Source organism: Schistosoma haematobium, chromosome 1 (genome assembly GCF_000699445.3).
Source record: "Schistosoma haematobium chromosome 1, whole genome shotgun sequence".
Taxonomy (NCBI): domain Eukaryota; kingdom Metazoa; phylum Platyhelminthes; class Trematoda; order Strigeidida; family Schistosomatidae; genus Schistosoma; species Schistosoma haematobium.
Window position 1 is genome coordinate 91,048,273 of NC_067196.1, and position 133,572 is coordinate 91,181,844.

At 37.6% G+C, this 133,572-nt stretch overlaps 4 protein-coding genes across 5 annotated transcripts; 1 reads left to right on the forward strand and 3 right to left on the reverse strand.

The window, feature by feature from the left end:
* Positions 1–13,963: 13,963 nt before the first annotated feature.
* Positions 13,964–16,341, reverse strand: MS3_00002451 (uncharacterized protein). Its single transcript, XM_051210052.1, has one exon. It carries the CDS (start codon positions 15,286–15,288, stop codon positions 14,398–14,400), a length of 891 nt encoding a protein of 296 aa, XP_051075540.1. The 5' UTR covers positions 15,289–16,341; the 3' UTR covers positions 13,964–14,397.
* A 6,214-nt stretch (positions 16,342–22,555) lies between these two features.
* Positions 22,556–24,728, reverse strand: MS3_00002452 (uncharacterized protein). The gene has a single exon (XM_051210053.1). It carries the CDS (start codon positions 23,681–23,683, stop codon positions 22,793–22,795), a length of 891 nt encoding a protein of 296 aa, XP_051075541.1. The 5' UTR covers positions 23,684–24,728; the 3' UTR covers positions 22,556–22,792.
* A 16,910-nt stretch (positions 24,729–41,638) lies between these two features.
* MS3_00002453 (uncharacterized protein) lies at positions 41,639–98,253 on the forward strand. Of its 2 annotated transcripts, XM_051210054.1 has the most exons (23): positions 41,639–42,050; positions 44,828–44,929; positions 46,945–47,258; positions 49,984–50,106; positions 52,890–52,967; positions 53,916–54,260; positions 56,246–56,372; positions 60,461–60,653; positions 63,369–63,561; positions 65,486–65,625; positions 68,121–68,205; positions 70,056–70,322; positions 71,229–71,490; positions 73,046–73,199; positions 76,093–76,399; positions 77,931–78,089; positions 80,050–80,406; positions 82,276–82,449; positions 86,617–86,922; positions 88,233–88,349; positions 93,505–93,809; positions 96,520–96,963; positions 97,995–98,253. In XM_051210054.1, exons 2-23 carry the CDS (start codon positions 44,851–44,853, stop codon positions 98,152–98,154), a joined length of 4,689 nt encoding a protein of 1,562 aa, XP_051075542.1. In that variant the 5' UTR covers positions 41,639–42,050; positions 44,828–44,850; the 3' UTR covers positions 98,155–98,253. The 2 variants fall into 2 exon arrangements, with proteins under 2 accessions (XP_051075542.1, XP_051075543.1); XM_051210055.1 differs by lacking the exons at positions 41,639–42,050; positions 44,828–44,929; positions 46,945–47,258; ... (4 more) ...; positions 60,461–60,653; positions 63,369–63,561 and adding an exon at positions 95,448–95,753 and having other exon boundaries at positions 65,290–65,625.
* A 2,197-nt stretch (positions 98,254–100,450) lies between these two features.
* On the reverse strand, positions 100,451–106,960 carry MS3_00002454 (uncharacterized protein). The gene is made up of 5 exons (XM_051210056.1): positions 106,786–106,960; positions 106,589–106,750; positions 102,046–102,305; positions 101,253–101,348; positions 100,451–100,684 (listed from the first exon to the last, which is right to left on the reverse strand). Exons 1-5 carry the CDS (start codon positions 106,868–106,870, stop codon positions 100,466–100,468), a joined length of 822 nt encoding a protein of 273 aa, XP_051075544.1. The 5' UTR covers positions 106,871–106,960; the 3' UTR covers positions 100,451–100,465.
* Positions 106,961–133,572: the final 26,612 nt, after the last annotated feature.

Genomic DNA, 133,572 nt, shown 5'->3' on the forward strand with positions numbered 1-133,572 from the left:
CTAGGAAGAGTGTACTAATGCACATCGGTCACGGTAATAGTTACCGTTACACTATTGAGGGTAAACCTCTTCCATGCGTTCAAGAGCATAAGGACTTAGGAGTAATATTAAGTCATGATTTAAAAACAACTGCGCATTGCAAAGCAGCCGCTGTCAAAAGTTTTTGTGCGTTATGGTCACTTCGCCGAGCGTTCAAATCTTTTGACTAGGAAGCGTTTCGAATTTCATATCCCATATATGTTAGACCACATTTAGAGTATTGTATCCAAGCAGCTAGCCCGTGTCTGGTAAAGGATACTAACTCCCTTGAGCGTGTCCAGCGTGTGGGAACGAAATTAGTGAAGGGTCTTTCTAGACTCCTTTACAATGAGCGCTTAAAACGCCTAAATCTTTTCTCCTTGTCGTATCGTAGGACACGAGGTGACCTTATACTAGCTCGAACCGAGCTAGCCTCTAGGCTAGCTACCACTCCACCGAAAAGTATAGATGAGCATTGGTTGCAATTGCATGACGCCATGAAAATGGCGGGAACAGTCAGTTGTGGGTTTGCGAAACGTTCCGCTTTTAAGCACTGGGTTTCTCCAGGTTCCTTACAACTCATTGAAGCCCGTCGGTCTACTCCGGGTGACCGTGAGTTTGACCATAAACGAAGGATGTTACGTAAGGAAATTGGGCAAAGCTTGCGTAAGGACCGAGAAGCCTGGTGGTCGATGCGTGCTAATGAGCTGGAAGCAGCAGCTGCATCTGGTAACTACCGGAAGCTCTTCCAGCTCATCCGAGCCACTGGCAGCAAGAAGTCTGGTGTGAGTGAAACAATGTGCGAGGATGATGGGATGCCAATCACTAACATCCATCGACGTCTTGGACGATGGGCAGAATTTTTCGAAGGGCAGTTCAACTAGCCTGCTGCTCCGGCAACATCGGTCAGACTGTCCTGCCCTCCATGGCCGGTGACGACTGATCCACCAAATGAGGAGGAAGTCCGCAAGGAACTCCAACTCTTGAAGCATTACAAATCACCTGGCCCAGATGACTTACCTCCGGCTCTTTTTAAAGATGGTGGTGACTTTTTGACTAATAAATTGACGACGTTGCTTACAAAGGTTTGGGAACTAGAGTGTGTACCAACGTCATGCAATGAGTTGATAGTTGTCCCTATCTTTAAAAAGGGTTCATGTCGTTCCTGTAACAACTATCGGGGGATAAGTCTACTTCCGATTGCGTCCAAGCTATTGGCTTCCGTCATACTTCGTAGGTTGTTCAAAACCCGAGAAAGATTGACTCACGAGGAGCAGTCTGGGTTTCGTTCTGGTCGAGGATGTATTGATCATATCTTCACCCTCCGCCAAATGTTAGAACACCGCCATACTTATCAAAGGCCAGCAGTCGTAGTGTTTCTTGACATCAGGGCTGCCTTCGATTAGTTGGATAGGACTGTTCTCTGGGATTGTCTATTGAAGAAGGGTGTGCCTGAGAAGTTTATTAACATCCTGAAAGCCCTATATAAAAACACCTCAGGCAGAGTGAGGGCATACAACCAGCTCTCTCCATTGTTCCATTCGAGCAGTGGGGTTAGGCAGGGTTGCCCAATCTCACCATTCCTCTTCAACTTTCCCATCGATGACATTCTGGAAACAGTTCTGATGAATGTAAGTAATGGTGGTGTGGACCTGTTGCCTGGAGAAAGACTTCTCGACCTTGAGTATGCGGACGATATTGTCTTACTGTGCGATAATGCCAAGGCATGCAATCCGCACTTAATCAGTTGGCAATCAGTGTCCGTAGGTATGGTATGTGCTTTGCACCTTCGAAGTGCAAAGTACTTCTACAAGACTGGCAGGATTCCAATCCTGTACTCACCCTGGAAGGTGAGCAGATAGACGTAGTTGAGAAGTTCGTGTATCTGGGTAGCTGCATAAGTGCTTGTGGGAGTGTGAGTGATGAGATCAATGCACGAATAGTGAAAGCCAGAGCGGCTTATGCCAATCTGGGCCACCTTTGGCGCCTTCGTGATGTTAGTCTGGCTGTAAAAGGCCGGATCTACAACGCGTCGGTGAGAGCAGTTCTGCTCTATGCTTGTGAAACCTGGCCTCTCCGAGTTGAGGACGTTAGACGACTCTCTGTGTTCGATCATCGCTGTCTCCGAAGGATTGCTGACATTCAGTGGCAACATCATGTTAGTAATGCAGAGGTTCGGCATCGAGTGTTCGGTCACAGAGATGATAATTCAATTGGTGTCACCATCTTGAAACACCGACTTCGGTGACTTGGACATGTTCTCCGAATGTCGTCCCAGAGAATTCCACGTCGTGCATTATTTGCCGACTCTGGGACTGGTTGGAAGAAGAGGAGAGGTGGTCAGTGCATGACATGATGTCGTGGCATGAAAGAAAGCTGCAAAGGACTGGCTTCTGTGGGACCTTCGCGACTCCCTGGTTGGGGTCTGAGAGATGGTGCTACACAGTGGCTAGAGACGTTATCAGATATGTCTCAGAATAGAAGCCAGTGGCGATCCTGCTGTAACCTTCTTTTACTTTCTTCATGAAAAGTGGTTATGTCTCCTTTACCTGAAAGATTTCTTCTGATTGTACCTTTTCGTTCCGTCGTTACTACCACACTACCTTACTCCAATCTCTTCGTCATTGTTCTCTTTATCTTTTGCGCTCCTTAGTTTTTTTTCCTTCTACTTCTCTTCGAACTCTCATTGTTTTGTGTGGCGAATATATATTGGAGCTCTCTTGTACCAATATTCACGTGTTCAAATAAATAAATAATAAATAATCTTTATAAATCCAGATTAATAATCCATAAAATTGGCCAGATTTAAGGCAAAATACATCATCATTTGGAAATGGTAATATGTGAGTCAGGAATTGTTTGTTATATAAAAATAAAATCGTTAATGTTGGGGCTGACTAATATGAAGTGTTAACTTGAATCAGTTTATAAGCGAAATGAAATTGTGAGATAAATTATCAGAATAAATATGGTCAACATGGGGTAAGAGAGAGAGAGCGAGAGAATATTGTGATTACAAATCGGAAATTGCGTAATATGTAAAATAATCAGGTCAAATATAGTAGGTTCAGGGGTGGATATTAAATAAATTCCTCAAAAAGGGTTTATCAAGTGTAAAGACAATAATAGTAATAATAATAATAATAGTAATAATAATAAGTTTGGGACATAAAATGAACATTAATCAGATTATGTCACCACATTATAAGATTGATTATTAGCTAGTTGGCCAGGGTAAAAGGAGAGGCTGAACATACTTCTTTTGGATACAAAGCTCTGGCTTTTTGATCCGAATAGCAATTGCTTCAGCCGTCTGTAGGATTCGCAGTCTGACGGAATTAGGTAGACTGCTGTTGACACGATAGATTGTTGCAAAAGATTGCTCCATGTTGGCTGTATGTCCTGTTTGGACTAAATGGTCTAAGATGGAGCTGTTAACAGTTTTGACAACACCTTTGCTTAACCACACGGGTAGGTGCTCACGAGCCCGAATGTACAAATTCCTAGAACATCTGCCGATATAACTTGCTCCACAGGAGCAGTTGAATTGATAGATACAGAAGGAGGTGGCTAGTCTAGGTAATTTATCTTTCAACCTCGGAGTGATTATTGGTCGTGTGGAGAATACTAGTTGTAGTTTGGCTGCGTTGAAAGTCCTTTGAATTGATCTACCTAACTTAAGTCTTAACATTTTACTCGGCGCGTCCCCTCTGAATTGTAAGCGTATATATAGAGGCTTTCTATTTACTGTTGGACATTCTCTACGCTGTCTTTTATTGGCTAAGTTTTTATTTATAAATTTCTCTGGATATCCATTTTCTTTCAGGGTTGTAAACAATCTCTTTGTTTCATCTTCAATCGTATCCACAGTGCATATAGTCTTGATTCTATGATGTAGTGTCTTGATAAGGTTCCTTTTTTGTTGTAGAGGAACGAAACTGAAAAAGTTAGTATATTGACCCGTCCAGGTCATTTTCCTGTTTATGTTTCTTTTTAGCGATCCATCTTTTCTCCTTGTAAGCAGAACATCTAGGAAGGCTATTTTACCCCCATTTTCTTTTTCACATGTGAATTTTATGGACGGGTGAGCTGTATTGAATTGCTCGATAAGTTTTCATTGTACTGTCGATATATGGATGATACATTTATCCTTTGTAACGAGCGTACGGACTAGATAAGAACACTCGAGCAATTAAATGAAAAGGATAATAAAATATCAATGTGTATGAGACATATATGCATAGTAAAGATAAAACGGCTCTGAGAAGTTAATTTAAGTGTACCACAAGTTATTGTCTTAGTTACAAACTTCGTAATCTTAAGAATAATATTTATTTAGAGGGAAAGAATGGGGTGAAAAGAAGTGAACACTTAGTGAAAAGTTTTGATCCATGATAAGAATAATAATTGTGTAATGAATATCAACCTCAGAAGGAAACCAGCAATTGAAAAAATAGAACAAAAATCCGTTAAAGCACTCGGATGAATACATTTAGATTTATGTAATAGTATACAGAGTGAAACCGGATATTAGTATAAATATTTGTGCAATAATAATTAAGATTGATGCTATGAAAGTCAAAATTGATTTTAAAGGACAATCTGGAGTTAAATATGTTTAGATGGATAAGAAGATACAAAAAGAATATCTAATGTGTCAGGGAACTAATAATGATATTAATAACGGTAATAATGATAAACATGAACATAAGCAGACTTCATATACTAAGATAAATAGAAATAAAATAAAATAGATGTGGAAAGATTCAAAGGTTTTATTTTGCTTTTCAAGCAATTAAATGGATGACGGACCTTGTTTGTATAAATCATTATTGAATACATTGATATTCAATAGGTGACATAATCCACTTTCGGAAAGAAAATCGTCAAGGAGACTTTTGAACCGGGTTGTAGTTTCACTGCAACGGAGGTTCACTGGCAGTCTGTTCCACATGGTTGAGTAGCGAATAAGGAAAAAATTCTGACGTAAGTTTGTGTGGGTTCTTGGAATCGCTAGAATATTCTCCTTATTGCGTAGATTGTGGGATGATATCATAAGGTATGAAGGGGTGGATACCGAAGAGTAGGAAATACCGTTAATAAGCCAGTAGATAAAGACAAGATTTAATTTGATACGTCTGATCCAAAGAGGCTCTAAGTTGAGTTGTTGACATCCTTGGTGATAGTCTCTGTGATCGGAATACCCCAGAACAGCTTTAGTGAACCTTCTTTGAACACCTTCAATTCTAATCAGATCAGTATGTCTACAATTACTGTAAACTAAAATACCATATTCAAGAATGGGTAAGATACATTTTCTGTATAGTAACAATCTCGATTCGATATTATTGAAGTTTATCATTATCAATCCGATCAGCTTTCTAGCTTTGGATACTTGAGATATAATGTGTTCAGAAAAGTTCAGACTGTTGCTATATCTTAAACCCAGGTCACGAACAGTGTTAAGAGGTTTGAGTGTATGTGTCTGTACAGTCAGATTTAAGTTAAGACAGCGACCAATGTGAATAAATCCACTTTTGTGAACATTAAGTGGCATATTCCACGAAATAGTCCATTCGTACAACTTGTTTATTTCCTCTTGGATTACCGCTGAAATATAGCTTTCTTTCATGGGAGAAGAGAACGAATAAACTACTTTCAGGTCATCAGCAAAAAGAAAAGGCTTGCCATACTGAAAGAGGGAACACACATCATTGATAAAAAGGAGAAAGAGTAATGGACCAACCACACTTCCTTGTATAACCCCACTGGTTACATTCACAGGTTTAGAGTAGCAAGATCCAAAGCGAACGATTTTGCTATGTTCTTCTAAAAAAGATTTGAGCCAAGATAAAAGGGGATTCTGTATGCCAAATGAAGAGAGTTTTAAAAGAAGAAGTTTTTAGGAGACACTGTCGAAAGCCTTACTAAAATCGAAGTAAAGAATTATCACTGACTGACCAACATCTCTTCTCTTGGTAATTTGATCAAAAAACTCCAGGTGCGATGTTAAACATGAGCGTTTAGTCATAAACCCGTGTTGGGAGGGGCTGATCAGACTAGCCGAAAGTAAAAATGATGATAGCTGTTTGTGGATGATTTTTTTTTCATGGTTCTTGAGAGCACGGATGTCAAATTAATTGGCCTACAGTTAATAATATCACTAAGTGGTCCTGTTTTGAATCTAGGGGTGATAAGGGATGTTTTCCATACAGATGGATAGGTCCCATATTCCATAGATAGATTGAAAAGTTTCAAACAAAATAGTGGAAATTCTCTACTTCCATATTTCACAAATGGTGAAGGTATCCCATCAGGTCCACCATCATAAGACTTTTTCAAGGCAGCTATGGCCTGCTTGATGTTGGAGGGTGTAAAATCAATTTTCGACAGATGTCTGGATGTCAGCATTGGAAATGTAATGATGGAGTTTCCAGTTCCAGTTTTGTAGCACTGCGAGAAGTGCTTGCTGAATTGTTCACATATAGTATTCGGGTCGTTAACAATGCTTCCGTTAACTATGAAGAATTTAGTCGTGCCAAGGGAATTCGACTTTACACGGGATTTAAAAAGCCGAAGTATTGATAATTCTGGGCTTTTACTACGTAGAGCTTTATTTTCTATATTCATAAAATACTTACGTTTAGATGAAGCATTTCTGTTGATTAATTTAAGTATACTCTGAAGTGCATACACATCATTCTGCTCGTAGTAGCGGCATTTTAATTTCCTCAGCTTTCTTTTAAAAGTATTTTGGCCCCTATTAGCATTATAAGCCACACGGCCAATAACTGGAGCAGTGCAGTCAAGACAATATATCAGGTTGTGGTATAGATTGGAAAGCGCACTGTCAACATTATTTGTGGTAAAATAAGTTTCCCATGGTAAACATTGAATGAGAGTTCCAGTCCGTTTCCATGTTTGTTGATCAAAATGTCTGCTTTGGTACATCAATGAAGCTTTTGAGTTCAATTTATGGCGTTTAAAGAGTGAATAATACCCAATACAACTCTATGGTCACTCATAAAAAACTCATGACTGGTATGTACTGAGATAGAGTCTATGTTGATTGTGAACATTAAATCAAGTGTATTATTCCCCCTGGTTGGTTTTCGGACCTGTTGAACCCATCCACAAATTTCTAATGTTTCAACTAGCTTGTTATATCGACCTGGTACCGGAGTCAAGCCCCATGTAATTTTTGGCAGGTTAAAATCGCCTCCGATGATTTTAAAAGTATGCGGTTGGTGCGAAGCAATGGAAAATATGTTTGTTAGTAATTTGTCAAACTTAGTATCCGCATGAGGTGGTCTATATATGCATCCCACAAGTAAATAATTTTGGGATCCACAGTTTACAGTAACCCAAGTGGAGTCGTCTATAGCATCAAGGGATTTATCCTCAAATTTGCACGCTTGAATGTCTGAACGGACATAGATAATTGTACTGCCTCCTATTCCATAACATCTATCGGTTTTAAAGAAAACGTAGTTATCTACATTCAAGGAATGATCGGATATAGATGAATTACACCACGTTTCCGTAATAAGTACAATGGTTGGATTAACAAGGAATAAAAGAGTTTTAAGATGAATAATTTTATTAGACAGAGAGCGGGCATTGAACGAAAGAATAAGAAACTCAGAGTCATCATAGTGAAGCAGGTTAGAGTATAAATCGCAATTGGTAGTTCCATGAATACTCATAGGATTAGCTAAGGTAAGAGTCGTGTTGCGAGGGGAAATAGATTCAACCACTTTGTCATCATGTGAAATATGTTTACCGTTGCCGGCAGGAAAGCCGGCGGAATTACAAATAAATTCTTTTCATTGCTATTGGATATAACATCTGATAAGGGGATACTGTACATATTGGGAGCCGGACCAAGAAGGCTATCAGGTCTATGGTTGTGACCAAGTGGCCAATTACAATTCAGATAACTATTTATACCTGACGTATGGGTAACGTGTTTAAGACGTTTATTTCCAAGGTTTGTGGTTGATTTCGGCTTCTTCATAAGTTGGAGAGGATTGTTTGCTGTTAAACATACTTGCGATGGTTTGCGAGGTTCGAATATATCAACGTTAAGTGCGTGGTCAGTTATATGAATGTTATGATTAGTTTTTCTGTTATCCTTTGCACAGTTACTGTAACTGGGTGTTGCGCTAACAGGGGTTTGGACTGTGTCATCTCATTCGTCATCAGCACAACTAGTTCGGGTTGAATCTAAGTCAACATTCTTAAGAGGATGGACACCACCTACATCGGGATTACTTTCTTCTGGGTTTTGAACTTTATGAGATTCAGAAGAGTTTTTTGGTGGCGGCAAAGTTGTTAAGCTAGACGTCCTCTTAGAATCGGACTTAACGTTACAACCATTAGGATTATGATGCATTTGAGAGTTTGAAGCTGATGGTCTGTAGTTATCTCTTGCTGCTTTTCGCTGGCATGGTGTTTTATCCGGAAGAGTCTTAATATCCTTGAAAATCTGTTTTTGTCTCAATGAATTGGAGGAATTTAAAAATTCACTGGCGTCTACAGATGAGTTGAATTTGAACAAGATCGGTGAGTGCATACCAGGATGACTTCTTTTTAATCTTGTGCATACACATGGTACGTGTGTCATATTGCTGGCTCTAAGCAGACTAGATTTGATATTTTTAAGGGCATGTGTATCCGGTATATTAAACACAATTGCATTGCTAGATCGTCTTATTCTTTCAAATACCTCTGATGCAACACGATCTAGGAAAATATTTATGTCATTCATTTGATCTGGAGTCTCTGTGAGGTTGGGGTTGATGAGATATTTAAGCGGATTGAGAATGTTCATGTCTACTTGCAACTTCTTTATAGCATCCATATAGTTGCAGTTGCGATTATCATCACTGTTTACCATCAGAGTTTTCAACATGTCTGGAATGGAGACAACTGGTAAAAGCCTGTCTGCTTCCGGATGAACGGAGTGGCACGTCTCGTTGAAACTGTTGGAAATCGTATCGGTAGAGGTGTTAAATTGTGTCGTTTTCCTACGTTTGGCTGGACGCCTAGGAGCAGGGGTCTTCATTTTCTTTTGTGACATGATAAAGTGACGTATAGCAAGTGGTTTGAACAGAATGTTGGAAATAGGGGTGAAAAAATCAATTCCGAGGGCTCAAGTTAGTCTAAAAATCAAAATCTATGTTTTAACCAAGAGTGAATGTATCGTGAGGATTAGTGGTGTTAAAAACAAAAGATGACAATGGCAGGAAGATAGTAGTGGAGATGAAGTATTTATGTCAGTATCTGTGTGGAGGCAAAATAGAATATAAAGGAGCAAGTTGTATAAATTTTAACATATATGACACGAAAGATAGCCTTATATAGTAAAGTAATTTAGAAATGTCGATAATTAGTATCAAACAATCAAAAAAAGTACGGTATGTGATACATATATAAACTGAAAGTCCGTATTAGTAAAAATTAGGAGGTGCAGAGATAAGTAGTTTAGAAGATTATTACCGTCTAAAGTTATTATGTTGCTTCTTGAACAAATATATGAAACAGCTTTTTGGAAAAAAACACTGTCAAAAAAACAAACTATGACAGACTCACCGAATTGGACAGGTAATTTCGGAAATGAAATAATTTATAGTATCCAAATACGATTTAAATGATAGTTAATAAAATAGTGAATACAGTCCTTAAACATACACGGTTATATATATTTCTTGATATTAGGTAGAGGTTTGAATAGATCCTGTGGATACATAATGTACGTGGGTTAAAGCATTCAAATACGATATAATCATATATTCCTTAAGAAATAGAATACAGATATGAAATGCAAATCTTCGTCAAATATGATTATATACGGTTTCAAAGTATAGTTTGATCGTATAGTCAAAATGAATATATGTAATCATATGATTATGAATTATTGTATGAATATGATCATAAATACTGTAAGTTGAACTCAGAACTTATCATATGGCATGAAATTCACAGTTTATATGTTAATAGTTAAGAATAGAGTTATTTTCCATAATTCCAAGAAAAAATAATTCATCCAGCTATGCGAGAATCCTAGAAAGGTGAAACTAAAAACCTCGGCCTGAAAGTAACGTCCAGTCCGTAGCGCGCGGTATCAGTCTATCAGTATCTATCAATTCAACTGCTCCTGTGGAGCAAGTTATATCGGCAGATGTTCTAGGAATTTGTACATTCGGGCTCGTGAGCACCTACCCGTGTGGTTAAGCAAAGGTGTTGTCAAAACTGTTAACAGCTCCATCTTAGACCATTTAGTCCAAACAGGACATACAGCCAACATGGAGCAATCTTTTGCAACAATCTATCGTGTCAACAGCAGTCTACCTAATTCCGTCAGACTGCGAATCCTACAGACGGCTGAAGCAATTGCTATTCGGATCAAAAAGCCAGAGCTTTGTATCCAAAAGAAGTATGTTCAGCCTCTCCTTTTACCCTGGCCAACTAGCTAATAATCAATCTTATAATGTGGTGACATAATCTGATTAATGTTCATTTTATGTCCCAAACTTATTATTATTACTATTATTATTATTATTACTATTATTGTCTTTACACTTGATAAACCCTTTTGAGGAATTTATTTAATATCCACCCCTGAACCTACTATATTTGACCTGATTATTTTACATATTACGCAATTTCCGATTTGTAATCACAATATTCTCTCGCTCTCTCTCTCTTACCCCATGTTGACCATATTTATTCTGATAATTTATCTCACAATTTCATTTCGCTTATAAACTGATTCAAGTTAACACTTCATATTAGTCAGCCCCAACATTAACGATTTTATTTTTATATAACAAACAATTCCTGACTCACATATTACCATTTCCAAATGATGATGTATTTTGCCTTAAATCTGGCCAATTTTATGGATTATTAATCTGGATTTATAATTGTAGAACCTGATGAGAAATTATTGAAAAGAATATTCTTCGTTCATACAATTGTGTTTTTAAATAATCTTTAATTATGATTTGGGTGTTAATATGTCTTATCTTTTTGCTCTCCCCAGCACTAATAATCTCCGAGGTCATAGCAAGAAGGTTCATAAACCACGATCTAATAAACTTAAAGTGGGATCCCGTTTTTCTCATCGAGTAGTCAATCATTGGAACGCCTTACCCGAACAAGTGGTATCAGCCCCATCAGTGAATACTTTCAAGGAAAAGCTGGACCTTCACTGGAAAGCAATGTGTCAGGATTAACACAGGTTCATCAACCTACTATCCTTATTACTGAAGACAGATTCTCTATGTCGCAGCCCCTCTATCTCTACGTGCAGTATGCCAACGGTAAGACTGGTTCACATACAAGACACTATACCTACGTGCATTGAAAAATCAGCACAGTCTACTAGACAGTATGTGCTACCAAGGCCTAAATCTAAAATTTCAAAAACTAAAGAGTCCAATGGTCCACCTCATACACACCAAAATACTGATAGATATAGTAATGACATCCGACAGCTACAAAACTCTCTATCCGAAATTAACGGCAAACTTGAGCAATTAGCACCCCTCATTCATATATGGGGCCTTGACACACAGAAATCTTGAGCAACTCACTAAAGCTGAGTGTATTTTGGAGTTTGTGGCTGAAGAAGTGACGAAGAGAGTGATGTCCTCCTTCAATGCAGTTGTGTATAACCTCCCCGACCGCACACACCCATCTAAGTTAAGGGATATTTGCCTTAGAGCATGCGGTATGCCGAACGTTAACTGCAAAGTCATCCGCCTTAGAAAAAAGTCAGACAGATAGACTTGCCCCCTTTTGTTTATGTTTGGCTGTTGTAACAATGCTAAGCAGTTTATTAATTTGAGCAAAAATATTAGCTCACTAATTCCATACAATAATATAAGTCACTCCAGACCTTACGCCCTGTCAACGTCGTGTAAGAAGACGCGAAGCGATAGAATTGAATGGGAGTGTTACAGTTAATAATCAGCCAGAGACAGTTTGCAACACAACAAATAGTTTAAAACACACGAACAATAAGCATGACACCACTCCACATACAGCTGATCACTCTGTTGATCTAGATAAGCCTACAGATCAGAAACCTTTGGATAAGATACGGACCCCAACTGACACCAAGAACCATAACGACATGACTAATCCCAGCTGTTCGTTCAGTAATGTACTAAAATGTGAGTCGTGTAACAACACACATCCAACTAAACCTATACACTTGAAAATTTGTCCTCCTAAAGATATTCCACAAGTAGACTTGAATGAACGTAAGTTCATCTCACAAAGACAACGAAAGAATCCTACTCTGAAAATAAAGGGTGGGAAGACAAAACTCATGATACCGAATAGGGAAACACGTAAGATTGAACCCAACTGCTCTATAGGTATCCCAAGAACAGTGAACAGGTTCTCCCCGCTGCTATCGTATAACTTGCCTTCAACACCTCCAAGTTGCAAAAACGGTGGTGGGCTTCAACGTAGCAAGCCTTCTTACACGCAGACTAACGAAAACTACCAGAGAACTGGCCACCCAAATCACCCCCTGAAGCCTAAAACCATAAATAAGAATGGTAATGATAGGTTTCTCACTCCACACCCTACCTACATTCCCCAGGGCCGCAACTGTAATTACTCTCAGAAAGAAAACTTTTCACACCCTTTAGTACCGACTCATTACATAACAACGGCTCCCATGTATAACAACAGTCGCAACTCCTCCCAGTTACGCGTAGCAGACCCCTCTCACGCTAACGTAAATAGCCATAACAGGGGCTACGAGTCTGGCCATCAAGACTATTTTGTAAATAACTATACACTTCACAGTAGGCCTGTACAAGATTTTTTGGAATAAGACTCCTAGTGACACCTCTGTTGAAGTATATAGCCCAGGTTATTTCAAACCACATGCAAACCATAAATTTGTTTCCTCCGTACAGTTTCCATCAGAGAGTACTCCCACCCTTTCCTCCTGGGTAAACTTCCCAATCAACTTCACTAGCTCATTTGATACATCTCCCACTAAGTCTAGCTATCAAAATACCGAGCTAATGAAGAACATCCAATCCCTCACTTCAAACTCATCTCACACCCGCGAGGGTTACGACGACTTTATCCGAGATACCCTCACTCATTTTAAATTAGTAGGCCACTTGCTTAATATATGTCTTATCAACGCTCGATCGATCTGCAACAACAAGACGGATTTAGCCCTGATTGTATCCATATATCAACCATCACTTATTATAGTATCTGAAGCATGGACTGACAGTAATATTTCCGACCAAAGTATATCACTTGATAACTAATTCCTATATAGAAGCGACAGATTGAATGGACGAGGCGGAGGATGCCTTATTTACGCTCACCCTAGTCTAAACACACTACTATGTGATATGCCTGAACTAAACAAAATGAAGGATTCGGTGTGGATTGTGAATTCCCTAATCTTACTGCTCGACTGTGTTTATCGTCAACCTAACGCATCAATAGATGAAATAGCAGTATTATCGGAGGTATTCACACTAGCATCATCCCTCTCATTCACAGGCAAGCTCATTTGTGGTGACTTCAATATGCCCGAAATTTCTTGGCTGCCAGTCAAAGCGCCGAGACGTTATGAATCATTTATTGAATGTCTAGAGCTTGGACAATGGACTCAGTATGTCAATAGCCCTACCAGACATCAAAACATCTTGGACTTAGTCTTTACCGGTGGCCTCATCCCCAATACTTTGAATATTGGAAAAACGTTCCCAGGTAGTGATCATAACATTGTCATATGCAGCCTTAATGTCAAAAACCACAACCGGTAGAAGTAAAACCGTAACACTTCGTAGAAACTATCGCAAGGTTGATTGGAATAACTTCCACAATTACCTAAGAAGCACTGATTGCAGAACTTTCTTTACCTCAAGAAATACCGACACATAGATTCAACAACTTTGTCATCATGTGAAATATGTTTACCGTTGCCGGCAGGAAAGCCGGCGGAATTACAAATAAATTCTTTTCATTGCTATTGGATATAACATCTGATAAGGGGATACTGTACATATTGGGAGCCGGACCAAGAAGGCTATCAGGTCTATGGTTGTGACCAAGTGGCCAATTACAATTCAGATAACTATTTATACCTGACGTATGGGTAACGTGTTTAAGACGTTTATTTCCAAGGTTTGTGGTTGATTTCGGCTTCTTCATAAGTTGGAGAGGATTGTTTGCTGTTAAACATACTTGCGATGGTTTGCGAGGTTCGAATATATCAACGTTAAGTGCGTGGTCAGTTATATGAATGTTATGATTAGTTTTTCTGTTATCCTTTGCACAGTTACTGTAACTGGGTGTTGCGCTAACAGGGGTTTGGACTGTGTCATCTCATTCGTCATCAGCACAACTAGTTCGGGTTGAATCTAAGTCAACATTCTTAAGAGGATGGACACCACCTACATCGGGATTACTTTCTTCTGGGTTTTGAACTTTATGAGATTCAGAAGAGTTTTTTGGTGGCGGCAAAGTTGTTAAGCTAGACGTCCTCTTAGAATCGGACTTAACGTTACAACCATTAGGATTATGATGCATTTGAGAGTTTGAAGCTGATGGTCTGTAGTTATCTCTTGCTGCTTTTCGCTGGCATGGTGTTTTATCCGGAAGAGTCTTAATATCCTTGAAAATCTGTTTTTGTCTCAATGAATTGGAGGAATTTAAAAATTCACTGGCGTCTACAGATGAGTTGAATTTGAACAAGATCGGTGAGTGCATACCAGGATGACTTCTTTTTAATCTTGTGCATACACATGGTACGTGTGTCATATTGCTGGCTCTAAGCAGACTAGATTTGATATTTTTAAGGGCATGTGTATCCGGTATATTAAACACAATTGCATTGCTAGATCGTCTTATTCTTTCAAATACCTCTGATGCAACACGATCTAGGAAAATATTTATGTCATTCATTTGATCTGGAGTCTCTGTGAGGTTGGGGTTGATGAGATATTTAAGCGGATTGAGAATGTTCATGTCTACTTGCAACTTCTTTATAGCATCCATATAGTTGCAGTTGCGATTATCATCACTGTTTACCATCAGAGTTTTCAACATGTCTGGAATGGAGACAACTGGTAAAAGCCTGTCTGCTTCCGGATGAACGGAGTGGCACGTCTCGTTGAAACTGTTGGAAATCGTATCGGTAGAGGTGTTAAATTGTGTCGTTTTCCTACGTTTGGCTGGACGCCTAGGAGCAGGGGTCTTCATTTTCTTTTGTGACATGATAAAGTGACGTATAGCAAGTGGTTTGAACAGAATGTTGGAAATAGGGGTGAAAAAATCAATTCCGAGGGCTCAAGTTAGTCTAAAAATCAAAATCTATGTTTTAACCAAGAGTGAATGTATCGTGAGGATTAGTGGTGTTAAAAACAAAAGATGACAATGGCAGGAAGATAGTAGTGGAGATGAAGTATTTATGTCAGTATCTGTGTGGAGGCAAAATAGAATATAAAGGAGCAAGTTGTATAAATTTTAACATATATGACACGAAAGATAGCCTTATATAGTAAAGTAATTTAGAAATGTCGATAATTAGTATCAAACAATCAAAAAAGTACGGTATGTGATACATATATAAACTGAAAGTCCGTATTAGTAAAAATTGGGAGGTGCAGAGATAAGTAGTTTAGAAGATTATTACCGTCTAAAGTTATTATGTTGCTTCTTGAACAAATATATGAAACAGCTTTTTGGAAAAAAACACTGTCAAAAAAACAAACTATGACAGACTCACCGAATTGGACAGGTAATTTCGGAAATGAAATAATTTATAGTATCCAAATACGATTTAAATGATAGTTAATAAAATAGTGAATATAGTCCTTAAACATACACGGTTATATATATTTCTTGATATTAGGTAGAGGTTTGAATAGATCCTGTGGATACATAATGTACGTGGGTTAAAGCATTCAAATACGATATAATCATATATTCCTTAAGAAATAGAATACAGATATGAAATGCAAATCTTCGTCAAATATGATTATATACGGTTTCAAAGTATAGTTTGATCGTATAGTCAAAATGAATATATGTAATCATATGATTATGAATTATTGTATGAATATGATCATAAATACTGTAAGTTGAACTCAGAACTTATCATATGGCATGAAATTCACAGTTTATATGTTAATAGTTAAGAATAGAGTTATTTTCCATAATTCCAAGAAAAAATAATTCATCCAGCTATGCGAGAATCCTAGAAAGGTGAAACTAAAAACCTCGGCCTGAAAGTAACGTCCAGTCCGTAGCGCGCGGTATCAGTCTATCAGTATCTATCAATTCAACTGCTCCTGTGGAGCAAGTTATATCGGCAGATGTTCTAGGAATTTGTACATTCGGGCTCGTGAGCACCTACCCGTGTGGTTAAGCAAAGGTGTTGTCAAAACTGTTAACAGCTCCATCTTAGACCATTTAGTCCAAACAGGACATACAGCCAACATGGAGCAATCTTTTGCAACAATCTATCGTGTCAACAGCAGTCTACCTAATTCCGTCAGACTGCGAATCCTACAGACGGCTGAAGCAATTGCTATTCGGATCAAAAAGCCAGAGCTTTGTATCCAAAAGAAGTATGTTCAGCCTCTCCTTTTACCCTGGCCAACTAGCTAATAATCAATCTTATAATGTGGTGACATAATCTGATTAATGTTCATTTTATGTCCCAAACTTATTATTATTACTATTATTATTATTATTACTATTATTGCACGCTTGAATGTCTGAACGGACATAGATAATTGTACCGCCTCCTATTCCATAACATCTATCGGTTTTAAAGAAAACGTAGTTATCTACATTCAAGGAATGATCGGATATAGATGAATTACACCACGTTTCCGTAATAAGTACAATGGTTGGATTAACAAGGAATAAAAGAGTTTTAAGATGAATAATTTTATTAGACAGAGAGCGGGCATTGAACGAAAGAATAAGAAACTCAGAGTCATCATAGTGAAGCAGGTTAGAGTATAAATCGCAATTGGTAGTTCCATGAATACTCATAGGATTAGCTAAGGTAAGAGTCGTGTTGCGAGGGGAAATAGATTCAACCACTTTGTCATCATGTGAAATATGTTTACCGTTGCCGGCAGGAAAGCCGGCGGAATTACAAATAAATTCTTTTCATTGCTATTGGATATAACATCTGATAAGGGGATACTGTACATATTGGGAGCCGGACCAAGAAGGCTATCAGGTCTATGGTTGTGACCAAGTGGCCAATTACAATTCAGATAACTATTTATACCTGACGTATGGGTAACGTGTTTAAGACGTTTATTTCCAAGGTTTGTGGTTGATTTCGGCTTCTTCATAAGTTGGAGAGGATTGTTTGCTGTTAAACATACTTGCGATGGTTTGCGAGGTTCGAATATATCAACGTTAAGTGCGTGGTCAGTTATATGAATGTTATGATTAGTTTTTCTGTTATCCTTTGCACAGTTACTGTAACTGGGTGTTGCGCTAACAGGGGTTTGGACTGATGATGTCACAGGTATTCAGTGTTTGACAACGCTTCTACCAGTAACACCTTCTAATATATTTCGTTCCCACCCAGAGAAATCAAAAGACAGAGTCGAGGAGACCGGAAGAGTATATTTGGCGATGACCAATATATCGGAATTCTCTGATCTAATCTGGCTAGCGATTGCGGTTGATGTTGAGCACGGCGTTACCACACGTGATCTGGTGCGGATGCCTGACCGAGCGCCTTCAGCTAGATGAGTCCACTAAAACATATGGTCAGCATCCAATGTCGACAACTTACAGGGCTATTTATTTTGGGGATTTATTTACCGCTACAGATCACTCCCCCCCTAGTGGGGCAGTGACGACCCTAAGACGTGGCCAGCCAGAAGTTTAAACCCAACGAGTTTGTCGTTGGTAAACACTCTTCTGATAGCTTACTAAATTTAGCAGCGTCTGGTCGTCTTTCCTTACTATATGGGACGGAGGTACAACATAGTAAAAAAAGAAAATGTACAATGAAAATTTCGGATCCTCATAAACGTCATCGTTCTTTTCCAGCCGTCCTGGAAAAGAAAAAAGAAAATGTAAGTGCATGTCGAAATACACTCGTATGTGCGTAAAAACACAATGTCGGCGGAAAAAAATGGAAAATAAACTCATGAACACGTAATAGCATTAAAAAAATTGTTTTTTTTGTTTTGTTTTTTTTAAATAGAAATAAAAATATATAAGCATATTAAAATTGTTTTTTTTTTTAAAATAATATAAAATGTCGAGAAGTGCCTTACGTGCAATAGTCATTTAAATGTTCTGGAAATCTCACCCTTCTTCCAGAACGCGTCGTTTTAAGTTTATTTTCGGATACTGTCGAAGTATCATCGTGTGTGTTGGTTGTCGGATGAGGTATTGTAAGTGTCGGAGTCGTGTCGTTCGATTGTACCGAAGGAAAATCGACGTGGATAGGATTTCCTTCTAAATACGCTGCTTTTAAGCGATCGATGCTGATGCTATCGTTTGTTCCGTTCTTATCGACTATATAGTACTTAGATTCACGTTGAAGAACTTTGAAGGGTCCTTCGTATGCTGATTCGAATGGTCGTCGATGCGAGTCTCGACGAATGAAAACGTGTGTACTATATCGTAAGCCAGGTTGAACGAAAACATCAGTTGATTGAGGTCGAGTGAAAGCAGGTTTAACTGAACGCATTGCGTTTGTAAGCCTGTTCGTGTAGGAGGTTAGATCCATGTTCATTGAAGAGGATGAAGGATCCACGAATTCTCCTGGAAGTCGAAGTGTCGTTCCATAAACGAGTTGAGCCGCAGTATATCCAATGTCAGCTTTCACTGCATTGCGGATACCTAGTAAGACGAGTGGAAGAGCGTCGGTCCATTGTGAAACGTTTGCAGCTGATAGCGAAGCTTTCAGTTGTCGGTGAAAACGTTCTACCAACCCGTTTGCTTGTGGATGGTAGGCGGTCGTTCGGAAGCGAGTGATTCCTAAAAGTGTGGTCAGACGACGGAAAAGATCAGACTCAAACTGACGTCCGCGGTCTGTAGTGATGGTTGAAGGGCAACCGAAGTTTGCTACCCATCGTTCGACGAAGGTGCGGGCCACTGTTTCAGCAGTGATGTCCTTAATAGGTACTGCTTCTGGCCATCGAGTGAAACGGTCAACGCAGGTTAAGAGATAAGAGTATCCATTTGAATGTGGTAAAGGTCCTACCAAATCCAGATGAACATGGTCGAAACGGGCATCGGGAGTTTTAAACGAGCCTAAGGGACATTTATTGTGTCTGATAACCTTAGATTTTTGGCAGCTTACACAGGAGCGTGCCCACTCCCTCACGTCTTTATTCATTCCAGGCCAGCAAAACCTTTCTGCTATAAGCTTGATGGTTGCACGAACACCTGGATGCGAAAGTTTGTGCAATGTGTTGAAGACATTGCGTCGATAATGTTTCGGCACGATTGGGCGATCCCTACCTGTAGATGTGTCACAAAGTAAGGTTTCTTTACCTGTTCCCATCTGTTTGATGCGTAGTTTAAGGGTTGTAGACGATAACTCGTGCTGAAGATCACTGTCTTCTTTTTGAAGCTCGGCGAGTTTAAGAAGGTCGATTCCTTGGAAACTGTTCAAGGAAGTTATACGAGATAAAGCGTCTGCAACTACATTGTTTGCTCCAGAGATGTGTTGAATATCTGAAGTAAACTGCGAAATGTAGTCCAGTTGTCGAGACTCACGGGGAGAGTACTTGTCAGAAGGAGAGCTTAACGAGAAAGTGAGCGGTTTATGGTCCGTGAAAAGAGTGAATTCACGACCTTCGATGTAGTGTTGGAAATGCCGTACAGCACAATACATAGCTAGGAGTTCCCTACCGAATGTGCTGTACCTCGATTCGGTGTCTAGCAACCTTCTAGAGAAAAATGCCAAGGGTTGCCAGGAGTTGTTAACCCATTGTTGTAAGACTCCTCCGATTGCTGAGTCGGATGCGTCTACTGCGATGCTAATGGGTGCTCGGGTGTCCTGATGTGCGAGCATTGTTGCTTTAGCAATCAGTTCCTTAACTGTGGAGAATGCTTTTCGTGCGGTGTCGTCCAAATTAATGGATTTCGCATTTCCACGAAGTTGGTCGGTCAGAGGTTTCATAAGTAATGCGCATTTGGGTATGAAACGTCTATAGAAACTTACCAGGCCGTTGAACGTGCGTAATTGCTTGACGGTGGTCGGTTCTGGGTAATCCAGAATGGCCGCCACTTTGGTCCTAAGAGGTCGAATGCCTTGAGCATCGATAGTGTGTCCCAGAAAGTCTAACGAGTCGGTTCCGAATTGGCATTTCTGAACGTTTACAGTAATGCCATGTTTTTGAAGTCGTTCGAAAACAAGATCCAGATGCTTGAGATGTGTTTCTCTGTCCGGACTTGCGATTAGACAGTCATCAACATACGCGTGTACGAAGTTGAGACCTCGAAAAACGTCGTCTATGAATCTTTGGAATGTTTGAGCAGCATTCCTTAGACCGAAAGGCATTCGCAAAAATTCATAGAGTCCGAAAGGAGTTATGATAGCTGTTTTCGGTATGTCGTCAGTAGCCATAGGGATTTGGTTATACGCTTTAACCAAGTCGATTTTCGAAAAGACAGTTGTACCTTTCAAGGTAGCTGTCAAATCGTGAATGTGAGGCAACGGGTAACGATCGGGAATGGTTTTCGCGTTCAATCGCCGATAGTCACCAGTTGGACGCCAATCGTTGCTGTCCTTTTTAGGGACCATGTGCAACGGAGATGCATATGGGCTACTTGACGGTCGTATGATTCCTAAGTCCATCATGTGATCGAATTCGTTTTTCGCTAACCTTAGCTTTTCAGGTGCTAGTCGTCGTGCTTTAGAGAATACAGGTGGTCCTGTAGTCGTGATGTGATGTGTAACATTGCTGGTTACACACGGTAATCTCGGTTGCGTTTGTTGTATCCCAGGGTACTTATCGAGTAGTGGTTGATAGAGTGGGTCTATCATATGTTTAACTGTGACTGGGGATACTCTACAACCAGTAAAAGAAGTTACGCAAACGGACAAATTAGTGTTCCCGTCTACTAGCCTCCGTTTGCGCGTATCGATGATCAGATTGTGGTGTTGTAGAAGGTCCATACCAATGATTGGCATAGAAACATCTGCAACAACGAAAATCCAGTGAATGGGTTTGCGTAAACCCACGTTAAGGTAAACGTACCTTTTGCCATACGTAGCGATCGATTTTCCGTTTGCCGCCTGTAAGTTTAGGGTCGATTCGTGAAGTCGGTCGTTAGGATTTGCTGGGAGAACGCTAACTTCTGCGCCAGTGTCGACGAGGTAGCGAACTCTCGTTGTCACATCTGTGACGAATAACAGACGGCTTTGTTCGCCGGCTACGGTTGCCGTTAACGCGTGCCGGCTTCGAAGTTTCCCGAATCAGTCGGTTTCGTGTTGGGAAAATTGCAGGGTTTTCTGCAATTTCTGGAAAACTTTCCATACTGGTTATGATACCAGCACCAGTCGGGGTTATCTGTCTCTCGTGGTCTAGAGACAGATCGCTTACGAGAAATGCTTCTACGTGGTGTGCGCGATCTCTTACGGTCGGTACGAAGACTAAGATAACGCGTGAGTGTGTGACATAAGTCGGTTATATCATTCTGAGTCGTGTGAGGCTTTTCTTTGACTGAAAATACCTCGGTAGTAGAAGGTTTCGTAATTTCTAGAATGCGGTCGGCAGATACAGCTAGTTCGTCTAAGGCGTTGTTCTGGAACGAGACCAGAACTGCTTGCACCTGTTGGGGAAGTTTTGACAAGAAGTGTTGTTTGAATAGACCTTCGTCGAACGTTCTTAGGCCTATAACCTCTCTCATCCGTTGCAACATGTCCGTCGCAGAACCGTGTTGCAGGTCGATGTTATTGAAGAGTTGATCTAACCTTTGTCGATCGGTTAGATCTCCTCGTTTAAGAATCGAGCGTTTTAAGATTTCGTAAGGATCGGAAACATCACTAGTAAACATACTAGGTGTTACGTACCTGTTGAATTCGCGCGGTAGTGCCTTGACTACTGCGAGGAATTGTGCACGTGTGTCGATCACGCCGTGCTCGGAGAAGTCGGCTTCTGCGTAGCGAAACCAGGCTTCGATGTTGTCGGGCCAGAAAGGCATCAGTTGAAACGAAGGTGGGGACAAAGTCTTAAGCTTGAGTACTTTAGGTGTCTGTTCAGTCATGATGAAGTATGAAGTACGATAATGAACGAGGGGAAAATATATATATATCCAAGAAAAAACACGAAAAAAAATCACAATGTTTAAAAAAAGTAAAAAATAAGGCAATGATATATAAAAATCCCAAAAAGGAACAGACTCACAGTTGCAATTAGGTGTACCAGATCACGTCGGGTTCACCAATGATGATGTCACAGGTATTCAGTGTTTGACAACGCTTCTACCAGTAACACCTTCTAATATATTTCGTTCCCACCCAGAGAAATCAAAAGACAGAGTCGAGGAGACCGGAAGAGTATATTTGGCGATGACCAATATATCGGAATTCTCTGATCTAATCTGGCTAGCGATTGCGGTTGATGTTGAGCACGGCGTTACCACACGTGATCTGGTGCGGATGCCTGACCGAGCGCCTTCAGCTAGATGAGTCCACTAAAACATATGGTCAGCATCCAATGTCGAAAACTTAATGCTATTTATTTTGGGGATTTATTTACCGCTACAGGACTGTGTCATCTCATTCGTCATCAGCACAACTAGTTCGGGTTGAATCTAAGTCAACATTCTTAAGAGGATGGACACCACCTACATCGGGATTACTTTCTTCTGGGTTTTGAACTTTATGAGATTCAGAAGAGTTTTTTGGTGGCGGCAAAGTTGTTAAGCTAGACGTCCTCTTAGAATCGGACTTAACGTTACAACCATTAGGATTATGATGCATTTGAGAGTTTGAAGCTGATGGTCTGTAGTTATCTCTTGCTGCTTTTCGCTGGCATGGTGTTTTATCCGGAAGAGTCTTAATATCCTTGAAAATCTGTTTTTGTCTCAATGAATTGGAGGAATTTAAAAATTCACTGGCGTCTACAGATGAGTTGAATTTGAACAAGATCGGTGAGTGCATACCAGGATGACTTCTTTTTAATCTTGTGCATACACATGGTACGTGTGTCATATTGCTGGCTCTAAGCAGACTAGATTTGATATTTTTAAGGGCATGTGTATCCGGTATATTAAACACAATTGCATTGCTAGATCGTCTTATTCTTTCAAATACCTCTGATGCAACACGATCTAGGAAAATATTTATGTCATTCATTTGATCTGGAGTCTCTGTGAGGTTGGGGTTGATGAGATATTTAAGCGGATTGAGAATGTTCATGTCTACTTGCAACTTCTTTATAGCATCCATATAGTTGCAGTTGCGATTATCATCACTGTTTACCATCAGAGTTTTCAACATGTCTGGAATGGAGACAACTGGTAAAAGCCTGTCTGCTTCCGGATGAACGGAGTGGCACGTCTCGTTGAAACTGTTGGAAATCGTATCGGTAGAGGTGTTAAATTGTGTCGTTTTCCTACGTTTGGCTGGACGCCTAGGAGCAGGGGTCTTCATTTTCTTTTGTGACATGATAAAGTGACGTATAGCAAGTGGTTTGAACAGAATGTTGGAAATAGGGGTGAAAAATCAATTCCGAGGGCTCAAGTTAGTCTAAAAATCAAAATCTATGTTTTAACCAAGAGTGAATGTATCGTGAGGATTAGTGGTGTTAAAAACAAAAGATGACAATGGCAGGAAGATAGTAGTGGAGATGAAGTATTTATGTCAGTATCTGTGTGGAGGCAAAATAGAATATAAAGGAGCAAGTTGTATAAATTTTAACATATATGACACGAAAGATAGCCTTATATAGTAAAGTAATTTAGAAATGTCGATAATTAGTATCAAACAATCAAAAAAAGTACGGTATGTGATACATATATAAACTGAAAGTCCGTATTAGTAAAAATTAGGAGGTGCAGAGATAAGTAGTTTAGAAGATTATTACCGTCTAAAGTTATTATGTTGCTTCTTGAACAAATATATGAAACAGCTTTTTGGAAAAAAACACTGTCAAAAAAACAAACTATGACAGACTCACCGAATTGGACAGGTAATTTCGGAAATGAAATAATTTATAGTATCCAAATACGATTTAAATGATAGTTAATAAAATAGTGAATACAGTCCTTAAACATACACGGTTATATATATTTCTTGATATTAGGTAGAGGTTTGAATAGATCCTGTGGATACATAATGTACGTGGGTTAAAGCATTCAAATACGATATAATCATATATTCCTTAAGAAATAGAATACAGATATGAAATGCAAATCTTCGTCAAATATGATTATATAAGGTTTCAAAGTATAGTTTGATCGTATAGTCAAAATGAATATATGTAATCATATGATTATGAATTATTGTATGAATATGATCATAAATACTGTAAGTTGAACTCAGAACTTATCATATGGCATGAAATTCACAGTTTATATGTTAATAGTTAAGAATAGAGTTATTTTCCATAATTCCAAGAAAAAATAATTCATCCAGCTATGCGAGAATCCTAGAAAGGTGAAACTAAAAACCTCGGCCTGAAAGTAACGTCCAGTCCGTAGCGCGCGGTATCAGTCTATCAGTATCTATCAATTCAACTGCTCCTGTGGAGCAAGTTATATCGGCAGATGTTCTAGGAATTTGTACATTCGGGCTCGTGAGCACCTACCCGTGTGGTTAAGCAAAGGTGTTGTCAAAACTGTTAACAGCTCCATCTTAGACCATTTAGTCCAAACAGGACATACAGCCAACATGGAGCAATCTTTTGCAACAATCTATCGTGTCAACAGCAGTCTACCTAATTCCGTCAGACTGCGAATCCTACAGACGGCTGAAGCAATTGCTATTCGGATCAAAAAGCCAGAGCTTTGTATCCAAAAGAAGTATGTTCAGCCTCTCCTTTTACCCTGGCCAACTAGCTAATAATCAATCTTATAATGTGGTGACATAATCTGATTAATGTTCATTTTATGTCCCAAACTTATTATTATTACTATTATTATTATTATTACTATTATTGTCTTTACACTTGATAAACCCTTTTGAGGAATTTATTTAATATCCACCCCTGAACCTACTATATTTGACCTGATTATTTTACATATTACGCAATTTCCGATTTGTAATCACAATATTCTCTCGCTCTCTCTCTCTTACCCCATGTTGACCATATTTATTCTGATAATTTATCTCACAATTTCATTTCGCTTATAAACTGATTCAAGTTAACACTTCATATTAGTCAGCCCCAACATTAACGATTTTATTTTTATATAACAAACAATTCCTGACTCACATATTACCATTTCCAAATGATGATGTATTTTGCCTTAAATCTGGCCAATTTTATGGATTATTAATCTGGATTTATAATTGTAGAACCTGATGAGAAATTATTGAAAAGAATATTCTTCGTTCATACAATTGTGTTTTTAAATAATCTTTAATTATGATTTGGGTGTTAATATGTCTTATCTTTTTGCTCTCCCCAGCACTAATAATCTCCGAGGTCATAGCAAGAAGGTTCATAAACCACGATCTAATAAACTTAAAGTGGGATCCCGTTTTTCTCATCGAGTAGTCAATCATTGGAACGCCTTACCCGAACAAGTGGTATCAGCCCCATCAGTGAATACTTTCAAGGAAAAGCTGGACCTTCACTGGAAAGCAATGTGTCAGGATTAACACAGGTTCATCAACCTACTATCCTTATTACTGAAGACAGATTCTCTATGTCGCAGCCCCTCTATCTCTACGTGCAGTATGCCAACGGTAAGACTGGTTCACATACAAGACACTATACCTACGTGCATTGAAAAATCAGCACAGTCTACTAGACAGTATGTGCTACCAAGGCCTAAATCTAAAATTTCAAAAACTAAAGAGTCCAATGGTCCACCTCATACACACCAAAATACTGATAGATATAGTAATGACATCCGACAGCTACAAAACTCTCTATCCGAAATTAACGGCAAACTTGAGCAATTAGCACCCCTCATTCATATATGGGGCCTTGACACACAGAAATCTTGAGCAACTCACTAAAGCTGAGTGTATTTTGGAGTTTGTGGCTGAAGAAGTGACGAAGAGAGTGATGTCCTCCTTCAATGCAGTTGTGTATAACCTCCCCGACCGCACACACCCATCTAAGTTAAGGGATATTTGCCTTAGAGCATGCGGTATGCCGAACGTTAACTGCAAAGTCATCCGCCTTAGAAAAAAGTCAGACAGATAGACTTGCCCCCTTTTGTTTATGTTTGGCTGTTGTAACAATGCTAAGCAGTTTATTAATTTGAGCAAAAATATTAGCTCACTAATTCCATACAATAATATAAGTCACTCCAGACCTTACGCCCTGTCAACGTCGTGTAAGAAGACGCGAAGCGATAGAATTGAATGGGAGTGTTACAGTTAATAATCAGCCAGAGACAGTTTGCAACACAACAAATAGTTTAAAACACACGAACAATAAGCATGACACCACTCCACATACAGCTGATCACTCTGTTGATCTAGATAAGCCTACAGATCAGAAACCTTTGGATAAGATACGGACCCCAACTGACACCAAGAACCATAACGACATGACTAATCCCAGCTGTTCGTTCAGTAATGTACTAAAATGTGAGTCGTGTAACAACACACATCCAACTAAACCTATACACTTGAAAATTTGTCCTCCTAAAGATATTCCACAAGTAGACTTGAATGAACGTAAGTTCATCTCACAAAGACAACGAAAGAATCCTACTCTGAAAATAAAGGGTGGGAAGACAAAACTCATGATACCGAATAGGGAAACACGTAAGATTGAACCCAACTGCTCTATAGGTATCCCAAGAACAGTGAACAGGTTCTCCCCGCTGCTATCGTATAACTTGCCTTCAACACCTCCAAGTTGCAAAAACGGTGGTGGGCTTCAACGTAGCAAGCCTTCTTACACGCAGACTAACGAAAACTACCAGAGAACTGGCCACCCAAATCACCCCCTGAAGCCTAAAACCATAAATAAGAATGGTAATGATAGGTTTCTCACTCCACACCCTACCTACATTCCCCAGGGCCGCAACTGTAATTACTCTCAGAAAGAAAACTTTTCACACCCTTTAGTACCGACTCATTACATAACAACGGCTCCCATGTATAACAACAGTCGCAACTCCTCCCAGTTACGCGTAGCAGACCCCTCTCACGCTAACGTAAATAGCCATAACAGGGGCTAATAGTCTAACCATCAAGACTATTTTGTAAATAACTATACACTTCACAGTAGGCCTGTACAAGATTTTTTGGAATAAGACTCCTAGTGACACCTCTGTTGAAGTATATAGCCCAGGTTATTTCAAACCACATGCAAACCATAAATTTGTTTCCTCCGTACAGTTTCCATCAGAGAGTACTCCCACCCTTTCCTCCTGGGTAAACTTCCCAATCAACTTCACTAGCTCATTTGATACATCTCCCACTAAGTCTAGCTATCAAAATACCGAGCTAATGAAGAACATCCAATCCCTCACTTCAAACTCATCTCACACCCGCGAGGGTTACGACGACTTTATCCGAGATACCCTCACTCATTTTAAATTAGTAGGCCACTTGCTTAATATATGTCTTATCAACGCTCGATCGATCTGCAACAACAAGACGGATTTAGCCCTGATTGTATCCATATATCAACCATCACTTATTATAGTATCTGAAGCATGGACTGACAGTAATATTTCCGACCAAAGTATATCACTTGATAACTAATTCCTATATAGAAGCGACAGATTGAATGGACGAGGCGGAGGATGCCTTATTTACGCTCACCCTAGTCTAAACACACTACTATGTGATATGCCTGAACTAAACAAAATGAAGGATTCGGTGTGGATTGTGAATTCCCTAATCTTACTGCTCGACTGTGTTTATCGTCAACCTAACGCATCAATAGATGAAATAGCAGTATTATCGGAGGTATTCACACTAGCATCATCCCTCTCATTCACAGGCAAGCTCATTTGTGGTGACTTCAATATGCCCGAAATTTCTTGGCTGCCAGTCAAAGCGCCGAGACGTTATGAATCATTTATTGAATGTCTAGAGCTTGGACAATGGACTCAGTATGTCAATAGCCCTACCAGACATCAAAACATCTTGGACTTAGTCTTTACCGGTGGCCTCATCCCCAATACTTTGAATATTGGAAAAACGTTCCCAGGTAGTGATCATAACATTGTCATATGCAGCCTTAATGTCAAAAACCACAACCGGTAGAAGTAAAACCGTAACACTTCGTAGAAACTATCGCAAGGTTGATTGGAATAACTTCCACAATTACCTAAGAAGCACTGATTGCAGAACTTTCTTTACCTCAAGAAATACCGACACATTAACCAATATATTTTATCACAACATCAAAAGTATCATCAACAACATCGCACCTTTAGAATACTGTAAACCTACGTTCTCCAAAGATCTCTATATACCGGTCAGTACAAGAAGACGTCTTCAAAGACATTGTACTCGATTCCATAACTTAAATGACTTTTCCTCTTTAATAACGATGACAGAAATACTTGTCCGAACAGAGGCAATAAGTAAACAAAAAGCAGTAGCACAGGAAGAACGTGCAGTTGAACTTAATAATAACTCCTCTGCACTCACCATACTACTACAAAATAAACTTAAACGCTCTAAATCGAGAGGGAGTATATTCATTAAAGGCAAACAAGTATACGAAGATCCCAAACTTGTCATAGAATTATTTAGTGAACATTTTTGTTTCTCACTAACTAACGAAAAACCATTTAATGATTCAGAACCAATCCCAGTAACTCCCTGTGAAATTACTAATGTAGAATTCAGTGTACAAAATATCTCCAAAGCAATCAGTACATTGAAACACTCCTACACTAATGGACCAGATGGTATTCCATCTAGCATGCTAAAACGTGGGTGATGATATGTGTGTTTTGCTTCTCAAACTATTCGCGATATCACTCTCTTCAGCGTGTTACCCTACTGCCTGGAAAACTACACATATTATTCCCAAAATTAAAACAGGATCTGAAGCAAACGTTGAAAATTACCAGCCTATAAACATAACTATAGTGGTGTCCAGAGTGATGGAAAAAGTAGTTAAGGCGGCAGTAGTCCAACATCTACTAACTAATAATCTCATCTCGACCTCCCAGCATGGATTTCTTAGGTCCAGATCATGCGATACATGTCTAGTAGAATACCTGAATGATATAACTCTGAAACGAGACAGCGGACTCCTTGTATCAGTCCTATTCCTAGACATTAAGAAAGCCTTTGATAAGGTCTTACACAAAAGACTACTCGTCAAACTAAAGTCCTTCGGAATACACAACCCACTGTACTCATGATTTGCTTCGTTCTTAACAGAACGTAAACAGATGGTAAAGTACAATGAATGTCTCTCGTCCCCTAGACCAATCACCAGTGGAGTCATCCAGGGAAGCGTATTAGGTCCACTTTTGTTTCTTATGTATATAAACGATATATGTAACACCATAGAATTTGGAAAACCATGCTTATATGCTGATGATCTCAAAATAGTATACAGCTATAAGCCTGAGACACTAAGCGAAAGTGTATCCCAGACCCAAAAGGACCTCAATAACTTAACTATATGGAGTGAAAAATGGCAATTACCATTTAACCTCAACAAGTGCGGGATCATGCACTTTGGAAAGCATCCCTATAAACCGCGACTTCACTTAAATGAATGTAGAGTCCAAACACTCGAATCAGTACACGATTTAGGAATTAATTACACAGGAAGCCTAAACTTTGAAGAACATGCCTCCTCTATTATTTCTAAATCTAGACGGCTAATTGGTTATATAATGAAAAACTTTTTCACAACAGAGGGTAAACTTACTCTCTACAAAATATGTGTACGACCCTCCCTTGAATACTGCTCTTTTGTCTTCTCTAATATGAATATCGCAGACAAGATAAGAGTAGAAGATGTTCAAAGACGTTTCACACGTCAACTACTAGGATGTAACTCGAATCTCGATTACACAGAAAGATGTAAGCATCTATTTTTAGAACCTTTATGGCACCGTAGGCTAAAAAACAATTTAATATTTCTCTACAAAGCGATATATGGGCTCTCCTTTCTAACCTCCTGCCCGACTATCACCCACGACCCAGCCTATAGACTTAGAAACAACGCATATACACTACTTACCGTAAAACACCAAAAACAAATGCGTTGTAAGTTTTTTACAGTACGGTATAGTTTATTGTAGAACAGGCTGCCAATGCCTATCCGGAACTGTGATACGTTTACCAGATTCAAAAAGCTGATAACCCTATTTCTAGACTCCAAAGAGCTTCAACATTTCCTTGAACTCCCGCCCACCAATGAGGAACTTTATTACGGACCGCCTAGTATCTAGAAAGAACAAGATTATAACAAGTTCGACTGTTAATAATATGAATATAACCAAATCACAGAATACATGGCTTATCCTTTCCTATTATTCATTGTTTATTAATCATGGCCTTATGATCCTAACCCTCACTTTCAGTTCCCAAATGTCTACAGGTTAAATGTACATTATTCTTCCTAAAACTCATGCCTTTTTTTTCTACTGCAAGTAGACAGATAGCTCAATCTTATGGATGCTGATCTACTAAGGCCGACCATACAAAGCTAAAATTTGGCCACAAAGTCTTGTGAGTTTCTCAATGTTTTATTTGTCTTACCCTGAAATCTTTTTTCTTTCTTTCTACAATTTTATACCCTCTCATATCTTTTGATTTGCTATTAGTCCTTACTTCTTTAAACCATTAGTTATTTTCATAGCAGTGTGATATACTATATGGACATCTAACCCATGAAACAGACTTTTCAACTATCTGATTTGCTTGTAACATGGACCTAGTAGAGACAGTGTATTCCAACTATGGGCTTTGATTAAAGCAGTATTCATACTTACCATAAACGTAAGAAAGCCTAACATCACAAAAGGAGGGAGGGTGGCGTTACTGACCAGCAAACATGATGGTGGGGAGATAACTTCAATCCACCCATATCTGTAGGGCAGAACAATTTGTTTAATTACGGCTCCTTATGGTTTAGTGGGATGTCACGAACTTATGGTACTGATGCTGATTTATCACGCAAAATACCTCTTTAAATCGTGTTACGAACGTTGAAATCCTATTACAAGCAAAGTAGACAATTCGCTAATATACGAAGCCTACTCAAGACCCTATAATACCTGAAAAAAATAATACAAAAAAAAGAAAGGGACTGTAATAGCTTCGATAGAAAATGGAAGATAGCCAATTGTATATCACAATACTGTTTCTAGCACTATATTTTATTTTATAATCACACATAATCCCACACTCTCAGCTCCTTTCCGAATTGCCTCCTTTTGTCAGGCGTATGTCCACTCACACTTTGTTAACACTTATTTTCTTTAACCTATTAAAATGCCCTTTCTTAACAAATACCTTAATAAAAGAAAATTAGACTGAGTGATCATACCTTAAACATTCCTTCATGAATATTGGCTACTCTGTCTCTCGTCCTTTCTTTTACTTGCTCCCTCTTTCAGCCCCCTTGTGATTTTGAACGAAAGATTTTATCCTGCTCCATCCTCAAAGCCTTAGACACTCCAAAGGGACATAAGGTTGCGATTCCTAGAAGCTCTTATCTTCAATCGACCTATCCTTGACCATCAGTTGCACATTCTCAGCGCAACTTTCATGAAGCGCGCCAACTGTGATACTGATTAAAACCATCTACATTCATATCTTATAAATTATCAACCCAGCTAAGTAATTTACTACAGTATATATTGTATCATTTGTATCAATTTTATCTTGCCTGTAAACTGGCATGCCTCATGTAACGAACTGTTATTTGAGAATACATTATTATTATTATATCAACTGTCTACTTGCAGTAGAAAAAAAAGGCATGAGTTTTAGGAAGAATAATGTACATTTAACCTGTAGACATTTGGGAACTGAAAGTGAGGGTTAGGATCATAAGGCCATGATTAATAAACAATGAATAATAGGAAAGGATAAGCCATGTATTCTGTGATTTGGTTATATTCATATTATTAACAGTCGAACTTGTTATAATCTTGTTCTTTCTAGATACTAGGCGGTCCGTAATAAAGTTCCTCATTGGTGGGCGGGAGTTCAAGGAAATGTTGAAGCTCTTTGGAGTCTAGAAATAGGGTTATCAGCTTTTTGAATCTGGTAAACGTATCACAGTTCCGGATAGGCATTGGCAGCCTGTTCTACAATAAACTATACCGTACTGTAAAAAACTTACAACGCATTTGTTTTTGGTGTTTTACGGTAAGTAGTGTATATGCGTTGTTTCTAAGTCTATAGGCTGGGTCGTGGGTGATAGTCGGGCAGGAGGTTAGAAAGGAGAGCCCATATATCGCTTTGTAGAGAAATATTAAATTGTTTTTTAGCCTACGGTGCCATAAAGGTTCTAAAAATAGATGCTTACATCTTTCTGTGTAATCGAGATTCGAGTTACATCCTAGTAGTTGACGTGTGAAACGTCTTTGAACATCTTCTACTCTTATCTTGTCTGCGATATTCATATTAGAGAAGACAAAAGAGCAGTATTCAAGGGAGGGTCGTACACATATTTTGTAGAGAGTAAGTTTACCCTCTGTTGTGAAAAAGTTTTTCATTATATAACCAATTAGCCGTCTAGATTTAGAAATAATAGAGGAGGCATGTTCTTCAAAGTTTAGGCTTCCTGTGTAATTAATTCCTAAATCGTGTACTGATTCGAGTGTTTGGACTCTACATTCATTTAAGTGAAGTCGCGGTTTATAGGGATGCTTTCCAAAGTGCATGATCCCGCACTTGTTGAGGTTAAATGGTAATTGCCATTTTTCACTCCATATAGTTAAGTTATTGAGGTCCTTTTGGGTCTGGGATACACTTTCGCTTAGTGTCTCAGGCTTATAGCTGTATACTATTTTGAGATCATCAGCATATAAGCATGGTTTTCCAAATTCTATGGTGTTACATATATCGTTTATATACATAAGAAACAAAAGTGGACCTAATACGCTTCCCTGGATGACTCCACTGGTGATTGGTCTAGGGGACGAGAGACATTCATTGTACTTTACCATCTGTTTACGTTCTGTTAAGAACGAAGCAAATCATGAGTACAGTGGGTTGTGTATTCCGAAGGACTTTAGTTTGACGAGTAGTCTTTTGTGTAAGACCTTATCAAAGGCTTTCTTAATGTCTAGGAATAGGACTGATACAAGGAGTCCGCTGTCTCGTTTCAGAGTTATATCATTCAGGTATTCTACTAGACATGTATCGCATGATCTGGACCTAAGAAATCCATGCTGGGAGGTCGAGATGAGATTATTAGTTAGTAGATGTTGGACTACTGCCGCCTTAACTACTTTTTCCATCACTCTGGACACCACTATAGTTATGTTTATAGGCCGGTAATTTTCAACGTTTGCTTCAGGTCCTGTTTTAATTTTGGGAATAATATGTGTAGTTTTCCAGGCAGTAGGGTAACACGCTGAAGAGAGTGATATCGCGAATAGTTTGAGAAGCAAAACACACATATCATCACCCACGTTTTAGCATGCTAGATGGAATACCATCTGGTCCATTAGTGTAGGAGTGTTTCAATGTACTGATTGCTTTGGAGATATTTTGTACACTGAATTCTACATTAGTAATTTCACAGGGAGTTACTGGGATTGGTTCTGAATCATTAAATGGTTTTTCGTTAGTTAGTGAGAAACAAAAATGTTCACTAAATAATTCTATGACAAGTTTGGGATCTTCGTATACTTGTTTGCCTTTAATGAATATACTCCCTCTCGATTTAGAGCGTTTAAGTTTATTTTGTAGTAGTATGGTGAGTGCAGAGGAGTTATTATTAAGTTCAACTGCACGTTCTTCCTGTGCTACTGCTTTTTGTTTACTTATTGCCTCTGTTCGGACAAGTATTTCTGTCATCGTTATTAAAGAGGAAAAGTCATTTAAGTTATGGAATCGAGTACAATGTCTTTGAAGACGTCTTCTTGTACTGACCGGTATATAGAGATCTTTGGAGAACGTAGGTTTACAGTATTCTAAAGGTGCGATGTTGTTGATGATACTTTTGATGTTGTGATAAAATATATTGGTTAATGTGTCGGTATTTCTTGAGGTAAAGAAAGTTCTGCAATCAGTGCTTCTTAGGTAATTGTGGAAGTTATTCCAATCAACCTTGCGATAGTTTCTACGAAGTGTTACGGTTTTACTTCTACCGGTTGTGGTTTTTGACATTAAGGCTGCATATGACAATGTTATGATCACTACCTGGGAACGTTTTTCCAATATTCAAAGTATTGGGGATGAGGCCACCGGTAAAGACTAAGTCCAAGATGTTTTGATGTCTGGTAGGGCTATTGACATACTGAGTCCATTGTCCAAGCTCTAGACATTCAATAAATGATTCATATCGTCTGAAAAAATAATGCAAAATAAACGAAAGGGACTGTAATAGCTTCGATAGAAAATGGAAGATAGCCAATTGTATATCACAATACTGTTTCTAGCACTATATTTTATTTTATAATCACACATAATCCCACACTCTCAGCTCCTTTCCGAATTGCCTCCTTTTGTCAGGCGTATGTCCACTCACACTTTGTTAACACTTATTTTCTTTAACCTATTAAAATGCCCTTTCTTAACAAATACCTTAATAAAAGAAAATTAGACTGAGTGATCATACCTTAAACATTCCTTCATGAATATTGGCTACTCTGTCTCTCGTCCTTTCTTTTACTTGCTCCCTCTTTCAGCCCCCTTGTGATTTTGAACGAAAGATTTTATCCTGCTCCATCCTCAAAGCCTTAGACACTCCAAAGGGACATAAGGTTGCGATTCCTAGAAGCTCTTATCTTCAATCGACCTATCCTTGACCATCAGTTGCACATTCTCAGCGCAACTTTCATGAAGCGCGCCAACTGTGATACTGATTAAAACCATCTACATTCATATCTTATAAATTATCAACCCAGCTAAGTAATTTACTACAGTATATATTGTATCATTTGTATCAATTTTATCTTGCCTGTAAACTGGCATGCCTCATGTAACGAACTGTTATTTGAGAATACATTATTATTATTATATCAACTGTGTAATGTTAATAATCAGATCTGTTTAAATCTGAGAGTTTATTAAACCGTTTCAGTGAGGTCTACTTTACGGGTATTGCTAACACGAAGTGTCATATCAGTGTGCGATATTTTATGTCGTGACCACACTGCAAAAATACGGGCTGTAAGTCTTTTAAATGTGGCTTGGCAAGTGTTCTTGAATTGATCATTACCTCCAGATCCGGTAAGACATTAGGCCCCGATGAGTTAAATCCACGACTACTGTTATTCCCCGCATATATTACTTCATGGCCCCTTGGGATGTTATCCAACATGTTTCTTCCTCACTTTCAACTCCTGAGAGACTTGAAAGACGTTACACTTACTTACTTGCTCACTAGGTAAAAAGATACAGATCGTAGTTTACTACCGATATGTCAGGTTAACCTGCAAAGTAGTTAAGTTACTTGAAAAGATAAGTCAGGTTAATTTGCTCAATCAAATAAAATCATAAAATCTGTTACCGCCTGAGTAACATGGGTTTTGAAATGTGCATTATTTCTTAACTAACTTTTGAAAGAGGATGGGACATTGACCCAATATAATGGATTATCTCGTGTCATAATATATATAGGTTTTGGAGAAAAATTGACAAAGTTTCTTACTTAAGGCTTATACAGAAGCTTTCATGCTTTGAAATAACAGGCGCCATACAAAAAGAGGTGAAGATAACAGATTAAGATATTCATAAGTTCTTTGTCTCGCACAAGATAGATGTGGTGCCATAGCAGAACAAACATACTGACAGGGCAAGAAACAGTAGTTAACTGTACTTCGGTCGTACATGATAAGATGGTGCGACAAAGTTGTTTGTACATAATAGAAATTACAATAAAATCCGATTGAGCAGGAAAACTTTGACCTGCTAGCATAATTTAAAGCCACACATCACAGTTAATACATAACCTGGCATACACCATTGTGACGACCATATAAGACGGTCTCTTTGGAGAGTGGCATTGACAAGTGAAGCCTTACCAGACTAGTGTATCATAGAAAAGAATAAGTATGGAACGTGATCCGATATATGGTCAATGAATATTCAGCTTTAGTCATTCTTGACCATGACAATGTTCGGTAAACTTCTCAACGTTCAATGATCCCTTGCTTAACGTAGAAACGGTTCGGCTTGACCGATTATTTGCCTAGAGCTCAGTTAAATTTCACTCTGCCCAAAAAACTAAAAGCTTGTCGAAGATAAAGTTCATACAATCATTTTAAATGAGCACATAAGGACAAGTTTAAAAGGATTAACTGAGAACTTCGAAAACGTTAGATCTCTTCATAATCATAAAATAAAGGAATTTGGAAAATTCAATAGGCCCGGAGCCGTATAAATGGTCTACACATGAAATATAGTCAAAATACTATCATAAACGCCACCTAAAGTATGTATTTCAAGGATTACTTAAATAAGCCTGTTGCTCCTAACAGAGCATAGACGGCCGACCAGCATTCTTCAGTCCACTCTGTCCTGGGCTTTCTTTTCTAGTTCTATCCAATTTTTCTTCACTCTTCTCATGTTTGTCTCCATTTCCCGATGTAATATGTTCTTTGGTCTTCATCATCTCCTTCGGCCTCGGAGATTTCATGTGAGAGCTTGCCTTGTGACGCAGCAGGCTGCTTTCTTCAATATGTTTCCTATCGACTTCCACCACTTCTTCCTGATTTCTTCCTCCACTAGGATTCGGTTTGTTCTTTCCCACAGTGGATTATTGCTGATAGTGTCTGACCAACGGATCCGAAGTATTTTACGTAGACAACGCCTACCTACTATTACTCGAATTTATTTCTTCTTTTTGAATTGAGTTCCATCCCTCATTTCTTTTACTGCAATAGAGATTACAATTAAGAGAACTTTTAAAGTTATACAACTAACTAGTCATCGAGTTTCTGAAAAGTTTAATTATTATGTTTTCTTTCAGGCTAATATATGCCAGTACTACTATTAAGAATTCGAAAGATTTACTGTACACAATTATTTTAAGTTCCGAATGTTCTTCAGTTGTAGATGTACTGTTCTTGCTTTGCCGATCAACGCCTTTACTTCTGCATCAGATCCACCGTGTTCATCAATCATGCTGCCCAGATATGTGAAGATTTTTACATCTTCCAAATCTTCTCCGTCATTTGTGATTGGATTGTTGCATGATGTGTTGTATCGGAGAATCTTGCTTTTCCCTTTGTGTATATTGAGACTAACTGCTGTTTAGGATGCTACTACACTGTTCGTCTTCTCCTTCATTTATATTAGCGTTTGCGACAGAAAAGTCAGATCATCTGCGAAGTCTAGATTCGCTCGACTGCATAAACTGATGATTCACGCGAATGATAATGCTGTCAAACCATTAATTGAACTGAACAGGTTTTAAATCGTGGAATCCTTAAACAGCCGATTGATGTACTGAAAACTATGGTCGCGTTCGTGGAGAATTTTCGAGTACGTTTAGATATTTTCCAAACCCGTATTGCATACAAAGAAACCGAAAATGTAATTAAAATGACTGTCGTGTAATAAGGAAATCGAGTCATGATTTACCGTGTGAAATAATAGCAAATACAATGAGTATAGTAAACATTAATTAAAATGGTAGCCACCAATGTGACTAAAGTTTAGAGGGTTCAGATAACGCGGACATTTCGTAAAAGGATAGTACAAAGAGCTTATTACCTAGCGTTAAGTGACAAATTGTCCACTTAGGACACGGAATAAAATTGCTCGTGTACATGCAATATGTTTTAACACAGTATGTCTACTAACGAGTCATAAATGTAAATGATTTCGACTGAAAGTTGACGGCAGTGACAGAATATATAACTACTTTACGTCAAAGCGACTACGAAATGTTATCACGCATCATAAATATAGTACAAAATGATCTAATGAAATTATGAAACTTGCCTGGATTACTCTCGCTTCTAAGTAATGAAGAAATGAAGTAGACAGCGGTTCAAGTCTGGATTATATATGAAGTACTGTTGAATAAATTCTTGGATTAACACGGCATTGTAGACTAAATTTGTATAAGTCCAGAATTAATTTAAGCCGAATACGTAGCATTGCTTGACGGACAGTCTAAACGAGATCTAAGATTGCAGAAAATTTGTAGTTCAAACTCACCGTAAATTTCTAGCATTCGTATTTGCTGTATGGCTATGAAACTCAGCAATTGGAAATTAGGCAGGCGGCCATCAAAAAAGTAAAACATTCTAGTTGATAGTGGTTAAGCAGAAAGGTGAATTTATGGTCGACAGTTAATCTTGTTTTGCTTATACCAGTGAGTAAGCTACAAACAGATGCACGTTCGTGTTGCCTTTTGGCTATACTCACTAGTTGATGTTTTGACAGACATATTACACAGGAGCATTTGCATCCTGCTAATGCTTGTTAAAGAACCGCGATAGCCCATTATAATCGTAGTTGATTAGTTAGTTCTATCGACTGAACTAATTATTAAGTTTAAATACCAACCAACATTGATATGAAGCAACGAAAGTTCACAGTAATAGATTAACATATGCGATGATAAAAGTGAAAAAGAATAAGTATAGAACACAATAATAAAGATTATAATGATAGGTTGCGTTATTCGAAGTCTTGCTCACCAGTGTAGGTCACCAACGTAGATGATCCATGTCGAAATGTTTGGAGGCCTACTGAAGTTAAACGTGAATGGTGTGACAAACTAGGTAACGTCGAAGTCACACCTTGTGGTCAGCACCTTACGTAGACTACCCCATAGACACATCAAGGTACTGTAGATGCTTTGAAGACTGTACAACACAGAGGACGTTATTACAGAAATATATTAGTTAAAGTAGATAGAAGCGAAATTAATACTCCTGCCGCATGGGCCAGTCCATGGCATACGATTAACTGATGCGCGTTGGTTGTCCTTCCTCATCAAGATTCCAAAGAAAGGAGATCTGAGCAAATGTGAAAACTACAGAGGCATTACACTACTGTCAATACCAGGGAAAGTCTTCAACAGGGTGTTGCTGAACCGGATGAAGGATGCAGTAGATGCCCAACTTCGAGATCAACAAGCTGGATTCCGAAAGGATCGGTCGTGCACAGACCAAATTGCAACACTACGGATCATCGTCGAACAATCAGTTGAGTGGAACTCGTCACTATACATCAACTTCATTGATTATGAGAAGGCATTCGACAGTGTAGATAGGAGGACATTATGGAAACTTCTTCGACACTACGGAGTTCCTGAGAAGATTGTCAATATTATCCGGAACTCATACGACGGACTACAGTGCAAAGTAGTGCATGGAGGACAGCTGACAGATGCATTCCAAGTAAGGACCGGAGTCAGACAAGGCTGTTTACTCTCTCCCTTCCTCTTTCTTCTGGTGGTCGACTGGATTATGAAGACCTCGACATCTGAAGGAAAACACGGAATACAATGGACAGCTCAGAACCAATTAGACGATCTGGACTTCGCAGATGACCTAGCCCTCCTATCACGTACACGTGAACAGATTCAGATAAAGACAGCCAATGTAGCAGCAGTCTCTGCATCAGTAGGCCTCAGCATACACAAAGGGAAAACCAAGGTCCTCAAATTCAAAGCGGAGAACAGCAATCCAATCACCCTTGATGGCGAAACTCTGGAAGATGTAGAATCCTTCACATATCTGGGAAGCATCGTCGATAGACATGGAGGTTCAGATGCAGACGTAAAGGCGAGGATTGGCAAAGCAAGGGCCGCATTCCTACAATTGAAGAACATATGGAACTCAAAACAACTTTCAACCAATATCAAAGTGAGAATCTTCAATACGAACGTCAAGGCAATTCTACTGTATGGAGCTGAAACTTGGAGAACTACAACAACCACAATCAAGAAAGTACAAGTATTTATAAATAGCTGTCTACGCAAGATACTCAACATCCATTGGCCGGATACCATCAGCAATAGCCTTGTGTGGGAGAGAACAAACCAACTTCCAGCTGAAGAGGAAATTAGGAAAAGACGATGGAAATGGATAGGACATACATTACGCAAATCGTCAAACTGCATCACGAGGCAAGCTCTAACTTGGAATCCTGAAGGGAAGCGGAAAAGAGGAAGGCCAAAGAACACATTACGTCGGATAATAGAAGCAGATATGAAAAGGATGAATTACAACTGGAAGGAGCTGGAAAGGATTGCCCAGGACAGGGTTGGATGGAGAATGCTGGTGAGCGACCTATGCTCCTTCACGAGGAGTAACAGGTGTAAGTAAGTAAGTAAGTTGGTTGTCCTTGACCTTGACGAGGATCGATGATTTACTCGATAATCAACGACCCAACTGCAGAATAAATTGTCTAGGGCTCAGTGGAATTTCACTGGCACTGCAATTTCATCGAGTTTGATTTAAATTGGTAAGTTATATCCAACAATTTCTCCAGCAGTAAGCTACTTATCACAAGGATGGAACATAGCTCAGCATTGCAAGTGCTTGAAACCCTTAAGTTTCCGTTCGAACCAAGGGTTTTTTCGACGTTTAATACCCAAAAATGAATAGTATGAACTAGAAGCAGACTGGCCGTTTGATATTATTTTTTTATTGATGAATCAAAACTTAAGTTTAGAACTGTATTTAATTCTCTAACGTCGATTTTTATACAATGGGCAACCAATTATTATGAAACTATCAAATAAACACCGTGAGTGAGGAAACCAAGAAACTTATTAACTATGAAAAACGACTTTAAAACCCCTTTAGCTACTATGATAGACATGTGTGCTCTGTGCAAAAGAGATCTTACCGTCGGTTTTAAGAATAAGGCGATTGACAGACACGTAGTGCTAAGAAACTGGGTATAACTCAATAGTTCCCTTAGATATAAAGGGATTTTTACTGATTAGATACTTTATTTAAAGAGCCACAGTCTCTGGCAGTGATTCATTAACTGACCTTAATAAGACAAACTGCATCAAGCACTGATTATAAGAAGTTGAAAAAAATAAAATGACTAATGAAAATTTTACTATTATCTATACAGTTCCAACACTTCTTTTCCACTCAAACACTGTGGAAGTACGAGCGTCACTTGGAGTCAACGTAGGAGTGCAATGCGATTAAACAAGTGTTAATGGTTATAATATACCATTTTCTTTGATATAACCACTCCTGGAATCGCCAAAAGTCTCCAAGTTCGATGTGGTTTACTTAAATGCAGGATAAGATACAAACGGACAACTTTTCTTTCTAAATTTGAAGTTCGCATGCTTGTTCGTTATAATTTTTAGTAACCTTGAAAACCATAACATTCGTAGCACGTCATTATTTGAAATATGTCAGACGATAAGTCTATTCATCGGATTAATGGGATTGAATTAACAAAGGAGATTGTTTGGGAAGACTGAACTTTGAAGCTCCTGTTTAGAACTATACAGAAATTACTACTGAGATATTTTAGTTGCTATTTACCTCATATAAGATTGAAGCATTTACGTCAACGTATCATTGGATTGTGACCGACGTCATGTTTGTGTAGTCTCTAGTGAATGTCAACTCCTGTCGGGGAAGCTGCAATGTGGTCATCGATCTAGGTGACATCTATGTACAATTAAATGTATCGTTCTTTCTTCCTATAACTATACTCTTTCGTGATAAATTTGCTGATTCGTTGATATTTATCACTCGAGTACATCGTCCAGAATACCCTGGTATCAATGTCGTTTAGGAAAGAGGTACCAAGTTATATGTAATATATATATGCATTCTCAAGTTTATTTACGAAAAGTTGAGCCCTTCTTTTTCTTGGTTTATTTGCAAATGGCTACTAACGCTTCGGTTAGTTTGTATGTCTGACTATAGTGCCATTTTTTACGATTACTTCATATTACAAATTTCTACAATCTGCACTTCAAATTTCGAATCAAAATTTGGGTTGATAGTTCGATAAAAATCAAGCCATTTAGCCGGAACACTGACTTTGATGAAATTACGGTTTCTTGTTCGCTCGTATCAGTAGTCACCATTCCTGGACAATCGAGACCACAAATCAATATAAGTTGTGAAAGAGTCACATTAGATGAATTATTTATTAAGTGTATAATTCGTAAATATCAGTTTCAGTTTTCAGTTTCAGTTTGGGAAGGACAGGAGGCTCGATGGCCTATGTTAGTCCTGGCAATGGTGGTCTCTCAGTTGATCCAACTTTCTTTTGAAAGAGTCGACGGATGGAGCCTCAACCACGTACTGAGGTAGTGAATTCCACTCGTTGATGATTCGGTGGGAAAGTCGATAGTCAGCTGACAAGTAATTTGTTCTCGGCTTGTGAAATTTTTTGGAGTGTCCTCGTAAATTCTCTGTTTTGGAAGACAAGAAAGATGAGGGCATGTTAGGTGCAAATTTACCACTAAGCAATTTGTAGACTGTAATCAAGTCGCCTCTAGCTCTGCGATATGACAACGGGAAAAGGTTCAGCTTGGCCAGTCGAGATTCATACGGAAGCTTCGCTATTCCGGGAACCAGCTTAGTCGCCGTTCTCTGAACCTTTTCCAGAAGCTCACTGTCTTTTTTTAAGCAGGGGCTAGCCGCTTGTATGCAGTACTCAGGTTTGGGACGTACGAACACTGTATACAAAGTCAAAAACGTTTTGGCGTCGACATGACTAAAAGCTCTACGTATTGACCATAAGGTTCTAAAACCTTTGGCGGCTATTGCACGGCAGTGTTTAGTAATCTTTAGGTCTTGGCTAACGATAACTCCTAAGTCATTATATGTCTGGACGACAGGTAGCTCAGTGTTACTCATCGTGTATGTATCTGTACCTTGATGACCGATATTCACCACAACACACTTGGAAGTATTTACCGGCAACTGCCAGGTTTGAGACCATTCAGGTCACGTCTTCAGGTCATTTCGAAGTTCTAAGCTATCACTCTTACAACGTATCGTTCTCCATATCTTGACATCGTCAGCATATAGCAAGACCGATGATGATAGGAGACAAGGAAGGTCATTTTCATACAAGAGGAACAGCACTGGCCCCAAAACTGTACCCTGGGGCACTCCACTAAGCACAGTTTCCCAGCTAGATAACTTTGAGTTCACCCTTACTCTTTGTCGACGCCCAACTAAGAAGTCTTTTGTCCACATCAATAAATTGCCTCCAATCCCGACTTTCCTTAACTTATATAACAGCCGGTTGTGCGGAACTTTATCAAAAGCTTTACTGAAATCAATGAAGGCGACGTCTACAGGTAGCTTTTGGTCCTTAAGAGCGCACCAGCTTTCACGAGCCACTAATAGGTTAGTGAGACAAGAATAACCTATTCTGAAACCGTGCTGCTTCTCCGAGAGGATCCGGTTTTTATCGAGATACTTAAACAGCTCCTTCCGAATAATCTTTTCTAATATTTTAACAACCACACTAGTTAGGCTAACGGGGCGGTAGTTCTCAGGTTTGTGTTTCGTGCCTGTTTTGAAGACAGGACTTACTATGGCGTTTTTCCAATCTTTCGGTAAGCGATACTGAGATTTTGACTCATCAGTCCCCAGTAACCTAAATCTATCCCACATTTTCATTTTCTTACGGAGAAGGATACGGACCTCCCTACTGAACCATAGTGGCGAGTTTTTCGGCCCCTTTGGTACAGTCCAAGGGATGTGAGGTGTGGTAACTTTTAAGTCTGAATTTCGAAATGCATCCCAGGCCGTTTCAATGGAGGACTCTGGATCCATTGTCCAATCTATTAACGATGTTGAGTGCATGATATCTGGTATGTTTGCTTTGCAGACGTTGGGTCTGGACTGGACTGACGCGTGCTCATGACTGGCAGTTATATGGAAGTCGAAAGTTAAAACTGCGTGGTCACTTTTACCTAGGGGTGGCATATGATGGAGGTTCACAACATCATCCTCATAGTTAGTCAGTATAAGATCTAATAAAGATGATTCAGTGTCCGGATCGTACCTTGTCGCTTCATAAATATCTTGTTAAAATTCTACATAGGTTGAATAATTAACTAAATAATATCAAATACGTGACATTTATTTTTGTATGACCGATAGTAAAACAAATGTAATATGATATAAATGGTTTGAAGTTCATGATTAAGCTTTATCCATAATCTGGATAAAGTGTTTACCCTGATATAGAGCTAGCTATGATATAAGATCTTATTTTCTTTTGGGTTTCAGATAGGCTTTACTAACGAACTTCAATTAGCACAATACATGGGATGCTTCATTTTGACCACCTTCAAATAATTAGTGTCAATTAAAGTACATTGATACATAGAGTAAGGCAAGTCACTGGTTGCTTGATCAGAACACTGGTCAATACAAAATAGCTAAACAAAACCGAACCGAATAATATTAACCAATCAATCAGTATAAAGTTGAAGCTAGCTACAATTTTACTCTGCTGATAATTAGGTTGTATTATATACAATAATGTTTCGTTATATATATATATACGCTAGTGATTGTTCCATTTATGATTTCTATATGTCCATAGTGAAGTTCACCTACACTCCAAGAATGACAAAAGTTTATGATGTGGGCTATTTCAAAACTTGTTCATTGAACAGTTATGGAGAAACAATGACAAAATGTAAAGGTAAATCTAAAGGTCAGGTTAATAATAATTATTTTTATTGTTTCATGAACCTTGAGTAGTTTGTACATTGAATTTTGTGTAATTGTCAATTTACAAATGGACATAAAGTATTTATTTTATTGCTGAAGATTTTAGAACTTTTAGTGACCCGGGATCTGACTCCAGTTATATCGTATGTTTGATTCCTGTCGAAATATATATATATATATATATATATATATATATATATATATCGTCAATCCTCGTATGCAATAATTGACTTAGATCGCTTTGGTGAATAAAGGAATTAAATAAGTTGAATACGAGAATGGATGTTTGAATACATATATTTTGTACACTCACTGATTTGAGCAGACAACCAGAGGGACGAAGCAGAGAGAAGAGAGGGAAGCAGAACGACGCGCAGTGAAGGCGTGTGAGTCACCTCCATTCAATTAAGCGTTAGTCAGTATTTATAGTCACACAAAAATAAGCTACAGACATTTGATAATTAGATTAAGAAGTGTACACACATATGCGCTTATATAAAAACAGTCAATACTGATAAGTGAATAATTGACAAGGTCAACATATGACTCAAATAGAATGGATAAATTGGACTAAAATAAGTTATATGAGCTTAACATAGTAACCGACACTGCAAGCTCACTAAATAATAAAGTCAATTCAATAAAACTTTCATTCATTACTCGCTAGTAGTACACAACTCTGTCCTAAGTCTTTTTACTGTAATTTCAGGAATTAATTTATTATAATTGATAAATAATCCTAGCAAAGTATACAAGCATTAATCAAAGGCTCATAACTGATATAATGTGATGATTATGAGTATTTGAATTATTGTACGAATTAGTAGTCCCAGAAATAACGCAATTTAACCAAGAAGAACTAGATGAGCACGAAAAACGTATTGTATTTGGAATTCGAAACCAAGCAGTTATCAAGTACAAGGAAATCGTTAGTTCATACAAACACCATGTACAGTCAAAAGTTAACTGAACTAAAGAACAAAATATGTTTTGTGTATCTATGGCATAATATAACGCAATGCAAAATATTTATAGATGCTTCGGAAAATTTAGCTTACTTATTCAGTAATTTTCTCAATTATATCTATAAAGTCGGTTAACTGGGGACAACAAACAACTTTACATAAACATGTCAGTCCAGGTTGTCAAAGTTCATATCTTCTTTTCAAGCGAAGAAATTGGCAAGAGCCAACACCGTTGTGATAAAAAAACTGAACATGGAAATATAGTTTGACAACAACAAATGAAACTACAAAACGCACAATATAGGACAGAATTATGTTCTTACGTCTTTGCTGTCCCTACTAAAAGCAAGTATGTTAACTCAGTTACCGTATATAACCAATGATCAATAGCCCGTCCGAAGTTCTCACTTATCCCCATACCGGTACAAAATGTCCGCCCAGTGCTTCCAAGTTTTTAATGATAGTCTAACGTTGATCAATTCATAATCTCGATTAAATTATTTGTTTAATGGATATATATGATAGATAAATAGATAGACAAAGAATTAATTAATTTTACATTTCTATTGTTGACTTGCAGATATTATAATCTAGTAATTTCAAGCAAAAGATTTTCGAAAATTATCATTGTTTTCATCTATTCAAGGACTCTTCGGTTTTGAAATCAGAAGATAACATTTTCATTGGTTCCGATGACAGTTAACCCTAAATATAAGTTTCATACTAGTTAGCATGCATTAGGAAAGTGTACCTGAATGTAGCATCAATTCCTCCGAAAATTGGTGATATGACTTAGTAATAAGTGTTAACTAGCTCGAAATCTTGGTTTATAGTACTCTATTAATTAAGTCTAGCAACAACATAATGTCAATCTACTTAGATACATTACAACTTGACCAATTAGACAAACATCATATTGGTTACTACTCAGTGATTAAACAATGTAAAAGTTTATATTTTGTATATTTTCATTATAACAACAAATTTATAGTAGGATACTTTAATTCAATCTTTACTTCAGATGTAAATATACAACTTTCAGCAAACTACTGTACATTCCCAATAACACAAATTGGTGAATTGCAACATCAGATAGTGAATATAATAAATCATTCAGACTGTTCAACAGTCTATGAATTATTAACTGGTCAATCAAAAATTTATACAAATAAAAATGATCAATCATGTACTATTGTATCTACAGTATTTCCAATAATAAAAGGTTTATCAAATGGTATTATTAAATCAAAAGAAACACTACAATTGATTATTGGCTTTTGTCCACAAGTAGCAGGTCATTTTTATCGTCGATTTACTTTGTTAGTCTGTAATCAAGTATGTACTTTTATTATTATTATTATTATCATTATTGTTTTTATTTGGTTATGAGGCGCCCATAATGTTTAACAGTGGAATATTGATTCTAAAGACTGATAAATGCTCAACGATATTAAGTGTGTCTATTAGTACACTCAAATGCCCTGGTACAGCCGATAGCGGGGAGAGTCAGCTCTTCCTTTCCAAATGCTCTCATATGGCCACTTGCATACAACCACTGACAAGGAAGTCCTACTCACTGCCTTCTCGCGGCACTACTGTTGTTTACGAAAATGAGAGGTCAAAAAGTGAATGTACGGCGTTTAAATGGGTTGGTAGATATGGAAGATTCACCTAGGGGAGTTGGACAACCCAGATTCAAAATCAATCGTGCACATGGGATCCAGGGTCTTGAGAGAACAAATAGCGTATGAACCAATCGTTGATAACCAGCTATCATGGGACTGCATCTCCTGACATTGCTCCACGGCCTTGTGGATCAGACTTTAGGTCAAAGGCTCCGGGTGTGACTCACTAAAAAAACTAGCTGCGTCGGTTTACTTCTCGGTTCGGTTGGTAAATTTATACATGAATCAGTAATATTCCTAGAGTACCAAGTTGCTATTTTATTACTGCTTTTTTTCATAGCTTACTTTACATTTTAAGCAAGGATGGATGGTGACTAGCAGCGGAATTAAAGACGCACGTTTCGTCGCATTCAGGACTTGGCAGTTTTATGTTTATTTATCCTAGAGTTGATGTTCACTGCGACACTCGAACCCAGTGACTTTATCTTCAATTGTCATCGTATTATCTACTAAGCTACTGAGTCCAGATAGCCGCTTGCTTGTACAATGGGGTGAAGTTTAAATTCATTTTGTATTGGATGTTTATATCTTTCCACCGATATTTATGACTGCAATCGATCAGTCTGTTGTTGGTATATGTGCATCTTATGCGGATTTCCCCGATATTGCTTTAAGTCACAAGTTTTCGTTGGTCAATGTGATCGACTTTGAGTAACAAATCTGAAGGATAAACGTTATCGCACAAGACTGACGGCCCTAGGTTCAAATCCTGTGTGCGGGATTGTGGATGCACACTACTGAGGAGTCCCATACTAGAACGAAACGGCCGTCAAGTGCTTCCAGGTTTTCCATGAGTGTCTAGCTTTAATCGATTCATGAATTAAATTCATAGAATCTAAGGTATTCAATCATTACCACTATGTACACCACAAATTTTTAATGGGTATTTATCGCATAAATCTCATGATCACTGTCTCTATTATAATCATTGATCTTGATTAACTGAAGTATAATAAGATAATCGTTAACCTATTATCCCATATATTTCGTTTTTCTTTCGAAAAAAGACATTTTTAAACATCTACTGTCAATAGATCTAAAGGCCATTAGGATAGTGACTCTACATAGAAGTTCAATACTAGTTAAATCGGCTTTTTAACTGCTCTATTGGTCTGATACATCTAGAAACTTTTATACCATCGAATTCCTTCACTTGACATTTTATCCTCTTAACGTTTTAATTTAAAGTTTTATAATTCCAGCCGATGTAACCAATGTAAAATATTCTTCAAGGCGGCTGGATTTATTTATATTTCACATGTACAAACCATTCAACTTACTTACTTACACCTTTTACTCCATCAGCACCCTCAGTTCTACCTTGCCTGGGCAATACTTTCCAGTTCTTTCCAGTTACTATTCATCTTTTTCATATCTGATTCTATTTCCCGACGTAATGTGTTCTTTGGCCTTGTACTTTCCTGCTTCTCTTCAGGATTACAAGTTAGAGCTTACATCGTGATGCAGTTTGATGATTTGCGTAATGTATGTCCTGTCCATTTCAATAGTTTTTTCCTAATTTCTTCTTCAGCTCGAAGTTGGTTTGTTCTCTCCCACAGAAGGGTGTTGCTGATAGTATCCGGTCAACGGACGTTGAGTATCTTGTGTAGACAAATTTTGATAAATAACTGTACATTTTTGATGATGGTTGTTGTAGTTCCCCAAGTTTCAGCCCCCTTACAGTAGGACTGTCTTGACGTTCGTATTGAAAATTCTTACTTTGATATTGGTTGGAAGTTGTTTGGAGTTCCATATGTTCTTCAATTGTAGGAATGTGGCCCTTGCTCTGCTAATCCTCACCTTTACGTCTTCGTTCATATCCTCCTTGTTCATCGATGATGCTTTCCAGGTACGTGAGGGATTCTACATCTTCCAGGGTCTCTCCATCAAGTGTGACTGGGTTGTTCTCCTTGTTGTATGTGAGAAACTTGGTTTTTCATTTGTGTATGTTAAGGCCTATTGATGCAGATGCTTCTGCTACACTAGTTGTCCCCGACTTCATTTGTTGGTGTGTATAGAATGGCAGAGCTAGATGATCTGCAAAGTCCAAATCTTATAATTGATTCTGAACTGTTTCTTTAATTTGTTTAATCTGGTTGGCGTTTTTTCTACCAAGATTTTCTTCTACGGGATGTGGTTACCGACTTCATGCCCTTCCCTTCTCCTTTGGGTGGGTTTAGGACCGGCAGTAACTATAAGAGAGCTACAGGTGGGTTTAACTTACTAATCTTTACTAAAAGATGATCACTGAACCATTTCCAGTCAGATACCATATTTCAGAACTTACCATATCATTTATGAATTAACATTGTTAACTGAATTGTTGTTTTTCTTTTGTGTGTGTGTGTGCAATTTACAATGAATAAATTTCAAAGGAACCACAATTTTTGCATTTACTTGGTACTTGTCATGATTTAATTGAAAGACCACCTCATTTAAAACCAAAACATTTAATGAATATGGAATTATGCAATCAACAATTGGACAATCAAATAGATGTAAGTTTGTTTAATTTAATTATTATAAGCCTATTTCTAATTGATTTCATGGTCAATCGAAAGCATAAACTTATTTAGTTAACATGGAAACAATATCATTCAAGTGTTCTTGTGTAAACTGATTTAATCTTTAGATGGTGTTTTTCATATATTGACCTAAAAATGGGGTACTATTGAAGACTAGACAGTATTGGAAAAGTGTTTTGTCATATGGACGAACTCTTATATATTAAACATTTACGACTCCAGCAGACATTCAACTCAGGATTTTCATGTCTTGTGACGTGTGTTTAAACTCCCAACCGTTGTTGCTACCTTGATGTGGTGGTTGGGCTTGTCTATCTTGATGAAGCAGTCGAGCTATATTGGCTGCAACAATCGTTCCTCAAGATCCTACCATGCCAGACAGGTCGGTCGAAGGGCGGTAAAACTAAAAGCGACAAACCCAAGGTCCGAAGGCCAAGTCGTACTGCTTACTGTACAGAAGTGTGACGGCAGTAAGGTGTTCCCTTCAGACAACCAGCATAACAGCGATGCTGCCTTTCCATAGGGAGGGGTGGGGTTAGAAAATGTCGATCCGAAAAATGCGCACCTGGCTTTAGCCCATAGATATCCGCCTCTGGCAGTAAGGTCTCAACAATTAAAGAGCTAGCACGAAAATTACTCACATAAAGGTCGTGTGTGACCAACCTCAAGCAGTTGTCCTTTGTGCACTGCAGTCACGCTCTCAGGTCACTAATACCATCCTTAACCCAATTTCTCTTTCAGGTACCTTCAGAAGAACCCTTCCACGGTCTGGGCAATAGGAAAGTGATAACTGCCCTCATACCTCTAACAGCACTCAAGACCACTGATCGTGTTTAAACATTAAACCACTGGTTGGTATTCAATGGTATACATTTTCAAACCCAATATATTCGTGATATGGGACGAAGTCATCTAATCCTAGTGGTGAAAACTGCTTTACTACTGATATGTTTGTCCAGTACAACCTGATTTCAATTGTACCATAACACTGTCCAATTTAATCTTGATGTGATGGTTTAGCTTGCCTAACGCGATTACTATATCAAAGCAGATTAGTTGAAATAAATATTAGGTAGGACGGGTATGTAGCACATGCATTATCGACCCCTGAATGTACGGTACTGAGGTTAGATTTGAAAGTATGATGTTAATATCAGCCTCATAGTTCTGTTCTCTAAACTCTATGTTGATCCATTAAGATCAAAACAATCATCATCATCATCATTAATTCAGATTATTTTTCTAGACATTTCAAGGAAAATAATTATACTACATCTCATATACAATGGATGAAATATGGCTTGAAGCAGAATCCAAGATGTACGTTTTGTCCTAATTGGGACTTGTCATTTGGATATACCGACACAATGGAATAATCCAAACCATTAAAAAACTAGTATAAAATTCTACTACAGTGTTAGCATCGAGAAAATCTTCATCATTCATATATCTTCATCAATAGTTGATTACTTCTCATTCACTATCGACATCTTTCCTGTAATATCTTTTATAGTCCATGATAATTCAGTATCATTCACTCGATGACGTTTTGAACATAATCCATTGTTTATATTTATACAGTATTAACACGATATTATATCTTTGATATTTATCTTTTATAGCATAATTAAGGCAATGTGTCACTAAACTTTTAATTTTCCAACTGCCTGAAACATAATCCTTAATTTGGATAATGTAATAATCATGAGATTATCAGAGTTATATGATGTATTAGCACAATACATTTCGAACCATCTGATCACATGTATACATGGACGTTTGACTCAATTTTGTGGATTGGTTGAAGTTAGACATTAACAACGTCGGATGCAGGCTCGGTGGTCCGGAGGTTAAGCACTCGCACGCGAGACTGATAGGTCTTGGGTTTGAATCTCATGAGGTGATATCGTGGATGCACACTGCTGAGGAGTCCTATACTAGGACAAAACGGCCGTTCAGTGCTTCCTGGTTTTCCATGGTGGTCTAGCTTCAATTGACTCATGATCTCAACTATTAAAATTACTGTAATATACACAAAACCCCTTCTGATACATATATACTTGTTAAGAACGTTTATATCTGAAAAAATAAAAAGTCAATAATACAAATAGAAGGCAAGAAGACAAGAAGTTAATGAATGAAATGATTTGAAAAAGCAATATGAAACTCAGTATAATGGACGATTGAATTATATATTACCAGCGTGGGTTAAGCGTGAGAACAGACTGTTTTTTTTTAATAATATAAAAATGGTATGAATTTTCGCATGATCAAGGATTCAACATATCTTCGTGTATGCCTTAGATAACTTTAGTACAAAAATATAAATAGAGCAAGAACGAAGATTGTTGCAGATGTCGATATTCTATGTCTCCCTGTACAATCATTCAAGTCACTGACTCGCCTGGTGAGAATACGCTACAAAATATCGATAGCTACACCAATCTTTGTTCTTACTCTTTTTAAGATAATAAAAGGAACTGTGCATGAAAAATATAAATGTTGAATGAAGAGAGAAGTTTTATAACCTTTTACAATTATATGTTTAACAATAGAGAAAGAGAGAGAGAGAGACGGATCTTTGTCATCTACTTCTCAAAGTTATTAACAAAATGATCTCGAAGAAATAATAGGAGTATCCAATCTCTAACAGGGTGTTAAAGAGTTCATAATAATATTTTAGTCAGTCTAATCCATTTAATGGTGGTATTATTCTTAATGATATGTACAAGTTGACTTTTCTCATTGTTTTATAGGTATTTCAGAAAGATGATGATAATCATCAAAATGGCTATGAGATTTATTCTGAAATGATGCAATCATCAGAAATTATGGTGAGTAATATTGAAAAAAATCAATTGATTTTGAGGTTAATTGATTGCGTATATGTGTGCTCTTACTAAAATGGTGGTTGATGTTAGTCAACAGGAAACCGTCGACCTAGATTTTATGCTGCTTGGCACTCGTCAGTAAGGTGTACCTGTAATCTTGAAGGAACTGATGCTTTCTGACGAATTTGATCCCGTGTCACTCGGCTTCACAGTTAAAAACGTTACTACTGAGCTATCCAGGTTGATCTACGCTAAGAAGGACTTGACATATATGACATTGATCACCATCTAGTGGTCAATCAATTGTAAGTGCTCTTAATAAGCTATTCTTACAATGTTGAAATTCATTTTAAGAAAACTAATTTACGATCATGATTACTGTGAACTTATTAGATTAAACGGAACATGTATGTTTGTCAGTTTTAAAATACCATACTATACGTAACATGTTTAAAAAGTAGGCAACCATTCTAAATGATCATTTAACATCTACGTGTAGACTATGTACTGCAAGTTGCTGAGCTCTTATCTAAGCTCAAAATCAACCATAAAAATTTTCAAATAGTATGAACCAATTAAAAAGTGTTATTTAAGTATTTGATTGAGATCATGAAGGGATTGATGTTAGACAACCGTTGAAAACCTGGAAGCATTAGACGGCCGTTTCGTCCTATTGAGTTGAAATCTCACGAGTGGGATCGTGGATAATGCACTGCTGAGGAGTCGCACAATAGGACGAAATGGCCATCCATTGCTTCCAGGTTTTCAATGGTGGTCTAACATCAATCAGTTCATGATCTCAATCAAAAACTTAACAATTGCCACAACTCCTATCCTGTTATTTAAATAGTTAAGAGAATGGACATGTCCTTCTAATATATAAGATTATCACAACATTGTCTTACTGTTTGACTCCTTTTCTTCACGGTTGTTTTCTTTCCCCAAACATAGATTAATCCACCGCTATTATCCTTAAATTATACAACTTGGGATTTCACTTCAAATTCACATTTGTTATCTAAGGCATTATTATGTGCAGAACAATTAAACAAATCAATCAATCAAGGTTTAGAATTAAATCTTGAACATTTAGCTATACGAAATACATTAATTGTACAAAACTTTACCAATCATGTAATGCTAATTCATTGGTCACTAAATAAACAAATCAATTTCAATCATCAAGTCAATGGTTATAATGAATATGAAAAGAAAATAAACAGTTTTAGAATTGAACCAATATCAAAAGAACTTGCACCAAATAGTTCAACAGAATTCACTATGCTGTTTACACCAGTAAGTTATTAATGTTTAATAATATATAAAATCAGTATAGTGGTTATAGAGGTTGTTACGTTTTTGATTGAGATCATGAACTGAATGATGTTAGACCATCATTGAAAACCTGGAAGCACTGGACGGCCGTTTCAATAGATTAAGCGTTCGCGCGCAAGACTGAAGGACCTGGGTTCGAATCCTGCGGGGGGCGGGATCGTAGATGCGCACTGCTGAGGAGTCCCACAATAGGACGAAACGGCCATCCAGTGCTTCAAGGTTTTCAATAGTGGTCTAACATCAATCGGTTCATGATCTCAACCAAAAAAATGTATAATGTTTTATATTTTACTATTAATCTAGGTATATTACTCAATTCAATTGCTTTTGAACAAATAAAAGTATTTCAAAATCTTTTATTCTATACTGAAATCATTCCAACGAGTCATAAATAGAACGAAACATGCGTCAAACTGGATTCAACTGCTAGCCACTATCAGTCTTTGCTTATAAAGCTTGTGAATTACGGCAATATCGAAGCAATACGCACAGGATGCACATTGGCCGCCGATAAAAGACTGCTCAATTGCGGTCTTAAATATCAATGGGAAGATCCTAGTGAATAATATCAAGTGAATCTTTCTAATAGTTTTTCTCATTATTCTTGACTACATGTGAAATTTGAAGATAATAGCATCAGTGTAACTCACTGTGTATGTGGAGCATTTTCTTCTTCATGACCAGAGTATACCAGTAGCTCCTCTGAAGCTAGTCTTTGTTACCCAACCTGCATCCAATTTATTTCACTGATTCCAAGCACTTCCAAGTTGCATATCCTCATTTGTGCAGCAATTTTTATGACTCTCTCGGTCTCCCACACTTTACGAGAATTCCATGTACCTAAATCAATGGTTGCTATGGTTGTCAGAAGGGGCATCTACATCGTGACTTCTGAAGGAACACGGCTTTCACCATGAGGCGTCACAACTCTTCTAAATGAAGATCTTCTAACTCCCAGGGAAAAGTTTGAATCGTTTGAATTATTTTTCATGGTTAGCATTTTTTAGCGAGTTAGTTTTCTACGGGGTTGGGTCGCTAATCTCATCCTCTACCCTCCTTCTTTATCTGGGCTTGGGACTGGAAGTAGCTACAGGCGGAGTTAGAATTTAAAGATGCTGAAACAAATTTATTTCATTAATGTTATTACGTTATTCAATTATGCAATGAGGAAATGAAATTACAAGTTTTTAAGTTGATTAGAATACATATTATGGGTAGTGAACTACCGCTTTAATGTTCTCTAGCGTAAACTTAGCTGTAAGTAAACAATCGAAGTAAAACATGTAACTAATCCATTGAGGATTGTTCTAAACAATGTAAGATAGTGTAGACTATCTAGATGAAATAGATATGATAAATTTGAGTGACATCGTTCAAGTTTCAATAGAGTAGATGTATTCACAGTTTATCGTGCTCGTAGTCTTTAATTTCAATATTAGTTTGTACCTACTGTTACTTACTTACTTACTTACACCTGTTACTCCCAATAGAGCATAGACCGCCGACCAGCATTCTTCAGTCCACTCTGTCCTGGGCTTTCTTTTCTAGTTCTATCCAATTTTTCTTCACTCTTCTCATGTTTGTCTCCATTTCCCGATGTAATATGTTCTTTGGTCTTCATCATCTCCTTCGGCCTCGGAGATTTCATGTGAGAGCTTGCCTTGTGACGCGGCAGGCTGCTTTCTTCAATATGTGTCCTATCGACTTCCACCACTTCTTCCTGATTTCTTCCTCCACTAGGATTCGGTTTGTTCTTTCCCACAGTGGATTATTGCTGATAGTGTCTGACCAACGGATCCGAAGTATTTTACGTAGACAACGCCTACCTACTATTACTCGAATTTATTTCTTCTTTTTGAATTGAATTCCATCCCTCATTTCTTTTACTGTAATAGAAATTACAATTAAGAGAACGTTTAAAGTTTAATTATTATGCTTTATTTTAGGCTAATATATGCCAGTACTACTATCAAGAATTCGAAGGATTTGCTATGTACAAAAATCAAAGAGATAATAGTTTGATTAATTCAGAAAAGATAAAACCACCTCATTGTTTATTGGTCAGTTGTTATGGTATGTTAAGTCAGATTGTTTATTGATATATAAAATATACATATGATTAGTTCATAACATACTTAGTCCTCCAGGTTGTTCGAATGATACTATTTCACTTAGTTAAATGTAAGTCATACGAAGAAAGCCGGTGTTATAATTCTCTCTTTTAATACAACCCAGTTATTCTTATTGCTTAGTATTCTCGAATACCAATTCACTCGACAAGTCCCCCAAACCAGAACACAGTTGAACAGGAAAAGAGATTATATTCCAAATAACAAGGTTAGATGGAAGTAAGAAGTACAATAGGAAGAACGTTGTTATATTTAAGTTTTTTACATGAGAAGATTTCTAGAGTATACTCCAAGTATCGACTAGTGCTGATTGGATAAGAATTAGCCAATCAGCGTGCAGCAAAGCAATGGTGCATTGACCATGCTTCAATCCAATCTATGTCCCACTAACGGCCGGAAATGTTTCATACTAAGTTCTTTTTATAACTATTCTAAATGATCCAAGTCGTATATCATTCAGTGAATTACAAAGGTTTCTATATATTCATCATAATCAAACTTAAATCTATACTAACTATATAGTTTTGAAGTATTGTATATACTTGAAAAGCTTTGGTTTTGTGTGTTCAATATAACATAATTTATTGTTTGATAAAATCCGTTGTGTGTTGTGTCCGGCTTTTTATTACGTAATTTATTCGCCGATCGATATACGACTTATTCACTCTTGTAATGTACTAACCAATAACGTTCGACCGGTATGAGCAGCATAGCTTCATTATGGGTCTTTTACTCGCCCAGTTCGTCCAGTTGAGGACAGAATGCCAATAACAGCTTCTACTACTATATGAAGCATTTATTTCAAAACATACTTGGTTTATATACCAACTAAACAGACGGCATCACACCATTAAATAAGAAATAACATTTATACAAGATCAAGTCAAAAAGTTGCTGTGGGAGTGATTGTGATGAGACTGTAATCAATCAAGTGAACATAACTTAACAACAGTAGATCATATCATAATAGTCTGTAAGTCAAAATGAAGCTTATAATAAGAGGAATATGAATATACATAATCTAATTACTGAATAGTTATACAATAAGAAGATATATAAATAATATCAGTCCGTTAATAGATCTCAGAAGTTACCCGTAATTAAATCTTCATTAGGATATAACATTATAGAACTTGCTATTCTTCCTGAATATGCATGTTTGATCTACAATAAGTCTTTTATGCTTGAGCTGATAGAATTTAGATTGATTCCCATTACTGATGAGTACATTACATGTTCATTAATACAATGTCAAACTCAACGTTAGTACCAAGAATATTACTTACTTACTTACTTTCGCCTGTTACTCCCAATGGAGCATAGGCCGCTGACCAGCATTCTCCAACACACTCTGTCCTGGGCCTTCTTTTCTAGTTCCATCCAATTCTTGTTCATTCTTCTCATGTCTATCTCCATTTCTCGGCGTAATTTGTTCTTTGGTCTTCCTCTTTTCCTTTGACCCCATGCCCAACCCTCCTCCTTTATCCGGGCTTGGGACCGGCAGTAGTCCCCGGAGGGACTTTAGGCAGAGTTACCAAGAATATATTCAACCATAAATGTAAATATAAACATTTTTAGTGTTTTAGGAATGCAATTAATCAAGTTAATTAAGTTAGTTAGACTCTATAAAATATGAAAACTAATTTAATTCATCGGAATTTTATTAATTCTTCTTATTGGTCTCTCAATTATGTACACTGAAATGAACTTTTATTCAGCAAATACATATATATATTAATAGTTGGATTCATGAGTCATTGTAAGCTAGACTATCATGGAAAACCTAGAAGCAATGGATGACCGTTTCATCCTAGTATGGGACTTCTCAGCAGTGTTTATCCACGATCCTGCACGCTGGACTCGATCCCAACACCTTTGATCTGGCGCGTGAACGCCTAGGCTTTAGACTATTGAACCAACCGGCATCTAAAGGTGTTAATGTCTAGCTTCAACTAATCCACAAGGTTGAACCACCGTCCATCGTTGTCATCAGCGAGTTACTATCTCACAACGGACCCGGCTGAACTCCACATGTCATGACTTTTCACTAGAACCCCAGGAAATACCTCTTGGAGACGGTCACTAGTGAGCATATGATGATTCTAACCAGAGAAGGGTTATTGTGGGTATTATAGTAATTTAATTGTTGAATTCATTAGTCAATTGAAGCAAGACTACCATAGAAAACCTGGTTACTCCACAGCAGTGCTCATCCACGATCCCGCTTAGTGAGATTCGAACCCAGGACCTAACAGTCTCGCGCGTAAGCGCTTAACCACTAGGCCACTGAATCGGCATTCAATGGTGTTAATGTTTAACTCCCATCGATCGATGAATGGCTCCTCAACCGTCCAGTGATTCCATGGTGGTCTAGCTTATATCAACTCATGAATTCAACCATTAATTAATTTATTTATTTAAACACATAAATATTGGTACAAGGAGGCACCCAACAGATATGCGCCACATAAATCATTCGACTTATGTGAGCGCTGGATATTACCCGGTAGCCCAAACCAAAGTAGGTGGTTTTCTTAGGGGCCACACCCGAAGCCCTCGACCTAAAAGGTCTAATCCACAAGGCAGTGGAGCAACGTCAGGAGATGCAGTTCCATGGTAGCTGGTGACCAACAATAGACTCACACGCCATTTGTTCCTTCAGGATAATAGAGCCAATGTGCACCATTGGTTTGGAATGAGAGTTTTTCAACTCCTCTATGTAGACTATCCATGTCTACCAACCCGGTTAAAGCGCCGGACATTCGCTTTTCGTCCTCTCAGTTTCGTAAACAACACCCCCGCCACGAGAAGGCAATGAGTAGGACTTCCCTGGCGGAGGCTATATACGCGTGGCCATGTGAGAGAATTTCGAGAGGGAGAACTGACTCTCCAACTCTCGGACGTACCAGGGCATTTGGGGGCAATCTTAATTGTGTACAAGCCATTAGAGTGAACATGAAATGAGAATGTAACTCATTGATAACACTTGATGCAAACATCCTGATCATCAAACTTTGACTCATTAACTTAATATTATCTTTCAAACCACAATACTTGAAGATCTTGATCTTCGATTCAAATATAGCATTACGGGATAGTTTGTAATGCCGAAAAGATTGTATTTAAAATCAAAGTACCCGTTTATTTTTCCATAATTATCAATTATAGTGAATGAGAATACAAATGGGGACAACCAAATGTATTTGAATACAAAATTACAGAATATCTTAGTAAAATTTAAGAACCATACAATAAACACTTCATTTGCAAAATGTCAATCAATCATCTCAAACTTTGTTGTTCCTTCATTTACACAACAATCATTCTTTGTTCTCGTTCACTTTTCTTTAATCTTCTTAACCCTCTCTGCCACCAGGTATTTCACTTTCAACTAATGATGAAAGACATGGCTCAAAATCGTTAGTAATGGCGCAGGTGCATCCACTCTTTGTGCTCTCCCAAATTCTAATCTTCTAAATTCTTCATGTCCCTTATTTTCTTTCCAAATTTATTTCACTGTATTATACTCCTTGAATGATATCTTCAAATCCTAATCTTTTCAATTACTGCTTATACTCTTACTACCTCTACAACTATAGGATCTTAATTGACATTTTTTTGTATGCTAATGTTGTATGGGAATTCGAACTGATGTACGTACGTACGTACGTACGAAGTTCTACGTTGTTGACTGACTGACTGATGATATATACTACTTATATCTATCGACATCAGTAGCACATCACACATTAACTTTCTATCTAATTTCAGCTTATGATGATAACTACTGATGCTTTCATTATCAGCTAAACCAATAAATCCACCAATGAGCACCAGTTCCCTCAAGATTACAGGTACACCTTGCTGACGAGTGCCAAGTAGCACGAAACCCAGGTCCAGGGTTTCCTATTGACTACCTCCAACTACCATCTAAATAATTACTATAAGGCATAGCAATTGTGATAAATTCCCCTGATTCACCAGTTTTTTTCTTATTGTTGTCTCTATTGTTTTCCTTTTTCTAATTTACAGGTCATACATTCCCTGGTGATAAACAATCATTTACGCCTTATTATGAAATAAATAAATCGACAATTATATTTGATCCAATTGAATATTGTGAAAATAAATTTGATTCAATCTCATTATATAATAAAAGTGAATATCCATTATTATTACAACATAAAAATCTTAAGAAATGTTTGAATTATGAAAATTTCGACGAGTAAGCTCTCCCTCCCTCCTTCCCCCTTCCTCCCCCTTTGTCTCTCTCTCTCCCTAAGCAACAATAACAGTATTTTAATTTGATTGAATGAATTTGAAAATAAAAATAAGTAAATTTCTATACACTTTATCCGGACCGTTGTTGCTACCTTGACGTGGTGGTCGCGCTTGCCTATCGTGATGGACCAATCGAGCTATACTGACTGGAACAATCGTTCCTCACGTTCCTACCATGTCAGACAGGTCGGTTGAAGAACAGTAAGATTAAAAGCAACAAACCCAAGGTCTGATGGCGAAGTCGTACTGCTTACTGTACAGAAGTGTGGTGGCAGTAATGTGTTTCCTTCAAACAACCCGCATGACAGCGACGCTGCCTTCACACAAGGAGGGGTGAAGTTAGAAAGGGTTGACTCTAAAAATGCACACCTCGCCTTATCCCACGGATATCCGTCTCCGGCAGTAAGGTTTCAACAAGTACGGAACTAACACGAAAATGACTCATAAAAAGGTCGTGTGTGACCAACCTCAAGCAGTTGTCCCTTAGGCACTGTGGTCACGCTCTCAAGTCACTAAGACCACCTCTAATCCAATTTCTTTTTCAGGTACCTCCAGAAGAACCCTTCCACAGTGTGGGTAACTGGGCAGTGATAACTGCCCTCATACCTCTAACAGCACTCAAGACTGACTGATTATACACTTTATAGCTATGATGAATAACTTTGAATGGAGATCTAATTATTGATTCCACTGGAATTAAAGTAGTGTTGAGTAGTAAACAATTATTAAGTTAATCTATTTTATCATTAATGAAATACAATTTAGAGAGTAATGGTAAATGACATTTCAGTAATACACATTTATAATGTGACCATAAGTTAAAACTAGAGCCATTCAATTCTTTCATCTAAATCAATTACTATTCATGTATGTATTTTATCAAAATAATTACAGAATAGTGCACTAATTTACAGGCATGATCAGCTTGATACAAGAAGTTATTATAAGGATTTTGTTATTCTGAAGCCAAGTTAACTGAATAGTCAGAGGTGATTGCATTTTACAGTACAAGATTGTAATCAGAGTATACTCTATAAGTGCAATCAATCCAGTAAGCATTAAGGTGTCTTTAGTAGGCAGTATAAGAAGAATATATATATACATTAAGAAAGTAGCATAGCTACGACGTTATGAAAGTTTGAAATGATGAATAGACTGATAAATGTCCGAAAGTCAATTTTCTATCCATACTTTTTATGTTACTACATAGCAGTTAGTCAGTCAGTCGGTTATCATCAACAGAGAAGAACAAGTTTATCGTGTTTTGGAATAGAATAGTACGATAAAGAACTACTTCAGTCATGTAAAAAGATATTTATAATCATCTTTAACTGTAGAGAAGAAAGCGAAGACAGGAAAAAGACGGAAAAATTAAGAAATCATGCGATAAATTTATCATTGTTTATGTACTTGATTGTTTCATAATGTACCGATGGTACACATGGTCCATATGTCTAATTTTAGTAAAATGATGACATTGGTCTTTAGATCATGCATGATGTATACCAATGAGGAAATACAGTTATTCAGCCTTCATTACTGAACAGCTTCAAATACCAACGTTAAAAAGCTAAGATGATGCCTTGAGTTAGCACAAAATTTACATCTACAGGAGTACTATTTGCAATAATATAATAAGAACGGTAACAGGCGCAAAAATTACCCACTTCCTGCACGGGGAGGTAGTGACGAAAAATACGGATACAGGACTCAATTAAGGTTCCGTAATTCGATTGAGTACAATTTAAATCCTTTAACGAGGACCAATTAAAGGGCAAGTCCGGTGCCAGCAGCCGCGGTAACTTGCAATAATATCGTTTGACAACAAAAATTAAATGGTTTACATTACCAAGGTTTAATCAATGATTTAGTTCATGCATACCCGATAGTATCGATGAGTTTATATTTCCCTCTCAATATGATCAACATATTAGATTGATGTATTTCTATAAGACGTTAGAATATTCATATACAGTAAAGTATTTACTATTCAATTGAATATTTGTAATGGTTTGTATAGATTTCAACACAAAAAGTCAAGTTAGTAAATCCTTTAATCACAATGAAATCATATCTTAATAAAAGACTAGCAGGTACATTACAACTTGATCAAGGAAAATTCAATCAATTGTAAATATCCTAGTTGTGCAGGAAGTTAGTCATGTCTCAATTAGCTCAATTTCAACATCTCTATCTGTGAAGCTTCAAGACACAAATTTGAATCCTATAGGGTGTATCAATCCTCTAAACATTTTAAGTATTATCAATTATAATGGTTGAGATCATGAATTAATCAAATCTTAACCATCATGGAAAACTTGGAAGCCCTGGACGGCCGTTTCGTCGTATTGTAGATGCCGGCTCAGTGGTCTACAGGTTAAGCGAAAGTACACAAGAGCAATAGATCCTGGGTTGGAATCTCGAGGGGGGTGGGATCGTAGATGCGCACTGCTGAGGAGTCCCACAATAGGATGAAACGGCCGTCCAGTGCTTCCAGGTTTTCCATGATGGTCTAGCTTCAATGGACTGATGAATTTCACTATTAAATGACAATTTCTTCCTCATTATTCATTTGTACATCAATCAATATGTGAATTTCTTCTAATCTTACACTCATCATGATTTTGCTTTTGTTTGGTTATTTGTTTTAAATGTTAAGGAATATTTTGAATATTCAACTTATCCCTTCAATAACTTTAATTCCGCCTAATTCATACAAAGTGATTGTGTTTCAATGTGAAACTAATCTATCCTATGCTGAAATCAAAAAAAAGATGGCAAGCAGAGAAGATAAAATGATACTCAAAGGACTTGAGATTGTGTCAATGAACCAACAACCAAAACATGAATGGGTAATTATCTTATATTATATATATAACAAGAGAGAGAGAGAGACTGTCTCAGTTATCAGACTTCTGTCGTCGATGGCCACGCCATTGAAGTGATTCTTATAATAGCTTGTCTTTCAGACATCGTTCTTCATGAGACCTTATATCTGACTCCAGTTAGATCGTACGAATGATTGCTATTGAGATATACATGCCGTCAATCCTCGTATATAATCATTGACTTAACTCACGTTGGTGAATAATGGGATTGAATTAAGTAAAATACGAGAAGGGAGTTTTGAATACGCATATTTCGTACAATTTTTGATTGAGACAAACGTTCGAGTAAACGAAGCGAAGAAAAGAGAGTGACAGTTTCACTCACTGGAAAATTGTCACTACGATGCATAATACGATATTCAGTGCACTATCAATTTCAATCATGTTTTGCAACATCATATTTGAATTGAATGAAACTGTGTCGAGTGTCAAGTATGAACGATGGATTTCAATATCTGTTTACACTCAGACATGTAGGCAGGAATCTGTCAGTGTGCTCAGCAAAGAGCGTTACATTGAATTTTTCATTCTTGCACAACTCATTTAGATGATATCAGTTTTATGAATGCACATAGTTCAAGAAAATTCAGTTATTTTCAGACTCGATATCGAGTTTTAATTATGTTAATCCAGTTAAACGACAAAGGAAGTCTGACATTGTTTTTAGAATGATCAATGATGATTATCTTGACAAGATTTCAGTCGATCTACTGTGATGGATCATATTGAAGTTTTTAATCGCTTTCTGTTCTTTGTGCTGTCAGTTAATCTATGAAACTAGTTGGATCGGTAAAGATTCATTGATGAGGACTGGAATATCTTATTCGCAGAATATTGACGGCGGTCTGATTATTATATCATGGAATGATTCTCTCACCACTTAAAATATTATTTTAGTAGACTAAAACATGGTGAAATAAAATCTGTTTATACCTACTCAATGTACATATTTATGAGAAGGTACACATTTTTATAATGTACGATATCTACAACCCTTTGCCTTCATTTACAAGCATCATAAGTAAAGGATTCAGTAGCTAAGTGAATAATGTGATGGAGTTTGAAGTGAACGGTACTGGGTTCGAGTCCTAAAGTTGAACATCAACTCTGAGAGGCATGTACACCCAGTTGACGAGTTCCAAATAGGATGAAACGCGCGTCCTGGATTCAACTACTGGCCACTATCTATATTTCCTTAATAAATCAATATATTTGTAATATCCTAATGAATAGAAGAATTAAGTTTTCTGACGTTTTTTGACTCAGTGTTAAATACTTCTTGCGTTGTTCCTTTGTACTATTTAAGCTTGGATTAAATTTGATTTGGTTGTTTATTCTCTAAAGAAGTTGCTTACACTGAGTCATGAAACGTCAGAAAATAAAATTTCTACTTAGTTTCGAAAGTAAATAGATTTACTTAAATCCCATTTGTGATTTCTTACATATGCGAATGTTATTCTTCTTATTGGTGAAAGCTCTATTCACTAGCACAGTGTTTAATCCTACATTGTTCCATCTTACTTAATCATCTTGGTGAAACTATAATTTATAGACGACATTTGAGAGACACCAGACTGACCTTGAGAGTGTCCACTTAATAACCAGGACCACATGAAGGTTATTAATCTATGTGAGGAATTAAAACTATAATTTACAGTTGATGATTAAGGTTAGGAATTATATTTAGGGTTTTTATCACGTACTGATATCAGCTATAATGCCATAACTCTATTTAACCTAATGGATGAATGAATTTTGCCACAAAATCCGTAACCTGTTATCTTAAACCTGATTGTTTCGTCCATAAATTATATAGTCTCACCATCATCATCAAATTTATATACTTGTTTTATGCATTAAAATTAACTTTTACATTTACTTATTTCAGAGAATCCCAATTGAAATCAATTTTACTACAGCGAATATCATTTTAGAAAACAATGGTGAATTGTATTTTGTACCTACTCATGTAGGTGCATATACACAAAAGAAATTCAATATTACAAATGTCTCACCTTATAAAATAGAGTGAGTTTTGATGAATGTTACTTACTTACTTACTTACGCCTGTTACTCCTCATGAAGGAGCATAGACCGCTCACCAGCATTCTCCATCCAAACCTGTTCTGGGGAATACTTTCCAGCTCTTTCAAGTTGTTATTCATTCTTTTCATATCTGATTCTATTTCCCGACGTAATGTGTTCCTTGGCCTCACACTTTACCGCTTCCCTTCAGGATTCCAAGTTACAGCTTACCTCGTGATGCAGTTTGATGATTTACGTAATGTATATCCTATCCATTTCCATCGTTTTTCCCTAATTTCTTCTTCAGCTCGAAGTTGGTTTGTTCTCTCCCAAAGTAGGCTGTTACTGATGGTATCCGGCCAATGAATGTTGAGTATCTTGCGTAGACAGCTATTTATAAATACTTGTACCTTCTTGATGGTGGTTGTAGTAGTTCTCCAAGTTTCAGCTCTGTACAGTAGAACTGTCTTGACGTTCGTATTGAAGACTGTGACTTTGAAATTGGTTGAAAGTTGTTTTGAGTTCTATATATTACCGATATTATTAGTTATTCATTTTGTAAGTTTATCAATTGAATCTATTATGAGTGTTAAGGATTCATCCAGATTATTTTGAATTTTGTATATTCAGTGACCTTATATCTGACTCCAGTTAGATCGTACGAATGATTGCTATTGAGATATACATGCCGTCAATCCTCGTATATAATCATTGACTTAACTCACGTTGGTGAATAATGGGATTGAATTAAGTAAAATACGAGAAGGGAGTTTTGAATACGCATATTTCGTACAATTTTTGATTGAGACAAACGTTCGAGTAAACGAAGCGAAGAAAAGAGAGTGAAGTGAAATGTTACCCATGTGGAGGCAACTCGATTTAATCAAGCATTAATTGATATTTATAGCCAGATAAAAATAAGTTACAGACATGTACTCAGTAGGATAAGAAGGGCACACACATATACACTCATATAAAAACAGTCAAGGTTGATATGCGAGTAATTAACAAGGTCAAAATATGACTTAAGTGGAATGAATAGATTGACCTGTCCAGAAGCTAGAATAGGTTATATGAACTTAACATAGTAACCGACACTACATGTAGTTTATAACACGAAATTAACTGATAGTTACCCTTTTTTAGAAACAATTGAAAAAGGATTGCAAATTATTCAAAATGTATGGAGTATGTAAACCATTGAATAATAACTCAGTGGTTCAAAGGTTAATAACTCATCTCTTGATCTAAACGTCTTGGTTTCGATTGCCACAGGGGTCATGAATCTGTTCTACTTAGTAGCCCCATACTAGGAGGAACTATTCATCTAATGTCCCGTCGTTTTCTTAGTTTTCCCAATGAGGTTCGTTTGTGATGACAACAAAGACATTTTATGTGTTGAAGAAGAACTAAATTGATAAATTCAGAATGATTGGGAGCATTTGAAGAGAAAGATAGAGAGAAAAAGCAACGAAAAGAAGACTTCTTTCCTTATATTACCAGATAGAAGAATCAGTATATCTTTCATTGCTTGAATAATAAAACTGATAGGTTTTGTGATATTTATAAAAGATTAGAATACCAAATGACCTAGTATGGCCGAGAGTGGGGAGAGTCCACTCTCCCCCTCGAAATGCTCTCACATGACCACGCGTATATAGCCTCTGCCAGGGAAGTCCTACTCATTGCCTTCTCGTGACGGGGGTGTTGTTTACGAAACTGAGAGGACGAAAAGCGAATGTCCGGCGCTTTTACCGGGTTGGTGGACATGGAGAGTCCACCTAAGGGAGTTGGAAAACCCTGATTCCAAACCAATGGTGCATATGGGCTCCAGAATCCTGAATGAACAAATGACGTATGAACCAATCGTTGGTCACCGGCTACCATGAGACTGCATCTCCTCACGATGCTCCATTGCCTTGTGGGCCAGACCTTCAGGTCGAAGGCTTCGGGTGTGGCCCCCTAAGAAAATCACCTGTCCCAGTTCGGGCACCCGAACAGTATCACAGCCCTCACACAAATATACTTGGTGCCTCCTTGTACCAATGTTTATGTGTTTAAATAATAATAACTAATAGAATACCAAATATTGACTCAGAATTCGCTTGGTATTGTTTACTTGAACCTTCTTATTGATGTTTAGGACTGTAGTTGATCAGTCTCTTATTGTCATATGTGCGTACTGTGCGTATTGCCTCAATATTGCCTTCATTCACATGCATCATAAGCAATGATGGATAGTAGTTAAATGAATAACGTGATGGCGTTTGAAGTGAACGGTACTGGATTCGAGTCCCAGAGTGAACATCAACTCTGAGATGCAGATACATCCTGTTGACGAGTTCTAAATAGGACGAAACGTGCGTTCCAGATTCTACTGTTGGCCATTATATCTATCTTTGCTTATAATTGACTCAGAATGTTTAGAATTGCTATCTTATCATAATACATAATTATCTTAGTATTACCTGTAATGGGATTATTTCCTTTTTTTAAAGATTTTGTTGGGAAATTATTTCTGATGACAAAACTGAATTAGAAGTCCATCCGAATAAAGGATTTCTATTACCAAATGAAATACAAGTATGTAAATACTACTGATTTAACTTTCTTCAATGACATCTTATAATTTATTCATTTATTAATCGTTTCCTTGCAAAAGTCATGTAACTTTGCACATTTTATTCATCTTCAGTATTCTCTTTTGTCTATGGAGATGTGGAAGTATAGAACTTCTCAGCAGTGCGCGTCTACAGACCCGCACGCGGGACTCGAACCTAAAAACCTTCGATCTTGCGCTCAAACACCTAACCTCTAGACGCCTGATCCGACATAAAACAGTGTTAATGTCTAACTTCAACCAATCCATGATACTGCGCGACCACCCATCATTGTCTTCAGTGACTGAGTGCCTCAGACACGGTTGAACTCTACTTGTCACGGCTTCTCACCAGAACTCCAGGAGTAATCTTTTGTGAAGTTAAGATCAAAACTTATCAAGGGAACTCATTTCATAAAAGATAATCATATCTCTCTTTTATTTGTAAAGAATTGGAATAACCACACTATTCAATTGTTTATTGAAATACTCTGGCGGAGCTTGTTACATTTAGCGCACAACTAAATAAATACATCATCGTTTTTTTTTTAAAATATCATCACTCATGGTTGACCAAAGGACAGTAGAAAATAACACTAAGCTCTATCTTAATGCATCTAGTCGATACTGGTCATCGTATAGATTAAAAATTTAGCGTTTGAAATTATTCATACAATCTCACCGATTTTACCCTATAGTTCCAGAATCTGACTCTTACGCATAACAGAAGCCATAGGAATACACATCGAAAAACCTAACCTTAGTATACAGAAATAGCTTACACTACCTTTGAATCTACCCTAACCTTCTACTTAGATACTATTACATGTTTCGAAACCTTTCTTTCCCTTTTCTTATTAATCTAATCTAATTTTCACTACACCCGCCTTACCAAGTACTTTCATAGATAGTAATTTCAATTCCTATTCCTATTCTTATGTAACAACTTGTAATAATTAACTGATTGTAAAATTTCACCTTAGTTTTAACTTTACTCTTTCAAACATTATGTAACTAATTGATTATTGTACTATTAAACTGACTCATCATTATCTAATTGTCATCGACTTTCTATTCACTTATAATATATATATATATATATATATATATATATATATATATATTGGTGTACAGCCTGAAGCCCCTCTGGGGCTACTGCAGGTCCCAAGCCTAAATAAAAGAGGAGGGTTGAGCATGGAGTTAGCAACCTCAACCCGTAGAAAACTAACCCGCTAAAGAAAACACTAGCTAAAAAAAACACTAGTTAGTGTAGAGCCTTGATAAAGAACTAATTCAAAGGAAAGTTAGGGTCTGTCAGACCAAAACATGGCATCAGTCCATAAAGTCACTAATCTCTAGTCTGAGCCATGTTGATAGATGCAGACTACTTGGTTGGAGTCCGCGTGACTATCGTAACCAATGGGTGGAGATTGTGAGTGACATGGCGTAGGTGTATACACTCTCAATCTTCCCTTAAACTATAAGATTTAAATTGCTTCATATCTTTCTTTCTACGAACTAATTCTTTCTTACTGTACTGTATCCTTATATGCAATCTTTATTTTATGTATAACCACCATTGAATTAGCTAGTTCTATGAATCTGTGTATTCATTTTGTTGTGCTAATGAGGTGTGGCAACTTGGACCGATGTATATATGTGCCTGGTCCTGTGTTGTAACTGACTGAATTAAAAGGGAATACTTCTTCGTTTAACTTGTCTTGATTCATACTAAATGAAATAGTAATCACCCTAATTTCAACCTATAAATTATATCGCTATGATATCTCAATTATCCATTTTGTTTAATACCTATTTCTTTTTTTGGTTTCAGTCACAATTGTGGACATTTCATCCGACACAAGTTATTAATTGTGTATTTAAACCACGTCTTAGATATTGGAGATTTAATCGATTCAAAAACTATTCTAATAATCAAAAATTTAATGAATATTCATATGAAATAAAACAAAAAGAATTACGTGTCATCACAATGTCAGGAAATGCCCAGTTATCGATTGATCCAGAGACAATTACTTGTCATCCATTATTAGTAAATACATCAGCAAGTTATAAGATTAATTTTCATAATCGTAGTATAGTAAGTAATATCATTAGGATTATCTACTTCACTTATTTACTTACTTACTTACGTCTGTTACTCCCAGTGGAGCATTGGCCACCGACCAGCATTCTCCAAAGCACTCTCTCCTCGGCCTTCCTTTCTAATTCCCTCCAATTTATTGTTCATTCTTCTCATTTCTATCTCCATTTCCCGGCGTAATGTGTTCTTTGATCTTCCTCTCCTCATTTGGCCTTACCTTGTGACGCAGTTGGGTGCTTTCCTCAATATGTATCCTATCGACTTCCAACACTTCTTCCTGATTTCTTCATCCGCTGGGATTTGGTTTTTTCTCTCCTACAGTAGGTTGTTGCTGATGGCATCTGACCAACGGATCCGAATTATTTTGCGTAGGCAACTGTTAATAAACACCTGTATTTTCTGAATGATAGCTTTCGTATTTCTTCAAGTTTCTGTCTTAAGATTATCTACCTGCCATATATATATATATATATATATATTCATGAATTCCTCAGAGATCACAACTCATGTAAATAATACAATTACGACTTCATTCAAAGCAGCTCGTCCCCTATTCCCATTTACGAATCTTTTGAATTGAATTACTTTTCTTTTATTTAGATCACGAACCAATGTAAGTTGAACAGCTATTGAAAAACAAGAAGCGTTGCACAGTTGTTTTGTTGTAGTTTAATACTTCATAGTAGTGCACATTCACAATCCTACCAAAGATCAAAATCAAGTACTTTAGGTTTTACGATGAACACTTTACCTTTAATCTATTCAAACGACATCCAGTGCTTTCTGTTTTTATGTTTTTTGAATCGTTATCTAACTTAGGTTTAGTTTGTAATCTCCATAACACTCAACAATCTTCATAAACTTTTATGCTTTACTTCTTTATAAAAAAATTTTCTCTTACAGATATCAACTCATTTCTGTACAATAATTAAGCCACTGTATCCTGAGAGTAATCAGAATTTAAAGTTGGATGAATTTATTACGGTAAACACTAATGATAATCTGATTAGTGGTCATTCAACTAAATCAATTACAATCAATATTTGCCCAAAATCAAAAGGAAGCTTTTGTTTTCATTTATTCTATCGTTTGTATACTACTAATGAGATTATTAGTAATAAGGAAAATACCAATAAAATGATTGATGGAATAAACAATAAATCAGGTTTGTTTGAATATAAATATAATTAAATTGTGTTTAAAATTGATTATGCTACTGAATCATTACTTTTGTTTATAATATTTAAAGGTTCAGAAACTTATCCACTTTCCAGTAATAATCATGATAATGATGATGACAAAAATAATGATGGTGATTTAGTCAACTTCACCCCATTGTACATTCACGTGGCAAGCTAAGTGGATAACGTGACGACGTTTGAAGTGAACGTTACTGGATTCGAGTCCCAGAATAAACACCAACTCGGAGATGCAGGTTTATTCAGCTGACAAGTCCTAAATAGGATGAAACGCACATCCTGGATTCTGTTACTAGCCACTATCCATCTTTGCTTATTTAGTCGAGAGTAGTTTGGTATTTCATTGATTAGAATTACATTTACAAATTTAATTTAAACAAGAAAAGTAGGATACGAGGAATTTTTGTTGTATTTCGTTGTTTTCACTTCAGTTGAATACAGGGTAATAAATCTAATTATTTCCAATCAGTATTACAATTTCTAGTGAGCGGCCAATGCTCCTTCACGAGGAGTAACAGGCGTAAATAAGTAATTACAAGTTAGAATTTTAAGAAAATGAATTGTCTACCGATAAAGTATTCTGTTTATTTAATGCAAATGTAGTTAGGAACTACAATTTTCGATGTGGAGATTATTATTATCCACTGGGTTCGAATCCCGCGAGGCGGGATCGTGGGTGCGCACTGTTGAGGAGTCCCATCATATGGCAAAACGGCCGTCTAGTGCTTCCAGGTTTTAAATGGTGGTCTAACATCAGTCGATTCACGATCTCAATCAAAAATTATAACTTTATCAGAGTTTTACAAATGAATCAAATGACAAGTCTAGAATATTGAAGGTAAATTTGTTAGCATGTTAAGAAGGTAAACAAACTGTGTGAGTGAAATTCTTTAGTTTGTTAGTTATCATTTAATTGATGTAGAAATGTTCAGTTTTTTTTCTGCAATGGAGAAGTAAATGAAGATTAAACATTAATTCATGGAAAACAAATGTCAAGTTAAGGTATATCAATTAGCATCACTCCCTCTGGTTCATCACTCTAAACGCATTCATTACATTCCTTAACTATCAACCATGTGATGTGCTACCGTTCCAAGATGAGCGTTTCCTATATCCATAAAACCAGTGTATTATAAATGAGTGTAAGTTTAATTCGATTGAGGAACCAATAATTCAGTATAAAAGTAAAGTCTATGAAACAACCAATCATTCACTACTTTCATCTTTTTTAGTAAAAAAGGGGTTAATCAAATATGTGTGTATCAGCACCGAATTCAAATGAATCTACTTGATTAGTATCAAACAGGAAAAAAATGTACCGCCTAGAGATCAATGTTAGTCTAACATCACGTTTACTAAAACTTATGACGTAACGTTATATATCCAGGTAATCTGCTCATGTGATTCATGTAAATAAACAGGGACTATTAAATTACAGTCCACAATATCAATAACGAAAAGTTATAAACCCTTATTAGTAATTCTATGTATCTTACAATGTTTATTCTGAACTTACTATAGATAATACACGTAAATATCTAACTGAAGAAATATTAGCTACAACAATATTTGTTGAATCAGTTTATCCTACCCTACGAATTACTGATATTCATGGTTCAGGAAGTTTAAATAATACTAGTCCAGTGGAACTATGGCGAAGTTTAGATATAGACAGGTTTGTATTTACTGTTCATTAATATAAATTTTATCATGATGAGTATTTTATTGATTGCCCCCAAATACCTGGTATGGCCGAAAGTCAGAAGAGTCAGCCCTCCCTATCGAAATGCTCTCACATGACCACGTGCATACAACCACTGTCAAGAAAGTCCTACTCACTGCCTACTCGTGGCACCACTGTTGTTTACGAAATTGAGAGGACGAAAAGCAAATGTCCGGCGCATTAACCGGGTTGATGGACACGTAGGGTTCATCTAAGGGAGATGGACAACCCTGATTCCAAACCAATGCTCCACGTGGGCTCCAGAATCTTGAAGGAACAAATGACGTATGAGCCTATTGTTGGTCACTGGCTTCCGTGGGACTGCATCTCTTGACGTCGCTCCACTGCCTTGTGGATTAGACCTTTTAGGTCGAGGGCTCCAGTTGTGGCGCATATCTGTTTGGTGCCTCTTTGTATCAATAGTTTTGTGTTTAAATAAATAAATTTTACTTATTAGTGAATGAGATACTGGAAAAAAGGATCAAATTTCTTTATGAGATAATTCATTTATTGTGACCAAGATTTATTAGTCAGTGAGTCAAGTGATAAATATGTCAAAACATGTTTAACAAAAATAGTGCTACAGCAGGATGAAGTTACTAAGATAAAACTAAGAGGAGTCACATTCAAAATTTGAATGCTAATTGGATTAATACTCATTCTTTTGATGTCTGCCTTCAATTCCCGGAGCAGTTTATTCCTTGGTCTTCCTCTTTTCCGTTTTCCTTCAGAATTCCAAGTAAGGTCTTGCCTCGTGACGCAAATTGATGAGTTTCATAATATATGTCTCATCCACTTCCTAACTTCCTCTTCAGTCGGAAGCTGGTTTGTTGTCTTCTACAGTAGGCTGTTGCTGATGATATCCGATCAACGGACACTGAGTATTTTGTATAGACAATTGTTTAGAAATATCTGTACTGTTTTGATGATTGTAGATTACACGTATCAGCTCCGTGCAATAGAACTGTCTTGACGTTCGTAGTGGAGATTCTGACCATCAATATTGGTTGACAGTTGTTTTGAGATCCATATTTTCTTCGGTTGTAGGAATGCTGTCCTTGATTTACCAGTTCTTGCAATTACTTCTGCATCTATATCCTCCTTGTTTATCGATTATGCTACCCAGGTACGTGAAAGTCTCCACCGGTCCCAGAGTTTCTCCATCAAGTGTGATTGGTTTGGTTTGCGTTCTCCATGTTGTATTTGTGGATGTTACTTTTCCCTTGTCTATGTTGATGTCTACTGATGTAGAGGCTGCTGCTACCACACTCTCTGTTTCTGATTGCAATTGTTGGTGCGCATGGGATGGAAGAGTTAGGTGATCTTCGAAGTCCAAGTCGTCTAGTTGTGTGCAAGCTGACATAGTATTCCGTACCTCCCCTCAGATGTCGAGGTCTTCATAATCCAGTCAATCACCAGAAGAGAGAGAGAAAGATTGAGAGCAAGCAGCCTTATCTGACACTGTTCTCTACTTGGAGTGGATCAGTGAACTGTCCTCCGTGCACGAAATGACAGTTTAGTCCGTCGCAAGAATTTCTTATGATGGTTCTAGGTCGATGAGTTTCCCATCCTAAAAGTGCTTTATGTGCTTCTCTGGATAGCATCAGAGCAACTCTCTATGTGTAGAGCTTTTTCTTCTTCGTAATCTGAGTACAGCATCTTCTCTCTCGGATCTATCATTTTCTGTTCGGCTTCGGTTTAATAGGTTTCACTGAATCCACAAACCTCCGGGTTTTATATTCTCATTTCCACAGTTATCTGACTGGTCCTCACAGTCTATATAATTCCTGGACATTGCATGTACCTATATCACCTATTTCTCGGGTTGTTAGAAAGGGTGCGGGCCTCTTGACTTCCGAAAAATATAGGCTTTCATTATGAGGCGTCATAATTGTTCTGAACGAATATCCTTCAACTCACAAGACAGAGTCTAAATGGTTAAAATAATTTAATCAGGTTAGCAGTTTTTAAAACGCTTGTTTTCTACGAGTTTAATAGTTGATCCCATGCCCAACCCTTCTCTTTTATCTGAGTTTCGGACCTACGGTAGCGCTAGAAGGGTTGAAGGTGGAGTTTATAAGAAGATGGTAGTAAATAAATTTTTGAACTTTGTGAGCAGTTCAGAGACGTTATCCAAAGCGTACAAACATAAATTACAATCATCTCACAATCCCTTACTTGGACACCTGAACTTATCAATACGACTTTATCTAACACATCTGCTCCATTTTGATATAGTTCTTTATCATTCCAAACAATGAGTGATTGAATTAATTCTCTTAATACAAGCAGGATCCACGTATTCTAGGTAGCCCAACGACTAATCCCTATATTATGTTAGAAATAGTAATCAACCAGATGATTGATATGCGACGTCAAAACTGCAGGAGAAGCTTGATCTTTCAAAAATTGTCAGAAATGTGAGTTAATTACTTTATTTATAAAGTAATAACTATCACCAGGGGTCCTATAACAAAAATTCTCAACTAAAAATGAGTCAGTTGAAGCTAGACCACCATGGGAAACCTGGAAGCACTGGATGGCCGTTTCGTTCTATTGTGCGACTCCTCAACAGTGTGCATCCATGACCCCGCCTCGCGAGATTCGAACCCAGGACCTATCGGTCTTAACCTATAGACCACTGAGCCGGCGTCCAATGGTGTTATTCACGAAATTGAACCACCGTCCACCATCGTCTTCAGTGAGTTACTATCTCTTAACAGACCCGGTTGAACTTCACTAGTTATGGCTTCTCGCCATGGTTAATTTATAAACATTTTATTACTATTTGAACTGACCAATCACGGGTTTATTTCATGCTTATTCTATTCTCATTACTTTATAGTTTGAATATTAGTTTAGAATCTGATCCAACAGAATATGAATTTAAGGATACAATCAATAGTCGTCCACTTTATCGTGATCATCCCAAATCATTGGATTGTCGTGGACCAGAATTTGATTTATTCATTGGAACATCAGTTATAGCTAAAAATGCTGAGGTCAACAATTCTAAGGCACTACTATGCTTTTTGGTGGAGAACTCAGGTTTGATAGAAGTCGATTTCGCTTTCATGTTTCCGGAAGATTTACGTATTGAACTACCCACTTGGGCAGAAAGTGGACATTATGAGGAAGCTGAACTTCAACAAGTAGGTCAATCTTTAAACCTTAGCTGACTTATAATATGTGTAACATTTGTATTTGTAAAGATAATATAGTCTCATCTCTGAAGATTGGATTGACTTGTAATTTTAACCTACTTTTTAGTTATCAAATGTTTTGCTGTGAAAAATGAATTGAGGATCTACTTTTCAATACAACTCATTGTTACATGTAAATTTGAAGAAATCTCTGAATTCTTAGTCTGGGGTTTCTTAGAGATTGTAGTAATATCCGTGTTCAGTGTGAATCAGTTATCCACTTCAGAAAATGAATGAAGGGTTGCGCAGAATCATGGATTGACTGAAGTTAGACAATCACACCATTGGATGCCGGCTCAATAGTTTGAAGGTTAGGCGTTCACTTACATGACCGAAGGTCCTGAGTCCAAATCCCATGTGTGGAGTGATGAATGTACACTGCTAAGGAATCCCATACTAATACGAAACGGCTGTCTAGTACTTCTAATATTTCAATCGCATCTATTCTGCAATATTAAACGATTATCATTCTACAAAGGCTGATTCTATAGGGTTAATATCAACCACCAGAACTTTATATGATCCATCTTAGGTCTTATTTTTTTATTCATTTATTTATATAAGCTTTTTCTCTCCTTAATCAAAAATATCTTTTCAGAAATGGTATATTACTCGCTTGCTTACGCCTGTTACTCCTCGTGGAGGAGCAAAGGCCATCTACCAGTCAGTTAGTCAATAACAACAGTTCGAGTTCCCATACCACGTTAGCACAAAGATACAATTGTCAATTCAAATCCCATAGTGGTAGAGGTAGTAAGATTATAAGCAGTAATCGGAAACATTAGGGTTTGAAGATGTTAATCAAGGAGTATAATCCAGTGAAATAAGTTTGGAAAAAGAAAAGGAGAATTCGGAAGATTAGAATTTAGGAGAACACGAAGAGTGGATGCACCTGAGCCATTGCAAACGATTTTTAGTCATGTCATTAAAGGTCCATAACCATCGGTCGTTATCGTCTCACGGATCCCAACCAGGTAGTCTACACCTACCAACATGACTCATTCTTTCCACTTGTCAGTGACTTCATGGAATTGTGCCATGTTTTGGTCTGGCCGCCCTTAGCTTTCTTCCAACCTACTCCTACACCATGAAACATCGCACATCGGGGCAGTCGGTGGTTGGACATACTTAGCACGTGTACCAGCCATCTCAACTGATGAAGTTTCGCTACGTCATCAATTGATTTGCCATCCTTAGCTAGTACACGTTTCCTAACAACTGCATTACCTACTCGTTGGTGCCAGGATATACGAGTAATGTTTCGAAGACACCTATGATCGAATACTAGGTCACCTACAGCTTTTCTATAGTTACTGCCGGTTCCAAGGGCGGATAAAGGAGATGGGTTAGGTATGGTGTTAGCGACCCCATCCCGTAGAAAACTAACTCGCTAAAAAAAACCTTTAATAATTCAAAATTATGTATAAACATTCAATAAATTTACTAGAAATAATGTTTACTTTCTTTTCATTCTTTTTAGTTACATATTGAAAATCATTCATTAATTGATATTCAACCAAGACGATGTTTATTAAAATCTGGAGAATATTCTGAAGTTATGATCACCTATAATCATAATTTATCTGGGTGTCATCAATTGCCAATAGTTTGGAAAATTAATGGTGGTCGAGAAATTAAGGTGAATAATTTAGTTCTTAAATATCTGAAGTTATAAGCAACTGACGAGAACCAGACGAAATAAAATGAATTCATGCCATTCTGTTAGAATCTTTATTCTTGATTATCATTTGAGATAGAGACTGTAAAAACTGGTCTTTTTCTAATTCAAAGACTAATTAAATAAGCTTAAATCAGCTTGTAGGTTAATTGACTTTATACCGTAACATTACATTATTTACGTTTTGTTTCTGATATTAATGATCAATAAGCATGAAGATTGTGAAATCTGACACTTATTATTTTCTAATAGTGATAAGTCTTCAAATTGAACGCTAGATTTGGTTCCTAAGCTAATCTAGTAACTCCCCAGGTTAGATCTACACAGTGACTTGATGAACACAAGAGAAAAGGCACGAAATATGTAAGAAACATTTTATTCCAAGCAGATATGATAAGAAGGATGCATAACAACTGGAAAAACCTGCAGTTGATTGCCTAAGACTGGATTAGATGGAAAGTGCTTGTGGGTGACCTATGCTCCTCCATAAGGTGTAACAGGCATAAATAAGTAAACTTTACTCTGAAAATTCGTTCTTGTATAGAAAATCTAAAGTTTTTATATTAATCTAAGATGCTTCTTAGCGTTTACAAAACCTTTATTGGCTATTTATTTTCAAGGAATTTTCTGAATCTTCCACCACGCCCCCCGCAACAAATGGTAATATACATACAATCTAAATAAAGCAGGAACAAATATTGATGCAGAATAATATGTATTCATTACATTTCCTGGTTTCTCGTCAGCTTCTAATAAACTAAAGTCAACAATTACTCTTTTCTCAGTAGCTCTAACTGCATTTACCAATTTACATGTACGTGCCGAAGCACATACATTAGAAGAGTCAAGAGAAGAGTACATGTTCGCATTTCTGAGCATGTTCCAAAGAAATTGAGGCTGCAAGTGACTAGGGCTCTCAATAGTGCAACACCTCGGTACTTACTTGACCCCAGGCATACCATTGACATTCCGCACGCTCTTAAAATGATTAGCAGACAAAGAAATACGACTGCTCTCCGATCGCGAAAAAAAACTTAAACCTGATTTATGTATTCAAAAAGAGACAGTAGTAAACTTATTGTTACCCTGGTAACCCATTTTTATTTTATTTTTATTGTTTTTTGGTTATTTGTGTTATTTTATTTATTTATTTATTTTTAAAACATTTATTTTGTGTTATATTCCCCCCCCCATATTACCGAATTCTTAAACCAACTTTCCATTTCCACATTCCCACTCACTTACCCTCTTAAATTATGTTAACTTTTCAAAACCTATTCAAGTATTACGTAACCTATCTTATCACTGTTTTAATTCCATGAATCCTTTATTACCTCTAAAATTATCACACAAATTCATAAAGGGAACTAATTGCATAAAAGTGTTTTTAGTCACAGTGGATACACTCACGAAATGGCCAGAAATTTATGCTATGTCAAATTTCACAACTAGCCAAACAATCGGTAATTTATCTGAATTCTTTAGCTATTTCGGAGTTCCAGAGACTTTGATGACCGACAATGACTAACAATTCACTTCGAAATCATTCAAACACTTCCACAGCATTAATGGAATTGCACATATACGCTCTCTTTCCAATTCCCTTTAATCAAACGGACAGGCACAGCTCTTTGTTGACACGTTTAAAAATACACTACTGAAAGGGGGGAGATGAGGGGGCAAGTTAGATAAACAGTTTATAGAACTACGCCCAACCCTATTGTCCTAGATGGAAAATCTCCTGCTGAAGTTATGTTCAGAAGAAGTATTCAGACTATATTCAACGTCATGATGGGTGCAGACAAAATCCGAATATTCATAGTTTTAATGTGGATAATATATACAATCATCAATTGTTACTTTTTTATTTTCTTAATTATCTTTTATGTCTATATATTTTTTCTTCATCATTTCTAATTAGTTAAATATGATTGGTGTTACTTTATCATTAAATCAACCTTATTTACAATTAATGAATCGTAAATATATATTGAATCCAACACCAATTGGATTAGGGGATTATCGTTTAGGTTATTTATATCAAATGAAATTAAAAAATCCTAGTTGTAAAACACTTAAATTTCATCTTACTCCACTTCAATGGTTTATGAATGAATCAATAATCAATAAAGAATTGAAAAAATCAGAAATCAATGAAAAATTAATTGAATATGATTTACCTATATTATATTGTATACAAAATCAAGGATTTATTCAATCAAATGGATTGTATATATTAGATTGGAGATTTCGTCCTATAGAAGCAAAAACATATACTGTAAGTTATTATTTATTTAAATATATTTGTTTAAAATAAAGTTATCCGTTGTTAGGATACACTATATACATCCATGTAAATATTGTCAGTTAGTGGTCATGAGTGTTGTTAGAGATATGAGAGTGGTTATCACATCATGGTTGCCCACACCGTGCAAAGGTTCTTCTGAAGGTACCTGAAAACGAAACTGGATTAGAGGTGGTCTTAGTGGCCTGAGAGCGTGACCGCAGTGCCTAAGGGACAACTGCTTGAGGTCGGTCACATACGACCTTTTTGTGAGTAAATTTTGTGTCAACTCCATACTTGTTGAAACCTTATTGCAGGAGACGGATATCCGTGGGATTAAGGTGAGGTGTGCATTTTTAGGATCGACCCTTTCTAACCTCACTCATCCTTATGGGAAGGCATCATCGCTGTCATGCTGGTTGTTTGAAGGTAACACCTTACTGCCGTCACACCTCTGTACAGTCAGCAGTAGGACTTCGCCGTCCGACCTTAGGTCTGTTGCTTTCAGTTTTACCGTTCTTCAACCAACCTGTATGGTATGGTAGGATCTTGAGGAACGATTGTTGCAGCCAGTATAGCTTGATAGGTTCATCACGATAGGCAAGGTTTTCATCACGATCTGATATCAGCTATAATGCCAAAACTCTATTTATCCGAATGAACGAGTGAATTTCGAGTCAAAATCCGAGACCTGTTATCTTCTACGTGATTGGTTCGTCCATAAATTATAGTATCGCCGGATAAGAAATGAACACATATACGGTCAAATAAAAACAGAGTTGATAGGCGAACAATTGACAAGGTCAAAATATGATTCAAGAAGAATGAATAGATCGGTCTGTCTGGAAGCTAGAAAAAGCTATGTGGACTTAACACAGTAACCGACACTCTACAAGACTTACTATATATAAGAAAACAGTGAAACAGCAAGTTAAGTCTATTAATCTACAGGCAAAATTGTTTGACATAAAGAATAAATGCAAATCATCAGTAAATGTTTGACGATGAATGATAAGTCTTTTGAGCTAGAAGTAAGGTCTTTAGTATACAATTAAAGAGATTAGAATGCACATTGTTACATACAATGGTCTCTAAGTATGAACTTTCTAGCACACTTAACATCACGCATTTATAAAACTTTTAGGAAATACGTTATTCTAATCTATTGGTTCTTATTGTTATTGATTCGACCAATGAATATTGATATTGATACTAGATAATATGACTTAATACAGGATTGATAGACTAGATCAATAGATCGATGGACACACTCAATATCGGATAAACGATTTTAATCGTGATCATTATCGCTGATTTCAATGTTAGATTACTGATGACAATCTGTAGGAATCTCTAAATTAACCCTACTCATCAAAATTAGGGATAGATCTGTAGTGTGACGTCGAGTCGCGGTTGACTGTGATCACCACTACAGGAAGACTACGTGCCAGTTAACCAGTAAGATCCCCCGTAGGTCAAATATCAGAAGGCAATTGATGGCTGTAGTCGAGATGTATTTGTTGGCGATTTCGTGGTATCGAAAGAATACCGAGATGGTGCCAAAGAAGTACAAGCGGAATCACTGAGCAAACGTAATTGCGTGCAAGGTCACAATCAACGGAAGGAAGAATGTTAAACAAACAAGCGCAGTAAAACAATCACTGGTATAATTGGTTATAATAATAATTGTTTCCATTAAACCAATCGCGTTCTTTTGATGAAAGTAGGTCACTACAGATTTTGGTAATCTATGTTAACCACTGCATGAAATTAAAGTCTTCAGCTTTCCGTGAACTTCTTATAAATATTTACGTGATTATTTTCTAATCATATTTAATATAATAAATTGTATATAATTTTCAGGCTTATTGTTATATTCATATTGTGGATGCTGAACTACCATCAGTTACTAATCAATCAGTTTATTCTGATACTATTCTATTAGAATTAGTAGCAATTGGATATGATCCAAAACAATTGGGACCTAAAGAAATAATAGCAAATCCACAGCATGTTCGAATTCCAACTGCTATTGAAGTAATTGTACACATAAATAGATTGTTTATATGCATTTTAAATGTACTATTTTTCATAACAGCTTAAAGTAGGTATGCAATTCTAAGCTTCACAAGTTTGTTTTTTGGTGCACTCTGATTGATAATACTTATAAGTAGTATACAAATGGTTCTTGCGAAATACTAATGTTAGATATAGACTATTGGATAGAAAAAGTAAATTAATTAATATGGGTACCATATGTGGGCATCATATGTGAGAATCATCCCTAACTATCTATAATATGCGATGACGTCTAGCATGGAATTAACTTTTTTTTAAAAACAATTACTAGCGGTAAGATGAGAGTATGTCATGAATTCATGAAGTCAATAATTGCTGATCTGAGCTATGCACGTAAGTTTAGACGTTTTAGTCGGTGTCTATACCCACTTTTCAGTCAGTCAGTCAACCAGTAACAACTTAGAACTTCGCGCGTCTGTAAATCATTTCGAGTTCCCATACCACATTAGCACAGAAATGCAGTTGTCCATTCAAATCCCATAGTGAAAGAGGTAGTAAAAGTATAAGTAGTGATCGGAAAGATTAGGGTTTGAAGATGTTATTCAAGGAGTATAATCCAGTGAAATAAGAAAGGGATATTAACAATTCAGAAGATTATAATTTGGGAGAACACAAAGAGTGGATGCACCTGTGTCATTGCAAACCATTTCGAGTCATGTCACTCTAGGTCTCTAACCATCGGTTACTATCATCTCGCGGATTTCAACTAGGTAGTCTACACCTACCAACACGACTCACTCAGTCTACTTTCAGCCCACTTGTAATTAGTATTTGAAAGCTTTAGATGACTTAGCATAAAATTGATTCCAACGGCTCAGTTGCAATATTCCTCTGCCTCCAAATTGTCAGATAGGAAACATCCTTACGGTTTTGTTCTTAAAAACATTTTCAGTTTCTTTTCAACTATTCTCCTAAAGTTTAGGTCTTTAATACATTTAATACTATTTTACCATTTTTTTGCCTTTTGTTCTGATAATTCCCCTCATTACTATGTTAACGTAGATAACGATAACCTGGACCGGTATTTATATTCGTTCCAGACCCTAAATAAATAATTAATATCTGATTGCTTATTTCATTATTGTAGTTGACTTAACTATCTATAATTATGTAGGTGTATTATTCTATTGACTTCCATCAAATTGGTTATTCATTGTTTTTGGTTCTAGTCTTGTAAAATAATAAAGTAAAATTCTAAAGGTTACGCCTTTAACATGTAAAAGATATATAGTTCGAAAAACCTTGGTAATTATAACATCAAAACATCAATATGTTGGTGACAGATAGCCAATCAATATTATTTACTGCACAATCACAAAGAGATAAGTTATCCCAATGCTTATCATTCACAACTATATAAATTTACCTTTTTAGGCCAGAGTAAGTTTGTATTGGTTTTCAGGAGAACTAGACGCTATCCAGGTTTTAACATTATGATCTGAACAACAACTCAACTCTATAATGCAACTACACAGGTATTTACTACCCTATGTCCAGTATTGAGAAGATTGACTTAATTTCAATCAGCCTTTGTTGGTGAATATATATCCATGTGTAGATTGTTACTGTACAGCCATTTTTCTTATAATGATTAAATATCATAACTTTAGAACGAGTGAGTGTTGATTTGTATTCAGTAGCCCAGTGGATAACGCATTAGGTGTTTGAATAAAAATGGACTGATTTCCACTTTGGTTGTGAATATCATGATTGGGATTCACAGGCATTAAGCTAACGAGTCTGAGATAGCACAAGACACGCGTCCTGGATCACACTGGTAGCCATAAACCATTTAAACAATGAATTCATACTTTTATACTTACGCCTGTTACTCCTAATAGAGCACAGGCCGCCGACCAGCATTCTCCAACCCACTCTGTCCTGGGCCTTCTTTTCTAACTCCACCTAATTCTTGTCCATTTTTCTCATGGCGGGAGTATAGCAAAAGCTCCCCTGAAGCTAGCCGTTGTTGTCTAACCTGCGTCCAATGTGTTTCACTGGTCCCAAGCACCTCTAGGTTGTATCTTCTCATTTCTGCAGCAATTTGGAAGGCTCTCCCGGTGTCCCACATTGTACGAGTATTTAATGTGCCTAAATAAGTGGTTGCTCTGGTTGTCAGAAGGGGCATCGGCCTCGTGACTTCCGAAGGAACTCGGCTTCCATCATGAGGCGTGATAGTTCTTCTAAATGAAGACCTTCTGACTCCCAGGGCAGAACTTGAATGGTTTGAATAATTTTTTCTGGTTAGCGTTTTTTTAGCGAGTTAGTTTTCTACGGGATGGGGACGCTAACCCCATGCCCCACCCTCCTCCTTTATCCGGGCTTGGGACCGGCAGTAGCCCCCGGAGGGACTCCAGACGGAGTTCATACATTTTTACATATCCTATAAGGACTGAATATGCGAAACTAACTTAGAATCATGTGCTACATGGTCTATTGTTACACGATTGATCAATAAAGTGTGAAAATTTACGCTACAATAACAAATTAACTTAAGTTCGTATTTTACATTCCTACCGTGTTGAGTATAGGTATAATAATGATAATTGTTTACTTAGAATCTCTTCAAATTTCCCAAGTACCCCTTTCGCTGTGAAATATAACTGGATAAATGAATATAACATGCCCACTTACTTTATTTACTCAGTCTGAGAAGTAAGTGAGTACACTGATATTACAAAACACTATTTATCCTTTGCGAACAACTCTCCATTTTTAATAAAACATGTATCTTATCTCCTTGTCAACTGTTCCGAGAACATCCACAGACAGAGTTAAAAATCAAACTTTCTACTTGCCTCCACTGTTTCACTTTACTAAATCGCTCCTGCATAACCATTCTACGCTTTAAGATCAAGGAGAAATCTCAGAGAACTAAATTTGGTAAGAAAAGGTGTTCCATAGCATTGATAAAATTAACGGCCAGAAGATTTCAAATAATCACGATTGAATGTTTAGATTGATCGTCCTAACATATTATCTTTGCAATTTTGACCACTATTTTTAAATTTCTTTATCTATATGTTACCTTAATTACTTTACTTACTTCACATATGTTACTCCCAGTGCAGAATAGGCCGCCGACCAGCATTCTCCAACCCACTCTCTCCTCAGCCTTCCTTTCTAATTCCCTCCAATTCTTGTTCATTATTCTCATGTCTGTCTCCATTTCTCTGCAAACTGTATCCTTTGATCTTCCTCTCCTCATTTGGCCTTGAGGATTTCACGTGAGGGCTTACCTTGTGACGCAGTTGGGTGCTTTCCTCAATATGTATCCTATCGACTTCCAACGCCTCTTCCTGATTTCTTTATCCGCTAGGATTAGATTTGTTCCCTCTTACAGTAGGTTGTTGTTATTGATGTCTAACCAACGGAAACGAAGTATTTTGCATGGGCAACTGTTAATAAACACTTGTATCTTCTGGATGATGGTTGTGGTCGTTCTCCAAGTTTCCGCCCTTTACAACAGAACTATCTTGACATTTGTATTGAAAATCCTGACTTTGATGCTGGTTGACAATTGTTTTGAGTTTCAAATGTTATTCAGTTGTAAATGTGCTGCTCTTGCTTTGCCGATCCGCGCCTTCACATCTGCATCAGATTCACCGTGTTCATCAATGATGCTGCCCAGATATGTGAAAGTTTTTACATCTTCCAAAATCTCTTCGTCAAGTGTGATTTGATTGGTGCATCTTGTGTTGTATTCGAGAATCTTGCTTTTCTGTTTGTGTATGTTGAGGCCTACTGCTGCTGAAGCTGCTGCTACACTGGTTGTCTTCTTCTGCATTTGTTGTTGCGTGTGCGATAGAACAGCCAGATCATCTGAGAAGTCTAGATCATCCAGCTACATTCTAGCTATCCACTGCATCTCGTAATTGTTCCGAGATGTTGACGTCTTCAATAATTTGTAATTATCTTAACAGATTTTGTCTAGTTTCATCACAAATTTTATGTTTAACCACTGTGCGAACATTTGCTGAACAGATCACAGATATTTTTAGCACATTTCGACAAACTAAATAAACTTCTTGCAAATTTTGTCTTATCCTTTTTAAATGAATAACACCTGAGATCCTAGCCAAAAACAAAATGGATTTACAGTATAATATTTGCCTTATTTTACAGAATCATATAATCTCTTTGGATAGAAAACCACAGTCAATCATTAAATCCAACAATGATAGTATAGATGAGGATGATTTGACTTTTCGAAATTTTCCTCCACTTGCACGTCGAATTAAAACTCCAATTGATTCATGGGTCAATTTATCACATCATTTAATAGAATTACATCGTATTATTATTGGAACACGTTGTAGACGTTTAATTCATATGACAAATAGATTTAGCTCTGATATTCATCGATTACCTGTTAATAATCGATCGGTTTATCGATTTCGATGGTTTACGGAATTTCCAAATGATATGGAGGTAAGTGAATTGTTTTTTACTGATGTTAATAGCTCATTCAAAATTAGCTTATCATCCTGACACAACGATATATCACCTCAAGCTCTCATATAATGTCAGCATGACAAGATGAAGATCTAACAATGAGGGAATATTTGATCTATGTAATCACGGGTGTGTACCAAAGCAGCCCGGTTTTACCGGATTTGGTGACTATGATGGATGGATGATTATTGAGGTCAATATGTTAGGCGATGCATTAGTCAAATTGATTCCTCTCTATATTATTACAAGATTATATCAGTTCTTTCATATAAATTGAGAAGATTAGCGATTAAGATTATTCATATGTGGTTGTATTCAGCTCTAAGACTTGAGCTTATATATCAATCAACCTAACTGCTAAAATTGAGTCACCATCCTTAGACAATTTTCGAGTTACTTTGTGAGGTCGCGCTGCCTCTCTCTCTTACTTGATAACCGTGCCTCATACTAGATACTTTTGAACAATCTTGGCTATGAGATTTAAATGCCCAAGATTTGGTCTCTGGAAGAGTTGTGGGTTAACATTACTAAAAACTATTATACTAGAATGAGACAAATACCCATGCACTCTACTTTCACCTTTCATTGTGGCACATTTGCAGTCATGATCGACTTATATTTCCTGGTTCATGTATTCTGATATTCGCAGTCCACTGAATAACCATTTTGTAAAATCAAGAATTTCATCAGATAATTATGATTATTAACTTCTTGTCTCTTAGTTTAGTTTGATAATTCAAATCCTCCTGATAAGTTTTGCAAATTGGACGCTATATTCGTCTCCTAAGCTATTCTGGAAACCACTAAGCTAGAACTAAACGGCGATCTGAACACGAGAGAAAAGACCCAAAGTATGCGAGAAGTAGTTTACTCCAGGGTTCATTTTAATACAGAAAATACAGGGTTTTTATATTATTTTAAATGTCCTTGGGTTGCTAGAAGATTTTGGAATGCTACTAAACATAGTAGCAGTGTAGCAATCAGCCAATCAGAATCTCTGCATGTGACGTTTCACTTCCTTGATATTTTGGGCCAAAACGTCAAGTGAACGCTTATTAGTGTTTCCTGATCCTTGCTTGTTTTTTGCAAGCAATTTTCTGGATTACCCCAACACCTTCTTGATGAAAAGTATCAATGAAAACCATCATCAACTATAGAGTTACTTCAAATTTGAGCTTAATTATACTATTTTCACCTATTATTAGTCTCTTATGTATAGAAAAGTATAAGAATGCTTGTTGACAATTTATTTCCATTACCTTTTATATTCCTCTTATGACTTTTAGATTGTTAACATTGATCCAAGAACAGGGAGAATTAAGCCAGGTCAAACAATTCAAGAACTGATTACTTTTACAGCTAGTGGATTACCACGTTTTACTGAGATAAATCTAATTTGTGAAGTGAGTGGTGACAAAAACAGTCGAAATTCTTTATGTATCTTTCAACTTTCTTTTATGATTGTTATGATTCTCTTTTTTACAGTGATAGGATCTGATCTGAGCAATTAAAGATTGGAAAAAGCGTAAGATTGGTCATTATTCAATGATCACTCAATTGTAAATATCACAGTACTACAGAAGGTCAATCTCGGCTACAATAGTTTATTGGTTATGTTTAAGAATGTGAAGTTAGCTAACATCGGTTCGTACTCAACAGGCAACCCTGACCTGTATGGTACCTAGATTTAGAATCGGCGGTTAACTACCTCCGAACATCTAACATATTTACATTATATCACTCAAAATATTTAGATATAGAAAATGTTAAATGACGATTAACAAAGGACTATTGAACATGTGAATTTTACGTAATTTTGGTAAACTAAATAACCAGTGCAATCTATATAGATTTTCCATATTCCATATTCTTTAATCTAAGATTTTTGGAGGAACTATCAAGAAACTGTGGGCATAGACTTCATATTAGTTAACAACTGTCAGCAATTCATTTCTACAATCATATAATATCTGATATTCCCTATGATTTTTGTTGAGATCTCTTGAGTATTCCTCTATAAAGTCTACAGAAGCCAAGAAAAGACTGAAACATCATATCTAATTAATATTTGATTGAAAATTCCCAGAACAATCTAGTACATGGATGGATTATATTCCACACTATTTCGATACTAAATTTAGCACTCTGTCAGAAGTTTCCAGAAGGTTAAGATCATCCGTACACTGATAAATGATGTAATTTTCCGTTCATAAATTAACCTTGAAATGAAGCTTCTGTTCTCACTACGCTTCTCTACATTACCGTTCGAAGCTCATGTGTAGAAGAATTCTAAGGATCGCGGATAAAAATTTTGCAATCATTTACTTGTGCACCGACCAAGCTCATAATTTAGCTTAAAACAAATTAATTCTAATCAAATGTAATGATTGAGCATATAATTTTATTGCCAGTCAGTCAGTAACAACGTAGAACTTCGTACGTACGTACGTACATCAGTTCGAGTTGCCACACCACATTAGCACAGAGATACAATTGTCAATTCAAATCCCATAGTGGTAGAGGTAGTAAGATTATAAGCAGTAATCGGAAACATTAGGGTTTGAAGATGTTAATCAAGGAGTATAATCCAGTGAAATAAGTTTGGAAAAAGAAAAGGAGAATTCGGAACACGAAGAGTGGATGCACCTGAGCCATTGCAAACGATTTTTAGTCATGCCATTAAAGGTCCATAACCATCGGTCGTTATCGTCTCACGGATCCCAACCAGGTAGTCTACACCTACCAACATGACGCACTCTGTCCACTTGTCAGTGACTTCATGGATTTGTGCCATGTTTTGGTCTGGCCGCCCTTAGCTTTCTTCCAACCTACTCCTACACCATGAAACATCGCACATCGTGGCAGTCGATGGTCGGACATACGTAACGCATGTTCCAGCTATCTCAACTGATGAAGTTTCACTACTTCATCAATTGACTTGCCATACTTACCTATCACCCGTTTCCTTACAACTGAATTACTTACTCGTTGGTGCCAGGATATACGAGCAATGTTTCGAAGACACCTATGATCGAATACTGGTAACCTTCGAATATCCTCTGATGAGACTTTCAAGATAAGTGAAGCAGTCGATACTCTCAACTACTTCACTCTCTATCATTAGTTCGGGTGTCTACGCCACCCAATCCTGAAGCAACATTTTACATTTCGAGGAAAGGAATCGCATGCTGAACATGCTTGCATTGTTGCTTAGAGTGGTAAGAAGACTCTGCATCTTGTCAGCGTCTTCACCAAATAGAACTGTATCATCCGCATATTCTAAGCCAACAAGTGAATCTCCCGGTAGAAGTTCAACTCCTGGAAATCTAGATGAGGAAAGTGTCATCTCTAAAAGCACGTCAACGACAAAGTTAAACAGGAATGGAGAGAGTGGACATCTCTGACAGACACCACTTGAGGTAATCAATTCTGATGACAGTTCGCCATAAGCTCTCATTCAACCAGTTGTGTCCGAGTAGATAGCCTTTATAAAATTAATGTACTTCTCTGGTACTCCTTTCAGTGACAAACACTGCCACAGAAACTCACGATCAACAGAGTCGAATGCTGCCTTAAGGTCGAGAAATACTACGATTATGGGGCATCTGAATATGTGTCTATGTTCTAGAACCTGACGTAGTGTGAATATCTGATCTATACAACCACGTCCAGGTCGAAAACAGCTTGAATAATTCTCAGATCTTGTTAATTGATTAACTTTAAAATTCAGTTAATCGAATATTATGTTGATGATCGGTAGAATGCTTGTCTCAATTTGATGAACAGACTAACATGGAATTATGATCTAATACAATGTCTCAACTTCACTTCTATATGAAATGAATATACAAATAACATAATCCATAAAAAGATAATTAATATTTATTACACATCTCTACTGTACATCTTTAAATGCATCGATAAGTGATATCATTAATTTTAACGAATAATCTAAACAACAGCCAGATAATATGCATAATTCTATTCTTTCACTATGAGATGGTGGAGATCTGTAGCTCAGGTGGATGAAGTTTGTGCTGATGATGTCGTTCAGAAGAACGATGAAAGCTCCACGACCAAACCATCCAGCTCAGAGAACAAAACTCCACCAAAATTCTTTCACTATGCATACTACTTTATGTGAAATAAATAATAAGTAGTAAGTACAATGTAAAGAGTATTTGATTTGATACAGGAAAGTAAACACATTCAAATAAATTCTTTATAATGTATCTGTAACGTTCAGTATAATATTTAGTGCCACATCAATAAATTTTAAAACAAAACCCTGAAAATATCAGCCTCGTAATCTTTAATCCCAATATCTCTTCATCTCTACCACTCCGTCTTTTCATATCACATCCCTAAGTTTAGTTACTGCTAATGAATTACTACTAATTATAATAATAACGACTGAATTCCTTAAGTATCGATAGCTTGCCGACCAAATCGCGACAATACGGTTCACTGTTGAACAATCAATTGAATGGAGCTCGTCAACAGGCATCAGCTCGCCTGATTATGAGAAAGTACTTAACAGTGTGGATAAAAACGATTTGGAATCTCCTTTAACATTTTGGAGTGAGTAGAGAAAGAGATTGACATCATCATATGGAATTCTTACGACAGACTAAACTGTCATGTTGTGCAGGGAGGACAGCTCACTGATCCACTCCAAGTGGAGACCAGTGTCAGACAAGGCTGCTTGCTCTCAACCTTCCTCTTTCCTCTGGTGATTGACTGGATTATGAAGACCTCGACATCTGAGGGGAGGTACGGAATACTATGTCAGCTTGCACACAACTAGACGACTTGGACTTCGAAGATCACCTAACTCTTCCATCCCATGCACACCAACAATTGCAATCAGAAACAGAGAGTGTGGTAGCAGCAGCCTCTACATCAGTAGACATCAACATAGACAAGGGAAAAGTAACATCCACAAATACAACATGGAGAACGCAAACCAAACCAATCACACTTGATGGAGAAACTCTGGGACCGGTGGAGACTTTCACGTACCTGGGTAGCATAATCGATGAACAAGGAGGATATGGATGCAGACGTAAATGCAAGGACTGGCAAATCGAGGACAGCATTCCTACAACCGAAGAAAATATGGATCTCAAAACAACTGTCAACCAATATTGATGGTCAGAATCTCCACTACGAACGTCAAGACAGTTCTACTGTATAGAGCTGAACCATCGAGAACAACCACAATAATCATCAAAAAATTAGTCATTTATCAGCATTTGTCTACACAAGATACGTAATGTCCATGGGAGAGAACAAACCAGCTTCCATCTGAAGAGGAAGTTAGAAGAAGACGGTTTATGTGGTGGGTGGAACATAAATTGTGGAAATCACCAAAGTCCATTACAAGGTAAAGCCTAACTTTGAATCCTGAAGGGAAACGGAAAAGAGGAAGACCAATGAACACACTGCGCCGATAATCGGAAGCAGACATCTAAGGAATAAATAAAAATTAGTAACAACTTGAAAGGAGAATGGAGGACAAACTCAGTTGGTATATCTTGGTCGTCAACCTATGCTTCTCCATTAGGTCTAACAGGTATAAGTAAATGTAGAAATACTACATTATTTCGATCTTTGTTATTTTCATTTCATCGTGCTAATCTGGCGTAATAACTTCTGCAAAACCCATCTATATCATACTCCATGTTGATGGTGGTTATCTGTCTGCTTATACCATTAGATACTTCATGAGTTGTATAACATTGTAGTGCTCTTATACCTCTTCTCCTTAGCCACATATGCCCTCAGATTCTTTTAATGTACACATATATGTTTTTGTTGTTACAAAAACTTCTTGTTGTCACTGCATTTTACTGTCATTTGAATGACAATGAACGAATCGCTAAAGTAAAACCATTCTTTATAAGCTTGTATATATCATTATTAATATTTGGAAGATATTTTATGTCATTTTACACATAAACTAACTGTAGTGAACAAGAGCATAAAAATGGGGACAACCAAATACAACACCACAGAACATCTTAGTACAATCTAAGAACAATATAGTAAACGCTTCATTTGCTAAATATCTCAGACTTGATTGTTCCTTCGTTTTCACACCAATCACTCACTGTTCTCATTCTTTTCTCTTCGATCTTCTTAACCTTCTGCCTCCAGACATTCTACTTTCGATTGGTGATACATGCTACTTATATCTGTCGATATCAATAGCACAAACCACAATGCCAACTACTACGATAACCACTTAATCGTCATACATAAATAAATGTTAAATTACACTTGTTCAGTAAGTTAACCAATAAAGTTCTTAACTCGGAGAATACTGTAACAATGTTTATCAACTAGTAAACAAAGCAGTATATGCAGTGGTTTACACAACCCTGAAAGACAGGGTAGTCAGCAGAGATCAGAGTCAATGACATATTTATTGCTGATTAATGTGTAGAGGTTAAAATACTATTCAAGCATTGATTCTAAGGGCGTTCTCTACTCCTAGACGAATAAGTTACATGTTCATCATTACAACGACTATTATTACATTTTTTTATCATTTAGTTAATCGATGAACATGAAGAGAACAAATATTGTGAAGAATTAAAGTCTTGGCAATCCGAAATAGATAGATTGAAAGTTGAATTTACAATAACAGATAATGACTTAATAAAAAAGAAAGCGAAACCAGAAGCCATATCATCAGAATCAGATGAGATTGATATAGATGAGTTTTGTCAAAAATGTCCAAAACCAATTCACACCAAACCAGTTTACGTTTACCTCACAATCAGTGCGGAAATAATCAATAATGAAGCTGCAAAAATCTATGGTGTAAACGATGAAGGGAAAACATCATTCATTGACTAGTAAGTAAAATATTTTTAACATGGGTAATTTGTGGAAATTAATGTAATATACATCATATTTTGACAAGGAAGTATTGGACAGTCGTTCCATCCTAGTATGGGACTTCTCAAGAAGTGCTCATTCACGACCCCACCAAGAGTCGAACCCAAGAGCTTAGGGTCTCAACACTCTGGTAATAAAAGTAAGAGATACACTCTAATTGTAGAGACATCAACTGGCAACTCTAGGACTAGAGAACGAACACTGAGGTGATGGAGAGGATCAATATAACAACGAAGTGTTGAGTATATAATGATAGAATAAAACCTCTGAAGAGGTATATATGTATAGATTTATTACTGGTGAGTCCCAAGTACTTCGACATCTATTGATTTTCATTTAAAACAAACGTTTCTATTTTTACCTTCAAAGTATGGGTTGCTTTAACGACATATAAGTAGACATATGAAATCGGAAATCACCAAATTAGATGTTTATTTAAACAAAACTTCTCGAGTAGTTGTTGTGTTATATAATTTTAGGTAGACTAAACGTTAGATCTCATTGACCATTCGGTTAGGTGAAATCATTTTATTCTGAGTTAAAATTGAACGATCACTATATAATTGGGATTTCCGCCATTTTTGACAAACTGAAGTGATCGAGTGAAATTATATCACAATAAGTATGTATTGCACTGACGCATTAACTGACAATAAATATGACTGCTAACCTCACCACATTCTTTTACTAAACGGCAGTGATATAAGAAAACATTTGTTCTATGATTATTAATCAATTCGTGAATGACAATCGTCACGAATTTATTTCAATCGAGGTACCATTGAAAACCAAAAAGAACTAGACAACTGTGTAGTCTTAGTAAGGAACTCCTTAATAGTGTGCAATAATGACCTTACCAGGGATCGAAACCTTAGTACTCAATAGCAAACTAACTGATTAATTTGTAACACCTACAAATTAAAAACGATCGCCACAATAGTCGTTTAGTCTAACTATAATAGTCAGCTTGCCAGTTACTTAGGTCTGAACGAGTTTCTAAATTTTTTTAGTGGAAATTTGTAACCAGTGGAATGAAACGGTTGCTAACAAAGTTTTCTAACAGTTAGGTACTTGTCACAAGACTTAGAATTCTTTAGTCTGATCCTTGGTGGGGTTGTAGTTGTAGGTTGCCGAAAAGCCCGACATCTGCCAAGCACCCACTGGTTCTCAGCAGTATCCCAACTGAAACCAATTGATGACAAATATCATTTACAACTTTAGAAAACAATTTCCACAAGACTCCTTTATTTAAAATTCCCATATGTACCAATTTACGATTACCATTAAAAAAATGACTTGCGCTGATTGATCTTTACGGCAGAATAACGTGTCTAATAAAATTATTCAGACCATATAGTAGTACTGTTGTGTATTTTGCTTATGCTGACAGATATAAGTAATATATAGCAGCAGTCGGAAGTAGAATGCCTCCCAGTCGAAGACCGATATAAAGTGAACAGGAAGAGAAACAGGGAGGAATTGGAACAATCATGAAGTACGAGAAGGACAACTGATGGAAGATGTGAATGTATTTAGTGTTTTTCATATTTTATGAAAGCACTGTTTTAGCACACCTAAATTCTCTCTTATTACAGCACATGTGTAAATCTACCTTGCTAGCTAAGCGAACTACTCACTCCCATTTTCGAACAACGAATAGGAGAATTTCGCCAAAAGGCAGGCTTCCATTCGAGAACAATTGTATTTTCTCCACGAATGTCTTCGCCAGCATGTCCTACCAACAAGTGTAAGATAGAGACCTCCAATCAACTGTCCATTGGGATGGAGAATAGCTGAGCAAAGTGGAAGAAAAACGGTACACCTAATGATAACGGATGCACATTACAGAGCTGCTCACTATTATTGCTTGAAAACAGCAAGTCTTATTCATGTTCACATGGGTAGTACATGTACAAAATTTCATTTGAAATATTATAGTTATGCATTTTATACGCTACATCTTTATGTCACTATCTTTTATTTATTTTAACACATAGATATTGGTACAAGGAGGCACCAAATACATATGTGCCACACAGATCTCAATTGATATGTGTGGGTGTTATGATACTGCCCGGCTGCCCAAACCGAAGCAGCTGGGTTTTCTTAGGGGGCCATACCCGGAGCCTTCGACCTGAAAGTCTGATCCACAAGGCAGTGGAGAAGGGTAAGGAGATGCAGTCCCATGGTAGCCGGTGACCAACGATTGGTTCATACGCCATTTGTTCCTTCAGGATTCTGGAGCCCATGTGCACTATTGGTTTGGAATCAGGGTTTTCCAACTCCCCTAGGTGAAGTCTCCATGTCCACCAACCCGGTAAAAGCGCCGGACATTCGCTTTTCGTTTTCTCATTTTCGTGAACAACACCCCCGCCACGAGAAGGCAGTGAGTAGGACTTCCCTGGCGGAGGCTATATACGCATGGTCATGTGAGAGCATTTCGAGGGGGAGAGTGGACTCTCCCCACTCTCGGCCGTACCAGGGCATTTGGGGGCGTGTCACTATCTAGTTGACTATAGTTCCCAAATCCCTTTCTGATACCGTCGTGATAGCCTATATTATCAACACTGATGTTAAAACTAAAAAAGTGGATTGTTTTACCAATTACCTACATAAAATCTAATACACAGATATTCCTTTTTCAAATTACTTTTCTCTTTTCTTTAGTGCACAATTTTTTAATTCTAATCATTCAGCTGCTAAAGCAATCAGTTCAACTAAAATACAAGATCATATTTGGAACTTACATCAACAATTATTCACTGATTTGATAACATCTTTAATAGATAGTTTAATATTTAATAATGAATTTGTACAAATTATTCAAAATATTGTTATTCCATCTGAGAATATCATTCATGCATCATCATCATTGAACAACAATGAAATCATCGTTGATGATGATGACGATGATGATCCAGTCCCATTATGGATACAAATAAAATCAGATAATTGTTATAAACCTAACGAATTATCAATTAATTATATAAATGACATAAAAAAAACAACAAATCACTTAAATAATTGGATACCTGAAATAGTTCAAGAGAAAACTAATAGACAAGATATGAAAAGTATAAATAAAGAAACTGCCGACAGTATGTGCATACAGTAAGTTGTATATTTATTCTTCCCCCTGCCTAAAATGGAAGTAAGCGTCAGTAAACACGATCGATTTCCCGTAACGATTAAACATCAAACAATCTGTGCATATCATGTCTATCGTAAAAATAAGATAAGTCTAAGTATTACCAGATTTGTCTGTATATATTTGTGGAAGTTGTTAAGTTTCATTAAAATTATGAACCAATCAATGTTAGACCACATTTGGACAGCCACCTCATTATCGTAGAGATTTTTTATGGGGGACCTATAGAGCAATCTGGGCAACTAGCAGTCTTCTTGACCTGAGAACTTGAACGCAGTTGCCGAGAGACAAATGCTTGTAGCCAGTTATACAGCATTTCTGTGGATCTATGTTGAACTAGCTTCTCAATTTTCAGAATTCACTTCCTCTAAGATGAAGAGTACTGTTCTTAGTACGTGTCATCCCCAACCTCTTTCCCGGTCTTTGGAAATGTAATGTGGTTGGGGATGTTGATTGTCCGTAGGAGGCTTTATGCTGACATGACACTCCACTTCGAGTACGACATAGCCCTGACCTTACATTTGATGCATTTAGTCTTACTACTCTCTAGCCAACCTATATAGTGTGATGCGACTTCGATGAACTGATTTAACTCGACTGGATCATCACGATAAACAAGCCTAACCGGTGTTAAGATGACGTCTACAGTCGGAATATAATTTACTTAACATCCAATCACTAACAGCTTATGAATGGTAATCATTTCTTCCTAGCTCAGTATTTATCAGCCTACATCAGATTAAATCTGAGATGAATGTCACACCACTGAGTCGAAATTCAGTGGTTCCATGTATTTTTTTTTTGTGAATGAACTTGTAGTTAGATGTTAAAGTCTCAAGCCACTAATCCAATGTTCCCTGATTTTAAATGATTTCCCAACTAATTTAAAAAAGGTACTTACATGTTATACATAAGCTCCACAACCTTTTCCTCCTCCCCCCTTCCTACCAATAAAATAATTAATATTTTTTAAATCATGTTCTAATCATTTTAGGAATCCGGCTATTCAATGGTTAATTGAAGATGCTTTAGCTGGTATGCTAAGTAATATTCTGGATGAAGTAAATGAAAAAGAATTCGAAATAACTACTAGACCAAGAATAATCGCATTACCACCGATGACAATACTACAGAACAAAATGGAAGATAAATAAATGAAATACACTATGAACTATAATAGTCTTGAAGTTTTATATATAAAAAGTGAAACGAAACATCATTGAGTCTACACAATACATAGATTAATGTTAATGTATAATTATTGATTCTTTTTCTCTTAAAAAAAAATATGCACATTTCACATTGCAAAACGATAGACAATACAGTAGATAAGAGTAAGTAACTACAGAAACCCTTGACATTACTGTTTGTTACTCTTAATAAAAAACAGAACAGTTCACGGATTTATTACATAAACCGGTCAGAAAAGTAAAAGTTGATTAGATTGTACAAAATTTGTTATTTCCAAAACTCTAAAATTGACGTACGATATATTGCATAACCTTTTTTTAAGCTATCATTACTGGTAATGAAAACAAATACTTCCCAGTAATCCTACTCTACATTTTACTGTCCACATTCTAAGAGAAATAAGTAAAATAAAGATGAAGTTAATCTGAAAAATGTGATGTATTCATTCAGTCAGTCAGTAACAACGTAGAACTTCGTACGTACGTATATCAGTTCGAGTTGCCACACCACATTAGCACAGAGATGCAGTTTTCGATTAAAATCCAGTAGTCGTAGAGGCGGTAAGAGTATAAGCGGTAATCGGAAACATTAGGGTTTGAAGATGTTATTTAAAGAGTATAATTCAGAGAAATAAATTTGGCAAGAGAAAAAAGACAAGGAGGATTCAGATTAGAATTTGGGAGAACACAAAGAGTGGATACACCTGCGTCATTGCAAACGATTTTGAGCCATGTCCTTCAGGGTCTCTAACCATCGGTTGCTATCATCTCACGGATCCCAACCAGGTGATCTACACCTACCAACATGGCTCAGTCCACCTGTCAGTGACTTCATGGACTTGTGCCATGTATTCACTCAATATACCTCGAGAAACCTAACCACACTCTTAAAGATATTTATTGAAAATTAAAGTTCAATTATGTATTAATTTGACTTTCTTTAATTTTCGTACAAAAAGACCTTAACGGATATGTGATCAGCTTGTTCGTAATATAATGAATATTACATTTCTCGGATTAACTCCTTACATCAGTGGAAGGGATCCATTGTTCTACAATTTAAAAACAACGTAATGTTCAAGTAACTGGTTGTCAAAACCCGAATACGTATGGTAATGTTCAAGCTTGAAACCTAATCTCTATAGCCCAAGTTAGTTGGTCATTATCACTTTAGAACCTCGTACGAATATCCAGTGATTTCCGTGATAATCCCTGAAATCACTATAAAGAGGACATGGAAGAAATGGTTATTTTAGCACTTATATATTGCCCTGGTACGGTAGAGTCGGCCCTCCCTCTCGAAATACTCTCACATGGCCACGTGCATACAACCACTGCCAAGAAAGTCCTACTCACTGCCTTTTCATCACACGGGTGTTGCTTACGAAATCGAGAGGACGAAAAGCGAATGTCCGGCACTTTAGCCGGGTCGCTGGATACGGAAGATCGACCTAGCGGAGTTGGAAAACCCTGACTCCAAACTAACAGTGTACATAGGCTACAGGATCCTGAGGAAACAATTAATGTGTGAACCTATTATTGATCACCGGCTACCATGGGACTGCATCTCCTGACGTTACTCCATTGCCTTGTGGATTAGATCTTAAGGCCAAAGGCTCGAGGTGTGGCCCCCTAAGAAAACCAGCTGCTCCGGTTTGGGCACCCGGGCAGTACTCAATCCCTCACGTAAATCGATTGGGTTATGTGGCGCGTATCTATTTGGTGCCTCATAGTACCAATGTTTACGTGTTTAAATAAGTAAAATACTGGGGGTTCGTGGAATATAAAATGTCACTGCATCAATATCCCAAGTGTAAAGGCTAACAAGTTTTCGATCCTTGAATTGGTAAGAATAATATACTTGGTCCTGATGAGATTCCCTCTTAAAATATTAATATCAATGTGATACTGACTTTCCAAAATTAAGCAAAACACTGATCCACACTACAAACCAACCTACTAGTTCTCAGACAAATACATAAATTGTTGGTACTAATTTTCCCCAAAGCATACAGAACTATATCAGTGCAATAACACTGGGTTTTTAGTCTATTCATTAAACATAGTAATTAAATAGTTTGAACGATCACACACACTGATAGTAGCCTTTAAATAGATAAACAGGAGAATAAATGAATATTAACTAGGTAAAGATTTATGGTACAAAAGCTAAAATTCTGAGACAATTGAATCGTGTACAATCGGTAAAACTCAACTTAGGTGATTTAAGTATCTCATACATTTACATAAAAAGAACACGATAAACAAATAGACTTTATTGTGCAGCAGGCAAGTTAAGGAGTGTATGTTGACCATCAGGGATATAAGTGATATTTCGATTTTTCGAAAGTTGATAAGCAATATCTTCAGCAGCTTCGATTCGCCTTAATTCAATAAGACCTTCACCTGAAGATCCAAAAGATTTGGAAAGTAATGTTGCCGCTTCTGAGTCTCCTTCTGCAGATATAATGGCAGCCAGTTTGTGTTGTTCAGCCTTTGTGAATCAAGAAAGAATAAAATATCTTGGGGAATTACAACATAACAAAACTACATTTAAATGACAATATAGAGGGATCACAAAGTAAAGAAGTGTAATTACCATATAAACGATATCTTTACTGACTATCGACAACACACTAATAGGTTGTATTGCGCTAAAAATTATACGTTGTTTCACATACTTAACTTAGAGACAGAGTACACGGTTAAATATCTGACTTTCAATCAATGCAACGGTTAGTTTGACTTGATCACCCAACATGAAGTATAGTACATATTATAATATCAAGCAAGTAGCTATCTTTTAGATTCATTTTAGGAGAGCTCATCAACTTGAATTGATGTATTGATGAGTAAAGTTTTACATCGTTCGTACGAGCATGATAATTTGAAAAGAATATCTATCTGAGGTAATTTGTCAGAGCATATAAAGCGACTGTACAAATGTGACTGATAATTTTCACTGTTTTAAAATGACCGTCTGATAGGATTTGCTTTTAGTAGTAATTAATTAAATAATGAAAGTTTTTAAACTGCTCATCAACTCCCGGAGAACATTTTACCTTTTCTACTAAATATCGTGCACGTTCAGCTTCTTGTTGAGCAACTTGTTTGGCTTCTACTGCTTCTGAGAATTCTCGACCGAAAGAGATTTGTGTCTGTGAGAATAAATAACACACAAAGCATTATTAAAAAATAATAATAATGACTAAAACACCTTACTTATATCTTATATTCTTAATCTAACGTTAGCTTATTAGCTTAACAATCCTTCTTTACTTACACACATTTCGTAGATCTAATACAACCTCATATTGTTATCAAAAAGCATACAGGCTCTTTAGCTAGGGTCTGCTTAATACTCGTAATAGGTGATATGGGGCGGAATCCGTTGAAGTGGCACAGCTTCAACTATTCTTTCCTAAAAACCTTAAATTCTTTGATCTTATTTGTTCCTTTTCAACGGCATTTTTCATGCCTAAGTTCTTGCTTCATTTAATATTATTTCCTCTATTTTGCTTCTTGTCTCGTTAACTTCCTCTCTAGCTTTGCTGATGTGAGATGTGGCAAATGGGAACCATAAATATTCGATGACTGATGGGCTTTGTAACAGCCCTGTTTTGGAAGTGTGGCAAAACTGTAACCAATTTCAGATGCGACACTGTTTAATCAGTAGAACATCTAACGGCGAGAAAAGCGGTGCCTTGAATATCACTTGAACCAGTGTTATTTGAAACAATAAGGACAACCTGAGTATATAATAAGAGAGTATGAAACCATAACGAGATGCTAGGTCGGAAAATGACAAATAGAAACGAAAGAAATTATTTACTAAATAAATACAGTGACATTTACCAGGGCAATATCGTCTAACAATATACCAAATGATGAAGCTCGTTGGGTAAGATCTTCATTCACTCTCTGACTGACCAATTCTCTCTGCGTTATAAGCTCACTTGCATCAAACTGAGCAACCACTGCTTTGAGCACCTCAGTGGTAATGGAAGGAAGAACACGTTCCTCGTAGTCAAAACCTAGGTTCTGATAAATCTTTGGTAGAGTAGATGGCTCAGGGCGAAACAATATGCGCAAGGTTATATTCACTGTTTGTAGATCTATGTAGATAGCAACAAAAACACAAATATGACCCATGGAAATGAATGACGCTTAAATTGAAGATACTATAATTGCTATTAATGAAGAAATCTGTGCGGTATGGTTATCAAGTGTATTTTTCCGCGCAAACGTAAAATGAAGAGTAATGCAACAGATCCAGTTGACGAAGTACTTTACTACAAACCATATGATGAAGTTTGGTGAGAATGACTGCTAGAGTTTTGGATGAAGTGAACTCTAAACGAATGTTTTGTGGCTGAGTGACGCTAATTGACAATTAGTTTTTATTCACATGATTGAGTTTATTACAAAAGTACAATTGCGACTATGCCTAATACCTTGATATCAGGTTCAACAATCTTCATGGATTACTGAAGTCATAATCTATAAGAAACATTCTTTATGGTCTTACTGTAGGAATATAAATAAAAGCCGTGCAGTGAAAAATAACTAATTTCCCAGTATGTTTATTAATGAGCTTGTCCTATTTCTTGTACGTTGTCTGAAATTTACAAACTGCGATACATAAATCAGGTCCAGACTAGCAACCTGCTCTTTCAAAGTTACACGGATAAAGTGTATTCTTTAACACTTAAATTCAGTGATAGTCTTTTTTCCTCACACTACATATTCTCTTTAGTTTTCCACCACTATATTGACTTTTTTCTCATTTGGTTGGGTTTCCCTAGTTGTTTTGTAAAGTGTGGCAACTCGGCTAAATGAACATCTGTGTGCTACAGTGGGTATGCCCGACCATTGCTGCTACCTTGACGTGGAGGTCGCGCCTGCCCATCGTAATGAACCAATCGAGCTATGCTGGCTGGAACAATCGTTCCTCAAGGTCCTACCATGCCGGAAAGGTCGGTTGAAGAGCGCTAAGACTAAAAGCCGCAAACCCAAGGTCAGAGGGTAAAGTCGTACTGCTAACTATCAGTCAGTCAACTACAACGTAGGACCAGCCACATATATGCATCGGTCCAAGTTGCCATACCTCATTAACACAACAAGATGAACACCGAATTCGTAAAGTAGTTAATTCAATGGTGGTAATATATAAAAGAAAGATTGCTTACAAGGATATAGTACAGGGAGAAAAAATTAGTTCGAAGAAAGATATGAAACGATTTTAATCTCATAGTTTAAGGGAAGATAGAGAGTGTATACACCGACGCCATTGTGATCGATTCTGAGCCATGTCACCCAGGGCCTCCAACCATTGGTTACGATAGTCACGCAGACCCCAACCAAGTAGTCTGCATCTACCAACATGGCTCAGACTAGAAGTTAGTGACTTCAAGCACTGATGCCACGTTTTGGTTTGGCCGCCCCTAACTTCCTTCCAACCATTTCCAACACCGGTTAGCATTGCACTTCATGGTAATCAGTGTTCGGGCATACGTAACACGTGGCCCAATCATCTCAGTCGATGAGGATTTACAACCTCATCAACTAACTTAACATCATTTCCTAATACCCTGCGTTCAATCTCACTATTACTTACCCCGTGATCCCAGAAGATACAAATAATATTTCTAAGGCATCTGTGGTCAAATACTAGTAGCTTACGAGTGTCTTCTACTCTTAAAGGCCATGTTTCGCTGCCGTAAGGTAAAACAGAACGGACTGCCGCGCAGTATACTCGTCCTTTTATTGATAGACGGATATCTCGCCTTCGCCAAAGGTGACGTAAGTTGGCAAAAGCCAAGCGAGCTTTTCGAATCCGTGCTGAGATTTCGTCAGACACCAACCCATTAGGGCTGATCAGACTTCCAAGATAAGTGAAGTTGTCAACGTGTTCGAATACTTCACTCCCTATCCTTAGTTCAGGTGTTGACGCAAACCAGTCGTGAAGCAGCAGCTTGCATTTAGAGGGGGAGAAGCGCATCCCAAACATCCTGGCACTATTGCTTAATGCTATCAAAAGACTCTGCATTTAGTCAGCGTCTTCACCAAGCAGGACTATGTCATCTGCGCATGCTAAGTCGATAAGTGGATCTCCTGGTAAGAGATCCATGCCCGAAAATCTAGTCGATGAGAATGTTATTTCCATCAGGTCTATGATGAAGTTAAACAAGAATGGAAAAATTGGACAGCTTATGTTCTGTTTGGCTAAACGGCCCCGTAAGAACTCGGAAGGATAGAGACACGCGTCGTTGCCTTTTCGTCATTTTCGCCTACGCTCCCACTGACCGAAGTCCGGATGAAGTGAAAGATGACTTTCACAAAAAGCTTTCTAAACTTTTTAACAAACACTAATTTTAAGCATAAGGAGAGAAATCGTCAAACATGGCAACCCCCTGCACCTAACCAATGATGGACTCAAATGGACTATATTGCCATCAGTCATCGTTGGAGAAGCTCGATAGAAGGCTGTCGCTCGTTCTGGAATACCTGTTTGAACTCCGATCATACTCTGATACGAGCACGCATTTGCTCTCACCTCACTGGACGCGGAAAAGCCGCACTAAGAAGACCCATTAGAATTGAAGTGAGTGACAAGAAAACCGAAAGTAGATTCCAGGAAAAACTGAGGTCACGCTTAGGTAGTTCTGAGAACGAGACTGACCCAGATGTTGCTTGGAAAGATATACGGACAGCTGTGGAAACAGCAGTGACATCTGTTAGTAATTTAAACCAAAGGGTTACAAAAAACCAATGGATTTCTTTTAAGTCTATTGCACTGATGGATTCTCGTAAACTCATCCCAGAAGGCTCTGAACACGATGAAGAGCGTAAACAAACCAGATATAGGTTAAGCCCAAGGTTTAGGAACGACCGTGAGCAGTGATGGGCAACGAAAGCAAAAGAGATGGAAAAGGCAGCGGCTGTAGGTAACAAAAGACAGCTCTTCAGACTAGTGAAAGAAACTGGAACTAAATAGTCAAGTATGAGACTACCTCGGAAAAAGACGACACTATTATCTGCTCTCATCTCAGACATTTAGAACGATAGGCTCAAGACTTTAGGGAACAGTTTAGCTGGCTCTCAGCTACTCTACAATTACCCACCATTCCCAAACAGTCTGAATGGAACATTGAGGTAGGTCCCCCGACTCTATCTGAAATTCCAAAGGCTATAGCTAATCTGAAACTGAGAAGAGCAGTTGGTCCAGATGGATTAGCTCTAGAGGTCTTTATTTAGTTTCAAAAAACATGCTTTTCCATTACGACACTTAGTTATTTCATACTAGATACATTTTTAGTTACATCATAATGAGTAGAAGAGTTGTATTTCTGACGTTTCGTGGCTTAATGTGAATCATCTCTTCAGAGAAAATAAATAGCCGAACTAAATTGACACAAGTTTAAATAGTACAAAGAAAAACTTTTGTTAACTTGATTGGGGTTTCTTATGAAGTGACTTACATTAAGCCACAAAACGTCGGAAATACAATTTATCTGTTCATTGGGATGTAACAAAATATACATTTATTGTTAGCTTCCTGCCTAATGCCCAATTTATTTGAAATCTTGGCACTGATACATATTTACATGCTTTGCACCTGTCAAGATATAAACCATGGTTAGGACAGTTACCTTCACCCCATAAGGAACCGCTTAGTGATACTAGGACACTTATCAGGAGAGCTGGTAGGAAAAGATAATATGTACATCCACTGTTTGCCTTCAAGGTTGATGCTCGCTGGTATAAGAGCAGACTTCTTAGAAACCTGGAAGCTAAAGCAATAAATGGCTTTAATACATTAAGTCAGTGACCTCTTTCGTGAACCGATATGTGAACTATTTGGTTGAGGTATGTTTGGAGATCTTAAATAGCATTGCTCCTAATTAGTCAAAAGAACAGATGGAAAAGTTAAGTGACAAAGAGGTTTCCGAAACCATAACCGACCATTTCTGAAGCTAGTTATACGTCTGGAATCCAAAGTGATCTGTTTGTGCGACGTTAGTTTGTACAATACTCACTAATCTCAAAATAACACCAGTGTATTGCTTTCTAGGCACTAGTCTTCTGTATCTGATGGTGAATTTAGTCGACTAAACAAGTGAATTAAGATTACCATCACAAGCAAAAGCCCAGTTATTGTTTAAATACACAAAAAGGATTAATGATACATGACAAATGACACGACCGAGAAACAAACAAGGATCGAGGAAAAACGAGAACGGGGGGAGGTTTCTTAAGGATATAAAATCTAAGAAATAACCGATTAAAGTTGTGAAAACTCTTTCAAATATAACATAACTTAAGTGCAAATTCATTCTCAACAAAACTTATTTACTTCATATACACTTTGCCAATGATACTTGTCAACACTACTAACCTTTTGAACCAGTCATCACAGGCACGTTTCTTGGTCGCGACCGAATATCAAAAATAATAGGCTTCTGAACCCATGGAATAATGAAGTGTGTTCCTTCCCCTCTTACATCAGGCCTAACACCTTTAAATCGGTCGAATATTACGGCACGATGTCCACCATCAACTGAAAGATTGATATGTTTTGAAACTTTTCATTACCATTGTAAAGAACAAGTGGGAGTATACTGCTTGCAGCCAACAAACCAACACCAGCTTTTGTCAAACTACTGAATAAAGACGACATAATATGGTGATAATAAGAAGTGGGTAGCCACCAAATTCAACTTCAGCACCAACAACTTGAAGAAGAGAATGTGGTGTGGGAGTAACCATCTGTCTTGCAATGTTCAATATTTGACTAGTTTCAAGCGTTTGGGGGCATTTTTCGTTTGTTTAGTGGGTTATAAAAGCACATAAGAAAGGATTTTTGAATTTCAGTTTGAAAAAGTATAGAAACATCGCATGAGGCCTCTGAAGAGAAACAGGAACTGGTACCGGATTATCTTCAGTTTCAGTTTGGGAAGGACAGGAGGCTTGATGGCCTGTGTAGTCCTGGCAATGGCACCCTCTCAGTTGAACCAACTCTCTTCTGAAAGAGTCAACGGATGGAGCCTCAACGACATGCTGAGGTAATGAATTCCACTCGTTGATGATTCTATGGGAAAGTCGATAGTCAACTGACAAGTAATTTGTTCTGGGCTTGTTAACTTTTTTCGGAGTGTCCTCGTGAATTCTCTGTTTTGGAAGACGGGAAAAATGAGGGTATGTCAGGCGCAAATTTATCACTAAGCAATTTGAGAAATGTAATCAAGTCACCTCTAGTTCATCGATATGACAACGGGAATAGGTTCAGCTTGGCCAGTCGAGCTTCAAATGGAAGCTTCGCAATTCCGGGAATCAGCTTAGTTGCCGTTCTCTGAACTTCTTGCAAAAGCTCACTGTCTTTTTCAAGCAGGGGCTAGCCGCTTGTATGCAGTACTCAAGTTTAGGACGTATGGACACTGTATACACAGTCAAAAACGTCTTAGCGTCGACATGACTAAAAGCTCTACGTATTGACCATAAGGTTCTAAAACCTTTGGCGGCTATTGCACGGCAGTGTGCAGTAGTATTTAAGTCTTGGCTAACGATGACTCCTAAGTCATTATATGTCTGGACGACAGGTAGCTCAGTGTTACTCATCGTGTATGTATCTGTACCTTGATGACCGATATGCGTCACAATACACTTGGAAGTACTTGTCGGAAACTGCTAGGTTTGAGACCATTCAGATAATTTCTTTAAGTCATTTTGGAATTCTAACTTATCACCCTTATTTCGTATCGTTCTCCATATCTTGACATCGTCAGCATATGGCAAGACCAATGATGATATTAGACGAGGAAGGTCATTTACACACAAGAGGAATAACACTAGCCCAGCTAGACAATTTTGAGTTCACCCGTACTCCTTGTTGGCGCCCAACTAGGAAGTAATTTTATCCACATCAATAAACTGCCTCCAATCCCGACATTTCTTAACATATAAAAGCCGGTTGTGCGAAACTTTGTCGAAAGCTTTGCTGAAGTCAATGTAGGCTACGTCTACAGGTAACTTTTGGTCCTTAAGAGCGTACCAGCTCTCACTAGCGACTAATAACTTATTCTACAACCATGTTGCTTCTCCGAAAGTATCCGGTCTTCATCGAAATACTTAAACAGCTCCTTCCGAATAATCTTTTCCAAGATTTTAACAACCACACTAGTTAGGCTAACGGGTTGGTAATTCTCAGGTTTATGTTTCGTACCTGTTCTGAAGACAGGACTTACTATGGCGTTTTTCCAGTCTTTTGGTAAACGACCCTGCGTAACGGATAGGTTAAAGCATATACTTAAAGGGTTCGCAACGAAGTTAGATAATTCCTTTAGTAGCCTAGGACGCAATTCATCGGGCCCCGTGTATTTACCTATACCAAGCTTATTTAACAGACCAAAGACATCGAGTTCCTTAATGGTCACGCTGTCCAGTGTTTGTGTGGGGAGGTCTGTATGGACTGACGAAAAGGGTGTTTCTATGGTATATACATCGCTAAAGTAGTTTGAGAATACTTGAGCCTTATCAAAGTCGTCCTGCACTAATGATGCGGCAGTACTGTCTCCTCACAGTGCAGGACTATTTCCTCTTCTTTTCGTCCTTTTGTTTATATAGGAATACAAGCGTTTAGCAAATTCTACGTATTCCTAAACAATTTTGACTTCGTACAACTTTCTAGACGTCCGGAGGGTCGAGGCACAGGTATTCCGAGCTTTTCGATACTGATATTTAGTTTCATCAGTCCCTAGTAACCTAAATCTGTCCCACATTCTTCTTCTCTTGTGGAGAAGAATGCGAACCTCCCTCCTGAACCGTGGTGGAGAGTTCCTCGGCCTCCTTGTTATAGTACAAGGGATTCAAATGATTGCAGTGGAAGTAGAATAAGCTTTCACTTAACGGAATACCTTGTCTAGTTTCAGTGGGTCAACAATGCTTCCCGTTAAAAACCAGGGTATATTTAATAATAAAAAGAGAAGTATTGGTAAATTGTAGTGAAATACCGTTCTAATTTCCTTAGAATATGTCCATCTTCCTCTTGAAGGACTCCTAAGAAGTCGCCTAGATCGACTAAGCCAGTAGTGATTTCCAGACTTCGATTACTTGTGAAGAGTAGAATGTGTGCTTATTGTCTATTCACTTAAATCGTGTCCCCAATTTCTGTGCGTTACTGCTTGAACATGTGTCGAGAGTGAGCTTAAGTAGGTATTTAAAAGGATGTCTAACAGTGTCTAGGAAGAAATAAGTAATTAAATCATCTCTTGGAAATTTACACTCCAATGGGTAAAGACCTTTTATAGCCCTCTGATCTGACTCCGATATGGATGAATGTATAAATACTATGAACGTAAATCTTCTTTTTAACTTCATATGTTACATACACACCCTTTATTGTCTTAAAGAGAGCAAGAGCTAAGGTTGGGGGATTTGTGGAGATAGATCTGACAAGCCTATTTTGTAAATAGTTTTTAATATTATTTGTATTTATTTTGTCAATTTCTCACTGCATGTACATTTATCATTAAATGATTGTACCTGTTGTTTTAGTAAATGACCTTAAACACTTTTTCCGCTGTGGTACTAACATAGCGTGACATACCGTTGCTGGCTAACAAATACACTGCTTCTCACACATTCCTCGTTCCATTTTCATTCGTGATTGAGCTAACTGAGATCTAAAACAAATATTATTTACATTCATAGACTGTGAGTGCGAATACACCATACCTTACTTTGGATTACACCAGTGGAGAGTTCATCGACACATTTGGAATTATCAAGCAACTATAATTGTGGATTTATTGTACCAGACTAAAGCTGAACACGCATCATTTTGGGTGAACCTAAGCAAAGTCCCGTTTTTATTGTATTTGTAACATTTAACTGTTATATATCAATATTACTATTGATTTTTATTAACGTTGTTGGTATTTTTTGTGTTTATATATCGTCTGGTCCACCACAATTAGTTGGTGAGCCCGATGTTTATGCTAACTGTTATATTGTTTATCATTTCACACAATTTACTGGTTTATTTTTTCTCGTAATGTCCTCTCCCACTTAACTCATTGATATGGATTCGCCTCCAGTAACAACTTTTGTCTCATTGTCGAACTCTACTGAAAATAATTTTAGTTCAGTTAATTCTATCTCAGAATTCAGACTCCCAACTTATATAGCTAATAACCCAAGAGTCTGGTTTGCACAAATCGAAGCTTTGTTCATGGCTAGAGGCATAAGATCTCAGGCAACAAATATGCATATGTAGTCGGCGCACTTCCTATTGAGATTGCCGCTGAAGTCGGGGATTTAATCGATCACGTGCCAGAATCCGAACCATATGATAAGATAAAGGCAGCAGTAATTCAACGTACATCGGTCTCAGATGAGAAAAGGCTGCAACAATTGTTAATATCTTGTGACTTGGGAGATAAGAGACCGTCTCAACTTCTCCGCCACATGCAACAACTTGCCGGTCCATACAAGCTAGACGAAGCCCTCCTAAAGCAAATGTGGTTCCAAAGATTACCACACAGTGTTAGACAAATTCTCAGTGTCTCAGGGAAATCCGTCGCACTTGATGACTTAACCCACATGGTGGATAGAATGATGGAAGTATACCACGACAATCAATGTGTAAACTCTTTACAACCAGTTGAACCAGCAGATATCAGTCGTTTAGCCTCCCTTCAAAAGCAGTTAACGCAATTAACGAGCCAGCTGACGTCACTGCAATCGACCATAGCAACCATCCAAGCTAGACAATCTCCCTCCAAACGAAGATCTTTTTCTAGACAACGGTCTCTGTCACCGAAGCGAACATCTGAAGTTTGTTGGTACCACCAAAAACACGGCACCAAAGCACGGCGTTGCACATGACCGTGCACATTTTCTGCGGCTGACACAGAGAATCAGGGAAACGGATCGGCCAGACAGTGATGGTGGCGCCTGTTTCTGGCCACTACCCGAGCCGTCTATTTCATGTCAGGGATCGAATTTCGGGCTCAGATTTTTTGGTCGATACAGGAGCCGAAATCAGCATTATCCCATTACACCTCTCTCAACGACGGCACTCTCAGAGTACTAAATTGTCTCTAGTTGCAGCCAATAACACAGTCATTAAAACTTATGGCGAACAATCACTTATCTTAGATCTCGGTCTCCGGAGACGTTTCACATGGGTTTTCATCGTAGCTGAAATCAAACAACCCATTATCGGGGCCGACTTTTTCGGTGCCTACAACCTACTTGTAGATATGGGGAAAAAGAAACTAATCGACAAAAACACAAGCTAACAGGTCAGTGGCACAACTATCTCCAGTTACGAAATTCATGGAGTCCGTATGTTAAGACCTGAAAACAAAATTTTCACCGATATCCTGTCGAAGTATGAAAGTATAACCAGAGCTGATTACCAAAGCGAACACTCCACACATCATGTTCAACACAGCATTACTACTACAGGACCACCCATTCGCGCCAGGGCGAGAAGACTCCCTCCAAACAAGTTGCAGTTCGCTAAGAGAGAATTCGAACACATGATGCAACTTGGAATAATCAGACAATCTAACAGTCCTTGGGCCTCGCCGCTGCATATGGTTCCCAAGAAAGATCAAGACGGGCGCCCATGTGGAGATTATAGCCGATTGAATAACCAGTCTATCCCAGACAGGTATCCGATCCCTCATCGGCATGATTTTTCTTTAAATCTACATGGAAAACAGATTTTTTCAAAGTTAGATCTCGTCCGAGCATACCACCAAATACCGATGGCACCTGAGGATATCGAGAAAACAGCTGTAATCACACCTTTTGGCTTGTTTGAATTCTTGAGGATGCCTTTCGGACTAAAAAACGCCGCTCAAACCTTTCAGAGATTTATGGACGAAGTAACTAGAGGTTTGGATTTTGTATTTGTCTATATCGGCGATGTTTTAATTGCTAGTTCTTCCACTGACGAACATGTTCAGCACCTTATTACTATTATTATTATTATTCACAAACATCTTATGGGTACATAAGTGTTGTGAAGAAACCATTTCGGATTTCTTCAAAAAATGCAATAATACACAATCTACAATAATGTCAGCATTATACCTGCCGTTAAAAAAAAATTTAGAGCAATAATAGTAGAATATTGATAATAATAAATCGGGTCTGTGCAATTGGGAAGAATATTGAACTGAGTTTAAAGAAGGAAATGGAGAAAATGAAGGAATAGAAGTAAAGGAGACACTTACACACGCTTTTTGAACGTTTCAAAAGTTATGGTGTTGTAATCAACCCTTCGAAGTGCATATTTGGCGCCTCATCTCTGGAATTCCTGGGACACCACATTGATTCTCAAGGAATTAAACCGCTTGAAGAAAAAGTCAAAGCCATCTCCAGCTACCCAGAACCAAACTCAGTAAAATCACTGCGTCGTTTTCTTGGAACATGCAATTTTTATCGACGACTTCTACCAAATTGTGCCGATGTACTACAGCCATTGACAGATTTACTGAAAAACGGTAAATCAGGTACCAAGAAAGAAAAGAACCAAATATTCAAGTTACCTTCCGATGCCAAAGTAACGTATGAAAAAAGCTTAATCCATGACTGCTAATGCTACTATGCTCCAGCACCTAAATACTGACCCCACAACTCTGTTGATCCTGTGCACGGATGCTTCACAAAAAGCCGTCGGGGCAGTATTACAACAGCGGGTAAACAACACGATTACCCCATTGCCTTTTTCTCCAAGAGAATATCGCCAGCACAAGAACGTTATAGTACTTTTGGACGCGAACTCTTTGTAAGATCCATTTTGAATGCTTTGTGTGTTTGTGAAAATCCCTCCATGTATATACTTGCACTTTGTTCCTATTAATCCTCTTAGTTGTACATTGTTAACTTTTTGACTACATTTGAATTGTTAATATTTGTATTTTATCATAGTTTTCGTTTTTACTACACCTTCACCAATTCCCCATGTTTCTTCCCGAACTGCACTTATGTTGTCTTACTTTATACTAAGTCTGGGCGGCAGCCATTTTGGTTTGTTCCTGCTTCTGATTGTTTGACCTGTGTTGACTGGAACTGTGCATTTTGGTTGTGAAATTGAATTGAAAACACTCTGTGTTATAGAGCGATCAATTATTACCTTTTGAACGAATCTGTGCGTTATCTATCCAGACAGGACAGAATAACATTTATTTGTGGTGATTGTTTAGATTTGATCAGTTGAACAATTATTGGTCGGATAGCTGAGTGGTTATATTTGTTTAGAACCGCTATCTTACCCAATTACTTTGTTTCGGTTTCAAACGGGCGAGGGCGCGTATCTAACTCATCCAGACAGCTGTCCAACAGTCCAGAAGTAGTTTGGATCTTACACTCTTAGCTATGTATTTAGCAGTAAAACATTTCAACTTTTTGCTACAGGGTCGTGATTTCATCATTATGACAGATCACAAACCCCTTTGCCATTCTTTTAGCACATCGTATGACAAACACTCCCCACGAGAAGCAAAACAACTTGATTATATCTCCCAATTTACTACAGACATCAGGTTTATCGAAGGTCACACGAACATTGTTGCAGGTGCACTATCTAGGAGGGATATCAATACGATGGTACCCAATCATGACACCAGCCTTGAAACCTTGGCTAAATTACAAGCAGACGATGCAGAGTTGAAAGTCTGCAAAGAAAAGTCTAGCTTAGACCTCAAACCTGTACCAATTCCTCTTTCAGATGCATTCATCATGTGTGACACTTCAACAGGCAACAATCGTCCGTTTGTCCCACACGCTTGCCGACGAAAAATATTTCAGCACTTGCACGGTCTTCCACATCCGGGCATCAGAGCAACAACAAAGCTCATTACCGAACATTTTGTGTGGCCTAAAATCAACTCAGATGTTAAACGATGGACACGTAGCTGCCTCCAGTGCCAACGCAGTAAAACGCAGAAACACACCTACAGTCCAATTGGGAAGTTCCCTATCCCTGACAAACACTTCCAGCACGTGCATTTAGATTTAGTTGGGCCTCTGCCACCATCAAACTATTTCACACATATCCTCACAGCAATAGATAGGTTCACAAGATGAGCCATAACATGCCCCATTGAAGACACATCGGCAGAGACAGTGGCTTCAGTTTTCCTCGACCGCTGGATATCCAACTTTGGCGTACCATCAACAATCACAACAGATCGCGGTCCCCAATTCCAATCCGTCCTATTTAACGAGTTCACTAAACTTCTTGGAGTAAATCATGTTAAAACGACAGCTTATCATCCGGCAGCTAATGGCATGGTTGAAAGATTCCATTGCCAACTAAAAAGCTCTCTGATGGCACAACCGGACCCTTCAAAATGGAGCGATGCTTTACCGCTCGTTCTCCTTAGGATTCGCTCGTCTGTAAAGGAAGACATCGGATGCACGGCCTCGGAACTAGTCTATGGCACGACATTAACGTTACCAGGACAACTAGTCAAGAATGAACCCACAACACCAGGAGACCCTTATCGTTTTGTAAGCAGATTACTACAAATGATGCAGAGCATCAGAGCAATACCACCTCGAAAATACGACAACCGAATCCATCTCGATAAACATTTAGAAACGTGCAAATTTGTTTTTGTTCGAGTAGACGCGGTGAAAAAGCCACTGACACCACCATATGAAGGCCCTTATAAAGTAATAAAACGCACTGCCAAATATTTCATTATCAACAAAAATGGGAACCATGAGGCAATTTCCATAGACCGAATAAAACCAGCTTTCTACGAAGTCCCTCGAGACAAAGAAGACAATACTGCGAACAAACAATCACTCTCATCAATTGCTAAGAGACAAGAGGAAGAGGAAAAACTTAGCACTACACCCTCTTGTTTACCACGTTCTTGGAGACTTATAAAAAAACCAAAGCGTTACGTACATTTTGCCATATAAAAAACTAAACCAATCAAAGCAAACAATTATCGAGGACCTACACTATCAACCCCATCTAAAAAATTTTTTTCACAGTGTAAATAATCAATCACTTTTTCCCACAATTATTTGTTTTGTCACATTTTAAAAAAATGTTACAATAATAAACTGGTAAACTCTATTTAATTATTTATTCATTATACACAAAAATAAACAGTTCAATTTTTTGGTGTGTGGGTCATTAACAGTTTTACACATTATTATCATTGTTAGCCAAACAAGACATTAAATGACAGTATTTTCTTTTTTTTGTGTTTGTTATGCTATGCTACATCATTGCTATTCTCAAACGATAACACACTGCATCTTATTAACGTATATGTCATATCCATCTCTACAACTTTCGTTGGTTATAACCGTAAATATTATTTTTGTATATACATATATATCATATACTTACATTTTTTGTTATTATAACCAGCGTTACCTCCGGACACTCTGGGGGGAGCTATGTGGAGATAGATCTGACAAGCCTATTTTGTAAATAGTTTTTAATATTATTTGTATTTATTTTGTCAATTTCTCACTGCATGTACATTTATCATTAAATGATTGTACCTGTTGTTTTAGTAAATGACCTTAAACACTTTTTCCGCTGTGGTACTAACATAGCGTGACATACCGTTGCTGGCTAACAAATACACTGCTTCTCACACATTCCTCGTTCCATTTTCATTCGTGATTGAGCTAACTGAGATCTAAAACAAATATTATTTACATTCATAGACTGTGAGTGCGAATACACCATACCTTACTTTGGATTACACCAGTGGAGAGTTCATCGACACATTTGGAATTATCAAGCAACTATAATTGTGGATTTATTGTACCAGACTAAAGCTGAACACGCATCATTTTGGGTGAACCTAAGCAAAGTCCCGTTTTTATTGTATTTGTAACATTTAACTGTTATATATCAATATTACTATTGATTTTTATTAACGTTGTTGGTATTTTTTGTGTTTATATATCGTCTGGTCCAACACAGATTACGCCTTAGCTAACCCCATTTGTGTGACGGTGGTATTATGAAGTTAAATATATGCTTCGTCATAGGCATTCGTTTATCCAGACAGATATTCAGAATAAAAAGCGGAGAGAAGGCAAGTGAGCCAGCTTATTTCGATAAAGCCTCACTCAATATTTATAGTCCGATAATAATGAGCTACGGACATGTGATGTATGGTGTGAACAATGCACACGCATACGCTCATATAAAGATAGTCAAGATCAATAACAGAATAGTTGACGATTTTAAAATGTAACTTGAAAATAATAAATAAATCGACCTCTCTGGAAGCTACAGTAACCCATGTGAACTTGGCGTGGTACTAGACACTACAGACCTAGGAATTTGAGTTTCTCTTCGTAAAGTTCTAACTTAGGCTTGCAGTGCTATTGGTTCTCAGCCACACTATCCTTCAAGCCGAACAAACAATAACTGACAAGATTCGCATTCACAATTGTTTGATCGCTGGGTGGTGATCAATCTCATGTGTGTCAGGTCATTCTTAATACAGATCGAATGCTATCGACCAAGTTGCGATTTGGCCACATCCAACATTTGACATAGAAAAACGGTTGGAGATAATGAGTGCAGAACAACTCATCTGTAAGGTATCGCTCGGTCATGCAGGCTTGGTCACTTGCCTATCCGCAACCCAAATGTGTTCTTCAAAAGCACCAAACACTACATTGCCGACTGTCACAATAGGACAAATTCATATCGACGATAATGCGGCTTCCACTCAAGATCAACTAGATCAGGTAGGCCTAACATGAAAAACCCAAAATTTTGTGATAGGTCTATTATTCTAGTACATATATAATAATAATAATATATTTCTGCATGTGCAGGTACACACCGTTTTTACAGGCATGATCTATTAATTACAACATTTGTTGGTTCGCAAAATGCTTCCCAACTTATTAAGTTTATAGTTGTTATAAAGTGAAATCGTAGAGCGCTTGCTGTAAACTATGATCTTGAGGGGACGCGTACGTCAAGTTCGCTCCAAACGTCAGAAGTTTCATAGCTGTGCTCTCAGAGCAAGATTCTGAAGGAGAAAAAAAAGAGAAGCAGAAGAGCAGCAAGGCACTTGGATATGAACGCCAAAGGTTGCTTAACATTGTGTAGTAGAGCGGACAGAGGTATAATAAATTAGAATAAACTCACATAATGTCTTACTAGTGTGAAGTGAAGTCAGAGGCTCCATATTAGAGAATGTACTAATAAAGAACAACGAGTTGTGATGTTTAACAAGTTGGAGTAAGCTCACATGAAGGAAGGGAAGTCAATGTTGGTACAAGGAAAGCGGTTTATTAGAAGGGTGTGTATATAGAGGGTGAGGTGTTAATACAAGTGACTATATCTTTCATTGTCTTTTTTCTTTTCTTTTTTTTGTCCATCCGATGTCAGCCACGCAATCCTAGTGTAAAAGTCCGAGTTAGCATGTTATAGGTTGTCTTAGTAGAATAGCTAATCCAGCATATTATTGGAAACATGAGTCTGAGTGGTGAGCGTAGGAAAACAATCTATATCTTAGATTGACTGTCTTATTCTCAATTATAAAGAGCCTGATACATACAAAATGTTCTGTCCCCACAAACACGGGTGGATTGAAGTTATCGCCCTCACCATCAATGCTTGCTGGTCAGTAACTCCACCCTCCCTACTTTTGTGATGTTAGGCTCACTTAGGCTTATTTTTGTATATATGTCATACCTCACACAATCCTCTGTTTCACAACTTGTTGGAAAGCGCTATTTCTATAAGTACCATTTTACTAGCTTATCAGGCAGTTACAAGCTATGGACTGTGGGTAAAGCATCGATGCAGTGCCTCTGTTGACTATAGTATAAAGTATAGTTTGCCAAACAGAGTATAAGCGTTAAGAATAGTATATTGTAGGATAGTTGTTTATTTAAGCAGGCGGAAAAAGTATAGAAGTATATGAGTTGTGGATAAGGGAACGGGTGGAGAAATAATATTAATTGCTAGTCAACATAGTGTACAGAAGAGTAAAAAGTTAATACAGGATAAACAGGAAGGAACTCACAGTAACTTGGTGCTGATGTTATTTTCTGTTGTCCTGACCAGTTGATTGGTAACAGGCTCCATAGATGCAAGACCACTGGTAGTAGGCAGCCGATTGTGCGGTCCTCTTGACTTTTTAGGGTGGTAGTGAGTGTCCCTTATCGACCGAGTTTAGTTTAATAGTAATGATAGGTCCAGTGAGTTACCTGTCTACTTCAAGTGAAGAAATGGGGTGGAAAAAGTAATTAATACAACTGCAAAGTAGGAAAAATAAGGCAAACTGAACTTGAAGTCCATTTTGGTCTAGACATGGAGAGAGCCTATGATGTCTGAGTGGGGTGCAGATGTGTTCGTATGTGCAAGATCAGTGCGAGTGAGGGCTTGATCAAGCAGTTTGACAAACGTATGTAGTTCATCTGCCATGCGAGTCTCAGAGGGAAGACTGTTCCATATTATTGCATACTTGGTGAGGAAGAAGTTTTCCTGAGTTTTTGATCTGTGTTATGACCTTGGGTGTCTGGTTTTTTCTGTCACACGACTTATCTACCAATCCGAATACGACTTATACGAATCTTCACACTAGGCCAACCAATGACGTTCAACCGGTGTGGGCAGTTTAGTGTCCTTATTGGTCCTATGTCCTACGAGCCCTTCCACTTGAGTCCAGAACAAGATACCAGCTTCCGAATCAGAGCAGATCGTTTATTTCAGGCATACTTCGTTTATATATCAATCACACAGACCTCAACGTACCATAAAATAGGAAATAATATTTGTACACAAATAAGCCCAAAAAGTGGCTGTGGATGTGGGAGGCAGTAGTTAATGAGCTGAACATAACTTAAGAACCGTAAATCGTACAATAATAAGTTATAGGTCAAAATAAAGCTTATAATAAGAGGAATATAAATATATGTAATGTAATTGTTGAATAATTATACAATAAGAATATTTATAGAATATTAGTCCATTAATAGTCCTCGGGAGTTACCTGTAATTTAATCTCCACTCGGACATAACAATCTGTATTTCTCAACTTTGACCGTAGATACTTTGTTTCGAAGTTCGTATTCATGTGAATCTCGGGCAAGAATTATCTGACATGTTGAGTAAGTAAGGTTTTTGAGTAGTTTGAAGTAGAAAATCAAATTAGACCTAAGCCTTCTCTCCCAAAGGGGTGCTATTCCTAAGATTTGGCATCGAGAACTGTAGTCAATGACCGAGTCAGTCTTAAGTACTTTGCGGGTGAAGTCTCGTTGTATTCCTTCCACCTTTAGTATATCAGATAGACGTAGGTTGGAAAATAAGAACGAGCAGTATTCAACGATAGGTCTTACACAAACTTTGTAAAGGAGGATTTTAGATTCATTTTGATAGAAATTACGGAGAATGAAGCCAAGCAATTTCCTCATTTTGGATGCTTTGGCTGAGATGTGTTCAGAGAAATTAAGACTGCATGAGTAATGTACCCCTAGGTCAGTTACTGATCCCAGTCTGGGCAGTGTGTGATCGCTAAGTGTTAGTTTCATTTTAAGAGACGTGTCTCCTATACATAACCAGCCGCATTTCTCTATGTTGAGCTCTAACCTCCAGCGTTTGCACCAGTCATCTACCATGTTGAGTTCATGTTGGATTGTTTGCATAGTACTGCGTAAATCGCAAATGTCAGTTTTATAGATGACTTTTAAGTCATCGGCATAGAGGTAGGTCTTACCTGTGCTAAAACACCTGCATATGTTGTTGATGTAGATTATAAAGAGCAATGGACCCAAGACGCTACCCTGCACAACACCACTGGTTATCGGTCGAGGTGTAGATGTATTAGAGTTAATCTTGGTTATTTGATATCTGTTGGTAAGAAAAGACTTGATCCATTGCAAAAGGGGATTTATAATTCCAACTGACTTCAGTCTGTTGATTAGAAGATTATGAGGTACTTTATCAAAGGCTTTCTTAATATCGAAGTATAGTATAATAACTAGTTTCTTCTGGTCACGCATACGAGTAACCTCGTTAAAGAAGTCTATCAGGCATGTACTGCACGACCTTGTTCTAATGAAGCCGTGTTGTGACGGGTCTATTAGATCTTCCTTGAGTAGGTGATCAGATAGTTGATTTTGTATCACTTTTTCCATTATGCGTGATATGACTGGAGTGATATTTATAGGTTTGTAGTTTTCAACCAGGTTTCTCGGTCCGGATTTGTGTTTGGTAAGAACATACGTTACCTTCCAGGTTTCCGGATATGTACCTGTCTCTAAAGATAATGTGTATATTTTGAGTAGTAGCGTCTGTATGTCCGGCCCTGACATTTTATAAACGATTGAAGGGATATCATCGGCACCAGAACTCGCATTTGGCTTAAGGGTTTTAATGGCGGTATGTATACTCCTAATGTCGAAGTTTATGGTACTAAGATAGTTTTTGCCGGTGCACTTTATGTCGATATCTGGAGCATCAGATGTATTCCAATTGTGAGAAAACCATTCACTTAATAGTTCACATATGACGGTTTGGTCATTATACGTTACTCCATCGTGCAGTAAGGAGTGAATGTTATGGTCTGTGTTCTTTCTTATGCGTTTCGTGAGGAGACGACATAGGGCTTGGGCTTTAGATGCAGCAGCGAGCGCAGTACGTTCCTCTACCTGTTTATGCTTGTTGTGTTGACTTTGTACTCCGTCAAGTACAGAGTATATCTGGTGCAGGGCACTGAAGTCTTTTGATATATAGTACATCCTTTTCAGTTTTCTCAGTTTAGACCTAGTCTTTTGGTTTATATAGGGAGTAACTGTTTTAAAACCAATTTTAGAGGGTATAATAGTGTCTAGTGCAGATTTGGTGGTGATATTGAATATTTCTAATGTTTCTAAGAGGTTATTACTGGTAAAGAAACTGCCCCAGTCAGAGTGCTTTATTAGAAATCGAAAGTTTTCCCAGTCAGCGTTTGCATAGTCTCTATATTGGAATCGCGTTTTTAATGTCTTTAATTTGTTGCATATGGCAAGAATCGGAAGGGTGCAGAGGACTATTTTATGATCGCTGTTGTGAAACTTTTCGCCAACCACCATTGATGTTGGTGTGACATTATGACAGAATATCAAGTCAAGAATGTTGTGATTTCGTGTAGGCAGGTGTACATGTTGTTGCCAGCCGTGTATGTCTAAGGACCTAAGTATGCTTTCAAAGCACAATGGGCCAGAATGTGTCTTCCAGTTGATGGTGGGAAGGTTGAAATCACCACATACAATTTTGTATGTGAAGTCAAGCGAGGCAGCCTGAGCAAATGACTCACTTATAATAGTGTCAGTTGAACTAGGAGTGTTAGGAGCTCGATGTATGCATCCGATTAGTATTTTACATTCATGAGTGTGCACAGTAAGCCATATCGATTCAGGAAGTTTGCTGAGGACGTGGTCGCTATAGGTTTCCGCTCTCAAATTTTTGATACATAAACGAGACAACCACCACCCTTCTTGGTGACTCGATCACAGCGGAAGAGCTCATAGGTGTCTATTTGTAGAAATGTGTCTGTGGTATCGGAGGACAGCCAACTTTCCGTTATCAAAACAAGTGAGGGGTTGTTTAGAAGTAATAGGGTGCGTAGGTAAGTCATCTTACTTTGTACAGATCGAGCGTTGATTAACATAAGTGTCAGGTACGGTGACTGTTTGTCTAGTAAAAGGGTATGATGTAAACCGAGTGGTTTGTCTGTTTTGCCATGAGAAAAGGAAGAATTGGGAGCGTTGACTCCATATTGATGAGCGTTTAGTTTATTACCAGTAGGGTTAATGCAAGAAGGGTAGTCGGGTGTGGTTTTGGTGAAAGAAGTATGTCTAAGAGTGGAAGGTAGAGTTGAATGGTTAGGTAATGTGTCCGGGGAATGATCAGGGGGTTCAGTCAAGGAGTTTTCAAGACTAGAGACAGTTATCGAAGTTGAGTAGGATGTGCTACTCCCCATTAAATCGGAGTATATAGATGGTTTCAGAATAGTGGGATTGTCGCCCTCAACATTTGGAGACCCCATAGCAGTAATGTTGAGGGGGAGAGAGATAAAAAAGGATGAGATAGTGTGTATGTCGAATGAGGGGGGACTAAACCGTTGTATTGGGTGGCTTGACTTAGATAGTACCTAGAATCAGTAGGTGGGTTCCCAAGTAGGCCAACGTTATGGCTTCCTCGTGTGCGGTGGGCAATTTTAGTCCTATTGTGGTTAGTTGGGGAGGTTGTATGTTTCTGGTAAGGAATGAAGGAATGCCTGTTATTGTTGCCAAGAGAGGTGTTTCTGTTGTGTATAGTTTTGTGTTGGTTCATGGGGCTTACAAGGTTGACACTATATGACTTATGGGTATCACGTGTGGGTGTGGTTCTTGTCGAGTGTCGTTTCACATTAGGATGAGTGGGTGTTGCCAGTTCACTATGTTTGTTGTAGGGCGTTCTATTACTATGAGAAGGTGCATGTTTTGGGTTATGGGTGCTGGAGTATTGGTGGGTTTTTACGGAGAGTTTGGTATTATTTCGTACAGCGATGTCTGAGAGTCTGCAGCTGTTAGCGCAATTCCTGGGAGGATCGTTTTTAGGCATTTTATAGGGGCCGCTAAGGTAATACTTGGACGCTATTGAGGCATAAGTGGTTTGGCATTTTGGGGTAGCTGAGCGTCTGGGCTGAGGGTGAGTGGTTGTAGCTGCTTTATGTGCGGTCTTGTCCTTAGGACTAATAGCAGTGTCCGACGTGCCCCCGTCTTTTGGGGGGGGGGCAGTGTATGATATTTTAGGATTTGTACAGTGACAAGAGCTGTAGCTGCCGCGGCTACGTAAGCTGGGTTGATCAGTTTGTGTTCCATTGTAGATTCGACGCTGGATAGCGGTCCTGTCATGAATGATCCTAATCTTTTTAAATGTTGGAATACGCCTCAGTAATGACTGACTACTGAGGAGGTGATTAGCTTCAGTGGTGCTACCAAACTGAAATAGAATGGGACAGGAGGCTTTAGTGTGTGCTTTACGTAATCTTGTTACACACCAAGATTGTGACAATCCACATCCTTGTAGCAGAGTATTTTTAGCAATCTTTATGTTCGTACTATCAGATATATTATACACGATGACATTCTGCATACACTGAAGTCTTTTCAACACTTCAGATGATATATGGTCAATTACTTTTTCAGTGTTTTTTATAATTTCCAGATCGGGATTTTCTGGAACACTGATTAAATATTTGTACGGTAATAGGTCTTGAATAGTTTTGGTGAGGCTAAGTTCTGTTTGGCTGCTTTTAGGTCTACCAGTGGTGAGATTATTGGAGTTTATATCAAAGTTTTTAAGGTCGATATGGTTACATACAGGCCTGTTGCAGGTGTCTAGCGGGTGGTCACTTTGTGCACACTTAGTTGGGGGATGGGGTATATGTCTGGGTGAGTAGTCAAGATCTACATCATCGGGCTGGCTATTGCAGGCAGGCTTACATGTACTCCGTGGGCCGCTACTCAGGATGGCCGATTGTGAGATTGCTGGGTGTTTGGGGTCAACAACACTGTCCAAATACTGCTCACAACATGTGGTGCTTTTGTTTGGACTGACAAATGATGTCGACTCTAACGGTATGTGACTGCTCTTATTTATATCGACAAGCGAGATGCAAGGTAGTGATATGTCTTGTCCAAGTAAACGGTGCACGTTTAGTGTGGCTGAGGGAAGATCGGAGTAGGATGCAGACTGATCAGTGTGTTTATAAGGTTTCGCATTATTCGCTTTAGTGACTGACTTAGATCTTTTGCAGGTGCTATAGGCATCAGGAGAGATTATATGTTTTTTAGATGGCCTGGACATTATCGGAAGTAATGTAGATACAAAGTTTAATTAGGTGGACGGCGATAGTTGTAATTTAACTTAGTGAACGTGTAAAGTTTTATGGTAGGATCAGACCCAGTATTAGTTAAGAGTAAATATATTAACGTTAATTGGTGATAGAGATAGCGTGAAAATTAGCAAGATTAATTTATGACGTTGAGTTCCTAAATAAGGTGTCAAGTTGATAGAACCCTATCAGTGACGAATTATTTATCGCTATTAAGTGTTAAATTAAAGAGAAAAACTAATAGGAAAATAAAATAATACCACGTGAAAAAAAGTTACAACCTTCAAAAGCGCGCGTCAATATGATGTACTATTACTTGAGAAGTGTAGAAAACAGGTATTTTAACACCTCTACCCACTGTTGCACTCTGGATTCGGGGAAAATACTTATAGCATAGATTTGTCGGGCTCCATATGAAATTAAATATCAGGTGGGCAAGAATGTGAATTCATTGCCAACTCAGGAAAGTCGAACAGCACACATCCAGTACAATTGGGAGGTTTCCAACACCAGACAGACGGAATAAAAAAACGTCTTATTCTTCTACTCACATATTTACCTCAACAGACAGATTCACTAGACTGGTTATAGACGGCTACATATACAACACTTTAGCCTATGTGTATTCTGCAGCAGTCTTAAACAGCATATAGCTGAAAGTCAGGATGGAACGACCTAGTGTAGGCAATAGTGTAACTCCCACGTAGTGTTTGATGTAACAGGTATCCAAATCATGACAAACCTTACAACCCTACTTGTACAAGGTTCTTCGCTGTTTTTACTTGTCCTTGTCATTCCATGAGATGAAAAGTTGGTTTCCGTTCGCTTTTGTGCTTATTTCTTTGTGGTGTTTAAATGAATTAATGATTCCATTGTACTTCCTGCCTGTTTGAATTTCGATTCCAAATATAATACGCTCACCTGATTTTTCTTGGTCTGAAGTTCGTTATTTCTGGGATTACTGGTTCGTATAATATTTCAAATACTTCTAATTAACACAATTTTGCATCACGCGGCCTGTCAGAGTACAATGGATTCCATTGAGCACCCGGAATCTGTCTGTAACAAATGTTTTCAGAGTAATGGACGCTATTCGGGAGGACAAGAAAGTAAACTTCACCAGTCCAGGGAATGAATCCCAGAAGTTCTTTATTATTCACACAACTCATTAAGTTAATATGTTATTAGGTTTCAAGGACTGACTTACAAGCTTGCTTTCCAGAAAATAACAGTCTACACAATCAGGGTTTAAGCTGATGTTCACAGGCTTTCTAGTGTACCCCACAGGTGTTGATGATTGGAAGAAGGCTCACAGACGCATTCTAACTAAGGACCGGGATTATGCAAGACTAGTTGCTCTCTCTCTCGCCTTTCTTTTAATTCTGGTGGTTGACTGGGTTTGAAGACCTCCACATCTGAGGGGAAGCATGGGATAAGATGGACAGTCTGCACAAAAATAGACGATTTTAACTTTGCAGATTACCAAAGCCTTCCATCTCATACATACGAACAAATGAAGGTCAAGAAAACCAGTGTGGCGGAAGCCTCTGCATCAGTGAACATCAGCGTGCAGAAGCTAAAACCAAGAACCTCAAATACAACTCAGAGAGCACCGAACCAGTCACATTTGATAAAGGAGCTCTAAAAACAGGTGGAAACTTTCACGCACCTGGTCAGCATCATTGACGAACGAGGAGGATCTGAATTAAATGTGGACGTTTTGATTGGCAAAGAGAGGGCAGCATCCCTACAGTCGAACAACCTATGGAACTCAAAACAACTGTTAACCAATGTCAAAGTCAGAATTTTTAATACGGACGTCAAGACAGTCCTACTGTACAGAGCTGAATCTTGGAGAACTACCACGACCATCATCAAAAATGTATAGTTATTTATCAATATTTGTCTACACAAGATACTCAGTGTCCGTTGACCGGATACCATCAACGACAGCGCAATGTGGGAGAGAACAAACCACCGTTAGCTAACAGCTGTCATGCTGTTTTATCATTCATGTTTGAGGTTTGTGTCATGTCATATGAGTAGATCAGACCTCACCCAAAGGTGTGAGTAGCAAACATAATAGCCATACAAGGATGTACTACAGCAGAGTAGTGGTCAATTAATGCCAACTCATCAAATGAAGCGTCGTTCATATTTAAAGGTACACTTAGCCTAGTTATGTCTTCTTTTATACCGTGCTAAATATCACGTCCACCTAATAACTATACACCATGGATAACTAAAGAGGTCAAGAAACTTCTTAGGTATGGGAAAAGGCATCAGAATACGTTTGTCACTACATGCTCTGAAAAGTGCAGGTCTAACACATATACCCTGCTAATTGTAAAACACCAAAACTAATGTGTTGTAGTATTTTGCAGTGCGATATAGTTTATCGTGGGACACGCTGCCAACACCTATCAGTAACTGTGACACTATTGCAGTGGTGCTGGTTCCTCAACACACCATATGCGAAGCTAAACATATGGTTATTGAGAAGCTTGGCACTCAACATGCAACACTTAGAGGGGGTCGGTAATGGCGAACACAGGGACGAGGAATGGTAATGGCATGGTCTGGCCATACGGGCGTGACCGTTTTATATAAAATAAATTGCATTTTCCATAGAAAATGTTACTCTCCAACTAGCCCGAATGTGTTTTATAGAAGTGTTAGAAGTCATGTTGCCGATTTTTAAGACAGTACGGGTCCGTGTAGACAATAGTGTGTCTTCCACGTACGATCTTGTAGATAAGTTTTCACATCATGACGTATCTACAATTTCGGGATTAGGTATAGCAGCAAAATTAAGTGTACACACACTGAAATAAACATCAAGGCTATACTACCATCAAGATCAAATGACTAATAACTATGTCTCCAAACTCTAAATAGCTTCACCAATTATTCTCAGAACTCCCATCCAGCGCTGAGGCACTTTATCACGGACCACCTTATATTTAAACCGATCATGAATTTAACAGACTGTCATATATTTATAACCAAATGATAGAACACATGATTTTCCTTCCCCTGTTATTGATCATTGGTCATGACCTTACACATTCAGATTCGGTCTTTTTATAACGATTAAAGTAATATAATTTTTTTCCGAGAATTCCCGTGTCTCTTGTTAGTTTCTATTCCAAGTAGGCAGATAACTCTCTGACCCTATATATGTCGGTCAACTATGGCCGATCACATGTAGTTCATAATATTTTAAATTATTGTGGGTTTGTACTGGCTGACACTATTCCAGGCTCACAGATTATTCTAGCTTCCAGACAGACTAATTTATTTACTCTTTTCAAGCCAAATTTTGGCCCTATCACTTATTCGTTTACTAACATCTTTATTTGAGTGAGTGTTAATTACATATCCTATTCATTATGCATCTATAACGTCACGCTTGATCAGACAGATTTGACTCACTCATCTTCTCTACTATGCGCCATTCGTTTCGCTCTACTTTCTCCTATTCTCGTCCCTCGCGTTGTTTCCCTGACTGTCTGTTTAAATGAATGAATGTGCTAAATATACGAATTCAAACTTTGTTTCTGTATTTGACTTGTTTAATTCCGCTATTCACTAAAGTGATTTGAGTCAGTCGTTATATACGAGGGTAGCCGGAAAGTACTTATCAACAACAATCACCATACGATCTAGCTGTAGTGAGATATGGGGTCAATAAACGTTTCTCCTGGCTCATCTTCTATCAGTTTAAATTTTTTTATTAGAATTAGAATGCTTCGTTTTCTTCCTTATCGTCTTACTCAGAAATTTTACATTCCTAAACTATTCTTTTCAACCCTTTAATCAGCAACGCATCCTTATAATCTCCAAGCCACACATAATCTGGCCAGTATCTTATAAACTGTACCGTCAGTTAACTTCATACCAGTGTGATATACTTGTTGGATGTCTAAAGATTTGTCTGTTTGAATTGGATGTAACATGAAACTAATAGAGACAGTGTATTCCAACAAAGTTTTCGACACACAGTAAGATTGAAGCAATATTCATACAAACTACAAACGTAAGAGTGATAACAACACAAGAGGAGGGAGGATGGCGTTACTGACACGCAGCTATGATGGTGGGGAGATAAACTCAATCTACACATATCCGTGCGGCAGAACATCTTGTTAAATAACAGCTTCTTATGGTTCAATGAGATGTCACAAACCAGTGGTATTGATGCTAATTTACTATGCAATACCTCTTTGACTCATGTTTGTAGCCCTGAATTGGTTTCACTCCCTACCGAGAAATTCTATTACAAGCAAAAACAGACAATAATGGTGAATAAAGAGCCCACTCAACACTGCAAGAGTTACAATAATAAGAACAAGTTATAATAATCCCGATGAAAAAAGCCATTTGTGTATTTCAGCACTGTGCTCTCCATACTACATTTTAAAAATACACATAATCCTAAACGTCTAGCCTTCTTGCATCACCTCCACTTATACACTCTTTTATTCACTCATCACTATGTTTTGGTTGGTTTTCTTTAACTCGATGAAATATGCTTGCTTAAAAATCAACCCAATAGACGAGAACAAGTCTAAGTAGTCATGCCTTAATTGTTTCATCACAAATGACTAAACGTCATTAGTCATAGACACTGCCAGTTCTGCTTCTCTCCCTTTCCAGTGTCTCTTTCTTTTTCAGTACCCTCATGATCTATAGCCAAAAACATATATGGAACATATGACTTCGTTCTACGTCGTCACTAATACCTCCGAAATTTATCCGTGAACACTATCAAGAAGCACAAAATAATTCAGATTCAGATTTGTGTAGTAAGGACAGAAGACCAACGGCCTATGTTATTCCTTTTCTAGCATGCTTCTGTGAGTGTCCAGTCTTCTCTTGAAAGAGTCAATTGAAGGTGCGGACACCACTGCTTCAGGCAGCAGGTTCCAAGTATTGATGACTCGGTGTGAAAACCTGTATGCCACGGGTATTTTGTTCGTTCTTGGCTTTTCTACTCGCCTGCTGTATCCTCTGAGATGTCCCGATCTAGTGGGAAAAAAGAGAGCGAATAAGTTAGGTCCGAAATCATTTCTCAGTATTCTGTACATCAAAATTAGATCTCCCCTTAGTCTGCGATAGGACAGAGTAAAGAGGTCCAGTTTTTCAAGCCGCTCTTTGTATGATAAACCCCGGAGTTCCGGAATTGCACGGGTAGCTGCCCTCTGTACTTTTTCTAGTATGTCCGAGTCACCTTTGAAACAGGGGCTTGCAGCCTGAACACAGTTCTCTAACTTAGTTCTCACTAAGGATGTGTATAATGTGGTGAACATGGTAGTATCAAGCTTAGTGAATGTCCTTTTTAAAGCCCAGAGGGTTCGAAACCCCTTAACTGCGACCTCCCGGCAATGGGCCGTCGTCTTAAGATCATTACTCACTGTCACCCCTAGATCCTTATGAGACCGGACTACGGGTAATGACACATCCCCTATGTTGTACGTATTAACCTTTGAATCCCCCAAGTGCATGTAGACACACTTTCAGCGTTGATAGGCATCAGCCACTCTTTAGACCAGTTTATCATATTATTTAAGTCTTCCTGAAGAGCAAATGCGTTTTTATCTCCAGTTATTACTCGCCAAATTTTTACATCGTCAGCGTATAATAACATTGGAGACTGTACTATACTTGTAAGATCATTGACGTACATTATAAAAAGTAAAGGACCTAGGACGGAACCTTGGGGTACTCCACTAAGTACTGGTCTCCAGATGGAACACTTGGAATTTATCCTTACTTTTGTCTACGATCTACTAGGAAATCCTTAATCCATTTTAAAAGAGGTCCGGCAATACCTAGGTGTTCCAGCTTCACTAGCAGTCTATTAGTTGGAACCTTGTCAAAAGCCTTACTGGAATCTATGTAGACAACATCCGCTGAGTTTCCTTTGTCTAGCGCATTAATCCAGAACTCTCTTGCTATAAGGAGGTTCATTGGACAGGAAAGACCCTTTCTAGAACCATGTTGTGCCATGTTCAGCAAGTTATTGGTTTCCATAAATGCCGTTATTGTCCGTTTGATTATTCTTTCCAGTATTTTAATTACCACACTGGTGAGGCTTACGGATCTGTAATTCGATGGAACTTGCCGTAGACCTGTTTTATGTATGTCCTTCCAGTCCGTAGGTAACACACCTTGGTCAAGTGACATATTGAATATCACAGTCAGTGGGGCTGCGATATATTGGGCAATATGTCTCAAGATTTTGGGGTGTGGTTCATCTGGTCCTGTTGACTTCTCCATGTTTAGGGTGCTAGGAGCTTTGAGCACATCGTGTTGATCGAAGTCCACAGTGAGCGGCTGGTTTGTTGACTCTGCAATTGGGTCTGGTTCTTTCTCTAGAGGAGGTTCCTGAGTGAAAACTGTCCCAATATAGTCAGCCATAGCCTCTGCTTTTTCCTGGTCTTCTATCATTTCAGATTCACTTCCTACTTTAATTAGCTACTTTAATTGCTCTTTTGAAGATGATAAAGGGAACTATGTGTATGATACTTTAATTAGGTTGGGAATCCAATGATGCATTCTTGTTCTGTAGTTTATGTACGAGAATATCCTCTTGGGCTGCTTGAGTGCAGACTGTGCCAGCTGCATTTCATATTTTCTTTGAGCTTCCTGAATTTTCGTTATGCACTCGTTTCTTGTCGATCTGTAGCGTTCCATCGTACCTGCTGTGCCAAGGTGGATGGCAACAGCCCAGCATTTCTTCTTTCGTCTCAGTAAGCGTCGAATATCCCGCCCTATCCAGGGATGTCCGTGCTTCATTTTCTTTGGGACAGTCCAGGGTATGTATGGTTAAGTTACCCGATAGTATAACTACCTGAATAGAGTCCATGCCCCCTGTACTGATGCCTTTGAGTCAATTTCCCAGTTCTCAGCCGATGCTGCGGAGTTAATTGCCTGCATACCTGCCTTCCATATGTTAGGACGGGCCGGCGCAATTGTTTGACAAGCAATCTCAGCCATGAATTTGAATAAGATGACTGCATGGTCACTTCTCCCAAGTGGTGGGAGAAAAGCCATTTGACCAACGTCATCAACGTGTGTTAAGACTAAATCTAAAAGAGAAGAAAAGTTTCTTAAGTCGTATCTTGTGGGATCTCTAATGTGTTGGAATTATGCTAATCCAATCGAGGTTTCTAACAGTTTGCTGTCGAACGATGATATCGATGACCCTACTTCTAAGTTAACCCAGTTTATATATGGTGCATTAAAGTCACCTACTACAAGGCTTTTACCGTTGTTACACCGGGACTTAAGTTTACTTGGGAGAAAATCATCTGCTACACTTTCTGGACTGCGATATACTACAACTACTTCAATATCTTGCCTTCGGCATTTCAACTTACATTTCACCAGTTCACATGTCCCTGAAACATGTGCTAATGTCTTGTAACAGCTTAGGTTGGTTGGTTAAGAGTTGACCCCAAACAACCAAGTATATGCCAAGACAGTACTGTTCAAGTCGTGCGTTGAAGGTTACCAAGACTAGGAAGAATCCCCCGGGTAATGATAAGCTGAAAGATAAATCAAAAAGAAGGCGGCAGCATCTGGTCGGGAAATACATGTAATAATTTTTAAAAAAATCTGCCTTCATGCTTGACACGCTTAAAATGACAACTTGGATGAAGATTATTTGAGCTATGAAAAATGGGATTACAGTAATAATAATAAAACAATCCGTGTTAATAGCCGTTGGTTAATAACTTAACGTATAGGTAGTAAGTATTTTGTGTTTAGAAATATTAAAGTAATGAATATTGTAGAAATGTTAATATTGGTATTAGTTTTGGTTTAAATTATGAAACCAATCAACAATTATGCCGGTAGCCCGTTCATATGTGATTTCCAATTGCATCTGTATTAATAGGCTAACTGAAAGAACAAAAGTATTACCATGGAAAAGAATTCCAACTAGTGTTCCAGTTAGTTTGATACGGTTTATTTAGTTACGTGGAGATTTTCTCAACCTCGTTTTTACTTGACCGTGATAGAATTTATTAATACTACTAATACACATGAATGGTTATTAAAACAAAATTTCAATACATGAGTGATAATTATATGAGTTTTGGACAGATAGCTAAGAACAAATCGTTAAATATGAGTGTATTCGTAAGAGACATGCTCTAGACTCAATGTTCTGAGTTGCCATAGACTATTTATACATATTTATACCTGACAGCTGATGATGCATACAAGTTAGTTGCAAGTATGCAGTTTATCATAAGGCGGAATACGATTTAATTGAGATATAGTGGTTATAAGTTATTGAAATCAGTTAGGCCTATGTGTCATATTACTAGGTGATGTGGTGCTGCAGGATGTATTCGGCTAAATAAGCTTTTACAAGATGATTATTAGTGAGAGATGCTCATGTGATTATCAGGAAGAACACAAGTTGTAACCAAGGGGAGTACACTCCCAACTCATGTCTATGATAATGGCTTGAACCTTAGTCAGTGTTGGGGTAAATTCGACATTGATGTTTTCAGTTTGCAGGAGATTTGCTCGACTGCTTATATTGATTATTTGCATGCATTATTGTGTCGCTAAACCATCAATTAGACTGACAAGGTTTTGAGATATTTACTGAATGAGCAACTGATAGAGAAACATACTGTAATCATCTGTAGTGAATGAAGATAAAAGAAAAACAACACCAGTGATAATTATAAGTCGATTTGATGACCGGTTATGTTAATAGTTTCATTAATATTATCAATCATATTACGTGATTGTCAAGTCATGACAATGCTTTATGACGATATCCTGAAACTATTATGTTAAACTAGTTATAGTGTTGATTGAGGATTAGTCAGTGGAAAAATAGGTATTTTTGCTTTAGGTGATTCAAAATTATCAGAAATTTGTAGTGTTTCAGAATCCGAGACGCCTAATTATATTATAATTTTCAATTCAGAAATATTCGTTTAGCGTTAATTCTAGTAGGCTACGGAGTTTTGATTTTAAACGTTTGTTTAGTCAACAGCTACCTGGGGATTTAGTTATTTTACTAGTGCCGTTGATAGTACCTAAATTTGTAATCTAATTATCTAAACTATGTCTGCATTTTAGGCTGCTATTATGATAAACCAATCTATAAACCGAAATACGATTAGCAACAACGACTATGATGGGTTTATTTACACGTTAAAGGCGATTCAGACGATTTCTAAATTGAGAAGACATGAAGATATAGTGTAATGTATGTACGGGCCAGGTTAACAAGCAGGTTGTTGACGTATATGACGATTAAAAAATAATGAACACGACCAGGCTGCTTATGAAACTTCAGGCAGGAATATGACGCGTTATAAACATTCCATAAGAAGTTACTGCATTCAGCCTAGGGACACTCACAAATATATGGCAAAAGCAACTGGAAAACACATATATGTTCAGTACAAAAAATCATTAAGTAAGATAGTTGAACTCGCCTGGATTATTTCTAAAAATTAGA

Excerpts from the sequence above, each read along its gene's own strand:
- MS3_00002454 (XM_051210056.1), bottom strand. The coding sequence starts at position 106,870 with ATGTCGTCTTTATTCAGTAGTTTGACAAAAGCTGGTGTTGGTTTGTTG. Across the intron at positions 106,751-106,785 it reads CCCACTTGTTCTTTACAATG|TTGATGGTGGACATCGTGCC; the intron begins GTAATGAAAAGT and ends TCAATCTTTCAG. Across the intron at positions 100,685-101,252 it reads CACGATATTTAGTAGAAAAG|GCTGAACAACACAAACTGGC; the intron begins GTAAAATGTTCT and ends TGATTCACAAAG.
- MS3_00002452 (XM_051210053.1), bottom strand. The coding sequence starts at position 23,683 with ATGTCACAAAAGAAAATGAAGACCCCTGCTCCTAGGCGTCCAGCCAAA.
- MS3_00002451 (XM_051210052.1), bottom strand. The coding sequence starts at position 15,288 with ATGTCACAAAAGAAAATGAAGACCCCTGCTCCTAGGCGTCCAGCCAAA.
- MS3_00002453 (XM_051210054.1), top strand. The coding sequence starts at position 44,851 with ATGACAAAAGTTTATGATGTGGGCTATTTCAAAACTTGTTCATTGAAC. Across the intron at positions 52,968-53,915 it reads TGCAATCATCAGAAATTATG|ATTAATCCACCGCTATTATC; the intron begins GTGAGTAATATT and ends CCCCAAACATAG. Across the intron at positions 78,090-80,049 it reads ATGGTGGTCGAGAAATTAAG|TTAAATATGATTGGTGTTAC; the intron begins GTGAATAATTTA and ends ATTTCTAATTAG.